Consider the following 139,886-nt stretch of genomic DNA (forward strand, 5'->3'; position numbering starts at 1 on the left):
TAGTGCAGAGAACGAACATACTGAAGTTAAACGGAGGTAGTAACTTGCAGACAGGGAAAAAATTTGGGGGTCAAGTCTGAGGTAATCTCTAGGGGAGACAGCATTTTTGAGGTAAACTGAGGCAATCACTAGGTGAGAGGTTGGAAAAGTTTTGGGGGGTAGAAATTAAAATGACCTGTTGGGCAGAGAATGGACCTACTGAAGTGAAAATCAGGTAATAAGTAGTGGACAAGCAGCAATAATTTTGGAGGTGAAATCTGGGGTGAAGTGTGGCAGGGAGAGCGTACATCATGAGGTAAAGTGAGACAGTACTGGAAAGATAGTGAAATATTTCAGGGTAAAACTTGATGAAATCTCCAGGGTAGAAAGAGAGTATTTATAGGTCAAAAAGAGTAAATAGTTAGTGGGCAGGTAGGGAAAATACTGGGGGTAAAATCTGAGGTTATCTGTAGGGGGAGAGAATGAACATACTGAGGTAAAAATCAGGCAATGACTAGTGAATGTTAGGGAAATTTTGGGGGGTAAAACTGGAGCTAGTCTCCAGAGTAGTGAATGAATACTTTCTTGTAAAAAAGAAGAAAGCAGAAGTGGACAGACAGGGACAGCTTGGAGGGAAAATCTGGAGCAATCCCCAGGGAAGAGAATGAACAGCATGAGGTAAACTGAGGTAGTCACTTGCAGAGACACAGTGAAAATTTTGGGGATAGACACTGAGACATTCTTGAGGATAGAGAAAATTACTTTTTGGGGTAAAAATGGGATGATGGGTAGGGCAAAGCTTGTGGGAAAAACTTGAAATAATCTGTAGGAAAGAGCATGAGCATTTTGATGGAAAAATGAGATATTTTTCTTTACTTCCCTTTGGGATAACTTAATCTGCACTGTTCCATGAGCAATTCCTTTGCTTCTCCTGGAGAAAACCCCACGGCAGAGGCAGTCTGCAAAGGAGCCAAAATCGAGAGCAAAGGTTGGTTTGGGTTTGAGTACTTGAAATAACTTTTGAAAGAGAAGCAATAACCTTTTGCTGCTTCTTTCTTTCTTGCACATGCTGGGATTGCCTCTGTGGACATGTGCTGAGCTCTCCCTGCAGGGAACTGTCAGCCCTGAATGCCTGTGCAATAACTCAGAGCCTCAGCCATGAAGGGCCAGGCTGTGTTTAAAACAGCCCAAGGTGCCAGAGAGCTGGAGTCATTTCCTAGCAGGTAACTTGACTTGGAAGCTGCATTCTAAAATTTGTCCACATTTAATTGATGTCCCACATGGAGACACTTAAAGAAGCAGAGGTGGGGTGTCCCAGATTTTCCCAAGGCATGCACCCCTCCAAAAGCGTACCTTGAATCAGTAGATGTATTTCCCTTCTTGTGTGCTAAATCTTCCAGTGTGCATAGTCCCCCCATCAACTAAAGCCTACCCTGACATTCTTTTTCCTTGGACACAGCTGGAAGAACCGTCTCCAGATATTATTTCCTTCTGCAAGGGCTCGTTCCTCGAGATGGAACTTTGGCGTTTTGCTTCTCCTTTCAGAGGAGCAGCAGAAGCGGTCGTTGCCAGGGGAACGGTGCAGGCGAGGGAGGGAGGGGGGGTAGAAGGTGGGGATCCTCTCGGAGGCCGATTCCTCCAGGACCGGGGGAGCAAAGGCGGAGGCTGCTGCCGGCACCGCCAAGGGCACCAGCTCTTGGGGCCGGTATTAGAGGCTGGCGTGGAGCCTCTGCACGGGTCCGCAGCAGCCACGGCGCCAGGAGGCCGAGCTGCCGGTGAGCCCAGCGCGGCCCGCGGGGCCGAAGCCGGGTTCAATGGAGCCGCGGCAGAGAACGCAGCGGGGGCAGGGGCTGCTGGAACGGCCGCGGACATCGGGAGCGGGGCTGGGGCCGGGGCGGGGCCGGGGTGGGCCCCAAAAGCGGCGGGCTGGGCTGGTGTGGAGCGGAGAGCCGGGCTAGGGACGGGCACAGGGGCACCGAAAGCGGCGGGCTGGGCTACCGCTGGAGCCGCAGGGGCTGGAGGGGGCGGCGGGAACAGCGGGGCTACCGGCGGAGCCGCCGCCGCTGGGACAAGCGGTGGAGCCGCGGGCGGTGCCTGAGAGCCGGCACAGGCGCGACCTCGGGCTCCGGGAGCGGCGCTGCAGCTGCGAGCGGCGCCACAGGAGCCTGGGCTTGGGGCGAGACAGGCGGGAGTGGAGGGGGCGATGCTTCCAGGGGCTCCCAGCCCTTCTCTTTCTTGCTTTCCCTTTGCTCCTTTCCTTGGGTCTCGGACAACTTTAAAATTCTTATCCCCTTAGACTCTGTTTCCCACCCAGCATGAAGCGTACTTGCTTTCTTCTGTGTTAACGAGTTCTTTTGAATTTACCAATACTTGTAAAGCCTGACAGATCCAGACTTCAAGAGCCATGTCTGGGCCAGAAGACATGGTCGGATCTTATTTCCTTCTCGGCCCAACCAAACATACAAAACTGGATCATTTTGACTTTGCTCGTTTCCTTTGTACTTGGGTTTGTATTCCAGTTAGCCAGCATAACTCCCCAAGGGCTTTCCTGGGGTATTTCCACTGGCACGCCTCTATTCCCTTTTTTTATTCCCTGACTCTTGCTTACTAGTTTTATGTCCCATTTTCTCAGAATCTTATCTATCTTTCCCAGGCCTTTGTTTCCCACCTTTTTAATAAAAACCAACAAAACAACTCTTCAAACTTCACCACCTCTTTCCCGTTTCTTCTCCTAGAATACAACAGTTCCCTCCTCTTAATAAAATATGCCTCCTTCCAGAAAAGTTATATTTCAAGCTTTAGCATTTCTATCACATACATTCTCATTGCTCCTTTTTATTGTTCCAACTTCTCTTTCTCAAGCGTTATCAGTCACAACCACACAAGGCTTAGGTCCCTTTTAATTTCAAATTGTTAGCCGATGCTCACCCCTGGGCCCAAAATTCCAGGTTTCTTGAAGTAATCCTCAATTTGACAGAATTAAGCCTGGATTTCTTGAATTTTTTTTTTTTTTTTTTTTTTTTAAACTTTCAACCCAGCAGCCTCAAGCCCCAAATGTCTCGGATTTGTCCTCAATTTGGCAGAATTAAGCCTGGATTTCTTGAAATCTTTTAAACTCTCAATCCAGCAGTCTCAAAACCCAAATGTCTCGGAACTAACCCTCCATTTAGCAGGATTTTTGAACCCTCAATCCAGCAGTCTTAAACCCTAAATTTCTTGGATCCAATACTAGGAAATTCTTGACTCCCCTCCTTCAAGGACTCCAATCCCTTCCCTGAAAACCCGTCCCAGTTAACCCGGGGCTTCTCTCACTCCTTTTATCTTTGGCTTCGCCTCTTTACTGACTGCTTCCCTGGTGGCAGAGCAGAGCCGCAGCCTCAGAGGCTCCACACTCGCTTCGCAGCTCTGGGGTAACCAGCCCGCGTCTCATGCACACACTTTCATCCCCCTTATCCCCCCAAAAAGAGGAAAGAAAAAATACTCACTTTTCTCGGAGTCTTGGTGCACAAGATTTTACGTGTTTAATTACCATGGTACCTCAGGGAGCCTTTTCTTTCCTTTCTTGTTGCTTTGTCTCCTCTCTTGCCCTCCGGGTGTTTGACTGCAAACCCCCCTGACCCTGCCGGGAAACACAAAGCGAGGCCGCCAAAAGTGGGCGGGGGCACCCCCCTGCTCTGGGTTCCCCGGGAGATCCCAGAGCTGAGCCTTTATCCCCGTATGGGCCACCAAATTGTGAAAAACGAGGTTCGCTATTTGTAAAATTTGAAGGAAAGTTGAAGAAAAGGGACAATTAGGAGACAACAGCAAAAAGGGCGGTACGGCCGGGTGCTTCGGCAGAGAACCAAAGGCGCACCTGTACAGCCAAAAGATCCTCTTTAAAAGTACATAGCTTATTTTTATTCATCACCATCGTGCATCATTCATTAATTCTTTGGAGCTGCTGAGTATCATCTTATCAGTCTTATCTTTTTCCTTGGCTCCATTCCGTCTGCTTTCGGGTCCTTTTCTTCTGATAAGATTTTCCAGGAATGTGAAGACACCCCCCCCCCCCCCCCCCCCCCCCCATCCTTCCCAAACTGGGCACCCAAACTACAGACATTCTACAGCGTTACATTACAGAACCCAGGCAAAGCTTTTCTCACATTAAGGACCATGAAAAAACCAACATCACAATCCATTCCTAACACTGATGGAACATGCAAAAAGCCAACATCACAATCCCGTTCAGAACAGAGGGATCAGCGGTGATGCGGCCCTGCCCGCGGAGGGATCAGCGGTTATGCGCATGCGCAGGCGGAGTGATCCGCCAGGAGGGACTATTTGTGATGCGGTCCTGCCCGCGGAGGCATCACCGGTGATGCGCCCCCACGCGGAGTGATACGCCAAAAGGGACTATTTGTGATGCGGTCCTGCCCGCGGAGGCATCACCGGTGATGCGTCCCCGCCCGCGCATGCGCACTGATCCGCGCGCCCCGGCCATCTGCGCACGCGGAAGGATCCGCGCACGCGCAGCTGCCAAAACGAGCTTCACTCTAGAATTTGAAGGAAAGTTGAAGAAAAGGGACCGTTTAAGAAAAGTTTAAGGAAATCAGGAGACAGCAGCACAAAGGGCGCTACGGCCGGGTGCTTCGCACAGAGACAAAGGCGCACCCAAACACCCAAAAGATCGCCTTTAACAGCGAGCTCCCGCAGCCAGCTCACAATCCCAGCCCGCCTTCCCGGGCAGGGTTTCTTTCGGACCTGGGCTGCATTTCCATCCCCCGCTCTGGGAGTCACCAGGTGCGTTAGGAGCGAGCCGATCCCGCTCCCTGAGACACAAGGGCTTGCTCGAGGAGACTGTTCCTGTTCCTCTCTTCCAGCCACTCTGCTCTCCCCAAAACACCCATTTCCTCGGAGCTCCTCTGAAACTGCATTTCCATGGACCCAGGGCTCCAGAAGCTGCAGAGTCGTGCAATGGGGTTTTTTTGGGAAGGGACCTTAAGCTCTTGCACTTCCACCTCTGTCATGAGAATTTCAGGGCTCTAAGACTCACAGAACCATTTGGGCTTGGAAGGACCTTCAAGCTCATCCAGTGCCAGCGCTGCCACGGGCAGGGACACCTCCCACTGTCCTGGGCTCTTCCCAGCCCCAATGTCCAGCCTGGCCTGGAACATTCCAGGGGATCCAGGAGCAGATCCCCCCTCTCTGGGCAGACAGAATGAGCTAAACCTGGCTATTCCTGAGGGAGTGATGGCAGCACAGCCGAGTCCTGCATCCCTGATTCCCACTGGGAATCTCCATGTCCTTCCTGCTGTGGGATCCAGGAGTTGCAGTAGGATTTTTGTGTTTTGTGCTGCATTCCCAGCACAGCAGAACCTGTCACCCTCGGAAACACGGCCAGCGTGACAAGTTTTTTGCTCCCTTTCTGCTTTGTTTTTGCTGTGTTTTGTTTCTCTCGACAGCTGGTTTAGAACTTCTGTGTTGCTGTTTAGACATCAAGCTTTGGGGCTGAGGTTTTTTATTCCCAGGTGCTTGCTGGCAGTAAAAATACACATCTGCAGTGTGTGCACGTGGCTTGGGCTGTGGATTCACAGTTCTGGGGCAAAAAGAAGTCCCTTCACATCTGTGCTGCTGGTGGTGTCCCCTGTGAGAAGTTTGGTGGCTTGTTTGTGGCTCTCTCAGTTGTTCCCTTTCACAGAGCCCGGCATTTCTCCCCTTTTCAGTTTCATCCTGCAGAGCTTCGTTCCTGCTGCCGCAGCGTGTTCTGAACCCTCCGCTCGCAGCCTGGGGGTGCCTTTTGTGCTGCTCCTCCGTGGGGCTGACTTGAGAGCGGAATCAAGGTTGGAAAAGACCTCGGAGATCACTGAGTGCAACCAGCACCACCACGGCCACCGCTGACCACGTCCGCCCATGCCACAGCCACAGGTGTTGGAGCACTCCCGGGGTGGGCACTCCAAACCTCCCTGGGCAGCTGTGCCAAGGCCGGAGCGCCCTTTCCATGGAGGAATTTCCCCAATATCCACCCTGAGCCTCCCCTGGCCCAGCCTGAGGCCGTTCCCTCTCCTCCTGTCCCTGTTCCCTGGGAGCAGAGCCCGACCCCCCCGGCTGCCCCCTCCTGTCAGGGACTTGTGCAGAGCCACAAGGTCCCCCCTGAGCCTCCTTTGCTCCAGCCTGAGCCCCTTTCCCAGCTCCCTCAGGAACTCTCCAGCCCCTTCCCAGCTCCGTTCCCTTCCCTGGACTGGCTCCAGCCCCTCCATGTCCCTCTTGTCCCAGAGCTGCCCCCAGCACTGGAGGTGCCCCAGCAGTGCCAGCACAGGGACGGGCACTGCCCCGGCCCTGCTGTCACCCCAAGGTGGCACAGCCCAGGTGCCCTTGGCTTTGCCCACCTGGGCACACCCAGCTCGTGTCCAGCTGCTGTCCCCAGCACCCCCAGGGCCTTTCCCAGTTTTCCAGCCCCTGTTCCCCCAGCCTGGAGTGTTCCACGGTGGCCCAGGTGCAGGAGGCGGCACCATCTCACTCCATGGTGGGATTTTTACATTCCTTTCATTTTGCCACTCCGAACGCTTATGCAGCTGCATCTGGGCTGGAAAAGTCACTTTTTTACTGGTGTAGCTACTCAGGAGATCTGTGATAACTCTGTTATCCAAGAACAGGGAAGGATGTGTGATGTCCAAGGCCCTGTGCCAGCAAATCCCAGTTTTTGTGGTGTCTGTTCTCCCCCAGCACAGTTTGATGAGATTTGTCCAAAACAGCTTTCCTGGGGAAGCTCTTCGTTGTGTGGTCATTAAGGGAGAAATGGAAACAATGCTGAGCATGCGCGGTGTTGTGGGAAGGGAAGCGCAGGAGCAGTGCTGTGCCTGGTTACGTCATGTGGTGTTGAAGGGCGGGGCGGAGCCGGGCAGCGCTGCGCATGCGCACTGGCTTTACCCGCCCGGTGCTGTTGCTCTGTGGGTACCGTCGGGCGCTGCCCGGGAGCGGCTTGGGAGCGCCGGGTTCGGTTCCCGGCTGCGGCAGCGGTGGGCGAGGGTTGTGGTGACAATGGAGGAGGGCGGCTGTTGCTGTGGCTGCAGCGGGGTGGAAAGTGAGCGGAGAACGGCGACGCAGCGTGTGCCGGGAAAAGACCCGAGGGGGGGCGGCCCCGGAGCAGAGCCGGGCGGGAGCGGGCGGCGGGGGCTGCGCGGGGTGAAGGCGGTCCCGGCGCGGGCGCGGAGCCGGGGAGGAGCTGCGGGGCTGGGGCTGGGGCCGGGGCCGGGGCTTGCGGGCGGCACGGCGGGACCTCCCTGCAGAGCCTTTCCTGGGAAACAAAACCTGGAGTTTGTCCCACCTCGGCCCCGTGGCAAGGGGCAGCGCAACCGAGGGGAGCAGCGCCTGAGCAGGGGCGGCAGTGTGCGGGCGCAGGGAAGACGCGGCTGGTGCTGGAGCGAGAACGTGCAGGTTTCTTACATTTAAATGAACGTGGAAAGCAGGGAGAGAGGTGGTATAAAAGCACCGGGTGCTCGGGCAGGTGAGACAGGACTCAGGGGAGGGAGTCGCTTTCCTGAGCTCCTGAAGTTCCACTTGACTCTCTCAGGAGCACTCGTGAGAAGTTTCCCATTTGGAGTTGGGCTCGAAAAAGAAGGAACTTGAAACTGCTTCTTCTGATAAATCCATAAGTATGGGAGGCCCTATGAAGCCCACGGGTGTAAGCAGCCAATAACTCCCACGAGTATTTTAACTACTAAAAATAGCAACTTTTATTTCTTCTGCACACAAACGACTTGGCTGTCCTGTGCAGGGTTCACTGAGGCTGTGAATTGCAATCCAGGGCATCTTCAGGCTCCTGGTGCTCAGGACTGTGGCGTTTGGTGTGCAGAAAAGATCCCAGGCTGTCCAGCTTGGGTGTGGATGTGCATTTCCACAGTTCCTCAGAGTGGGAAAAGGCCAAGAGGGTGATGGGAAGGCCTTTCTTCTAGGCCTGGGCATCCTCAAGACACCTCAAGGATGTTTTTTAAATGTTTGTTGTCTTTTGTTTCCCAGCCCAGGGCTGAGCTGGAGAACGGGTGGAGACAGTGGCAAGCGGGAGTCCCATGTTTACATCTGCCCTTGGATTCCAGTTTCTTCCAGTGGGTCTGTGCTGCCCGAAGTACAAAAGAAGGAGGTGTTGGAGTACCTGTTTGTTCACCTGTTGAGCTTGGAAGAGATGCTGAGTGTGAAATTCCAGGGGTGCCAGCTCCTTGCGAGCTGTTGGTTGCTCAGGAGATTGGGTCGGGGAAAGGGGGGGAGAGTCCGAGCACAGCACAGTGGTAGGAGCTGGATCTCAATCTAAGGCATCTCAAAGCCTGATAAGCTGGAAAGAAGACTTTGCTGTGTTAATGCACAATTACATTTTTGTGCAATTTTTTGAAATTAGGGCTGGGATCAGTCTGGGGAGGTTATCTGGCCCAATTCCCTGTGCCCTGCTTTGCCATGAGGAATGGATGCCTGACCTCTTTGCAGAGAGCTGCTGCTGCTAAAGATTTCTCAGTTTCTATAGTGAATTTATCCCAGTACTTTGCTGCTATAAAGAAATCTCCTCTTGCTGCCATTTCCCCTTATTACATTTAAGATCAGCTCCAGCTGAGTTAGAATTTAATCCCGACCTTTCCCCCCTTTTTTTTTTCCCAAGAGGCCTCAGCTATCTCGCTATTTCTTTCCTCTCTCACCCTCCAGGTCCTGTTTTTCAGACCTCGTTCTTTCCTTATAAAACCCTTGATAACCCATTCCCCACTTAAGGCTTTGTTGTATCCTTGTTTTGCTACCTTCTGGGTGCTATGGATGAAGGTCTGGCTTTGAGGAGCACACCCTGCTCCCTTTGCTCAAGGGATTGCAGTTATTCCAATCTCCTGCTGCTGAGGGCTTCCTTAGGCTCTTGCTGAAATGAAAAATATCCAGGAAGTTTTTCCTTTTTTGAGATTAGACTGGTTTCTGCAGGTCCTTGAGATGTGACCATGATGGTTAAAAACCCACAGTGCAAATGAAGGTTTCTCCTGTCTTCCCCCTTGCCCCCCACCTGCTCCATGCACAGTTCATTACTTTGTAATCACAACTGCTAAGGAAACCTTTCTAATCCTGTCAATTGGCAATGCAACTGCTTTTAAATTCTGGTTTAAAATAGGTTTTGAAGTCAGGCTCTGCCCTTGCTATTGATTTGAATTCTTGACTGAGTAAATTATTGGTGCTTAACAAGCCCTTTGTTGCTTTAAAGCCTTTCTCCAAGGGTCAGAGAATAACACTGACAGGGAGTGAAGGAGCGCTGCCCAGTAGTTGCTTAGAAACGGAGTGTGTTAAACCCGGTTTCTTTAAAAGCAGTTTTGAGTAAGTGAAATTCAGGCACTTGAATTACTTTGGGAAATGGTCCATTTAGGATAGATCCACACTGACAGAAGCTGTTTATCTGAGGTCAGTACATGCTTTGATCAGTGCAGGGCCTTTCCCTCAAGAAATGCATGAGCCAAGCCCAGCAAGGTAGAGGAAAAGACACAAGTTCAGCTTAGGGAGCTGCACAGGTGAAATCCCATGGATGTGCCTGGAGCATGGCCCTCCCCAGCAGCTTTTCTTACAGTTAAATTCTTTAAAAAGCTAAAAGCTGATGCTCAGTACTTTGGGATCTGGCTCAAAACTGTGGAGAGGATAAACTCCCTTACTGGAACTCAGGCAGTGGAGTGCTCACAAGCCAGCAACCACATTGCTTCTTGTTCAGCTTCAATTCAACGTTGGCTTTTTGTTGTTGTTTTGGTTGGTTGGCTGGTTTTAAAGTATTCCTAGAGATGCTACAAGTGGAAGAAGAGAACAGAAATAGAGTGGAGCACCACTGGCACAGTAACTGATATTTTACTGTTCCTCTTTTTCTTTTAAAAATTTATGTAGATAACATGAACTTTTAAACTCTGTGACTTGGGAGAAACACTCTTTTTTCTCCCTCTCTTTGGAAGAGATATGCAAGTCCTGAGCCGTTGGGCCAATGCTTGCTGCATTTTGTTTACGATTTTACAATCAAACAAGGGGCTGATAAGATTGACAAGGAAGATACAACTCAGGAGCTCACTAGGCAGCAGCCTCCAAACTCTTTGGGTGATGCAATAGAGTATGAAGACTGTTTTCCAGTGCGAGATTAATCCATAATAACATGCTCACTGACATAAAAGTCACTTCTTATAAGCCACTTCTTATTCCCTGAAGTGCAGGAGCTGAGGTGTTTGACAAAGCCTTGGCAGAATGATGAAGTATGTCCCTGTCAGATTTCTCCTGCTAGCAAGAGCAATCCATCTTCTTTAAGGGTTTTGTTCCTTTGGGATTGTGTGTAGTTTAGAGGGAGAACAGTACCCAGAAGCATTAATTATTTAATCTGCACTGCTTTTTTCCTCGACGTGTGAGGTCTGAGTATTGTGCTGGGAAGTGGGGCCAATAAAATTTCTGGGAGTCAGACTTGGAGCTTGAAAGTTTTAGAATTAACACTGGAGACTCAGCTCTCTCTATGGTCAGAAGAGGGGGAGACACCTTCCTTCAGGATGTCTCTCCAGGGAATGCTTTTGCAAAGTTTTCTCTCGTAACGGCTGAAGTCTTGCCTCTCCCTGAAATTGCGGTGTAGATCCCACTGGAGGCAGTAAATCTCTCAAATGTATGAGCTTGGGCCTACACACCTGCTAAGGTGTGACTAGAGGTGTGAGAGCTTTTGCAAATGAATTTGGAATAATGAGAATCATAGAACCACTGAGGTTGGAAAAGCCCTCTAAGGTCATCGAGTCCAACGTGTGCCCAATCCCTACCTTGTCACCCAGCCCAGAGCACTGAGTGCCATGTCCAGGTGTTCCTCGGACACCTCCAGGAACGGGGACTCCAAACCTCCCTGGGCAGCCCCTGCCAAGGCCTGACCACCCTTTCCAGGAAGAAAGTCCTCTTGATGTCCAACCCTGGTGCGGCTTGAGGCCGTTTCCTCTTGTCCTGTTCCTGGTTGCCTGGGAGAAGCAGCCAATCCTCACCTGGCTACACCCTCCTGTCAGGGAGTTGTAGAGAGCAAGGTCTTCTCTGGGCCTGTTCTTCTTAGGACTGGTATGGAATCACTATTTTGCATTAAAGGACAATAAGCAGATGTTTTGAAAAAATACTTTGAAATGTTTTTGCATTGCCCTGGAAATCTGCCAAGAAATGGAGTTGCTTACCAGGTTAGGTGTTCTTGCCTGCAGCTTCCCAGGGGCTGCTGGAGGTGGGATGAGGCTATTGCAGAGGAATTACAAGTACGTGGTTTCTCACTCAGGAGACTCTGGGTTTACTGTAGTTATGGGACTGGTTTTCCAGACTAGAGGAACCCCTTAAAGGACTGCAGAGGGAGGTGGAGATGGGATTTGGGGTTTGCATCCCCACCTCCTGAGCACACATGGGGTTAGATGCCCCTTGGCAGAGCTGTAAGGTGTAATGTGGGCAGCAGCTCCTCCTCTCTTTGGGGGCCTAAATTGAAACGCTCAGGAGCCAAATCACCTCTGAGCTGCTCTGTTGTGAGCAGGAGAGGAAGGGACACCTCCAAAGGCCACACAGCTCACTCATAGTCAGAAAAATCCTACTGCTGAACCTGGAACCCCCCCAAGGACGCCCGGGACCCCCCGGGCCCCTCTGTGATCCTCGACAATGCACCCCCCCATCATCAGACCATGCAGTGTCCCCCAGTGTTCTGCCAGTGGGAGCACTGGAAGAGATACTGGGAACACTGGGAGGGAACTGGGAGGAAACTTCCCACCACTCTCCAACGTGCAGCAGCCCCAAGTGCGACCAGTGAGGCGGAGGAAGTGCTCCTAGTGCCCCGCCCCCGCCCCCCCCCCCAAAAAAAAAGTTGGGGGGGGTGCGGGGGGGAGTACGAGAAGAAAAAGGATTTAAATGGAGGAGAAAACAGTTTCTGTAACTGTGTTTGAACTTAGGAGGATCCCACTTCATCTACGATTTGGAAGGTCTCAATTGAAGGAACACACATTTTCATGATTTTGTATCTCAATTGGCAGGGAATCACCGTTTTCCATTATTTTTGTATCTAAATGGAAGAAGAAAGCCTTTATGGTGCTGTTTGATGGATTTGAATTGAGGGAAACCGCCCCATTTTCATCATCTTAAGGTTAAAATTGAGGGCAAAACACCACCGTCCCTGGTTTTAAAGGGCTTCCCTTGAGAAGAACCTCTTTATGTGCCATTATAAGAGTTCCATCGAGGGGGGACCCTCATTTGAAGGGACCTTCAGAGAGGAAAAATGTGTCCAAAAGACCCCAAAATGGTGTTTCTTGAGGGAAATTGAAGAGGGAGCTGCATTTCCCCTCATTTTAGGAGGCAAAATTGAGCAAAACTCCTCCTTGATTCACTTTTTATTTGGGTTTAAATTTAGGGGAGACCCTCCTTATGCATCAATTACGGGTCTAAATTGAGAGGGAACCTCCGTTTTCCCCTTGATTCAAGGCTTTGAAATGGCGACTAAAGGGAGTTTTCCCTTAATTCATTAAGAAATTGAAAAAGAACAGTAAAGATGAGCTGGCGCTGCCGGTTTGGACTCAATTTATCTGTCGGGATTGCAAACTCCGACAGACACCGAGCGCCGACGGACGCCCAGCAGTGACTGTGTCACGCCCCGACAGATCAAACAGGGGCTGGAAGCTCCATGGAGCAGCTCAGCGCCTGCTCCACTCTTGCCCCCCAAAGCCCGGGATGGACCGGCGGGTCTGGACACATCCCCATTGAGGAGGGGCAGAGCCGCTGCTCGGGGGCCCCGGGGGATCCTTTATCCCCCTCGTGCAGCTGCGAGCTGCCGAGGAAAAAGTCCTCGTTCCTAGGCTTGAACCCCTGCAGCTTTACCTCTCATTCTCTTGCTCTGATTTGTTTGACAAGAAATTCAATTTATTCCCCCCAGTCGTGTTTCTTGCTCCAGTGACCGGTGAGTGATCTGTCTAGGCCCTTTTCCCGATCCTCAAGTCTTTCCTGATGTGTTCTGTTCCCTGCCCAGGGTGAGGAGGAGAGGGACAGAGCGGTTTCGCTGGCACCAGGCACCTGACCAGGCCCAGCCCACCCCAATAATCCCTGCGATAATTCACGCCACCATTACCCAGGCGCGCGGCGGGTCCGGCTCCGCGGGCAGGCGGCTACAGTAGTTCAAAGTGGGCAAACTGGGACGGAGTGAGAGGAAGCAGGTGGTGCCGGTGGGTGAAATGTCTCTGCTGCGACCTGCCTGGGAAAGGAGGAGGGAGAACCTGGTGCAAAGTAAAGGGGAGAGAAAGAGGGACAAGGCTGGAGCTGTGGAAGGAAGCGGAGATGGCCAAGGGGCAGCTGAGCATTTTGCTTTCCAACTCTGTGGGGGGGAAAGAAAGCGCTGTCAAATCCATCCAGGAAAACAGAGGAGAAATAGCATGTGGTGGGAATCGCCGGCAATTTGGATTCAATATGTCTGTCTGAACTGCAAACGCCGACAGACACCGAGCACCGCTGGACGCCTGCTGGCGTTGCCGTGTGTCCTGCTCCGGCGGCAGCCCGCCTGGCGAGCCCCCCAGCAGCAGCTGCCCGGGGGCTGCGGATCGCGCAGCAGCCAATCGGAAGCGTCGCAGCGTCCGGCAGCCAATAGGAGCCCTGGCCACTCCGGCAGCCAATGGAAAGCGCCGTTACCTGAGGGACCAGGCACAGCTCGAAGCCCCTCACAGCTGCTTCGTTTTTTGGGACATTTGTGGAAAGCTCGGAGTTCTATTTTTTTTCTTTACCTTACCTCTTCCAGGACAGGAGGGATTCCGGCGCGGGGGATATCATGCCTCGGGCGCTTCTGGGCGGTTTTGAGGCGGGGGGAGCCCACCGCGGCAGTGGCGGGAAAAGGGGGTGCGGAGTATAAAAGGGGGCGCCGGCGTCGCGGCCCCTCAGTCGGGGGGCGGCGGCGGCGGCGGCAGGAGCTCCGCGGGCTGGCCCGGATGCGGGGACGCCGCCCTGTGCGGCCGAAGGCGCCGGCCCTGAGGCGCGGAGAGAGCGGCGTGGCAGCCGCGCATCGGCTCCGTCATCGGCAGCGCCGCTTCGTGCCGGTAGGGAGCGGGAGAACGCGGCGGCGGGCGGCGGGTGGTGAGTGCCGTCGGCGAGACGGGGCTTGGGCCGCGTGCGGTGTGCGATCTCCCGAGAGCAGCGGGGAGGCCCCCGGGGAGCGGCGGCGGGCGGGGCGCTGTGGGAGCCGGCGAATGTCCCCGAATGAGGCGCCCGGCGCAACGCGCGAGGTGCCAATGAAATAAAATAGAAAACGGTAAAGTGCTATAGAGGAGCCGCACCTAGAGGGCTCTCGGCCCCTGCCCCGTGTCACTAAGGGAGCTGCACCGCGGGAGCGTCGGGGCAGCGCTGCTGGTTAAACAGAGCAGCACGGAAAGGCTGGGAAACGTGAGCGGAATAAAATATTGAGAATGGTCTAAGAAATACTCAAAAGGTACAGCAGCAGGAGTGGCCGCTGCGTGGGTTCACTAAAAGAGCTGCACCGCGGCACCTTTGGGGTGGTGTTGATGGTAAACGTGCGGCACGTAAAAGGACTGGAGGTGTGAGGGAAATAAAATATAGAGAAAGGTCTGAGAAATAATAACAACACCGCAGCAGGAGTAGCCACTTCCTCAGGATAAAATGAGCTGCACCGCGGCGCACCCGGAGCAGGGGCGCTGCTTCAAAGGTGTCACGGCAAAGGTCGAATCTGTGAAGGGTATAAAATAAAATGGTCGAAAATCCTTTAAAAGTACTGCAGCAGGAGTGGCTGCTGCCCCGTGTCACTAAAAGAGCTGCACCGCGGGAGCGTCGGGGCAGCGCTGCTGGTTAAACAGAGCAGCATGGGAAAGGCTGGGAAGTGTGAGCGCAATAAAATACTGACAATGGTCTAAGAAATATTGTAAAGGTACTGCAGCAGGAGTGGCCGCTGCCCCGCGTCACTAAAAGAGCTGCACCGCGGGACGGTCGGGGCAGCGCTGCTGGTTAAAAAGGGGTCCGGAAAGCGTGAGAGGTGTAAAGGGAATGAAATGCTGAGCATGGTAAAAGACGTACAATAAAGATACTGCTGCAGGAGTGGCCGCTGCCCCGCATCACTAAAAGAGCTGCACCGCGGGAGCGTCGGGGCAGCGCTGCTGGTTAAACAGAGCAGCACGGGAAAGGCTGGGAAGTGTGAGCGCAATAAAATACTGACAATGGTCTAAGAAATATTGTAAAGGTACTGCAGCAGGAGTGGCCGCTGCCCCGCGTCACTAAAAGAGCTGCACCGCGGGAGCGTCGGGGCAGCGCTGCTGGTTAAAAAGGGGCCCGGAAAGCGTGAGAGGTGTAAAGGGAATAAAATGCTGAGCATGGTAAACGAGGTACAATAAAGGTACAGCAGCAGTTGTGGCCGCTGCGTGGGTTCACTAAAACAGCTGCACCGCGGGACCTTTGGGGTGGTGCTGATGGTAAACGTGCGGCACGTAAAAGGACTGGAGGGGTGAGGGAAATAAAATATAGAGAAAGGTCTGAGAAATAATAACAACACCGCAGCAGGAGTAGCCACTTCCTCAGGATAAAATGAGCTGCACCGCGGCGCACGTGGGGCAGGGGCGCTGCTTCAAAGGTGTCACGGCAAAGGTCGCATCTGTGAAGGGTATAAAATAAAATGGTCGAAAATCCTTTAAAAGTACTGCAGCAGGAGTGGCTGCTGCCCCGTGTCACTAAAAGAGCTGCACCGCGGGAGCGTCGGGGCAGCGCTGCTGGTTAAAAAGGGCTCCGGAAAGCGTGAGAGGTGTAAAGGGAATGAAATGCTGAGCATGGTAAACGAGGTACAATAAAGGTACAGCAGCAGGTGTGGCCGCTGCCCCGCATCACTAAAAGAGCTGCACCTCGGGAACGTCGGGGCAGCGCTGCTGGTTAAAAAGAGCGGCACGGGAAAGGCTGAGAGGTGTAAAGGGAATGAAATGCTGAGCATGGTAAACGAGGTACAATAAAGGTACTGCAGGAGGGGTGGCCGCTGCTCCTTGTCACTAGAAGAGCTTCTCCGAGGCGCCGGTGGGGCTGCGCCGTTCCCGCCTCGGGCGCTTCTGGGCGATTTTGAGGCGGGGGGAGCCCACCGCGGCAGTGGCGGGAAAAGGGGGTGCGGAGTATAAAAGGGGGCGCCGGCGTCGCGGCCCCTCAGTCGGGGGGCGGCGGCGGCGGCGGCAGGAGCTCCGCGGGCTGGCCCGGATGCGGGGACGCCGCCCTGAGCGGCCGAAGGCGCCGGCCCTGAGGCGCGGAGAGAGCGGCGTGGCAGCCGCGCATCGGCTCCGTCATCGGCAGCGCCGCTTCGTGCCGGTAGGGAGCGGGAGAACGCGGCGGCGGGCGGCGGGTGGTGAGTGCCGTCGGCGAGACGGGGCTTGGGCCGCGTGCGGTGTGCGATCTCCCGAGAGCAGCGGGGAGGCCCCCGGGGAGCGGCGGCGGGCGGGGCGCTGTGGGAGCCGGCGCATGTCCCCGAATGAGGCGCCCGGCGCAACGCGCGAGGTGCCAATGAAATAAAATAGAAAACGGTAAAGTGCTATAGAGGAGCCGCACCTAGAGGGCTCTCGGCCCCTGCCCCGTGTCACTAAGGGAGCTGCACCGCGGGAGCGTCGGGGCAGCGCTGCTGGTTAAACAGAGCAGCACGGGAAAGGCTGAGAAACGTCAGCGCAATAAAGTATTGACAATGGTCTAAGAAATATTGTAAAGGTACAGCAGCAGGAGTGGCCGCTGCCCCGTGTGACTAAAAGAGCTGCACCGCGGGAGCGTCGGGGCAGCGCTGCTGGTTAAAAAGAGCGGCACGGGAAAGGCCGAGAGGTGTAAAGGGAATAAAATGCTGAGCATGGTAAACGAGGTACAATAAAGATACAGCAGCAGGTGTGGCCGCTGCTCCGCATCACTAAAAGAGCTGCACCGCGGGAGCGTCGGGGCAGCGCTGCTGGTTAAAAAGAGCGGCACGGGAAAGGCTGAGAGGTGTAAAGGGAATAAAATGCTGAGCATTGTAAACGAGGTACAATAAAGGTACTGCAGCAGGTGTGGCCGCTGCCCCGTGTCACTAAAAGAGCTGCACCGCGGGAGCGTCGGGGCAGCGCTGCTGGTTAAAAAGAGCGGCACGGGAAAGGCTGAGAGGTGTAAAGGGAATGAAATGCTGAGCATGGTAAACGAGGTACAATAAAGGTACAGCAGCAGGAGTGGCCGCTGCCCCGCGTCACTAAAAGAGCTGCACCTCGGGAGCGTCGGGGCAGCGCTGCTGGTTAAAAAGAGCGGCACGGAAAGGCTGGGAAGTGTGAGCGCAATAAAATATTGACAATGGTTTAAGAAATACTGTAAAGGTACAGCAGCAGGAGTGGCCGCTGCCCCGCATCACTAAAAGAGCTGCACCGCGGGAGCGTCGGGGCAGCGCTGCTGGTTAAAAAGGGGTCCGGAAAGCGTGAGAGGTGTAAAGGGAATAAAATGCTGAGCATGGTAAACGAGGTACAATAAAGGTACAGCAGCAGGAGTGGCCGCTGCTCCGCGTCACTAAAAGAGCTGCACCGCGGGAGCGTCGGGGCAGCGCTGCTGGTTAAAAAGAGCGGCACGGGAAAGGCTGAGAGGTGTAAAGGGAATGAAATGCTGAGCATGGTAAAAGAGGTACAATAAAGGTACTGCAGCAGGTGTGGCCGCTGCCCCGCATCACTAAAAGAGCTGCACCGCGGGACCGTCGGGGCAGTGCTGCTGGTTAAAAAGGGGTCCGGAAAGCGTGAGAGGTGTAAAGGGAATAAAATGCTGAGCATGGTAAACGAGGTACAATAAAGGTAGTGCAGCAGGTGTGGCCGCTGCCCCGCATCACTAAAAGAGCTGCACCGCGGGAGCGTCGGGGCAGCGCTGCTGGTTAAAAAGAGCAGCACGGAAAGGCTGGGAAGTGTGAGCGCAATAAAATATTGACAATGGTCTAAGAAATATTGAAAAGGTACAGCGGCAGGAGTTGCCGCTGCCCCGCATCACTAAAAGAGCTGCATCTCGGGACGGTCGGGGCAGCGCTGCTGGTTAAAAAGTGGTCCGGAAAGCGTGAGAGGTGTAAAGGGAATAAAATGCTGAGCATGGTAAACGAGGTACAATAAAGGTACAGCAGCAGGAGTGGCCGCTGCTCCGCATCACTAAAAGAGCTGCACCGCGGGAGCGTCGGGGCAGCGCTGCTGGTTAAAAAGAGCAGCACTGGAAAGGCTGAGAGGTGTAAAGGGAATAAAATGCTGAGCATGGTAAACGAGGTACAAGAAAGGTACTGCAGCAGGTGTGGCCGCTGCCCCGCGTCACTAAAAGAGCTGCACCGCGGGAGCGTCGGGGCAGCGCTGCTGGTTAAAAAGAGCGGCACGGGAAAGGCTGAGAGGTGTAAAGGGAATGAAATGCTGAGCATGGTAAACGAGGTACAATAAAGATACTGCTGCAGGAGTGGCCGCTGCCCCGCATCACTAAAAGAGCTGCACCGCGGGAGCGTCGGGGCAGCGCTGCTGGTTAAAAAGAGCAGCACGGAAAGGCTGGGAAGTGTGAGCGGAATAACATATTGACAATGGTCTAAGAAATATTGAAAAGGTACTGCAGCAGGAGTGGCCGCTGCCCCGCATCACTAAAAGAGCTGCACCGCGGGACGGTCGGGGAAGCGCTGCTGGTTAAAAAGGGGTCCGGAAAGCGTGAGAGGTGTAAAGGGAATGAAATGCTGAGCATGGTAAACGAGGTACAATAAAGGTACTGCAGCAGGTGTGGCCGCTGCCCCGCATCACTAAAAGAGCTGCACCGCGGGAGCGTCGGGGCAGCGCTGCTGGTTAAAAAGAGCGGCACGGGAAAGGCTGAGAGGTGTAAAGGGAATAAAATGCTGAGCATGGTAAACGAGGTACAATAAAGGTACTTCAGGAGGGGTGGCCGCTGCTCCTTGTCACTAGAAGAGCTTCTCCGAGGCGCCGGTGGGGCTGCGCCGTTCCCGCCTCGGGCGCTTCTGGGCGATTTTGAGGCGGGGGGAGCCCACCGCGGCAGTGGCGGGAAAAGGGGGTGCGGAGTATAAAAGGGGGCGCCGGCGTCGCGGCCCCTCAGTCGGGGGGCGGCGGCGGCGGCGGCAGGAGCTCCGCGGGCTGGCCCGGATGCGGGGACGCCGCCCTGTGCGGCCGAAGGCGCCGGCCCTGAGGCGCGGAGAGAGCGGCGTGGCAGCCGCGCATCGGCTCCGTCATCGGCAGCGCCGCTTCGTGCCGGTAGGGAGCGGGAGAACGCGGCGGCGGGCGGCGGGTGGTGAGTGCCGTCGGCGAGACGGGGCTTGGGCCGCGTGCGGTGTGCGATCTCCCGAGAGCAGCGGGGAGGCCCCCGGGGAGCGGCGGCGGGCGGGGCGCTGTGGGAGCCGGCGCATGTCCCCGAATGAGGCGCCCGGCGCAACGCGCGAGGTGCCAATGAAATAAAATAGAAAACGGTAAAGTGCTATAGAGGAGCCGCACCTAGAGGGCTCTCGGCCCCTGCCCCGTGTCACTAAGGGAGCTGCACCGCGGGAGCGTCGGGGCAGCGCTGCTGGTTAAACAGAGCAGCACGGGAAAGGCTGAGAGGTGTAAAGGGAATAAAATGCTGAGCATGGTAAACGAGGTACAATAAAGGTACTGCAGCAGGTGTGGCCGCTGCCCCGTGTCACTAAAAGAGCTGCACCGCGGGAGCGTCGGGGCAGCGCTGCTGGTTAAACAGAGCAGCACGGGAAAGGCTGGGAAACGTCAGCGCAATAAAGTATTGACAATGGTCTAAGAAATATTGTAAAGGTACTGCAGCAGGAGTGGCCGCTGCCCCGCATCACTAAAAGAGCTGCACCGCGGGACGGTCGGGGCAGCGCTGCTGGTTAAAAAGGGGTCCGGAAAGCGTGAGAGGTGTAAAGGGAATAAAATGCTGAGCATGGTAAACGAGGTACAATAAAGGTACTGCAGCAGGAGTGGCCGCTGCCCCGTGTGACTAAAAGAGCTGCACCGCGGGAGCGTCGGGGCAGCGCTGCTGGTTAAAAAGAGCGGCACGGGAAAGGCTGAGAGGTGTAAAGGGAATGAAATGCTGAGCATGGTAAACGAGGTACAATAAAGGTACAGCAGCAGGAGTGGCCGCTGCTCCGCATCACTAAAAGAGCTGCACCGCGGGAGCGTCGGGGCAGCGCTGCTGGTTAAAAAGGAGTCCGGAAAGCTTGAGAGGTGTAAAGGGAATAAAATGCTGAGCATGGTAAACGAGGTACAATAAAGGTACAGCAGCAGGTGTGGCCGCTGCCCCGTGTGACTAAAAGAGCTGCACCGCGGGACCGTCGGGGCAGCGCTGCTGGTTAAAAAGAGCGGCACGGGAAAGGCTGAGAGGTGTAAAGGGAATGAAATGCTGAGCATGGTAAACGAGGTACAATAAAGGTACAGCAGCAGGAGTGGCCGCTGCCCCGCGTCACTAAAAGAGCTGCACCGCGGGACGGTCGGGGCAGCGCTGCTGGTTAAAAAGGGGTCCGGAAAGCGTGAGAGGTGTAAAGGGAATAAAATGCTGAGCATGGTAAACGAGGTACAATAAAGGTACAGCAGCAGGAGTGGCCGCTGCTCCGCATCACTAAAAGAGCTGCACCGCGGGACCGTCGGGGCAGCGCTGCTGGTTAAAAAGAGCGGCACGGGAAAGGCTGAGAGGTGTAAAGGGAATGAAATGCTGAGCATGGTAAACGAGGTACAATAAAGATACTGCTGCAGGAGTGGCCGCTGCCCCGCATCACTAAAAGAGCTGCACCGCGGGAGCGTCGGGGCAGCGCTGCTGGTTAAAAAGAGCAGCACGGAAAGGCTGGGAAGTGTGAGCGGAATAAAATATTGACAATGGTCTAAGAAATACTGTAAAGGTACAGCAGCAGGAGTGGCCGCTGCCCCGCATCACTAAAAGAGCTGCACCGCGGGACGGTCGGGGCAGCGCTGCTGGTTAAAAAGGGGTCCGGAAAGCGTGAGAGGTGTAAAGGGAATAAAATGCTGAGCATGGTAAACGAGGTACAATAAAGGTACAGCAGCAGGAGTGGCCGCTGCTCCGCATCACTAAAAGAGCTGCACCGCGGGAGCGTCGGGGCAGCGCTGCTGGTTAAAAAGAGCAGCATGGGAAAGGCTGGGAAGTGTGATCGCAATAAAATATTGACAATGGTTTAAGAAATACTGTAAAGGTACAGCAGCAGGAGTGGTCGCTGCCCCGTGTGACTAAAAGAGCTGCACCTCGGGAGCGTCGGGGCAGCGCTGCTGGTTAAAAAGAGCGGCACGGGAAAGGCTGAGAGGTGTAAAGGGAATAAAATGCTGAGCATTGTAAACGAGGTACAATAAAGGTACTGCAGCAGGTGTGGCCGCTGCCCCGCGTCACTAAAAGAGCTGCACCGCGGGACGGTCGGGGCAGCGCTGCTGGCTAAAAAGGGGTCCGGAAAGCGTGAGAGGTGTAAAGGGAATGAAATGCTGAGCATGGTAAAAGAGGTACAATAAAGATACTGCTGCAGGTGTGGCCGCTGCCCCGTGTGACTAAAAGAGCTGCACCGCGGGAGCGTCGGGGCAGCGCTGCTGGTTAAAAAGGAGTCCGGAAAGCTTGAGAGGTGTAAAGGGAATAAAATGCTGAGCATGGTAAACGAGGTACAATAAAGGTACAGCAGCAGGTGTGGCCGCTGCCCCGTGTGACTAAAAGAGCTGCACCGCGGGACCGTCGGGGCAGCGCTGCTGGTTAAAAAGAGCGGCACGGGAAAGGCTGAGAGGTGTAAAGGGAATGAAATGCTGAGCATGGTAAACGAGGTACAATAAAGGTACAGCAGCAGGAGTGGCCGCTGCCCCGCGTCACTAAAAGAGCTGCACCGCGGGACCGTCGGGGCAGCGCTGCTGGTTAAAAAGGGGTCCGGAAAGCGTGAGAGGTGTAAAGGGAATAAAATGCTGAGCATGGTAAACGAGGTACAATAAAGGTACAGCAGCAGGAGTGGCCGCTGCTCCGCATCACTAAAAGAGCTGCACCGCGGGAGCGTCGGGGCAGCGCTGCTGGTTAAAAAGAGCGGCACTGGAAAGCGTGAGAGGTGTAAAGGGAATGAAATGCTGAGCGTGGTAAAAGAGGTACAATAAAGGTACAGCAGCAGGTGTGGCCGCTGCTCCGCATCACTAAAAGAGCTGCACCGCGGGAGCGTCGGGGCAGCGCTGCTGGTCAAAAAGAGCAGCACGGAAAGGCTGGGAAGTGTGAGCGCAATAAAATATTGAGAATGGTCTAAGAAATACTCAAAAGGTACAGCAGCAGGAGTGGCCGCTGCGTGGGTTCACTAAAACAGCTGCACCGCGGCACCTTTGGGGTGGTGCTGATGGTAAACGTGCGGCACGTAAAAGGACTGGAGGGGTGAGGGAAATAAAATATAGAGAAAGGTCTGAGAAATAATAACAACACCGCAGCAGGAGTAGCCACTTCCTCAGGATAAAATGAGCTGCACCGCGGCGCACGTGGGGCAGGGGCGCTGCTTCAAAGGTGTCACGGCAAAGGTCGCATCTGTGAAGGGTATAAAATAAAATGGTCGAAAATCCTTTAAAAGTACTGCAGCAGGAGTGGCTGCTGCCCCGTGTCACTAAAAGAGCTGCACCGCGGGAGCGTCGGGGCAGCGCTGCTGGTTAAAAAGAGCGGCACGGGAAAGGCTGAGAGGTGTAAAGGGAATGAAATGCTGAGCATGGTAAACGAGGTACAATAAAGGTACTGCAGGAGGGGTGGCCGCTGCTCCTTGTCACTAGAAGAGCTTCTCCGAGGCGCCGGTGGGGCTGCGCCGTTCCCGCCTCGGGCGCTTCTGGGCGATTTTGAGGCGGGGGGAGCCCACCGCGGCAGTGGCGGGAAAAGGGGGTGCGGAGTATAAAAGGGGGCGCCGGCGTCGCGGCCCCTCAGTCGGGGGGCGGCGGCGGCGGCGGCAGGAGCTCCGCGGGCTGGCCCGGATGCGGGGACGCCGCCCTGTGCGGCCGAAGGCGCCGGCCCTGAGGCGCGGAGAGAGCGGCGTGGCAGCCGCGCATCGGCTCCGTCATCGGCAGCGCCGCTTCGTGCCGGTAGGGAGCGGGAGAACGCGGCGGCGGGCGGCGGGTGGTGAGTGCCGTCGGCGAGACGGGGCTTGGGCCGCGTGCGGTGTGCGATCTCCCGAGAGCAGCGGGGAGGCCCCCGGGGAGCGGCGGCGGGCGGGGCGCTGTGGGAGCCGGCGCATGTCCCCGAATGAGGCGCCCGGCGCAACGCGCGAGGTGCCAATGAAATAAAATAGAAAACGGTAAAGTGCTATAGAGGAGCCGCACCTAGAGGGCTCTCGGCCCCTGCCCCGTGTCACTAAGGGAGCTGCACCGCGGGAGCGTCGGGGCAGCGCTGCTGGTTAAACAGAGCAGCACGGGAAAGGCTGAGAAACGTCAGCGCAATAAAGTATTGACAATGGTCTAAGAAATATTGTAAAGGTACAGCAGCAGGAGTGGCCGCTGCCCCGCATCACTAAAAGAGCTGCACCGCGGGAGCGTCGGGGCAGCGCTGCTGGTTAAAAAGGGGTCCGGAAAGCGTGAGAGGTGTAAAGGGAATGAAATGCTGAGCATGGTAAACGAGGTACAATAAAGGTACAGCAGCAGGTGTAGCTGCCCCGTGTCACTAAAAGAGCTGCACCGCGGGACGGTCGGGGCAGTGCTGCTGGTTAAAAAGGGGTCCGGAAAGCGTGAGAGGTGTAAAGGGAATGAAATGCTGAGCATGGTAAACGAGGTACAATAAAGGTACTGCAGCAGGTGTGGCCGCTGCCCCGCATCACTAAAAGAGCTGCACCGCGGGAGCATCGGGGCAGCGCTGCTGGTTAAACAGAGCAGCATGGGAAAGGCTGGGAAGTGTGAGCGCAATAAAATATTGAAAATGGTCTAAGAAATATTGAAAAGGTACTGCAGCAGGAGTGGCCGCTGCCCCGCATCACTAAAAGAGCTGCACCGCGGGACCGTCGGGGCAGCGCTGCTGGCTAAAAAGGGGTCCGGAAAGCGTGAGAGGTGTAAAGGGAATGAAATGCTGAGCATGGTAAAAGAGGTACAATAAAGATACTGCAGCAGGTGTGGCCGCTGCCCCGCATCACTAAAAGAGCTGCACCGCGGGAGCGTCGGGGCAGCGCTGCTGGTTAAAAAGGGGTCCGGAAAGCGTGAGAGGTGTAAAGGGAATGAAATGCTGAGCATGGTAAAAGAGGTACAATAAAGATACTGCAGCAGGTGTGGCCGCTGCCCCGTGTCACTAAAAGAGCTGCACCGCGGGAGCGTCGGGGCAGCGCTGCTGGTTAAAATGAGCGGCACGGGAAAGGCTGAGAGGTGTAAAGGGAATGAAATGCTGAGCATGGTAAACGAGGTACAATAAAGGTACAGCAGCAGGTGTGGCCGCTGCCCCGCGTCACTAAAAGAGCTGCACCGCGGGACGGTCGGGGCAGCGCTGCTGGTTAAAAAGGGGTCCGGAAAGCGTGAGAGGTGTAAAGGGAATAAAATGCTGAGCATGGTAAACGAGGTACAATAAAGGTACTGCAACAGGTGTGGCCGCTGCCCCGCATCACTAAAAGAGCTGCACCGCGGGAGCGTCGGGGCAGCGCTGCTGTTGAAAAAGAGCGGCACGGGAAAGGCTGAGAGGTGTAAAGGGAATGAAATGCTGAGCATGGTAAAAGAGGTACAATAAAGATACTGCAGCAGGAGTGGCCGCTGCCCCGCGTCACTAAAAGAGCTGCACCGCGGGACCGTCGGGGCAGCGCTGCTGGTTAAAAAGGGGTCCGGAAAGCGTGAGAGGTGTAAAGGGAATAAAATGCTGAGCATGGTAAACGAGGTACAATAAAGGTACTGCAGCAGGTGTGGCCGCTGCCCCGTGTCACTAAAAGAGCTGCACCGCGGGAGCGTCGGGGCAGCGCTGCTGGTTAAAAAGAGCGGCACGGGAAAGGCTGAGAGGTGTAAAGGGAATAAAATGCTGAGCATGGTAAACGAGGTACAATAAAGGTACAGCAGCAGGTGTAGCTGCCCCGTGTCACTAAAAGAGCTGCACCGCGGGAGCGTCGGGGCAGTGCTGCTGGTTAAAAAGGGGTCCGGAAAGCGTGAGAGGTGTAAAGGGAATGAAATGCTGAGCATGGTAAACGAGGTACAATAAAGGTACAGCAGCAGGTGTGGCCGCTGCCCCGCGTCACTAAAAGAGCTGCACCGCGGGAGCGTCGGGGCAGCGCTGCTGGTTAAAAAGAGCGGCACGGGAAAGGCTGAGAGGTGTAAAGGGAATGAAATGCTGAGCATGGTAAAAGAGGTACAATAAAGGTACTGCAGCAGGTGTGGCCGCTGCCCCGCATCACTAAAAGAGCTGCACCGCGGGACCGTCGGGGCAGTGCTGCTGGTTAAAAAGGGGTCCGGAAAGCGTGAGAGGTGTAAAGGGAATAAAATGCTGAGCATGGTAAACGAGGTACAATAAAGGTAGTGCAGCAGGTGTGGCCGCTGCCCCGCATCACTAAAAGAGCTGCACCGCGGGAGCGTCGGGGCAGCGCTGCTGGTTAAAAAGAGCAGCACGGAAAGGCTGGGAAGTGTGAGCGCAATAAAATATTGACAATGGTCTAAGAAATATTGAAAAGGTACAGCGGCAGGAGTTGCCGCTGCCCCGCATCACTAAAAGAGCTGCATCTCGGGACGGTCGGGGCAGCGCTGCTGGTTAAAAAGTGGTCCGGAAAGCGTGAGAGGTGTAAAGGGAATAAAATGCTGAGCATGGTAAACGAGGTACAATAAAGGTACAGCAGCAGGAGTGGCCGCTGCTCCGCATCACTAAAAGAGCTGCACCGCGGGAGCGTCGGGGCAGCGCTGCTGGTTAAAAAGAGCAGCACTGGAAAGGCTGAGAGGTGTAAAGGGAATAAAATGCTGAGCATGGTAAACGAGGTACAAGAAAGGTACTGCAGCAGGTGTGGCCGCTGCCCCGCGTCACTAAAAGAGCTGCACCGCGGGAGCGTCGGGGCAGCGCTGCTGGTTAAAAAGAGCGGCACGGGAAAGGCTGAGAGGTGTAAAGGGAATGAAATGCTGAGCATGGTAAACGAGGTACAATAAAGATACTGCTGCAGGAGTGGCCGCTGCCCCGCATCACTAAAAGAGCTGCACCGCGGGAGCGTCGGGGCAGCGCTGCTGGTTAAAAAGAGCAGCACGGAAAGGCTGGGAAGTGTGAGCGGAATAACATATTGACAATGGTCTAAGAAATATTGAAAAGGTACTGCAGCAGGAGTGGCCGCTGCCCCGCATCACTAAAAGAGCTGCACCGCGGGACGGTCGGGGAAGCGCTGCTGGTTAAAAAGAGCGGCACGGGAAAGGCTGAGAGGTGTAAAGGGAATAAAATGCTGAGCATGGTAAACGAGGTACAATAAAGGTACTGCAGCAGGTGTGGCCGCTGCCCCGCATCACTAAAAGAGCTGCACCGCGGGAGCGTCGGGGCAGCGCTGCTGGTTAAAAAGAGCGGCACGGGAAAGGCTGAGAGGTGTAAAGGGAATAAAATGCTGAGCATGGTAAACGAGGTACAATAAAGGTACTTCAGGAGGGGTGGCCGCTGCTCCTTGTCACTAGAAGAGCTTCTCCGAGGCGCCGGTGGGGCTGCGCCGTTCCCGCCTCGGGCGCTTCTGGGCGATTTTGAGGCGGGGGGAGCCCACCGCGGCAGTGGCGGGAAAAGGGGGTGCGGAGTATAAAAGGGGGCGCCGGCGTCGCGGCCCCTCAGTCGGGGGGCGGCGGCGGCGGCGGCAGGAGCTCCGCGGGCTGGCCCGGATGCGGGGACGCCGCCCTGTGCGGCCGAAGGCGCCGGCCCTGAGGCGCGGAGAGAGCGGCGTGGCAGCCGCGCATCGGCTCCGTCATCGGCAGCGCCGCTTCGTGCCGGTAGGGAGCGGGAGAACGCGGCGGCGGGCGGCGGGTGGTGAGTGCCGTCGGCGAGACGGGGCTTGGGCCGCGTGCGGTGTGCGATCTCCCGAGAGCAGCGGGGAGGCCCCCGGGGAGCGGCGGCGGGCGGGGCGCTGTGGGAGCCGGCGCATGTCCCCGAATGAGGCGCCCGGCGCAACGCGCGAGGTGCCAATGAAATAAAATAGAAAACGGTAAAGTGCTATAGAGGAGCCGCACCTAGAGGGCTCTCGGCCCCTGCCCCGTGTCACTAAGGGAGCTGCACCGCGGGAGCGTCGGGGCAGCGCTGCTGGTTAAACAGAGCAGCACGGGAAAGGCTGAGAAACGTCAGCGCAATAAAGTATTGACAATGGTCTAAGAAATATTGTAAAGGTACAGCAGCAGGAGTGGCCGCTGCCCCGCATCACTAAAAGAGCTGCACCGCGGGAGCGTCGGGGCAGCGCTGCTGGTTAAAAAGGGGTCCGGAAAGCGTGAGAGGTGTAAAGGGAATGAAATGCTGAGCATGGTAAACGAGGTACAATAAAGGTACAGCAGCAGGTGTAGCTGCCCCGTGTCACTAAAAGAGCTGCACCGCGGGACGGTCGGGGCAGTGCTGCTGGTTAAAAAGGGGTCCGGAAAGCGTGAGAGGTGTAAAGGGAATGAAATGCTGAGCATGGTAAACGAGGTACAATAAAGGTACTGCAGCAGGTGTGGCCGCTGCCCCGCATCACTAAAAGAGCTGCACCGCGGGAGCATCGGGGCAGCGCTGCTGGTTAAACAGAGCAGCATGGGAAAGGCTGGGAAGTGTGAGCGCAATAAAATATTGAAAATGGTCTAAGAAATATTGAAAAGGTACTGCAGCAGGAGTGGCCGCTGCCCCGCATCACTAAAAGAGCTGCACCGCGGGACCGTCGGGGCAGCGCTGCTGGCTAAAAAGGGGTCCGGAAAGCGTGAGAGGTGTAAAGGGAATGAAATGCTGAGCATGGTAAAAGAGGTACAATAAAGATACTGCAGCAGGTGTGGCCGCTGCCCCGCATCACTAAAAGAGCTGCACCGCGGGAGCGTCGGGGCAGCGCTGCTGGTTAAAAAGGGGTCCGGAAAGCGTGAGAGGTGTAAAGGGAATGAAATGCTGAGCATGGTAAAAGAGGTACAATAAAGATACTGCAGCAGGTGTGGCCGCTGCCCCGTGTCACTAAAAGAGCTGCACCGCGGGAGCGTCGGGGCAGCGCTGCTGGTTAAAATGAGCGGCACGGGAAAGGCTGAGAGGTGTAAAGGGAATGAAATGCTGAGCATGGTAAACGAGGTACAATAAAGGTACAGCAGCAGGTGTGGCCGCTGCCCCGCGTCACTAAAAGAGCTGCACCGCGGGACGGTCGGGGCAGCGCTGCTGGTTAAAAAGGGGTCCGGAAAGCGTGAGAGGTGTAAAGGGAATAAAATGCTGAGCATGGTAAACGAGGTACAATAAAGGTACTGCAACAGGTGTGGCCGCTGCCCCGCATCACTAAAAGAGCTGCACCGCGGGAGCGTCGGGGCAGCGCTGCTGTTGAAAAAGAGCGGCACGGGAAAGGCTGAGAGGTGTAAAGGGAATGAAATGCTGAGCATGGTAAAAGAGGTACAATAAAGATACTGCAGCAGGAGTGGCCGCTGCCCCGCGTCACTAAAAGAGCTGCACCGCGGGACCGTCGGGGCAGCGCTGCTGGTTAAAAAGGGGTCCGGAAAGCGTGAGAGGTGTAAAGGGAATAAAATGCTGAGCATGGTAAACGAGGTACAATAAAGGTACTGCAGCAGGTGTGGCCGCTGCCCCGTGTCACTAAAAGAGCTGCACCGCGGGAGCGTCGGGGCAGCGCTGCTGGTTAAAAAGAGCGGCACGGGAAAGGCTGAGAGGTGTAAAGGGAATAAAATGCTGAGCATGGTAAACGAGGTACAATAAAGGTACAGCAGCAGGTGTAGCTGCCCCGTGTCACTAAAAGAGCTGCACCGCGGGAGCGTCGGGGCAGTGCTGCTGGTTAAAAAGGGGTCCGGAAAGCGTGAGAGGTGTAAAGGGAATGAAATGCTGAGCATGGTAAACGAGGTACAATAAAGGTACAGCAGCAGGTGTGGCCGCTGCCCCGCGTCACTAAAAGAGCTGCACCGCGGGAGCGTCGGGGCAGCGCTGCTGGTTAAAAAAAGCGGCACGGGAAAGGCTGAGAGGTGTAAAGGGAATAAAATGCTGAGCATGGTAAACGAGGTACAATAAAGGTACTGCAGCAGGTGTGGCCGCTGCCCCGCGTCACTAAAAGAGCTGCACCGCGGGACGGTCGGGGCAGCGCTGCAGGTTAAAAAGGGGTCCGGAAAGCGTGAGAGGTGTAAAGGGAATAAAATGCTGAGCATGGTAAAAGAGGTTCAATAAAGATACTGCAGCAGGAGTGGCCGCTGCCCCGCATCACTAAAAGAGCTGCACCGCGGGAGCGTCGGGGCAGCGCTGCTGGTTAAACAGAGCAGCATGGGAAAGGCTGAGAGGTGTAAAGGGAATGAAATGCTGAGCATGGTAAACGAGGTACAATAAAGGTACAGCAGCAGGAGTGGCCGCTGCTCCGCATCACTAAAAGAGCTGCACCGCGGGAGCGTCGGGGCAGCGCTGCTGGTTAAAAAGAGCAGCACGGGAAAGGCTGAGAGGTGTAAAGGGAATGAAATGCTGAGCATGGTAAAAGAGGTACAATAAAGGTACAGCAGCAGGAGTGGCCGCTGCCCCGCATCACTAAAAGAGCTGCACCGCGGGAGCGTCGGCGTAGCGCTGCTGGTTAAAAAGAGCGGCACGGGAAAGGCTGAGAGGTGTAAAGGGAATGAAATGCTGAGCATGGTAAACGAGGTACAATAAAGGTACTGCAGCAGGTGTGGCCGCTGCCCCGTGTCACTAAAAGAGCTGCACCGCGGGAGCGTCGGGGCAGCGCTGCTGGTTAAAAAGAGCGGCACGGGAAAGGCTGAGAGGTGTAAAGGGAATAAAATGCTGAGCATGGTAAACGAGGTACAATAAAGGTACTGCAGCAGGAGTGGCCGCTGCCCCGCATCACTAAAAGAGCTGCACCGCGGGACCGTCGGGGCAGCGCTGCTGGTTAAAAAGAGCAGCACGGAAAGGCTGGGAAGTGTGAGCGGAATAAAATATTTACAATGGTCTAAGAAATATTGTAAAGGTACAGCAGCAGGAGTGGCCGCTGCCCCGCATCACTAAAAGAGCTGCACCGCGGGACGGTCGGGGCAGCGCTGCTGGTTAAAAAGTGGTCCGGAAAGCGTGAGAGGTGTAAAGGGAATAAAATGCTGAGCATGGTAAACGAGGTACAATAAAGGTACAGCAGCAGGAGTGGCCGCTGCTCCGCGTCACTAAAAGAGCTGCACCGCGGGAGCGTCGGGGCAGCGCTGCTGGTTAAACAGAGCAGCATGGGAAAGGCTGGGAAGTGTGAGCGCAATAAAATATTGAAAATGGTCTAAGAAATATTGAAAAGGTACTGCAGCAGGAGTGGCCGCTGCCCCGCATCACTAAAAGAGCTGCACCGCGGGACGGTCGGGGCAGCGCTGCTGGTTAAAAAGGGGTCCGGAAAGCGTGAGAGGTGTAAAGGGAATGAAATGCTGAGCATGGTAAACGAGGTACAATAAAGGTACAGCAGCAGGAGTGGCCGCTGCCCCGCATCACTAAAAGAGCTGCACCGCGGGACGGTCGGGGCAGCGCTGCTGGTTAAAAAGGGGTCCGGAAAGCGTGAGAGGTGTAAAGGGAATAAAATGCTGAGCATGGTAAACGAGGTACAATAAAGGTACAGCAGCAGGTGTAGCTGCCCCGTGTCACTAAAAGAGCTGCACCGCGGGAGCGTCGGGGCAGCGCTGCTGGTTAAAAAGGGGTCCGGAAAGCGTGAGAGGTGTAAAGGGAATGAAATGCTGAGCATGGTAAACGAGGTACAATAAAGGTACTGCAGCAGGTGTGGCCGCTGCCCCGCATCACTAAAAGAGCTGCACCGCGGGAGCATCGGGGCAGCGCTGCTGGTTAAACAGAGCAGCATGGGAAAGGCTGGGAAGTGTGAGCGCAATAAAATATTGAAAATGGTCTAAGAAATATTGAAAAGGTACTGCAGCAGGAGTGGCCGCTGCCCCGCATCACTAAAAGAGCTGCACCGCGGGACGGTCGGGGCAGCGCTGCTGGTTAAAAAGGGGTCCGGAAAGCGTGAGAGGTGTAAAGGGAATGAAATGCTGAGCATGGTAAACGAGGTACAATAAAGGTACTGCAGCAGGTGTGGCCGCTGCCCCGCATCACTAAAAGAGCTGCACCGCGGGACCGTCGGGGCAGCGCTGCTGGTTAAAAAGGGGTCCGGAAAGCGTGAGAGGTGTAAAGGGAATAAAATGCTGAGCATGGTAAACGAGGTACAATAAAGGTACTGCAGCAGGTGTAGCTGCCCCGTGTCACTAAAAGAGCTGCACCGCGGGAGCGTCGGGGCAGTGCTGCTGGTTAAAAAGGGGTCCGGAAAGCGTGAGAGGTGTAAAGGGAATGAAATGCTGAGCATGGTAAACGAGGTACAATAAAGGTACAGCAGCAGGTGTGGCCGCTGCCCCGCACCACTAAAAGAGCTGCACCGCGGGAGCGTCGGGGCAGCGCTGCTGGTTAAACAGAGCAGCATTGGAAAGGCCTGGAAGTGTGAGCGCAATAAAATATTGACAATGGTTTAAGAAATACTGTAAAGGTACTGCACCAGGTGTGGCCGCTGCCCCGCATCACTAAAAGAGCTGCACCGCGGGAGCGTCGGGGCAGCGCTGCTGGTTAAAAAGAGCGGCACGGGAAAGCGTGAGAGGTGTAAAGGGAATAAAATGCTGAGCATGGTAAAAGAGGTACAATAAAGATACTGCAGCAGGTGTGGCCGCTGCCCCGCATCACTAAAAGAGCTGCACCGCGGGACCGTCGGGGCAGCGCTGCTGGCTAAAAAGGGGTCCGGAAAGCGTGAGAGGTGTAAAGGGAATGAAATGCTGAGCATGGTAAAAGAGGTACAATAAAGATACTGCAGCAGGTGTGGCCGCTGCCCCGCATCACTAAAAGAGCTGCACCTCGGGAGCGTCGGGGCAGCGCTGCTGGTTAAAAAGGGGTCCGGAAAGCGTGAGAGGTGTAAAGGGAATGAAATGCTGAGCATGGTAAACGAGGTACAATAAAGGTACAGCAGCAGGTGTGGCCGCTGCCCCGCATCACTAAAAGAGCTGCACCGCGGGAGCGTCGGGGCAGCGCTGCTGGTTAAAAAGGGGTCCGGAAAGCGTGAGAGGTGTAAAGGGAATGAAATGCTGAGCATGGTAAACGAGGTACAATAAAGGTACAGCAGCAGGTGTGGCCGCTGCCCCGTGTGACTAAAAGAGCTGCACCGCGGGACCGTCGGGGCAGCGCTGCTGGTTAAAAAGAGCGGCACGGGAAAGGCTGAGAGGTGTAAAGGGAATGAAATGCTGAGCATGGTAAAAGAGGTACAATAAAGATACTGCAGCAGGAGTGGCCGCTGCCCCGCGTCACTAAAAGAGCTGCACCGCGGGACCGTCGGGGCAGCGCTGCTGGTTAAAAAGGGGTCCGGAAAGCGTGAGAGGTGTAAAGGGAATAAAATGCTGAGCATGGTAAACGAGGTACTATAAAGGTACAGCAGCAGGTGTAGCTGCCCCGTGTCACTAAAAGAGCTGCACCGCGGGAGCGTCGGGGCAGTGCTGCTGGTTAAAAAGGGGTCCGGAAAGCGTGAGAGGTGTAAAGGGAATGAAATGCTGAGCATGGTAAACGAGGTACAATAAAGGTACAGCAGCAGGTGTGGCCGCTGCCCCGCGTCACTAAAAGAGCTGCACCGCGGGAGCGTCGGGGCAGCGCTGCTGGTTAAAAAGAGCGGCACGGGAAAGGCTGAGAGGTGTAAAGGGAATAAAATGCTGAGCATGGTAAACGAGGTACAATAAAGGTACTGCAGCAGGTGTGGCCGCTGCCCCGCGTCACTAAAAGAGCTGCACCGCGGGACCGTCGGGGCAGTGCTGCTGGTTAAAAAGGGGTCCGGAAAGCGTGAGAGGTGTAAAGGGAATGAAATGCTGAGCATGGTAAACGAGGTACAATAAAGGTACAGCAGCAGGTGTGGCCGCTGCCCCGTGTGACTAAAAGAGCTGCACCGCGGGACCGTCGGCGCAGCGCTGCTGGTTAAAAAGAGCGGCACGGGAAAGGCTGAGAGGTGTAAAGGGAATGAAATGCTGAGCATGGTAAACGAGGTACAATAAAGGTACAGCAGCAGGTGTGGCCGCTGCCCCGTGTCACTAAAAGAGCTGCACCGCGGGAGCGTCGGGGCAGCGCTGCTGGTTAAACAGAGCAGCATGGGAAAGGCCTGGAAGTGTGAGCGCAATAAAATATTGACAATGGTCTAAGAAATACTGTAAAGGTACTGCACCAGGTGTGGCCGCTGCCCCGTGTCACTAAAAGAGCTGCACCGCGGGAGCGTCGGGGCAGCGCTGCTGGTTAAAAGGAGCGGCACGGGAAAGCGTGAGAGGTGTAAAGGGAATAAAATGCTGAGCATGGTAAACGAGGTACAATAAAGGTACTGCAGCAGGTGTGGCCGCTGCTCCGCATCACTAAAAGAGCTGCACCGCGGGACGGTCGGGGCAGCGCTGCTGGCTAAAAAGGGGTCCGGAAAGCGTGAGAGGTGTAAAGGGAATGAAATGCTGAGCATGGTAAAAGAGGTACAATAAAGGTACAGCAGCAGGAGTGGCCGCTGCCCCGCATCACTAAAAGAGCTGCACCTCGGGAGCGTCGGGGCAGCGCTGCTGGTTAAAAAGGGGTCCGGAAAGCGTGAGAGGTGTAAAGGGAATGAAATGCAGAGCATGGTAAACGAGGTACAATAAAGGTACTGCAGCAGGTGTGGCCGCTGCCCCGTGTGACTAAAAGAGCTGCACCGCGGGACCGTCGGGGCAGCGCTGCTGTTGAAAAAGAGCGGCACGGGAAAGGCTGAGAGGTGTAAAGGGAATGAAATGCTGAGCATGGTAAACGAGGTACAATAAAGGTACTGCAGCAGGTGTGGCCGCTGCCCCGTGTCACTAAAAGAGCTGCACCGCGGGACCGTCGGGGCAGCGCTGCTGGCTAAAAAGGGGTCCGGAAAGCGTGAGAGGTGTAAAGGGAATGAAATGCTGAGCATGGTAAACGAGGTACAATAAAGGTACTGCAGCAGGTGTGGCCGCTGCCCCGCATCACTAAAAGAGCTGCACCGCGGGACCGTCGGGGCAGCGCTGCTGGTTAAAAAGGGGTCCGGAAAGCGTGAGAGGTGTAAAGGGAATGAAATGCTGAGCATGGTAAACGAGGTACAATAAAGGTACTGCAGCAGGTGTGGCCGCTGCCCCGTGTGACTAAAAGAGCTGCACCGCGGGAGCGTCGGGGCAGCGCTGCTGGTTAAAAAGAGCGGCACGGGAAAGGCTGAGAGGTGTAAAGGGAATGAAATGCTGAGCATGGTAAACGAGGTACAATAAAGGTACAGCAGCAGGAGTGGCCGCTGCCCCGCATCACTAAAAGAGCTGCACCGCGGGACCGTCGGGGCAGCGCTGCTGGTTAAAAAGAGCAGCACGGAAAGGCTGGGAAGTGTGAGCGGAATAAAATATTGACAATGGTCTAAGAAATATTGTAAAGGTACAGCAGCAGGAGTGGCCGCTGCCCCGCATCACTAAAAGAGCTGCACCGCGGGACGGTCGGGGCAGCGCTGCTGGTTAAAAAGGGGTCCGGAAAGCGTGAGAGGTGTAAAGGGAATAAAATGCTGAGCATGGTAAACGAGGTACAATAAAGGTACAGCAGCAGGAGTGGCCGCTGCTCCGCGTCACTAAAAGAGCTGCACCGCGGGAGCATCGGGGCAGCGCTGCTGGTTAAACAGAGCAGCATGGGAAAGGCTGGGAAGTGTGAGCGCAATAAAATATTGAAAATGGTCTAAGAAATATTGAAAAGGTACTGCAGCAGGAGTGGCCGCTGCCCCGCATCACTAAAAGAGCTGCACCGCGGGACCGTCGGGGCAGCGCTGCTGGTTAAAAAGGGGTCCGGAAAGCGTGAGAGGTGTAAAGGGAATGAAATGCTGAGCATGGTAAACGAGGTACAATAAAGGTACAGCAGCAGGAGTGGCCGCTGCTCCGCATCACTAAAAGAGCTGCACCGCGGGACGGTCGGGGCAGCGCTGCTGGTTAAAAAGGGGTCCGGAAAGCGTGAGAGGTGTAAAGGGAATGAAATGCTGAGCATGGTAAACGAGGTACAATAAAGGTACAGCAGCAGGAGTGGCCGCTGCTCCGCATCACTAAAAGAGCTGCACCGCGGGACGGTCGGGGCAGCGCTGCTGGTTAAAAAGAGCGGCACGGGAAAGGCTGAGAGGTGTAAAGGGAATGAAATGCTGAGCATGGTAAACGAGGTACAATAAAGGTACTGCAGGAGGGGTGGCCGCTGCTCCTTGTCACTAGAAGAGCTTCTCCGAGGCGCCGGTGGGGCTGCGCCGTTCCCGCCTCGGGCGCTTCTGGGCGATTTTGAGGCGGGGGGAGCCCACCGCGGCGGTGGCGGGAAAAGGGGGTGCGGAGTATAAAAGGGGGCGCCGGCGTCGCGGCCCCTCAGTCGGGGGGCGGCGGCGGCGGCGGCAGGAGCTCCGCGGGCTGGCCCGGATGCGGGGACGCCGCCCTGTGCGGCCGAAGGCGCCGGCCCTGAGGCGCGGAGAGAGCGGCGTGGCAGCCGCGCATCGGCTCCGTCATCGGCAGCGCCGCTTCGTGCCGGTAGGGAGCGGGAGAACGCGGCGGCGGGCGGCGGGTGGTGAGTGCCGTCGGCGAGACGGGGCTTGGGCCGCGTGCGGTGTGCGATCTCCCGAGAGCAGCGGGGAGGCCCCCGGGGAGCGGCGGCGGGCGGGGCGCTGTGGGAGCCGGCGCATGTCCCCGAATGAGGCGCCCGGCGCAACGCGCGAGGTGCCAATGAAATAAAATAGAAAACGGTAAAGTGCTATAGAGGAGCCGCACCTAGAGGGCTCTCGGCCCCTGCCCCGTGTCACTAAGGGAGCTGCACCGCGGGAGCGTCGGGGCAGCGCTGCTGGTTAAACAGAGCAGCACGGGAAAGGCTGAGAAACGTCAGCGCAATAAAGTATTGACAATGGTCTAAGAAATATTGTAAAGGTACAGCAGCAGGAGTGGCCGCTGCCCCGCATCACTAAAAGAGCTGCACCGCGGGAGCGTCGGGGCAGCGCTGCTGGTTAAAAAGGGGTCCGGAAAGCGTGAGAGGTGTAAAGGGAATGAAATGCTGAGCATGGTAAACGAGGTACAATAAAGGTACAGCAGCAGGTGTAGCCGCTGCCCCGTGTCACTAAAAGAGCTGCACCGCGGGAGCGTCGGGGCAGCGCTGCTGGTTAAAAAGAGCAGCACGGGAAAGGCTGAGAGGTGTAAAGGGAATGAAATGCTGAGCATGGTAAACGAGGTACAATAAAGGTACTGCAGCAGGTGTGGCCGCTGCCCCGTGTCACTAAAAGAGCTGCACCGCGGGACCGTCGGGGCAGCGCTGCTGGTTAAAAAGGGGTCCGGAAAGCGTGAGAGGTGTAAAGGGAATAAAATGCTGAGCATGGTAAACGAGGTACAATAAAGGTACAGCAGCTGGAGTGGCCGCTGCTCCGCGTCACTAAAAGAGCTGCACCGCGGGAGCGTCGGGGCAGCGCTGCTGGTTAAAAAGAGCAGCATGGGAAAGGCTGGGAAGTGTGAGCGCAATAAAATATTGACAATGGTTTAAGAAATACTGTAAAGGTACAGCAGCAGGAGTGGCCGCTGCCCCGTGTGACTAAAAGAGCTGCACCTCGGGAGCGTCGGGGCAGCGCTGCTGGTTAAAAAGAGCGGCACGGGAAAGGCTGAGAGGTGTAAAGGGAATGAAATGCTGAGCATGGTAAACGAGGTACAATAAAGGTACTGCAGCAGGTGTGGCCGCTGCCCCGCGTCACTAAAAGAGCTGCACCGCGGGACGGTCGGGGCAGCGCTGCTGGTTAAAAAGGGGTCCGGAAAGCGTGAGAGGTGTAAAGGGAATGAAATGCTGAGCATGGTAAAAGAACTACAATAAAGATACTGCTGCAGGAGTGGCCGCTGCCCCGCATCACTAAAAGAGCTGCACCGCGGGAGCGTCGGGGCAGCGCTGCTGGCTAAAAAGGGGTCCGGAAAGCGTGAGAGGTGTAAAGGGAATAAAATGCTGAGCATGGTAAAAGAGGTACAATAAAGATACTGCAGCAGGTGTGGCCGCTGCCCCGCATCACTAAAAGAGCTGCACCGCGGGAGCGTCGGGGCAGCGCTGCTGGTTAAAAAGGGGTCCGGAAAGCGTGAGAGGTGTAAAGGGAATGAAATGCTGAGCATGGTAAACGAGGTACAATAAAGGTACTGCAGCAGGTGTGGCCGCTGCCCCGCATCACTAAAAGAGCTGCACCGCGGGAGCATCGGGGCAGCGCTGCTGGTTAAACAGAGCAGCATGGGAAAGGCTGGGAAGTGTGAGCGCAATAAAATATTGAAAATGGTCTAAGAAATATTGAAAAGGTACTGCAGCAGGAGTGGCCGCTGCCCCGCATCACTAAAAGAGCTGCACCGCGGGACGGTCGGGGCAGCGCTGCTGGTTAAAAAGGGGTCCGGAAAGCGTGAGAGGTGTAAAGGGAATGAAATGCTGAGCATGGTAAACGAGGTACAATAAAGGTACTGCAGCAGGTGTGGCCGCTGCCCCGTGTGACTAAAAGAGCTGCACCGCGGGAGCGTCGGGGCAGCGCTGCTGGTTAAAAAGAGCGGCACGGGAAAGGCTGAGAGGTGTAAAGGGAATGAAATGCTGAGCATGGTAAACGAGGTACAATAAAGGTACAGCAGCAGGTGTAGCTGCCCCGTGTCACTAAAAGAGCTGCACCGCGGGAGCGTCGGGGCAGTGCTGCTGGTTAAAAAGGGGTCCGGAAAGCGTGAGAGGTGTAAAGGGAATGAAATGCTGAGCATGGTAAACGAGGTACAATAAAGGTACTGCAGCAGGTGTAGCTGCCCCGTGTCACTAAAAGAGCTGCACCGCGGGAGCGTCGGGGCAGCGCTGCTGGTTAAAAAGAGCGGCACGGGAAAGGCTGAGAGGTGTAAAGGGAATAAAATGCTGAGCATGGTAAACGAGGTACAATAAAGGTACAGCAGCAGGTGTAGCTGCCCCGTGTCACTAAAAGAGCTGCACCGCGGGAGCGTCGGGGCAGTGCTGCTGGTTAAAAAGGGGTCCGGAAAGCGTGAGAGGTGTAAAGGGAATGAAATGCTGAGCATGGTAAACGAGGTACAATAAAGGTACAGCAGCAGGTGTGGCCGCTGCCCGCGTCACTAAAAGAGCTGCACCGCGGGAGCGTCGGGGCAGCGCTGCTGGTTAAAAAGAGCGGCACGGGAAAGGCTGAGAGGTGTAAAGGGAATAAAATGCTGAGCATGGTAAACGAGGTACAATAAAGGTACTGCAGCAGGTGTGGCCGCTGCCCCGCGTCACTAAAAGAGCTGCACCGCGGGACGGTCGGGGCAGCGCTGCTGGTTAAAAAGGGGTCCGGAAAGCGTGAGAGGTGTAAAGGGAATGAAATGCTGAGCATGGTAAAAGAGGTACAATAAAGATACTGCAGCAGGTGTGGCCGCTGCCCCGCATCACTAAAAGAGCTGCACCGCGGGAGCGTCGGGGCAGCTCTGCTGGTTAAAAAGGGGTCCGGAAAGCGTGAGAGGTGTAAAGGGAATGAAATGCTGAGCATGGTAAACGAGGTACAATAAAGGTAGTGCAGCAGGTGTGGCCGCTGCCCCGCATCACTAAAAGAGCTGCACCTCGGGAGCGTCGGGGCAGCGCTGCTGGTTAAACAGAGCAGCATGGGAAAGGCTGGGAAGTGTGAGCGCAATAAAATATTGAAAATGGTCTAAGAAATATTGAAAAGGTACAGCAGCAGGAGTGGCCGCTGCCCCGCATCACTAAAAGAGCTGCACGCGGGAGCGTCGGCGTAGCGCTGCTGGTTAAAAAGAGCGGCACGGGAAAGGCTGAGAGGTGTAAAGGGAATGAAATGCTGAGCATGGTAAACGAGGTACAATAAAGGTACTGCAGCAGGTGTGGCCGCTGCCCCGCGTCACTAAAAGAGCTGCACCGCGGGACGGTCGGGGCAGCGCTGCTGGTTAAAAAGGGGTCCGGAAAGCGTGAGAGGTGTAAAGGGAATGAAATGCTGAGCATGGTAAAAGAACTACAATAAAGATACTGCTGCAGGAGTGGCCGCTGCCCCGCATCACTAAAAGAGCTGCACCGCGGGAGCGTCGGGGCAGTGCTGCTGGTTAAAAAGGGGTCCGGAAAGCGTGAGAGGTGTAAAGGGAATGAAATGCTGAGCATGGTAAAAGAGGTACAATAAAGATACTGCAGCAGGTGTGGCCGCTGCCCCGCATCACTAAAAGAGCTGCACCGCGGGAGCGTCGGGGCAGCTCTGCTGGTTAAAAAGGGGTCCGGAATGCGTGAGAGGTGTAAAGGGAATGAAATGCTGAGCATGGTAAACGAGGTACAATAAAGGTACTGCAGCAGGTGTGGCCGCTGCCCCGCATCACTAAAAGAGCTGCACCGCGGGAGCATCGGGGCAGCGCTGCTGGTTAAACAGAGCAGCATGGGAAAGGCTGGGAAGTGTGAGCGCAATAAAATATTGAAAATGGTCTAAGAAATATTGAAAAGGTACTGCAGCAGGAGTGGCCGCTGCCCCGCATCACTACAAGAGCTGCACCGCGGGACGGTCGGGGCAGCGCTGCTGGTTAAAAAGGGGTCCGGAAAGCGTGAGAGGTGTAAAGGGAATGAAATGCTGAGCATGGTAAACGAGGTACAATAAAGGTACTGCAGCAGGTGTGGCCGCTGCCCCGTGTGACTAAAAGAGCTGCACCGCGGGAGCGTCGGGGCAGCGCTGCTGGTTAAAAAGAGCGGCACGGGAAAGGCTGAGAGGTGTAAAGGGAATGAAATGCTGAGCATGGTAAACGAGGTACAATAAAGGTACAGCAGCAGGTGTAGCTGCCCCGTGTCACTAAAAGAGCTGCACCGCGGGAGCGTCGGGGCAGTGCTGCTGGTTAAAAAGGGGTCCGGAAAGCGTGAGAGGTGTAAAGGGAATGAAATGCTGAGCATGGTAAACGAGGTACAATAAAGGTACTGCAGGAGGGGTGGCCGCTGCTCCTTGTCACTAGAAGAGCTTCTCCGAGGCGCCGGTGGGGCTGCGCCGTTCCCGCCTCGGGCGCTTCTGGGCGATTTTGAGGCGGGGGGAGCCCACCGCGGCGGTGGCGGGAAAAGGGGGTGCGGAGTATAAAAGGGGGCGCCGGCGTCGCGGCCCCTCAGTCGGGGGGCGGCGGCGGCGGCGGCAGGAGCTCCGCGGGCTGGCCCGGATGCGGGGACGCCGCCCTGTGCGGCCGAAGGCGCCGGCCCTGAGGCGCGGAGAGAGCGGCGTGGCAGCCGCGCATCGGCTCCGTCATCGGCAGCGCCGCTTCGTGCCGGTAGGGAGCGGGAGAACGCGGCGGCGGGCGGCGGGTGGTGAGTGCCGTCGGCGAGACGGGGCTTGGGCCGCGTGCGGTGTGCGATCTCCCGAGAGCAGCGGGGAGGCCCCCGGGGAGCGGCGGCGGGCGGGGCGCTGTGGGAGCCGGCGCATGTCCCCGAATGAGGCGCCCGGCGCAACGCGCGAGGTGCCAATGAAATAAAATAGAAAACGGTAAAGTGCTATAGAGGAGCCGCACCTAGAGGGCTCTCGGCCCCTGCCCCGTGTCACTAAGGGAGCTGCACCGCGGGAGCGTCGGGGCAGCGCTGCTGGTTAAACAGAGCAGCACGGGAAAGGCTGAGAAACGTCAGCGCAATAAAGTATTGACAATGGTCTAAGAAATATTGTAAAGGTACAGCAGCAGGAGTGGCCGCTGCCCCGCATCACTAAAAGAGCTGCACCGCGGGAGCGTCGGGGCAGCGCTGCTGGTTAAAAAGGGGTCCGGAAAGCGTGAGAGGTGTAAAGGGAATGAAATGCTGAGCATGGTAAACGAGGTACAATAAAGGTACAGCAGCAGGTGTAGCCGCTGCCCCGTGTCACTAAAAGAGCTGCACCGCGGGAGCGTCGGGGCAGCGCTGCTGGTTAAAAAGAGCAGCACGGGAAAGGCTGAGAGGTGTAAAGGGAATGAAATGCTGAGCATGGTAAACGAGGTACAATAAAGGTACAGCAGCAGGTGTAGCTGCCCCGTGTCACTAAAAGAGCTGCACCGCGGGAGCGTCGGGGCAGTGCTGCTGGTTAAAAAGGGGTCCGGAAAGCGTGAGAGGTGTAAAGGGAATGAAATGCTGAGCATGGTAAACGAGGTACAATAAAGGTACTGCAGCAGGTGTGGCCGCTGCCCCGCATCACTAAAAGAGCTGCACCTCGGGAGCATCGGGGCAGCGCTGCTGGTTAAACAGAGCAGCATGGGAAAGGCTGGGAAGTGTGAGCGCAATAAAATATTGAAAATGGTCTAAGAAATATTGAAAAGGTACTGCAGCAGGAGTGGCCGCTGCCCCGCATCACTAAAAGAGCTGCACCGCGGGACGGTCGGGGCAGCGCTGCTGGTTAAAAAGGGGTCCGGAAAGCGTGAGAGGTGTAAAGGGAATGAAATGCTGAGCATGGTAAACGAGGTACAATAAAGGTACAGCAGCAGGTGTGGCCGCTGCCCCGCACCACTAAAAGAGCTGCACCGCGGGAGCGTCGGGGCAGCGCTGCTGGTTAAACAGAGCAGCATTGGAAAGGCCTGGAAGTGTGAGCGCAATAAAATATTGACAATGGTTTAAGAAATACTGTAAAGGTACTGCACCAGGTGTGGCCGCTGCCCCGCATCACTAAAAGAGCTGCACCGCGGGAGCGTCGGGGCAGCGCTGCTGGTTAAAAAGAGCGGCACGGGAAAGCGTGAGAGGTGTAAAGGGAATGAAATGCTGAGCATGGTAAAAGAGGTACAATAAAGATACTGCAGCAGGTGTGGCCGCTGCCCCGCATCACTAAAAGAGCTGCACCTCGGGAGCGTCGGGGCAGCGCTGCTGGTTAAAAAGGGGTCCGGAAAGCGTGAGAGGTGTAAAGGGAATAAAATGCTGAGCATGGTAAGCGAGGTACAATAAAGGTACAGCAGCAGGTGAGGGCGCTGCCCCGTGTCACTAAAAGAGCTGCACCGCGGGAGCGTCGGGGCAGCGCTGCTGGTTAAAATGAGCGGCACGGGAAAGGCTGAGAGGTGTAAAGGGAATGAAATGCTGAGCATGGTAAACGAGGTACAATAAAGGTACAGCAGCAGGTGTGGCCGCTGCCCCGCGTCACTAAAAGAGCTGCACCGCGGGACGGTCGGGGCAGCGCTGCTGGTTAAAAAGGGGTCCGGAAAGCGTGAGAGGTGTAAAGGGAATAAAATGCTGAGCATGGTAAACGAGGTACAATAAAGGTACTGCAGCAGGTGTGGCCGCTGCCCCGCATCACTAAAAGAGCTGCACCGCGGGAGCGTCGGGGCAGCGCTGCTGTTGAAAAAGAGCGGCACGGGAAAGGCTGAGAGGTGTAAAGGGAATGAAATGCTGAGCATGGTAAAAGAGGTACAATAAAGATACTGCAGCAGGAGTGGCCGCTGCCCCGCGTCACTAAAAGAGCTGCACCGCGGGACGGTCGGGGCAGCGCTGCTGGTTAAAAAGGGGTCCGGAAAGCGTGAGAGGTGTAAAGGGAATAAAATGCTGAGCATGGTAAACGAGGTACAATAAAGGTACTGCAGCAGGTGTGGCCGCTGCCCCGTGTCACTAAAAGAGCTGCACCGCGGGAGCGTCGGGGCAGCGCTGCTGGTTAAAAAGAGCGGCACGGGAAAGGCTGAGAGGTGTAAAGGGAATAAAATGCTGAGCATGGTAAACGAGGTACAATAAAGGTACAGCAGCAGGTGTAGCTGCCCCGTGTCACTAAAAGAGCTGCACCGCGGGAGCGTCGGGGCAGTGCTGCTGGTTAAAAAGGGGTCCGGAAAGCGTGAGAGGTGTAAAGGGAATGAAATGCTGAGCATGGTAAACGAGGTACAATAAAGGTACAGCAGCAGGTGTGGCCGCTGCCCCGCGTCACTAAAAGAGCTGCACCGCGGGAGCGTCGGGGCAGCGCTGCTGGTTAAAAAGAGCGGCACGGGAAAGGCTGAGAGGTGTAAAGGGAATAAAATGCTGAGCATGGTAAACGAGGTACAATAAAGGTACTGCAGCAGGTGTGGCCGCTGCCCCGCGTCACTAAAAGAGCTGCACCGCGGGACGGTCGGGGCAGCGCTGCAGGTTAAAAAGGGGTCCGGAAAGCGTGAGAGGTGTAAAGGGAATAAAATGCTGAGCATGGTAAAAGAGGTTCAATAAAGATACTGCAGCAGGAGTGGCCGCTGCCCCGCATCACTAAAAGAGCTGCACCGCGGGAGCGTCGGGGCAGCGCTGCTGGTTAAACAGAGCAGCATGGGAAAGGCTGAGAGGTGTAAAGGGAATGAAATGCTGAGCATGGTAAACGAGGTACAATAAAGGTACAGCAGCAGGAGTGGCCGCTGCTCCGCATCACTAAAAGAGCTGCACCGCGGGAGCGTCGGGGCAGCGCTGCTGGTTAAAAAGAGCAGCACGGGAAAGGCTGAGAGGTGTAAAGGGAATGAAATGCTGAGCATGGTAAAAGAGGTACAATAAAGGTACAGCAGCAGGAGTGGCCGCTGCCCCGCATCACTAAAAGAGCTGCACCGCGGGAGCGTCGGCGTAGCGCTGCTGGTTAAAAAGAGCGGCACGGGAAAGGCTGAGAGGTGTAAAGGGAATGAAATGCTGAGCATGGTAAACGAGGTACAATAAAGGTACTGCAGCAGGTGTGGCCGCTGCCCCGTGTCACTAAAAGAGCTGCACCGCGGGAGCGTCGGGGCAGCGCTGCTGGTTAAAAAGAGCGGCACGGGAAAGGCTGAGAGGTGTAAAGGGAATAAAATGCTGAGCATGGTAAACGAGGTACAATAAAGGTACAGCAGCAGGTGTAGCTGCCCCGTGTCACTAAAAGAGCTGCACCGCGGGAGCGTCGGGGCAGCGCTGCTGGTTAAAAAGGGGTCCGGAAAGCGTGAGAGGTGTAAAGGGAATGAAATGCTGAGCATGGTAAACGAGGTACAATAAAGGTACTGCAGCAGGTGTGGCCGCTGCCCCGCATCACTAAAAGAGCTGCACCGCGGGAGCATCGGGGCAGCGCTGCTGGTTAAAAAGGGGTCCGGAAAGCGTGAGAGGTGTAAAGGGAATAAAATGCTGAGCATGGTAAACGAGGTACAATAAAGGTACAGCAGCAGGTGTGGCCGCTGCCCCGTGTCACTAAAAGAGCTGCACCGCGGGAGCGTCGGGGCAGCGCTGCTGGTTAAAAAGAGCGGCACGGGAAAGGCTGAGAGGTGTAAAGGGAATAAAATGCTGAGCATGGTAAACGAGGTACAATAAAGGTACAGCAGCAGGTGTAGCTGCCCCGTGTCACTAAAAGAGCTGCACCGCGGGAGCGTCGGGGCAGTGCTGCTGGTTAAAAAGGGGTCCGGAAAGCGTGAGAGGTGTAAAGGGAATGAAATGCTGAGCATGGTAAACGAGGTACAATAAAGGTACAGCAGCAGGTGTGGCCGCTGCCCCGCGTCACTAAAAGAGCTGCACCGCGGGAGCGTCGGGGCAGCGCTGCTGGTTAAAAAGAGCGGCACGGGAAAGGCTGAGAGGTGTAAAGGGAATAAAATGCTGAGCATGGTAAACGAGGTACAATAAAGGTACTGCAGCAGGTGTGGCCGCTGCCCCGCGTCACTAAAAGAGCTGCACCGCGGGACGGTCGGGGCAGCGCTGCAGGTTAAAAAGGGGTCCGGAAAGCGTGAGAGGTGTAAAGGGAATAAAATGCTGAGCATGGTAAAAGAGGTTCAATAAAGATACTGCAGCAGGAGTGGCCGCTGCCCCGCATCACTAAAAGAGCTGCACCGCGGGAGCGTCGGGGCAGCGCTGCTGGTTAAAAAGGGGTCCGGAAAGCGTGAGAGGTGTAAAGGGAATGAAATGCTGAGCATGGTAAACGAGGTACAATAAAGGTACAGCAGCAGGTGTAGCCGCTGCCCCGTGTCACTAAAAGAGCTGCACCGCGGGAGCGTCGGGGCAGCGCTGCTGGTTAAAAAGAGCAGCACGGGAAAGGCTGAGAGGTGTAAAGGGAATGAAATGCTGAGCATGGTAAACGAGGTACAATAAAGGTACAGCAGCAGGTGTAGCTGCCCCGTGTCACTAAAAGAGCTGCACCGCGGGAGCGTCGGGGCAGCGCTGCTGGTTAAAAAGGGGTCCGGAAAGCGTGAGAGGTGTAAAGGGAATGAAATGCTGAGCATGGTAAACGAGGTACAATAAAGGTACTGCAGCAGGTGTGGCCGCTGCCCCGCATCACTAAAAGAGCTGCACCGCGGGAGCATCGGGGCAGCGCTGCTGGTTAAACAGAGCAGCATGGGAAAGGCTGGGAAGTGTGAGCGCAATAAAATATTGAAAATGGTCTAAGAAATATTGAAAAGGTACTGCAGCAGGAGTGGCCGCTGCCCCGCATCACTAAAAGAGCTGCACCGCGGGACGGTCGGGGCAGCGCTGCTGGTTAAAAAGGGGTCCGGAAAGCGTGAGAGGTGTAAAGGGAATGAAATGCTGAGCATGGTAAACGAGGTACAATAAAGGTACTGCAGCAGGTGTGGCCGCTGCCCCGCATCACTAAAAGAGCTGCACCGCGGGACCGTCGGGGCAGCGCTGCTGGTTAAAAAGAGCAGCACGGGAAAGGCTGAGAGGTGTAAAGGGAATAAAATGCTGAGCATGGTAAACGAGGTACAATAAAGGTACTGCAGCAGGTGTAGCTGCCCCGTGTCACTAAAAGAGCTGCACCGCGGGAGCGTCGGGGCAGTGCTGCTGGTTAAAAAGGGGTCCGGAAAGCGTGAGAGGTGTAAAGGGAATGAAATGCTGAGCATGGTAAACGAGGTACAATAAAGGTACAGCAGCAGGTGTGGCCGCTGCCCCGCACCACTAAAAGAGCTGCACCGCGGGAGCGTCGGGGCAGCGCTGCTGGTTAAACAGAGCAGCATTGGAAAGGCCTGGAAGTGTGAGCGCAATAAAATATTGACAATGGTTTAAGAAATACTGTAAAGGTACTGCACCAGGTGTGGCCGCTGCCCCGCATCACTAAAAGAGCTGCACCGCGGGAGCGTCGGGGCAGCGCTGCTGGTTAAAAAGAGCGGCACGGGAAAGCGTGAGAGGTGTAAAGGGAATAAAATGCTGAGCATGGTAAAAGAGGTACAATAAAGATACTGCAGCAGGTGTGGCCGCTGCCCCGCATCACTAAAAGAGCTGCACCTCGGGAGCGTCGGGGCAGCGCTGCTGGTTAAAAAGGGGTCCGGAAAGCGTGAGAGGTGTAAAGGGAATGAAATGCTGAGCATGGTAAACGAGGTACAATAAAGGTACAGCAGCAGGTGTGGCCGCTGCCCCGCATCACTAAAAGAGCTGCACCGCGGGAGCGTCGGGGCAGCGCTGCTGGTTAAAAAGGGGTCCGGAAAGCGTGAGAGGTGTAAAGGGAATGAAATGCTGAGCATGGTAAACGAGGTACAATAAAGGTACAGCAGCAGGTGTGGCCGCTGCCCCGTGTGACTAAAAGAGCTGCACCGCGGGACCGTCGGGGCAGCGCTGCTGGTTAAAAAGAGCGGCACGGGAAAGGCTGAGAGGTGTAAAGGGAATGAAATGCTGAGCATGGTAAAAGAGGTACAATAAAGATACTGCAGCAGGAGTGGCCGCTGCCCCGCGTCACTAAAAGAGCTGCACCGCGGGACCGTCGGGGCAGCGCTGCTGGTTAAAAAGGGGTCCGGAAAGCGTGAGAGGTGTAAAGGGAATAAAATGCTGAGCATGGTAAACGAGGTACTATAAAGGTACAGCAGCAGGTGTAGCTGCCCCGTGTCACTAAAAGAGCTGCACCGCGGGAGCGTCGGGGCAGTGCTGCTGGTTAAAAAGGGGTCCGGAAAGCGTGAGAGGTGTAAAGGGAATGAAATGCTGAGCATGGTAAACGAGGTACAATAAAGGTACAGCAGCAGGTGTGGCCGCTGCCCCGCGTCACTAAAAGAGCTGCACCGCGGGAGCGTCGGGGCAGCGCTGCTGGTTAAAAAGAGCGGCACGGGAAAGGCTGAGAGGTGTAAAGGGAATAAAATGCTGAGCATGGTAAACGAGGTACAATAAAGGTACTGCAGCAGGTGTGGCCGCTGCCCCGCGTCACTAAAAGAGCTGCACCGCGGGACGGTCGGGGCAGCGCTGCAGGTTAAAAAGGGGTCCGGAATGCGTGAAAGGTGTAAAGGGAATAAAATGCTGAGCATGGTAAAAGAGGTACAATAAAGATACTGCTGCAGGAGTGGCCGCTGCCCCGCATCACTAAAAGAGCTGCACCGCGGGAGCGTCGGGGCAGCGCTGCTGGTTAAACAGAGCAGCATGGGAAAGGCTGAGAGGTGTAAAGGGAATGAAATGCTGAGCATGGTAAACGAGGTACAATAAAGGTACAGCAGCAGGAGTGGCCGCTGCTCCGCATCACTAAAAGAGCTGCACCGCGGGAGCGTCGGGGCAGCGCTGCTGGTTAAAAAGAGCGGCACGGGAAAGGCTGAGAGGTGTAAAGGGAATGAAATGCTGAGCATGGTAAAAGAGGTACAATAAAGGTACAGCAGCAGGAGTGGCCGCTGCCCCGCATCACTAAAAGAGCTGCACCGCGGGAGCGTCGGGGCAGTGCTGCTGGTTAAAAAGGGGTCCGGAAAGCGTGAGAGGTGTAAAGGGAATGAAATGCTGAGCATGGTAAACGAGGTACAATAAAGGTACAGCAGCAGGTGTGGCCGCTGCCCCGTGTGACTAAAAGAGCTGCACCGCGGGACCGTCGGCGCAGCGCTGCTGGTTAAAAAGAGCGGCACGGGAAAGGCTGAGAGGTGTAAAGGGAATGAAATGCTGAGCATGGTAAACGAGGTACAATAAAGGTACAGCAGCAGGTGTGGCCGCTGCCCCGTGTCACTAAAAGAGCTGCACCGCGGGAGCGTCGGGGCAGCGCTGCTGGTTAAACAGAGCAGCATGGGAAAGGCCTGGAAGTGTGAGCGCAATAAAATATTGACAATGGTCTAAGAAATACTGTAAAGGTACTGCACCAGGTGTGGCCGCTGCCCCGTGTCACTAAAAGAGCTGCACCGCGGGAGCGTCGGGGCAGCGCTGCTGGTTAAAAGGAGCGGCACGGGAAAGCGTGAGAGGTGTAAAGGGAATAAAATGCTGAGCATGGTAAACGAGGTACAATAAAGGTACTGCAGCAGGTGTGGCCGCTGCTCCGCATCACTAAAAGAGCTGCACCGCGGGACGGTCGGGGCAGCGCTGCTGGCTAAAAAGGGGTCCGGAAAGCGTGAGAGGTGTAAAGGGAATGAAATGCAGAGCATGGTAAACGAGGTACAATAAAGGTACTGCAGCAGGTGTGGCCGCTGCCCCGTGTGACTAAAAGAGCTGCACCGCGGGACCGTCGGGGCAGCGCTGCTGTTGAAAAAGAGCGGCACGGGAAAGGCTGAGAGGTGTAAAGGGAATGAAATGCTGAGCATGGTAAACGAGGTACAATAAAGGTACTGCAGCAGGTGTGGCCGCTGCCCCGTGTCACTAAAAGAGCTGCACCGCGGGACCGTCGGGGCAGCGCTGCTGGCTAAAAAGGGGTCCGGAAAGCGTGAGAGGTGTAAAGGGAATGAAATGCTGAGCATGGTAAACGAGGTACAATAAAGGTACTGCAGCAGGTGTGGCCGCTGCCCCGCATCACTAAAAGAGCTGCACCGCGGGACCGTCGGGGCAGCGCTGCTGGTTAAAAAGGGGTCCGGAAAGCGTGAGAGGTGTAAAGGGAATGAAATGCTGAGCATGGTAAACGAGGTACAATAAAGGTACTGCAGCAGGTGTGGCCGCTGCCCCGTGTGACTAAAAGAGCTGCACCGCGGGAGCGTCGGGGCAGCGCTGCTGGTTAAAAAGAGCGGCACGGGAAAGGCTGAGAGGTGTAAAGGGAATGAAATGCTGAGCATGGTAAACGAGGTACAATAAAGGTACAGCAGCAGGAGTGGCCGCTGCCCCGCATCACTAAAAGAGCTGCACCGCGGGACCGTCGGGGCAGCGCTGCTGGTTAAAAAGAGCAGCACGGAAAGGCTGGGAAGTGTGAGCGGAATAAAATATTGACAATGGTCTAAGAAATATTGTAAAGGTACAGCAGCAGGAGTGGCCGCTGCCCCGCATCACTAAAAGAGCTGCACCGCGGGACGGTCGGGGCAGCGCTGCTGGTTAAAAAGGGGTCCGGAAAGCGTGAGAGGTGTAAAGGGAATAAAATGCTGAGCATGGTAAACGAGGTACAATAAAGGTACAGCAGCAGGAGTGGCCGCTGCTCCGCGTCACTAAAAGAGCTGCACCGCGGGAGCGTCGGGGCAGCGCTGCTGGTTAAACAGAGCAGCATGGGAAAGGCTGGGAAGTGTGAGCGCAATAAAATATTGAAAATGGTCTAAGAAATATTGAAAAGGTACTGCAGCAGGAGTGGCCGCTGCCCCGCATCACTAAAAGAGCTGCACCGCGGGACCGTCGGGGCAGCGCTGCTGGTTAAAAAGGGGTCCGGAAAGCGTGAGAGGTGTAAAGGGAATGAAATGCTGAGCATGGTAAACGAGGTACAATAAAGGTACAGCAGCAGGAGTGGCCGCTGCTCCGCATCACTAAAAGAGCTGCACCGCGGGACGGTCGGGGCAGCGCTGCTGGTTAAAAAGGGGTCCGGAAAGCGTGAGAGGTGTAAAGGGAATGAAATGCTGAGCATGGTAAACGAGGTACAATAAAGGTACAGCAGCAGGAGTGGCCGCTGCTCCGCATCACTAAAAGAGCTGCACCGCGGGACGGTCGGGGCAGCGCTGCTGGTTAAAAAGAGCGGCACGGGAAAGGCTGAGAGGTGTAAAGGGAATGAAATGCTGAGCATGGTAAACGAGGTACAATAAAGGTACTGCAGGAGGGGTGGCCGCTGCTCCTTGTCACTAGAAGAGCTTCTCCGAGGCGCCGGTGGGGCTGCGCCGTTCCCGCCTCGGGCGCTTCTGGGCGATTTTGAGGCGGGGGGAGCCCACCGCGGCGGTGGCGGGAAAAGGGGGTGCGGAGTATAAAAGGGGGCGCCGGCGTCGCGGCCCCTCAGTCGGGGGGCGGCGGCGGCGGCGGCAGGAGCTCCGCGGGCTGGCCCGGATGCGGGGACGCCGCCCTGTGCGGCCGAAGGCGCCGGCCCTGAGGCGCGGAGAGAGCGGCGTGGCAGCCGCGCATCGGCTCCGTCATCGGCAGCGCCGCTTCGTGCCGGTAGGGAGCGGGAGAACGCGGCGGCGGGCGGCGGGTGGTGAGTGCCGTCGGCGAGACGGGGCTTGGGCCGCGTGCGGTGTGCGATCTCCCGAGAGCAGCGGGGAGGCCCCCGGGGAGCGGCGGCGGGCGGGGCGCTGTGGGAGCCGGCGCATGTCCCCGAATGAGGCGCCCGGCGCAACGCGCGAGGTGCCAATGAAATAAAATAGAAAACGGTAAAGTGCTATAGAGGAGCCGCACCTAGAGGGCTCTCGGCCCCTGCCCCGTGTCACTAAGGGAGCTGCACCGCGGGAGCGTCGGGGCAGCGCTGCTGGTTAAACAGAGCAGCACGGGAAAGGCTGAGAAACGTCAGCGCAATAAAGTATTGACAATGGTCTAAGAAATATTGTAAAGGTACAGCAGCAGGAGTGGCCGCTGCCCCGCATCACTAAAAGAGCTGCACCGCGGGAGCGTCGGGGCAGCGCTGCTGGTTAAAAAGAGCAGCACGGGAAAGGCTGAGAGGTGTAAAGGGAATGAAATGCTGAGCATGGTAAACGAGGTACAATAAAGGTACTGCAGCAGGTGTGGCCGCTGCCCCGTGTCACTAAAAGAGCTGCACCGCGGGACCGTCGGGGCAGCGCTGCTGGTTAAAAAGGGGTCCGGAAAGCGTGAGAGGTGTAAAGGGAATAAAATGCTGAGCATGGTAAACGAGGTACAATAAAGGTACAGCAGCTGGAGTGGCCGCTGCTCCGCGTCACTAAAAGAGCTGCACCGCGGGAGCGTCGGGGCAGCGCTGCTGGTTAAAAAGAGCAGCATGGGAAAGGCTGGGAAGTGTGAGCGCAATAAAATATTGACAATGGTTTAAGAAATACTGTAAAGGTACAGCAGCAGGAGTGGCCGCTGCCCCGTGTGACTAAAAGAGCTGCACCTCGGGAGCGTCGGGGCAGCGCTGCTGGTTAAAAAGAGCGGCACGGGAAAGGCTGAGAGGTGTAAAGGGAATGAAATGCTGAGCATGGTAAACGAGGTACAATAAAGGTACTGCAGCAGGTGTGGCCGCTGCCCCGCGTCACTAAAAGAGCTGCACCGCGGGACGGTCGGGGCAGCGCTGCTGGTTAAAAAGGGGTCCGGAAAGCGTGAGAGGTGTAAAGGGAATGAAATGCTGAGCATGGTAAAAGAACTACAATAAAGATACTGCTGCAGGAGTGGCCGCTGCCCCGCATCACTAAAAGAGCTGCACCGCGGGAGCGTCGGGGCAGCGCTGCTGGTTAAAAAGGGGTCCGGAAAGCGTGAGAGGTGTAAAGGGAATAAAATGCTGAGCATGGTAAAAGAGGTACAATAAAGATACTGCAGCAGGTGTGGCCGCTGCCCCGCATCACTAAAAGAGCTGCACCGCGGGAGCGTCGGGGCAGCTCTGCTGGTTAAAAAGGGGTCCGGAAAGCGTGAGAGGTGTAAAGGGAATGAAATGCTGAGCATGGTAAACGAGGTACAATAAAGGTACTGCAGCAGGTGTGGCCGCTGCCCCGCATCACTAAAAGAGCTGCACCGCGGGAGCATCGGGGCAGCGCTGCTGGTTAAACAGAGCAGCATGGGAAAGGCTGGGAAGTGTGAGCGCAATAAAATATTGAAAATGGTCTAAGAAATATTGAAAAGGTACTGCAGCAGGAGTGGCCGCTGCCCCGCATCACTAAAAGAGCTGCACCGCGGGACGGTCGGGGCAGCGCTGCAGGTTAAAAAGGGGTCCGGAAAGCGTGAGAGGTGTAAAGGGAATGAAATGCTGAGCATGGTAAACGAGGTACAATAAAGGTACTGCAGCAGGTGTGGCCGCTGCCCCGTGTGACTAAAAGAGCTGCACCGCGGGAGCGTCGGGGCAGCGCTGCTGGTTAAAAAGAGCGGCACGGGAAAGGCTGAGAGGTGTAAAGGGAATGAAATGCTGAGCATGGTAAACGAGGTACAATAAAGGTACAGCAGCAGGTGTAGCTGCCCCGTGTCACTAAAAGAGCTGCACCGCGGGAGCGTCGGGGCAGTGCTGCTGGTTAAAAAGGGGTCCGGAAAGCGTGAGAGGTGTAAAGGGAATGAAATGCTGAGCATGGTAAACGAGGTACAATAAAGGTACTGCAGCAGGTGTAGCTGCCCCGTGTCACTAAAAGAGCTGCACCGCGGGAGCGTCGGGGCAGCGCTGCTGGTTAAAAAGAGCGGCACGGGAAAGGCTGAGAGGTGTAAAGGGAATAAAATGCTGAGCATGGTAAACGAGGTACAATAAAGGTACAGCAGCAGGTGTAGCTGCCCCGTGTCACTAAAAGAGCTGCACCGCGGGAGCGTCGGGGCAGTGCTGCTGGTTAAAAAGGGGTCCGGAAAGCGTGAGAGGTGTAAAGGGAATGAAATGCTGAGCATGGTAAACGAGGTACAATAAAGGTACAGCAGCAGGTGTGGCCGCTGCCCGCGTCACTAAAAGAGCTGCACCGCGGGAGCGTCGGGGCAGCGCTGCTGGTTAAAAAGAGCGGCACGGGAAAGGCTGAGAGGTGTAAAGGGAATAAAATGCTGAGCATGGTAAACGAGGTACAATAAAGGTACTGCAGCAGGTGTGGCCGCTGCCCCGCGTCACTAAAAGAGCTGCACCGCGGGACGGTCGGGGCAGCGCTGCTGGTTAAAAAGGGGTCCGGAAAGCGTGAGAGGTGTAAAGGGAATGAAATGCTGAGCATGGTAAAAGAGGTACAATAAAGATACTGCAGCAGGTGTGGCCGCTGCCCCGCATCACTAAAAGAGCTGCACCGCGGGAGCGTCGGGGCAGCTCTGCTGGTTAAAAAGGGGTCCGGAAAGCGTGAGAGGTGTAAAGGGAATGAAATGCTGAGCATGGTAAACGAGGTACAATAAAGGTAGTGCAGCAGGTGTGGCCGCTGCCCCGCATCACTAAAAGAGCTGCACCTCGGGAGCGTCGGGGCAGCGCTGCTGGTTAAACAGAGCAGCATGGGAAAGGCTGGGAAGTGTGAGCGCAATAAAATATTGAAAATGGTCAAAGAAATATTGAAAAGGTACAGCAGCAGGAGTGGCCGCTGCCCCGCATCACTAAAAGAGCTGCACGCGGGAGCGTCGGCGTAGCGCTGCTGGTTAAAAAGAGCGGCACGGGAAAGGCTGAGAGGTGTAAAGGGAATGAAATGCTGAGCATGGTAAACGAGGTACAATAAAGGTACTGCAGCAGGTGTGGCCGCTGCCCCGTGTCACTAAAAGAGCTGCACCGCGGGAGCGTCGGGGCAGCGCTGCTGGTTAAAAAGAGCGGCACGGGAAAGGCTGAGAGGTGTAAAGGGAATGAAATGCTGAGCATGGTAAACGAGGTACAATAAAGGTACTGCAGCAGGTGTGGCCGCTGCCCCGCGTCACTAAAAGAGCTGCACCGCGGGACGGTCGGGGCAGCGCTGCTGGTTAAAAAGGGGTCCGGAAAGCGTGAGAGGTGTAAAGGGAATGAAATGCTGAGCATGGTAAAAGAACTACAATAAAGATACTGCTGCAGGAGTGGCCGCTGCCCCGCATCACTAAAAGAGCTGCACCGCGGGAGCGTCGGGGCAGTGCTGCTGGTTAAAAAGGGGTCCGGAAAGCGTGAGAGGTGTAAAGGGAATAAAATGCTGAGCATGGTAAACGAGGTACAATAAAGATACTGCAGCAGGTGTGGCCGCTGCCCCGCATCACTAAAAGAGCTGCACCGCGGGAGCGTCGGGGCAGCGCTGCTGGTTAAAAAGAGCAGCACGGAAAGGCTGGGAAGTGTGAGCGGAATAAAATATTTACAATGGTCTAAGAAATATTGTAAAGGTACAGCAGCAGGAGTGGCCGCTGCCCCGCATCACTAAAAGAGCTGCACCGCGGGACGGTCGGGGCAGCGCTGCTGGTTAAAAAGTGGTCCGGAAAGCGTGAGAGGTGTAAAGGGAATAAAATGCTGAGCATGGTAAACGAGGTACAATAAAGGTACTGCAGCAGGAGTGGCCGCTGCTCCGCGTCACTAAAAGAGCTGCACCGCGGGAGCGTCGGGGCAGCGCTGCTGGTTAAACAGAGCAGCATGGGAAAGGCTGGGAAGTGTGAGCGCAATAAAATATTGAAAATGGTCTAAGAAATATTGAAAAGGTACTGCAGCAGGAGTGGCCGCTGCCCCGCATCACTAAAAGAGCTGCACCGCGGGACCGTCGGGGCAGCGCTGCTGGTTAAAAAGGGGTCCGGAAAGCGTGAGAGGTGTAAAGGGAATGAAATGCTGAGCATGGTAAACGAGGTACAATAAAGGTACAGCAGCAGGAGTGGCCGCTGCCCCGCATCACTAAAAGAGCTGCACCGCGGGACGGTCGGGGCAGCGCTGCTGGTTAAAAAGGGGTCCGGAAAGCGTGAGAGGTGTAAAGGGAATAAAATGCTGAGCATGGTAAACGAGGTACAATAAAGGTACTGCAGCAGGTGTGGCCGCTGCCCCGTGTGACTAAAAGAGCTGCACCGCGGGAGCGTCGGGGCAGCGCTGCTGGTTAAAAAGAGCGGCACGGGAAAGGCTGAGAGGTGTAAAGGGAATGAAATGCTGAGCATGGTAAACGAGGTACAATAAAGGTACTGCAGGAGGGGTGGCCGCTGCTCCTTGTCACTAGAAGAGCTTCTCCGAGGCGCCGGTGGGGCTGCGCCGTTCCCGCCTCGGGCGCTTCTGGGCGATTTTGAGGCGGGGGGAGCCCACCGCGGCGGTGGCGGGAAAAGGGGGTGCGGAGTATAAAAGGGGGCGCCGGCGTCGCGGCCCCTCAGTCGGGGGGCGGCGGCGGCGGCGGCAGGAGCTCCGCGGGCTGGCCCGGATGCGGGGACGCCGCCCTGTGCGGCCGAAGGCGCCGGCCCTGAGGCGCGGAGAGAGCGGCGTGGCAGCCGCGCATCGGCTCCGTCATCGGCAGCGCCGCTTCGTGCCGGTAGGGAGCGGGAGAACGCGGCGGCGGGCGGCGGGTGGTGAGTGCCGTCGGCGAGACGGGGCTTGGGCCGCGTGCGGTGTGCGATCTCCCGAGAGCAGCGGGGAGGCCCCCGGGGAGCGGCGGCGGGCGGGGCGCTGTGGGAGCCGGCGCATGTCCCCGAATGAGGCGCCCGGCGCAACGCGCGAGGTGCCAATGAAATAAAATAGAAAACGGTAAAGTGCTATAGAGGAGCCGCACCTAGAGGGCTCTCGGCCCCTGCCCCGTGTCACTAAGGGAGCTGCACCGCGGGAGCGTCGGGGCAGCGCTGCTGGTTAAACAGAGCAGCACGGGAAAGGCTGAGAAACGTCAGCGCAATAAAGTATTGACAATGGTCTAAGAAATATTGTAAAGGTACAGCAGCAGGAGTGGCCGCTGCCCCGCATCACTAAAAGAGCTGCACCGCGGGAGCGTCGGGGCAGCGCTGCTGGTTAAAAAGGGGTCCGGAAAGCGTGAGAGGTGTAAAGGGAATGAAATGCTGAGCATGGTAAACGAGGTACAATAAAGGTACAGCAGCAGGTGTAGCCGCTGCCCCGTGTCACTAAAAGAGCTGCACCGCGGGAGCGTCGGGGCAGCGCTGCTGGTTAAAAAGAGCAGCACGGGAAAGGCTGAGAGGTGTAAAGGGAATGAAATGCTGAGCATGGTAAACGAGGTACAATAAAGGTACAGCAGCAGGTGTAGCTGCCCCGTGTCACTAAAAGAGCTGCACCGCGGGAGCGTCGGGGCAGTGCTGCTGGTTAAAAAGGGGTCCGGAAAGCGTGAGAGGTGTAAAGGGAATGAAATGCTGAGCATGGTAAACGAGGTACAATAAAGGTACTGCAGCAGGTGTGGCCGCTGCCCCGCATCACTAAAAGAGCTGCACCTCGGGAGCATCGGGGCAGCGCTGCTGGTTAAACAGAGCAGCATGGGAAAGGCTGGGAAGTGTGAGCGCAATAAAATATTGAAAATGGTCTAAGAAATATTGAAAAGGTACTGCAGCAGGAGTGGCCGCTGCCCCGCATCACTAAAAGAGCTGCACCGCGGGACGGTCGGGGCAGCGCTGCTGGTTAAAAAGGGGTCCGGAAAGCGTGAGAGGTGTAAAGGGAATGAAATGCTGAGCATGGTAAACGAGGTACAATAAAGGTACAGCAGCAGGTGTGGCCGCTGCCCCGCACCACTAAAAGAGCTGCACCGCGGGAGCGTCGGGGCAGCGCTGCTGGTTAAACAGAGCAGCATTGGAAAGGCCTGGAAGTGTGAGCGCAATAAAATATTGACAATGGTTTAAGAAATACTGTAAAGGTACTGCACCAGGTGTGGCCGCTGCCCCGCATCACTAAAAGAGCTGCACCGCGGGAGCGTCGGGGCAGCGCTGCTGGTTAAAAAGAGCGGCACGGGAAAGCGTGAGAGGTGTAAAGGGAATGAAATGCTGAGCATGGTAAAAGAGGTACAATAAAGATACTGCAGCAGGTGTGGCCGCTGCCCCGCATCACTAAAAGAGCTGCACCTCGGGAGCGTCGGGGCAGCGCTGCTGGTTAAAAAGGGGTCCGGAAAGCGTGAGAGGTGTAAAGGGAATAAAATGCTGAGCATGGTAAGCGAGGTACAATAAAGGTACAGCAGCAGGTGAGGGCGCTGCCCCGTGTCACTAAAAGAGCTGCACCGCGGGAGCGTCGGGGCAGCGCTGCTGGTTAAAATGAGCGGCACGGGAAAGGCTGAGAGGTGTAAAGGGAATGAAATGCTGAGCATGGTAAACGAGGTACAATAAAGGTACAGCAGCAGGTGTGGCCGCTGCCCCGCATCACTAAAAGAGCTGCACCGCGGGACGGTCGGGGCAGCGCTGCTGGTTAAAAAGGGGTCCGGAAAGCGTGAGAGGTGTAAAGGGAATAAAATGCTGAGCATGGTAAACGAGGTACAATAAAGGTACTGCAGCAGGTGTGGCCGCTGCCCCGCATCACTAAAAGAGCTGCACCGCGGGAGCGTCGGGGCAGCGCTGCTGTTGAAAAAGAGCGGCACGGGAAAGGCTGAGAGGTGTAAAGGGAATGAAATGCTGAGCATGGTAAAAGAGGTACAATAAAGATACTGCAGCAGGAGTGGCCGCTGCCCCGCGTCACTAAAAGAGCTGCACCGCGGGACCGTCGGGGCAGCGCTGCTGGTTAAAAAGGGGTCCGGAAAGCGTGAGAGGTGTAAAGGGAATAAAATGCTGAGCATGGTAAACGAGGTACAATAAAGGTACAGCAGCAGGTGTGGCCGCTGCCCCGTGTCACTAAAAGAGCTGCACCGCGGGAGCGTCGGGGCAGCGCTGCTGGTTAAAAAGAGCGGCACGGGAAAGGCTGAGAGGTGTAAAGGGAATGAAATGCTGAGCATGGTAAACGAGGTACAATAAAGGTACAGCAGCAGGTGTAGCTGCCCCGTGTCACTAAAAGAGCTGCACCGCGGGAGCGTCGGGGCAGTGCTGCTGGTTAAAAAGGGGTCCGGAATGCGTGAGAGGTGTAAAGGGAATGAAATGCTGAGCATGGTAAACGAGGTACAATAAAGGTACAGCAGCAGGTGTGGCCGCTGCCCCGCGTCACTAAAAGAGCTGCACCGCGGGAGCGTCGGGGCAGCGCTGCTGGTTAAAAAGAGCGGCACGGGAAAGGCTGAGAGGTGTAAAGGGAATAAAATGCTGAGCATGGTAAACGAGGTACAATAAAGGTACTGCAGCAGGTGTGGCCGCTGCCCCGCGTCACTAAAAGAGCTGCACCGCGGGACGGTCGGGGCAGCGCTGCAGGTTAAAAAGGGGTCCGGAATGCGTGAAAGGTGTAAAGGGAATAAAATGCTGAGCATGGTAAAAGAGGTTCAATAAAGATACTGCAGCAGGAGTGGCCGCTGCCCCGCATCACTAAAAGAGCTGCACCGCGGGAGCGTCGGGGCAGCGCTGCTGGTTAAACAGAGCAGCATGGGAAAGGCTGAGAGGTGTAAAGGGAATGAAATGCTGAGCATGGTAAACGAGGTACAATAAAGGTACAGCAGCAGGAGTGGCCGCTGCTCCGCATCACTAAAAGAGCTGCACCGCGGGAGCGTCGGGGCAGCGCTGCTGGTTAAAAAGAGCAGCACGGGAAAGGCTGAGAGGTGTAAAGGGAATGAAATGCTGAGCATGGTAAAAGAGGTACAATAAAGGTACAGCAGCAGGAGTGGCCGCTGCCCCGCATCACTAAAAGAGCTGCACCGCGGGACCGTCGGGGCAGTGCTGCTGGTTAAAAAGGGGTCCGGAAAGCGTGAGAGGTGTAAAGGGAATGAAATGCTGAGCATGGTAAACGAGGTACAATAAAGGTACAGCAGCAGGTGTGGCCGCTGCCCCGTGTGACTAAAAGAGCTGCACCGCGGGACCGTCGGCGCAGCGCTGCTGGTTAAAAAGAGCGGCACGGGAAAGGCTGAGAGGTGTAAAGGGAATGAAATGCTGAGCATGGTAAACGAGGTACAATAAAGGTACAGCAGCAGGTGTGGCCGCTGCCCCGTGTGACTAAAAGGGCTGCACCGCGGGAGCGTCGGGGCAGCGCTGCTGGTTAAACAGAGCAGCATGGGAAAGGCCTGGAAGTGTGAGCGCAATAAAATATTGACAATGGTCTAAGAAATACTGTAAAGGTACTGCACCAGGTGTGGCCGCTGCCCCGTGTCACTAAAAGAGCTGCACCGCGGGAGCGTCGGGGCAGCGCTGCTGGTTAAAAGGAGCGGCACGGGAAAGCGTGAGAGGTGTAAAGGGAATAAAATGCTGAGCATGGTAAACGAGGTACAATAAAGGTACTGCAGCAGGTGTGGCCGCTGCTCCGCATCACTAAAAGAGCTGCACCGCGGGACCGTCGGGGCAGCGCTGCTGGCTAAAAAGGGGTCCGGAAAGCGTGAGAGGTGTAAAGGGAATGAAATGCTGAGCATGGTAAAAGAGGTACAATAAAGGTACTGCAGCAGGTGTGGCCGCTGCCCCGCATCACTAAAAGAGCTGCACCGCGGGAGCGTCGGGGCAGTGCTGCTGGTTAAAAAGGGGTCCGGAAAGCGTGAGAGGTGTAAAGGGAATGAAATGCTGAGCATGGTAAACGAGGTACAATAAAGGTAGTGCAGCAGGTGTGGCCGCTGCCCCGTGTGACTAAAAGAGCTGCACCGCGGGAGCGTCGGGGCAGCGCTGCTGGTTAAAAAGAGCGGCACGGGAAAGGCTGAGAGGTGTAAAGGGAATGAAATGCTGAGCATGGTAAACGAGGTACAATAAAGGTACAGCAGCAGGTGTGGCCGCTGCCCCGCATCACTAAAAGAGCTGCACCGCGGGACCGTCGGGGCAGCGCTGCTGGTTAAAAAGGGGTCCGGAAAGCGTGAGAGGTGTAAAGGGAATGAAATGCTGAGCATGGTAAACGAGGTACAATAAAGGTACAGCAGCAGGTGTAGCCGCTGCCCCGTGTCACTAAAAGAGCTGCACCGCGGGAGCGTCGGGGCAGTGCTGCTGGTTAAAAAGGGGTCCGGAAAGCGTGAGAGGTGTAAAGGGAATGAAATGCTGAGCATGGTAAACGAGGTACAATAAAGGTACTGCAGCAGGTGTGGCCGCTGCCCCGCGTCACTAAAAGAGCTGCACCGCGGGACCGTCGGGGCAGCGCTGCTGGTTAAAAAGTGCGGCACGGGAAAGGCTGAGAGGTGTAAAGGGAATGAAATGCTGAGCATGGTAAACGAGGTACAATAAAGGTACAGCAGCAGGTGTGGCCGCTGCCCCGCGTCACTAAAAGAGCTGCACCGCGGGAGCGTCGGGGCAGCGCTGCTGGTTAAAAAGAGCAGCATGGGAAAGGCTGGGAAGTGTGAGCGCAATAAAATATTGACAATGGTTTAAGAAATACTGTAAAGGTACAGCAGCAGGAGTGGCCGCTGCCCCGTGTGACTAAAAGAGCTGCACCTCGGGAGCGTCGGGGCAGCGCTGCTGGTTAAAAAGAGCGGCACGGGAAAGGCTGAGAGGTGTAAAGGGAATGAAATGCTGAGCATGGTAAACGAGGTACAATAAAGGTACAGCAGCAGGTGTGGCCGCTGCCCCGCGTCACTAAAAGAGCTGCACCGCGGGAGCGTCGGGGCAGCGCTGCTGGTTAAAAAGAGCGGCACGGGAAAGGCTGAGAGGTGTAAAGGGAATGAAATGCTGAGCATGGTAAACGAGGTACAATAAAGATACTGCTGCAGGAGTGGCCGCTGCCCCGCATCACTAAAAGAGCTGCACCGCGGGAGCGTCGGGGCAGCGCTGCTGGTTAAAAAGAGCAGCACGGAAAGGCTGGGAAGTGTGAGCGCAATAAAATATTGAGAATGGTCTAAGAAATATTGTAAAGGTACTGCAGCAGGAGTGGCCGCTGCTCCGCGTCACTAAAAGAGCTGCACCTCGGGACGGTCGGGGCAGCGCTGCTGGTTAAAAAGAGCAGCATGGGAAAGGCTGGGAAGTGTGAGCGCAATAAAATATTGACAATGGTTTAAGAAATACTGTAAAGGTACTGCAGCAGGAGTGGCCGCTGCCCCGTGTGACTAAAAGAGCTGCACCTCGGGAGCGTCGGGGCAGCGCTGCTGGTTAAAAAGAGCGGCACGGGAAAGGCTGAGAGGTGTAAAGGGAATAAAATGCTGAGCATTGTAAACGAGGTACAATAAAGGTACAGCAGCAGGAGTGGCCGCTGCCCCGTGTCACTAAAAGAGCTGCACCGCGGGACGGTCGGGGCAGCGCTGCTGGCTAAAAAGGGGTCCGGAAAGCGTGAGAGGTGTAAAGGGAATGAAATGCTGAGCATGGTAAAAGAGGTACAATAAAGATACTGCTGCAGGAGTGGCCGCTGCCCCGCATCACTAAAAGCGCTGCACCGCGGGAGCGTCGGGGCAGCGCTGCTGGTTAAAAAGGGGTCCGGAAAGCGTGAGAGGTGTAAAGGGAATGAAATGCTGAGCATGGTAAACGAGGTACAATAAAGGTACTGCAGCAGGAGTGGCCGCTGCCCCGCATCACTAAAAGAGCTGCACCGCGGGAGCGTCGGGGCAGCGCTGCTGGTTAAAAAGGGGTCCGGAAAGCGTGAGAGGTGTAAAGGGAATGAAATGCTGAGCATGGTAAACGAGGTACAATAAAGGTAGTGCAGCAGGTGTGGCCGCTGCCCCGTGTCACTAAAAGAGCTGCACCGCGGGAGCGTCGGGGCAGCGCTGCTGGTTAAAAAGAGCAGCACGGAAAGGCTGGGAAGTGTGAGCGCAATAAAATATTGAGAATGGTCTAAGAAATACTCAAAATTTACAGCAGCAGGAGTGGCCGCTGCGTGGGTTCACTAAAACAGCTGCACCGCGGCACCTTTGGGGTGGTGCTGACGGTAAACGTGCGGCACGTAAAAGGACTGGAGGTGTGAGGGAAATAAAATATAGAGAAAGGTCTGAGAAATAATAACAACACCGCAGCAGGAGTAGCCACTTCCTCAGGATAAAATGAGCTGCACCGCGGCGCACCTGGGGCAGGGGCGCTGCTTCAAAGGTGTCACGGCAAAGGTCGCATCTGTGAAGGGTATAAAATAAAATGGTCGAAAATCCTTTAAAAGTACTGCAGCAGGAGTGGCCGCTGCCCCGCATCACTACAAGAGCTGCACCGCGGGACCGTCGGGGCAGCTCTGCTGGTTAAAAAGGGGTCCGGAAAGCGTGAGAGGTGTAAAGGGAATGAAATGCTGAGCATGGTAAACGAGGTACAATAAAGGTACAGCAGCAGGTGTGGCCGCTGCTCCGCATCACTAAAAGAGCTGCACCTCGGGAACGTCGGGGCAGCGCCGCTGGTTAAAAAGAGCGGCACGGGAAAGGCTGAGAGGTGTAAAGGGAATAAAATGCTGAGCATGGTAAACGAGGTACAATAAAGGTACTGCAGCAGGAGTGGCCGCTGCTCCTTGTCACTAGAAGAGCTTCTCCGAGGCGCCGGTGGGGCTGCGCCGTTCCCGCCTCGGGCGCTTCTGGGCGATTTTGAGGCGGGGGGAGCCCACCGCGGCAGTGGCGGGAAAAGGGGGTGCGGAGTATAAAAGGGGGCGCCGGCGTCGCGGCCCCTCAGTCGGGGGGCGGCGGCGGCGGCGGCAGGAGCTCCGCGGGCTGGCCCGGATGCGGGGACGCCGCCCTGTGCGGCCGAAGGCGCCGGCCCTGAGGCGCGGAGAGAGCGGCGTGGCAGCCGCGCATCGGCTCCGTCATCGGCAGCGCCGCTTCGTGCCGGTAGGGAGCGGGAGAACGCGGCGGCGGGCGGCGGGTGGTGAGTGCCGTCGGCGAGACGGGGCTTGGGCCGCGTGCGGTGTGCGATCTCCCGAGAGCAGCGGGGAGGCCCCCGGGGAGCGGCGGCGGGCGGGGCGCTGTGGGAGCCGGCGCATGTCCCCGAATGAGGCGCCCGGCGCAACGCGCGAGGTGCCAATGAAATAAAATAGAAAACGGTAAAGTGCTATAGAGGAGCCGCACCTAGAGGGCTCTCGGCCCCTGCCCCGTGTCACTAAGGGAGCTGCACCGCGGGAGCGTCGGGGCAGCGCTGCTGGTTAAAAAGAGCGGCACGGGAAAGGCTGGGAAACGTCAGCGCAATAAAGTATTGACAATGGTCTAAGAAATATTGTAAAGGTACTGCAGCAGGAGTGGCCGCTGCCCCGCATCACTAAAAGAGCTGCACCGCGGGACCATCGGGGCAGCTCTGCTGGTTAAAAAGGGGTCCGGAAAGCGTGAGAGGTGTAAAGGGAATAAAATGCTGAGCATGGTAAACGAGGTACAATAAAGGTACAGCAGCAGGTGTGGCCGCTGCCCCGTGTGACTAAAAGAGCTGCACCGTGGGAGCGTCGGGGCAGGGCTGCTGGTTAAACAGAGCGGCACGGGAAAGGCTGAGAGGTGTAAAGGGAATGAAATGCTGAGCATGGTAAACGAGGTACAATACAGGTACAGCAGCAGGAGTGGCCGCTGCCCCGCATCACTAAAAGAGCTGCACCGCGGGAGCGTCGGGGCAGCGCTGCTGGTTAAAAAGAGCGGCACGGGAAAGGCTGGGAAGTGTGAGCGGAATAAAATATTGACAATGGTCTAAGAAATATTGTAAAGGTACTGCAGCAGGAGTGGCCGCTGCCCCGCATCACTAAAAGAGCTGCACCGCGGGACGGTCGGGGCAGCGCTGCTGGCTAAAAAGGGGTCCGGAAAGCGTGAGAGGTGTAAAGGGAATGAAATGCTGAGCATGGTAAAAGAGGTACAATAAAGATACTGCAGCAGGAGTGGCCGCTGCCCCGCATCACTAAAAGAGCTGCACCGCGGGAGCGTCGGGGCAGCGCTGCTGGTTAAAAAGAGCGGCACGGGAAAGGTTGAGAGGTGTAAAGGGAATGAAATTCTGAGCATGGTAAACGAGGTACAATAAAGGTACAGCAGCAGGTGTGGCCGCTGCCCCGCATCACTAAAAGAGCTGCACCGCGGGACGGTCGGGGCAGCGCTGCTGGTTAAAAAGGGGTCCGGAAAGCGTGAGAGGTGTAAAGGGAATGAAATGCTGAGCATGGTAAACGAGGTACAATAAAGGTAGTGCAGCAGGTGTGGCTGCTGCCCCGTGTCACTAAAAGAGCTGCACCGCGGGAGCGTCGGGGCAGCGCTGCTGGTTAAAAAGAGCAGCACGGAAAGGCTGGGAAGTGTGAGCGCAATAAAATATTGAGAATGGTCTAAGAAATACTCAAAAGGTACAGCAGCAGTTGTGGCCGCTGCGTGGGTTCACTAAAACAGCTGCACCGCGGCACCTTTGGGGTGGTGTTGATGGTAAACGTGCGGCACGTAAAAGGACTGGAGGTGTGAGGGAAATAAAATATAGAGAAAGGTCTGAGAAATAATAACAACACCGCAGCAGGAGTAGCCACTTCCTCAGGATAAAATGAGCTGCACCGCGGCGCACCTGGGGCAGGGGCGCTGCTTCAAAGGTGTCACGGCAAAGGTCGCATCTGTGAAGGGTATAAAATAAAATGGTCGAAAATCCTTTAAAAGTACTGCAGCAGGAGTGGCCGCTGCCCCGCATCACTACAAGAGCTGCACCGCGGGACCGTCGGGGCAGCTCTGCTGGTTAAAAAGGGGTCCGGAAAGCGTGAGAGGTGTAAAGGGAATGAAATGCTGAGCATGGTAAACGAGGTACAATAAAGGTACAGCAGCAGGTGTGGCCGCTGCTCCGCATCACTAAAAGAGCTGCACCTCGGGAACGTCGGGGCAGCGCCGCTGGTTAAAAAGAGCGGCACGGGAAAGGCTGAGAGGTGTAAAGGGAATAAAATGCTGAGCATGGTAAACGAGGTACAATAAAGGTACTGCAGCAGGAGTGGCCGCTGCTCCTTGTCACTAGAAGAGCTTCTCCGAGGCGCCGGTGGGGCTGCGCCGTTCCCGCCTCGGGCGCTTCTGGGCGATTTTGAGGCGGGGGGAGCCCACCGCGGCAGTGGCGGGAAAAGGGGGTGCGGAGTATAAAAGGGGGCGCCGGCGTCGCGGCCCCTCAGTCGGGGGGCGGCGGCGGCGGCGGCAGGAGCTCCGCGGGCTGGCCCGGATGCGGGGACGCCGCCCTGTGCGGCCGAAGGCGCCGGCCCTGAGGCGCGGAGAGAGCGGCGTGGCAGCCGCGCATCGGCTCCGTCATCGGCAGCGCCGCTTCGTGCCGGTAGGGAGCGGGAGAACGCGGCGGCGGGCGGCGGGTGGTGAGTGCCGTCGGCGAGACGGGGCTTGGGCCGCGTGCGGTGTGCGATCTCCCGAGAGCAGCGGGGAGGCCCCCGGGGAGCGGCGGCGGGCGGGGCGCTGTGGGAGCCGGCGCATGTCCCCGAATGAGGCGCCCGGCGCAACGCGCGAGGTGCCAATGAAATAAAATAGAAAACGGTAAAGTGCTATAGAGGAGCCGCACCTAGAGGGCTCTCGGCCCCTGCCCCGTGTCACTAAGGGAGCTGCACCGCGGGAGCGTCGGGGCAGCGCTGCTGGTTAAAAAGAGCGGCACGGGAAAGGCTGGGAAACGTCAGCGCAATAAAGTATTGACAATGGTCTAAGAAATATTGTAAAGGTACTGCAGCAGGAGTGGCCGCTGCCCCGCATCACTAAAAGAGCTGCACCGCGGGACCATCGGGGCAGCTCTGCTGGTTAAAAAGGGGTCCGGAAAGCGTGAGAGGTGTAAAGGGAATAAAATGCTGAGCATGGTAAACGAGGTACAATAAAGGTACAGCAGCAGGTGTGGCCGCTGCCCCGTGTGACTAAAAGAGCTGCACCGTGGGAGCGTCGGGGCAGGGCTGCTGGTTAAACAGAGCGGCACGGGAAAGGCTGAGAGGTGTAAAGGGAATGAAATGCTGAGCATGGTAAACGAGGTACAATACAGGTACAGCAGCAGGAGTGGCCGCTGCCCCGCATCACTAAAAGAGCTGCACCGCGGGAGCGTCGGGGCAGCGCTGCTGGTTAAAAAGAGCGGCACGGGAAAGGCTGGGAAGTGTGAGCGGAATAAAATATTGACAATGGTCTAAGAAATATTGTAAAGGTACTGCAGCAGGAGTGGCCGCTGCCCCGCATCACTAAAAGAGCTGCACCGCGGGACGGTCGGGGCAGCGCTGCTGGCTAAAAAGGGGTCCGGAAAGCGTGAGAGGTGTAAAGGGAATGAAATGCTGAGCATGGTAAAAGAGGTACAATAAAGATACTGCAGCAGGAGTGGCCGCTGCCCCGCATCACTAAAAGAGCTGCACCGCGGGAGCGTCGGGGCAGCGCTGCTGGTTAAAAAGAGCGGCACGGGAAAGGTTGAGAGGTGTAAAGGGAATGAAATTCTGAGCATGGTAAACGAGGTACAATAAAGGTAGTGCAGCAGGTGTGGCTGCTGCCCCGTGTCACTAAAAGAGCTGCACCGCGGGAGCGTCGGGGCAGCGCTGCTGGTTAAAAAGAGCGGCACGGGAAAGGCTGAGAGGTGTAAAGGGAATGAAATGCTGAGCATGGTAAACGAGGTACAATAAAGGTACAGCAGCAGGTGTGGCCGCTGCCCCGCATCACTAAAAGAGCTGCACCGCGGGACGGTCGGGGCAGCGCTGCTGGTTAAAAAGGGGTCCGGAAAGCGTGAGAGGTGTAAAGGGAATGAAATGCTGAGCATGGTAAACGAGGTACAATAAAGGTAGTGCAGCAGGTGTGGCTGCTGCCCCGTGTCACTAAAAGAGCTGCACCGCGGGAGCGTCGGGGCAGCGCTGCTGGTTAAAAAGAGCAGCACGGAAAGGCTGGGAAGTGTGAGCGCAATAAAATATTGAGAATGGTCTAAGAAATACTCAAAAGGTACAGCAGCAGTTGTGGCCGCTGCGTGGGTTCACTAAAACAGCTGCACCGCGGCACCTTTGGGGTGGTGTTGATGGTAAACGTGCGGCACGTAAAAGGACTGGAGGTGTGAGGGAAATAAAATATAGAGAAAGGTCTGAGAAATAATAACAACACCGCAGCAGGAGTAGCCACTTCCTCAGGATAAAATGAGCTGCACCGCGGCGCACCTGGGGCAGGGGCGCTGCTTCAAAGGTGTCACGGCAAAGGTCGCATCTGTGAAGGGTATAAAATAAAATGGTCGAAAATCCTTTAAAAGTACTGCAGCAGGAGTGGCTGCTGCCCCGTGTCACTAAAAGAGCTGCACCTCGGGAGCGTCGGGGCAGCGCTGCTGGTTAAAAAGAGCGGCACGGGAAAGGCTGAGAGGTGTAAAGGGAATAAAATGCTGAGCATGGTAAAACAGGTACAATAAAGGTACTGCAGGAGGTGTGGCCGCTGCCCCGCGTCACTAAAAGAGCTGCACCGCGGGAAGTGATTCGTTTGTTCTTAGGTTTGGAATGAAAGGTGCTCTTCCAGAGGGGACTATTGAACTGTTAAAATTCTGTTGGATACAGGAAAAGAGGGAGGAAGCAAGCAGGTGGGGAATGAAGGGGTGGATTTTTTGGTGGATACAGGGAAAGACACGGGAAGGGGCTCTCAAGTAAAATACACCTCACGGGCAGCACCAGGAGAAGCCTCAAGTGCCCTTTTTTTCCAAGCTCTGACATTCCAGAGGAGTAAGCAGTGGTCAGCCCATCACTTTCTGTATTCCTTGGATGCCCAGTGCTTTGTTGGGAAGAGATAATATTTGGAAATGAACAAATCCGGGGATGTAATTTCCTGATAGTAAAGCCCCAGAGAGCCTGGTTTTGATATCCTTCCAGCACCCAAACGCAGCAGAGGGAATCCTGGCGGAGCTGGAAAACGCTGTCGCTCCGTCGGTGGAATTCCTGGGAACTGGAAAGCAGCAGAAGCAGCAAGAACAGAGTTGGAAGCAGGCTCCAGCCAGGTAAGGCAGACACCAAATCCTTTGGAACTGGGCAGGGGTGGGAAGAATGAATTCTTACATTTGTAGCCCAGGGATTCCTGAGCAGGATCCCGGCAGGGAAGACTGCAGGGATCAGGCTGGGGCCTGATCGCAGCTGGGGGCAGCGAGCCTTGGAATTGGCTGAAGGGAAGAAAGAGGGATCCTTTGAGCACAAGGATCAGGTGTCAAATGCGGAGATGGCATCAGACAATTCCTCGGGAGGGTTTAGTTCCTGGGCCAAATCGATCTCCTGCCTTGTGAAGGAGCTCAGAGAGCTGGGAAGAGCCCAAGCAACGCAGGGAATGCACCGGCAGATGAAAGTGCCGGGGAACGGTGGGGAAAAGCATCCGAACAGGGGGCCTTGTTTTGTACAGGGACGGTACAAAAAATTGTCCGAAAGAATAGGAATGGAATGGGATTTTATGTATTCCTCGGAGGCCACAATCCAGTGGGAAGGCTGAGAGAAAGAAACAAGGCCTAAAAAGGCAGATGAGCCAAATCTGCCCAAAGCCTCCAATGGCCACATTCCCTGGCATTGCTGAGGACTTCAGCCAAGCTCCAAGCAAAAGGTGAGCCCCTGATTTTGGTGCCAAGGGAAACTCCAAGTTAAGAATGATCCAAATATGAAGCGCTTCTCACAAAACTCAGCTTTGCAAACCTTTCTTTGGGCTAAAAAAGAAAAGATGGGAATGCCCTTGGCAGAAAAGCAGCTGTGAGGCACAGCAGGCTTCAAATGCCTGTCAGCAGGAGCTCCAGGAGAAACGGCTGCTGGCTCCGGGCATCCTGGGCTTTCCAGGCAGGTTTTGTAGCGGATTGCAAGGCAGTTTTCCTGCCTCTGGGGGGTGGCACCTGCATCCCACTGGAAAGGGAAAATGTGGAGAGAGGGGCAAGCGGGAAGACGGTTGCTGATGTGTGTCCTTGGATCGCAGTTCCTCCCGGTGAGTCTGTGCTGCTGGAAGTTTGAAGGAGATCAGTCCTGGAGTACGTGTGGGTTCACCTGTGGGGTTTGGGAGCGACGCCGGCCATGAAATTCCAGGGATGTTCCCTTTGCTGGAGTGAGAAGCAGTGGAAGCACTTTGCTGTCTGCTTCTTCATCGCCTTCGCCTCGGTCCCCTGGGGCTCCAGGTAATCCCCTCTCACCTTTGCTTTTCCAAGGGTCTCTAAATGAGGGCTTGAGCTTTGGTGTAGCTCCCTTTACAGGGAAGATCTGTTCCAGGAAAGGTCTCCTGGTCTGGCCCGATGGCGTTGCAGGAAGAGCAGGAAACCCCACAGCTCCTGTGGCTCCCTCATCTGATTTGCCTGCAGGCAGCCAGGATCATTCCCAAGTGTCATCCTCTGGCTCCGTGACTCGGTGAGGTTGTGTTCCGCCAAAGGCCAGGGGCCGCTTTGTTTTGCGGCTCACGAAAGTCCAGCTCGGTGGTGCTGGGTTTGGTTTTTGTGTGCAATGAAGGCACTAAAAAATTCCCCTCCTTCCCTGGCACAGCCCTGGAGTGGGAGCAGATTCCCCTTATCCCGTAGTTATCCTGCTCCTGCCGTGGATCCCTGCGGTGCCGTGGCAGGTGAGGAGACTGAAAGCTTTCATTAGGAATTGGGGATTATGAGCACTGACATTTACTGTGCTAGAAAGTCTTAAGGGACAAATTTGTGCCAATTAATGTCACGCCTTTAACTACGAGGATCAATTCGTGTTATGCTTGTACCAGAGTCTGGTGACAGAGGGGGTTTCCAAAGGAAGTCTTGGTCCATGGAGGCTTGTGCCCAAAGAAAATGCCAAGAGAACTGAGGTATGAAAAACAAAGGTCCTTTATTTATCTAAGAGCAGCAACAAAAACGAACTACAGAACATATTTACATTGTAAGAACCTTTGTAACAACAACGATCTATAGAACGTATTTACAAGAACATAGCTATCGATACTATATTAAACGTATTTACAGAAGACAATAAGAAACGCTAAAACGTATCTACAGCAGGGTGCCGTCTCTGGCCTGGATCTCCATCAGTCCTGGAAGAAAAAGCAAGTGACAGAGTCATTGCAGTCAGGCACAGAGGGCTGTTCCATGTGCCCCCAGCCTGGGACACACTGGCAGAGCGGGACTCTGCTGCCAGCGCTGAGCCTGGCTGGGGCTGGGGGTCAGGCCCCAGGCACTGGCATGGGGCTTGTGTGAGCCAAAGCAAGGGCAGGACAGGCTGGGGATGCTGCTTGTGCTGCCAGAATCCAGCCCACGGGGCACCGTGTCCCTCAGCGGGGCACCCAGCCCAGCCCCAGCCTGGCAGCAGGGCACCCACTCTGCCTGTGGGGAGCACATACCTGTCCTACTGCTGGAGTCCGTCCTCATCCCAGGACCATGTCCTCCTCCTCGTCTTTTCCGTCCACATCCATGTCCTCACTGTATTCTTCCATTTCCACCTCCATCTCTTCCTCCATCTCTTCCTTCATCTCCTCCTTTGCATCCACCTCCATCTCTTCCTCCATCTCTTCCTTCACGTCCACCTCCATCTCTTCCTCTCCGGTCTCTCCTCCCTCCACTTCCATCTCCTCCTCTGTATCAATCTTTAGATCCACCTCCATCTCTTTCTCTTCGTCTCTGGAAACCTGCAGATGTAGCAAAACCTCGGAGTGGGATCCCTGTCCCACAGCATCCCCACAGAGGCACTTAGGTGGTGTCCATTTCCATGGAATGGCACCTTACCTTCCTCAGGACAAATGTGAGCATCTGGCAGGGATGAACGGCAAAATCCAGGCACAAGAGACCTTTGGGAACACTCGGGAGTATCGGAGCAGGGGCCAAGCAGGGTGACGGGTGTGTAGGCACAAGGGCCAATGGTTGTGTTGTCCTCTTTGCTGGATGCTGGGAGCTCCAGTGTGAATGCAGACCGTGACGTCACAATTCACAGGAGTCCAGGGTCACCGTGCAGTGGACAACGGGCATCACAGAATGATGGAATCCCTGAGTGGTCTGGCTTGGAAGGGACGCTAAAGATCGTCTTGTTCCAACTTGAGCAATCTTCTACCAGAGCACCTTGCTCAGAGTCCTGTTCCCACCCGGCCTTGGGTGTTGGCAGGGATGGGGCATCCACATCCTGTGTGCACAGCCTGGGCCAGTGCCTCAGCACTCTCAGTGTGAAAAAGCAGCTTCCTTAGAGCCAACCTAAATCAACCTCCTGCAGTTAAAAGCCATCCCCGCTTCTCCTCTTGCCACTGGCCCTATTGAACACTGTCCCCATCTTTCCTATGGGACCCTTCGAGTCCTGCATGGCCACAGCAAAGCCTCTCCAGGGCCTTCTGTTCTCCAGGCTGAACATTCTCAACCCCACATGGACAGCAGGGACTTAGATCAGCAGAAATCAAAGCTGCAAGGTAGCAAACAGCACCAGGAGCTGAGAGAGGGAAGCTTTAGACCCAGGCTTGTCTCGAAATAGACAATATTAGGAAGAGTGGAGGGGCAGATGGTGGGACACTGGCTCTGTTCTAACTGATGAATATTTTCTTTTTTTCTTCTTCTTTTCTCTCATGCTGACCCAGGTTTTGCTGTTTGAAAGGAAGCTTGGCACAGCATCCATTGTCTTCTCCATTGGTGAAACACCGAGCAGAATCTGAGCAGGCTGATGGCGCAGAGCAAAACCTGCAAATATCTTGATAATCCTGAGCCTGGGGGATGCAGCTAAACCCAGTCCAAAGTAATTTCTGGAAAGTCGAACCTGGTTTACATTTTCTTGACTTTGGCTGTGCCAGCTTCACCAGACATTTATAAAAAAGCAAACAAAAAACTCCAACCAAAAAAGACAAAAACCCAAACAAACAAACCCACACAAACCAATCAAACAAACAGATAAAAAAACCCAAATAAAACCAAAAGGAATGAGGAGTTCGTCTTAGTTGTGAGGATATCACAGCAGGCGAATGGCTGCTTCCCACAGGATCACCATAAAAAGCCACATGGAACAGCTGCTCCAGAATATACACAAGAGGGGCAATAGAAAAAGTGCTACATGGCGGCTTTGGGGGTAGCTCCACATGAAGGTGAAGGATGAGCACTCGGTGCTACAGATCCAGCATTCCCCACCCTCCAGGCCGCTCTTTGCTCCTGATGAAAGAGCCTTGCAGGACTGCGGCCCTTCTCAATGCAATGTCAATCATTGCCACAGCTCTCAGCTGAGCCACTGGCATTTCCAGAGCGAGATTCAGGCACAATCCTACTGCCTCGGAGCATCTGTGGAAGATCCTGGACTTCTTCACCCCCAGAAACACAAAGCAGCTCAGGCTTTCCCTGAATTGGGTCTTCAGAGGAGGTTTCCAGTATCTCTGAGATTTGTTCACCCCTCAGCACGTGTGACTTTATGTACAGTGATGCATTTGGGTTCCTTCCTCACCCCTGTGTGCCAGTGAGAAACCACCCACGTGGATGAAGGATAATGTGCACAGGAAAATTTATTCCTGGATTGTCATTTTGCTTCACTGTCACTTAGTTTAACATGGTCCTTCTCTAAGAAGGACTTAGAAGAAATGTGTAGGAATTTTGGCTCTGAGAGGAGCAGAAAGCACATTTTCTAAAGCAAATTCCCAGCTGATGCAGCTTCCCTGGCAAAAGAGTGATTCCCATTCATCTTCCTGGGAAGAATGTGAAGACCCATTCAGAGATCACAGGTTCAGCTGGCCTTTGGCTTTGTGTACCTCATTTCACATGTCCAGTTTCATTAAAAGAGGCTCAAGTTTGCCTTGCAACACGGAAGTGCTGTAGCTATTCCCAGGAGAAAACCAAGAAATGACTGTCCCATGGTGTGGTCACTAGGTTGGTACCTGGGGTAGAAATCCCACCACAGTTGTGGCTCTGTGAGCAAAGAGAGCCAGCCAGTGCTTTTTGGGGCTGTAACAGCTGAGAGTGTGGCAGAGCAGTTTTCATGTTCTTTTTAGAGTCCTGAAAACATTGTTCCCAAAACAATCTTTCTCTCCTGTCTTCTGTCATAAATTGTGGAACAGAGAAAATGGAAAGGAGCAGAGGGTTTTGTTTAAATTGGCTTTTTTGTTTTGTTTTGTTTTTTAGTCTTAAAATCGCATCAGCGTGATGCATGGTACTTTAGAAATTGGATTAGTGCCACCTATTTCGTCCCACCAGAGAGGTGGGATTTAAGACTTCCAACAATAGAAACACCAGATGTGCAAGAGCTCAGTTTTCCACCCCTCACACCCCGGTATCTTGCTGTGCTATTTTAAGCAGCCTCAGCCAGGTATATTAAAATACTGCTCCAAACAACAACAGAATGAAAATGTTCCACCAAATGGGGAAAAATAAGAAAAGTGGGCAGCAGCTGATGTTCATTTTGCAAAGTCAGATGCAAACAATGTTTGCTGGATTCCTGTCCTAGAAAAATGTAGACATTTAATAGAAATCTACCTCTGAGGCTGGTAAGTTTGGTATGATTTTAGATCTGGGAGGAACAAAACAGGTTCTAGAGAAGCTGTGATTGTCGCCGCCTTGGAAGTGTTCAAGGCCAGCTTGGATGGGGCTTGGAGCAAAGTGGTCTAGTGGAATGTGTCCTGAGTGTGGTGAGAGTTGGAACAAGATGAGCTTTAAGGTCCCTTCCAACCCAACCCATCCTGTGAGTCCATGAAAAGAAACTTTTGGTTTTCCTGAGGTGTTGCCTTGGCAAGGGGAGGTCACAAATACCTCCGGTAGTTTGAAATGCCCTGAGCAGAGCCCAGCTGTGCTTTATCACAGGTGCTGAGGGATTTTCACTTGTATTTTATGGGGGGTTTTCACAGGGCAGTGCAAGAGCAGCTGAATGTGTTTGACAGGCAAAGAGGGCCAGTGTGGCAGCAGCTTCATTCAACAGAGCTTTTCCTTCTGTGATCCTGTATCACCCGAGGCACTCTGGGGCTCTTGAAGCCGGCAGCTGGGCAAGTTAATCATGATAAGAAGTGATAAATTAGCCTGCTCCACTCTCCTTAGCATGGGGGGTGATGAGCATTAGGTAGTTTGGGGAGCATTGCCAAGATGGGAGCTTGTTTTTTGCCAAGGAGAAGGGAGAAAATATTGCTTAGAGTAAATAAAGCAGCTCTGCTTCCCCGGCAAGAGGAAAAGAAGCGATTAAAGATGCGAGTGCTGCATGGAATCATTTGCATGAGGATATATCTTGTCTGCTGTGCAGGATAGTTCCCAATAAACCATGCTTCTCCTGACCTTTATTTTTGGATTTCTACCGCATAGTACAAGAGACAAGATTAAAAATCCCAAAGTGCTTTGTGGGCAGGGAATGAAAAGTGGGGAGGCACTTTTTTGTTTTCTTCAGCCTGCCTCTTTCTTTTGTTCCCTTCAGAGATCTCACTTCATTTCTGCTGTTTTTTGGAGCACATGTGCTTAGCTCTTCCCAGATCCCCTGGCCTTGTTTTAGCTCTGGGTGTCATGGACACTCTAAATTGTGAGGTTTTTTCCCTCCATCTACCTCTGCTTCTTCAAGTGGTTTACCTTCCTTTACCTGTTGGAGTGATGGATTTTTCTCACCTTTTATTACTTAGTGCTTTTTCTGTATTTCCTTCATTCTCTGAAACCAACTTTTCACTTGCCCTGTGGCTGTTAGATGCCAGATATGGGAGCATTAATTCTTTCTCTGCTGCTTGTCTGAGCTTTCACAAGGAGCTGAGAGCTCTCTGGGGTTCAACTTGACTCGCTTCATCACCTTCCTTGCTGCTGCCTATGTCCTTGGACACTTAAGGGAAATGCCTCATACTAATTTATGTCTAGATTAATTTTCAAATACAGCCTCTCTATCTACCCTAACATACACAGCAATATAAGAAGCTGGGAATAGAGATCCGCAGGTTTTGAGAATAACGAGCCGGCGTTTTTCTGTAGGAAGGAAAGCAGCAAGCGCCTGGCCGCAGGAGCCGAGACGCTCGGGCTGCAGGAGCTGCAGAGCGCCCGGAGCCGGCTTTTCCCTGTGCTCTGTGCCTGCCCCCGGGCTGAGCTGGGCGGCGCTGCTGCCGCCTGGTGGCGAGAGCGCGGCACTGCCGCCCCCGACACGGCGCCCCGGCGCTGCTGCCGCCCGGTGCCGGCTGAGCCGAGAGGGCGGCGGCCTCGGTGGCTGCCGAGCGTGGCAAGGAGCGGGAGCGAGCGGGGCCGGGTCTGTCAGCGGAGGGGAGGGGCGAAGGGCGGTTCGCAGCGCCAAGGGACACGGCCGTGCATGAGCGGGGCCACAGCTATGGAAAGGAGCGGGCGCCGTGCGGGGCGGTGACCGCGGGGAATGACAGCGCGGGGGGCGGCCCGGCGGGGCCGGTTTTGCCGGGCAGCAGAGGCGCGGTCGCAGCGCGACCCGGGCGGGAGGCACCGGGCGGGCACGGTCGGAATCGAGTCGCCCGCGTGTCGCTCTCAAGGAGGCGGCTCGGAAAGGAAGGCGCAGTTCCGCGCTCTCGGGACGGCGTTAAGTGACGTTTTTATTAGAATATGACAGTATTTATTTGATTTTATTATTTTATTATCTGCCAGGACCTTGCAGAAGGTGGTTTACACTTCCGCCACACTCAAGATGGCGGACGCAGTAGGCCCCCTGCGAGAGGTGTCCCTGCCGATGCCTGCCGCCGGTCGCGGAGCCGTCGCCCGCCTCCGGCGCGGCTGACCCCGCCAGCCGTGTCCTCGCACCGGGAAGCACGGCGGAAAATCGCGCGGAAAGCGCGGGGCCGGCGTCGGAGTCCGGGCCGGATTCAGGCAGCCGACTAGACAGAAGCCCTTGTGAGGGGCGGCGGGGGCCCTAAGTGTACCACACTAAAGATGGCGGCTCGACCGGAAGTGGCTTCTGCCAGCACCCAAGATGGCGGCGAAGGGCGGAAGTGTCGTCACTGCCACACTAAAGATGGCGGTCGTGTGCACTGTTTTCTGACCTTCTCAATATGGCGGCAGGGAAGCCCCCCCCCCCCCCCCCCCCCCCCCCCCCCCTCCCCGCGTCTATTCGGCTGCCTGAACGCGACGCCGACGCCAGCCCAGCGCTTGCACGCAATTTTCTGAGGCGTTTCCCGCTACGCGGACACCGACTGTGGGGTCAGCGGCGCCTGGGGCAGGCGGGAGCATTCAGGCAGCCGGATAGACGGAGCGGGGGGGAGGGGGGGTATTTCCGGCCGCCATCTTGAGAAGGTCGAATAGCCACATCGGTGCGGTACCGGTGACTTCCGCCCTTCTTCGCCAGGAGCGGCGATGGCGGGGAGCCCGGGGAGCAGCGCTGCCGGGCCGGGGGCACCGGGGCGGGTGCTCCGGGCTCGGAGGTGAGCGGGGAACGGGGACAGCCCCGAGCGGACGGTGGGGGCCGCGGGGGATCGGTATTCCGGCCCAGGGATGAGTGTTCCGGCACAGGGGTGGCTGTCCCGGCACAGGGATGCGTTCATGGACTGTCTAATAATATTATTTAACGATCGTGCAAGGAGATCTGTATAAAAAAATCCTCCGTGGTCATCCTTCTCCCAGCCCCGCTGTGTTTTCAGGATCTTGGGGGAAGAGTTTGGGTCTGGACAAGGCTCTCGGGCACAGGGTGGGATTCTTGGGGTGCAGGGCCAGGATTTGGACTCGATGCTCCCTGTGGGTCCCTTGCAGCCCAGGAAATGCTGCGATCCTGTGCCTCTGAGGGTGAAATAAAGGGGAGCGGTGGGGTTTGTGCCCGCTGTGTTCACGGCCCCGCCGGCTCAGGGCGGGTTACAGGCGCAGCTGCCCCGAGACAGCGGGACCGGCCGGGGCTGCTCGCTCCCGGTGCTGCCGCCTCGTGGGGAGAGCCCGGCACTGCAGCCCGCGCAGGCGCTGGACCACGGGATGGGCGTGGAACAGCAGCGCAGGGGATGCTGAGGCAGCCCAGGGAATGCTGCGGTCCCAGGGAAGGCTGAGGCGTCCCCTGCCCGGGGCACTCGGCAGCAAACCCCTGATGTTGAGCAGAAAAAGGAAAGTTCTGGGTTAGTGGGAGGAGGTTTCTGGAATGGAGCTGGAACAGGTGCTGATCCACTCATGGAATCACGGGCTGGTTTGGCTTGGAAGGGACCACCAGGATCATTTACACTCTGTTTGTTGTCTGATTGCACAGCGAAGAACATCCAGAACTGCCGCCTCACCCTCACGGACAGCAGGAATGTCTTCCATAGCTCTTGTTTTGGAATGGGAATGGCTGTTGGGAGCTCTGGCAGGACCAGGTAAGAAGAGAAATGGGATCATTGTGGCTGCTGCTGGAGGTGGTTTTCTGCTTTCCGGCTGTTCTTCTCATTGATCCTTTCACAGCAGTGTTCTAGGGCACATTTGAGGGTAATTCCAGGAATCTGAAACCAGATAAAAACTGGTGGGGAAAAAATGTGAACGTGATCCATTTCTGGTAGTTCCAAGCTTCTCCCACAACACCGTTCCAGGGGAAAGCTGATAAAAGGGTAAAGATGCAGAGGAACAAGTGCTGTAAAGCCCCCTGGCGCTCTGAGAGAGCAAACCTTCCAGTAGTCCCAGCAGATCTCTTGGAGAAAGTGTGGGATCGCAAGGTTTTCCAGGAAAGCAAAACAAGGGTGGAGATGAGGGAATAGGCTTCCAGTTCTTCCTTGAGCTGAAAGCCTGGGGGAATTGAGAGGGGCCACAAGAACTGTTTGTGTAGGCAAATGGGAGTTTGGGGGCTGAATCTGAGTTTCCCTCTGGGGCATTTTTGAGGGAAAAGCTGAGGTGCTGTTTAAGGGAGAGAATGCACATTTTTGGGGTGGAAAAGGTTGAATCAATATTGTAGAGGAAGTAAAACGCTGGGGGTAAAAGTGGATGCAATGTGGAGGGGACAGATTGAATATTTTGGAGGCAAAATGGGGAACTGAGTAGTGGAGAGATGGGGAACATTTTGGAGGCAACACTTGACAAACTCTCTGGGGTGGAGAACGACCACATTGAGGGAAAAATGAGGTGATGAGCAGTGGGCACGTAGGGAAGGTCGTGGGGGTAAATCTTGAGAAAAGCCCCGTGGTATTCAAGAAATCCTTGGAAGCAGGACTGAGGAATTCAGTGGTGGAAAAATAGGGGAATTTTGCGGGGGTAAAACTTTAAAAGATCTAAGAGTTGAGAGTGTGTGTTTTTAGGTAGAAAGGATGTCTTGTTGAAGTTGGGCGTCTGGATTGTGGCATTTATGGATCCAGAAAGTAGAAGATAAAGGAGACTCCCAAAGCCTCGGTAGCTATGTTAAGAAATCCGTCCCAGGGAAGAAAGGTACCTAAACCTCCTAGAAGTAGGGACTAATTAGCATGGGAAGGGGAAAACCCACCCCCAGTGGGAGAGAGCGCGCCGGGTAAGGGAAGAGAAGGATGCCCTTAAGAAGAAGTAGGGAAGGTGAATTTCTCGGCTTGCTGAAATGTATCAAAAAGTTTGGAATCTGGGTCTGTGTGGAGGCCGGGATTTTCTCGGCCATATGCAGAGCCCAGCACTAGGAATAGAGTAATTCCAGGCTTTACAACGCCAAAAATGCAGTACCAGAGAGTTCTGTTATCCCAAGGACTTGGGGGATATTTGGCAAAAATTTCCGGGGGCCCAGGCTGGACCGAGCTTTTAACGCTCCCCGGATTCACGGGATCGGGGATTCCAGCGTGCCCTGCACGGGTTTTTTCAGGGAAGTCCCAAATCCTTCGTGTGAGCACGAAGCAGAATCCCCTGGGAGCTGTGAAGGCAACAGGATATTTCTTGGGAATTTTGAAGGATTGGGTGAGTCCTCAGTGTTAGGTTGGAATGAACGCAAATTGTCTGGGAGTTGCTGGTTTGGGGATGGCCGGGTCTGGGTTTGGATTTGTGGGCACCGAGTGTTCCTTGTGTCAGCTTTAGGTCTTCTGGATTGGTGGGAGTAGTCAGAGAAAAGAGAAGGCAATTGAAATGCGGAGCTCCATTCCCGGAGAAATGGTCAGGATGGGAGCGGGAAGGCTGTGGAGCTGCTGGGAGCTCGTGGAGAACGAAAGGATCTGAGGCCTGGAGGCAAAAGCTGTGGAACAAAGCCTGAAAAGGGTGTGGGGTGGGGCGGGAGGGGGAGGAGGGCACCGTGGTGGGGGGAAAGAGGGAAAGGATCCCTGCTCCGGGAATCCAGCAGGGACCAGGAGAGGATCATTTTCCATCCACTGCTCTCAGTGGAATCCTAATAAGGACGGTGGAAGGGAAGTGATTCGTTTGTTCTTAGGTTTGGAATGAAAGGTGCTCTTGCAGAGGGGACTATTGACCTGTTAAAATTCTGTTGGATACAGGAAAAGAGGGAGGAAGCAAGCAGCTGGGGAATGAAGGGGTGGATTTTTTGGTGGATACAGGGAAAGACACGGGAAGGGGCTCTCAAGTAAAATACACCTCACGGGCAGCACCAGGAGAAGCCTCAAGTGCCCTTTTTTTCCAAGCTCTGACATTCCAGAGGAGTAAGCAGTGGTCAGCCCATCACTTTCTGTATTCCTTGGATGCCCAGTGCTTTGTTGGGAAGAGATAATATTTGGAAATGAACAAATCCGGGGATGTAATTTCCTGATAGTAAAGCCCCAGAGAGCCTGGTTTTGATATCCTTCCAGCACCCAAACGCAGCAGAGGGAATCCTGGCGGAGCTGGAAAACGCTGTCGCTCCGTCGGTGGAATTCCTGGGAACTGGAAAGCAGCAGAAGCAGCAAGAACAGAGTTGGAAGCAGGCTCCAGCCGGGTAAGGCAGACACCAAATCCTTTGGAACTGGGCAGGGGTGGGAAGAATGAATTCTTACATTTGTAGCCCAGGGATTCCTGAGCAGGATCCCGGCAGGGAAGACTGCAGGGATCAGGCTGGGGCCTGATCGCAGCTGGGGGCAGCGAGCCTTGGAATTGGCTGAAGGGAAGAAAGAGGGATCCTTTGAGCACAAGGATCAGGTGTCAAATGCGGAGATGGCATCAGACAATTCCTCGGGAGGGTTTAGTTCCTGGGCCAAATCGATCTCCTGCCTTGTGAAGGAGCTCAGAGAGCTGGGAAGAGCCCAAGCAACGCAGGGAATGCACCGGCAGATGAAAGTGCCGGGGAACGGTGGGGAAAAGCATCCGAACAGGGGGCCTCGTTTTGTACAGGGACGGTACAAAAAATTGTCCGAAAGAATAGGAATGGAATGGGATTTTACATATTCCTCGGAGGCCACAATCCAGTGGGAAGGCTGAGAGAAAGAAACAAGGCCTAAAAAGGCAGATGAGCCAAATCTGCCCAAAGCCTCCAATGGCCACATTCCCTGGCATTGCTGAGGACTTCAGCCAAGCTCCAAGCAAAAGGTGAGCCCCTGATTTTGGTGCCAAGGGAAACTCCAAGTTAAGAACGATCCAAATATGAAGCGCTTCTCACAAAACTCAGCTTTGCAAACCTTTCTTTGGGCTAAAAAAGAAAAGATGGGAATGCCCTTGGCAGAAAAGCAGCTGTGAGGCACAGCAGGCTTCAAATGCCTGTCAGCAGGAGCTCCAGGAGAAACGGCTGCTGGCTCCGGGCATCCTGGGCTTTCCAGGCAGGTTTTGTAGCGGATTGCAAGGCAGTTTTCCTGCCTCTGGGGGGTGGCACCTGCATCCCGCTGGAAAGGGAAAATGTGGAGAGAGGGGCAAGCGGGAAGACGGTTGCTGATGTGTGTCCTTGGATCGCAGTTCCTCCCGGTGAGTCTGTGCTGCTGGAAGTTTGAAGGAGATCAGTCCTGGAGTACGTGTGGGTTCACCTGTGGGGTTTGGGAGCGACGCTGGCCATGAAATTCCAGGGATGTTCCCTTTGCTGGAGTGAGAAGCAGTGGAAGCACTTTGCTGTCTGCTTCTTCATTGCCTTCGCCTCGGTCCCCTGGGGCTCCAGGTAATCCCCTCTCACCTTTCCTTTTCCAAGGGTCTCTAAATGAGGGCTTGAGCTTTGGTGTAGCTCCCTTTACAGGGAAGATCTGTTCCAGGAAAGGTCTCCTGGTCTGGACCGATGGCGTTGCAGGAAGAGCAGGAAACCCCGCAGCTCCTGTGGCTCCCTCATCCGATTTGCCTGCAGGCAGCAGCAAGGATCATTCCCAAGTGTCATCCCCTGGCTCCGTGACTCGGTGAGGTTGTGTTCCGCCAAAGGCCAGGGGCCGCTTTGTTTTGCGGCTCACGAAAGTCCAGCTCGGTGGTGCTGGGTTTGGTTTTTGTGTGTAATGAAGGCACTAAAAAATTCCCCTCCTTCACTGGCACAGCCCTGGAGTGGGAGCAGATTCCCCTTATCCCGGAGTTATCCCGCTCCTGCCCTGGATCCCTGCGGTGCCGTGTGTTCTCCAAGCTCACAGCACTGCTGGCTCTAAACAAGAAAAACAATCCCTGTTCCTTCTCTTCTCCGTCCTTGATGTTCCCAGGCCCTGCATCTCCCTGGCTATTCCCTGTGGGAGTCTTCATCTCCATCCCACCTTATCCCGATCAGGTAAGGGTCTGAGACGTGTTTAGCAGCAAATGCATTCCTGTGAAGAAAGCCAAGAGCAAAGAGCATCCAGATGCAGAGAAGTCTTTAGAAAAGCGTTCCAGACGTGCAAATGAGGGATGTGTCTTCCTGAATCTCCTGTTGTTTTTCTCTGTCACGTTTTGGAAGGGTTTCTCTCAGTGATTTCCTGCAGTCCAGGTGCGTCCCTTCTTTTGTCCAAATCCAGTGCCAGAGGATCGAACAACTGACGAGTGGGGCCTGGGATGAAAACGGTTCTCCTAAAATGAGGGAAACAATGCTAGAAGAGAAATGAGCATCCTTTTAATGCCTGGAATAAAAATGCTGGAAAAGGGCACTTTTTATTTGCTATGGTGTCATTCTCCATTTTTTTTCCATAGCTAAAACTCCACGGTGAGCAATCAGAGCAGAAATAGGAAATGCAGGAGTCTTGGATTCCACAGTGGGATTAACTTCCCTTTTCTGCTCTTTCAGGACAGGAAAAACCACTGAACTCGCCCCATCTTTGGGACCAAGAGCTGTGGTGTTGGAGTAGGCAAAGCCAGCTAGGGCCCCCCTTGTCCTGCCCATGGTGTGGGTCAGGGACAGGCTCCTCTTCTCCTCTGCGCTGGGATGAACTGCCTAGGGAATGCTATTTCTGACAGCCCGGTCCTAGCCCCGGCTACTGGAAATGGGCGGAGGTGAAGAGGCAAGTGCCAGAGTTGCTTGGGGATGATGGAATTGTGGTGTTTGGCTGTGCCCAGAGGGGCAGGTTGGGCATTTCTGTGTGTCTGAGGACCGGTTTGGGTGCTGGGGAGCCCGGGGAGCCGAGCTCTCAGTGCATTCCCAGCTCTCCCAGTGGTGGGAGCTGGTGCAGGGCTGGGTGACAGCCTCTGGTCGGGCTCGGGGCAGGCCCTGGCCCTGGCACAGACACGCTGGGGTGGTTTGGGGACGCTTGGGGAGCCGTGGGAGGAAAATGAGGGATGGTGCTGGGCGGAGCGATCGGCCTGCGCTCGTGTCAACGCAGCCGTGCAGGGCACTGGGATCTGGGTAAAACTCCAGCTCTCCTGGTGTTCAGGGATGCAAGGTCTGAGGCACTGGATTTACTTGGGGCTTTCCAGGACAGCAGGAACAAGAGGAGGTGTGGTGCCAGAGGTGCGTCCCATCAGGTTGCAGTTCCCTCTTTCCCATTTCCATTTCCTCCTCAGTGCAGGTGTCCCCTGCAGCCCATGAGCACGGGGCCGGTGACAACTCCCTGTCTGTAGAGGGATTCCTTATGGAACAAGGGCAGATGACACTTGTGTGAGGCTTACGACTGTTAGATTTAGACCAGGATGGGTTTAAGGAAAACTAGAATCGTGTGTTAATCTTACTGGTCAATGAACAAATGGAATCCACACTTCTATAAGAAAAAATATAGTGTATGGAGCATAAAGAAGAAGCTGTTTTTGCCTGCTGCTGCTGCTTGGCTGTATCATGTAACCCCATTCGAACTCTGCCTTCAAGACAGCTGTGAGACCGTGAAATAAAGAATTTAGCAGAACAGCAGCCTCCTCTGCTCTTTCACCCTGGTCCGAGAAGGAGGGGTACCCTGTCAAAGGCTCAACACTTGCCTTTCTGACTTTGTTTCTAAATTTCTACCTTTCTAATTTTGTTTGTTTCTAATTTTTTTTTTGTTTCTAACTTTGTTTGTTTTTAACTTTCTACCTTTAGAAACGTGTTCGTTTCTTGTATTTTACCTCTTTGTTTGTTTCTAAATTTCTGCCGTTGTAACTTTGTTTCTAACTTTCTACTTTTAAAGTTTCATTTGTTTTTAACTTTTTACCATTCCTCCCAGCGAGGGCTGTGTGCAGAATACTAAAACGTGTTAAGTTCTTCATTTTTACATCTATAGGCAAATGCTACTGATTTAGATGTAAATTCATTTTGAAATGAGCCAGCCCTCTCTCTCTACTCTGTCGCATACAGGAATATAAGAAGCTGGGAATAGAGATCAGCAGGTTTTGAGAATAACGAGCCGGCGTTTTTCTGTAGGAAGGAAAGCAGCAAGCGCCTGGCCCCAGGAGCCGAGACGCTCGGGCTGCAGGAGCTGCAGAGCGCCCGGAGCCGGCTTTTCCCTGTGCTCTGTGCCTGCCCCCGGGCTGAGCTGGGCGGCGCTGCTGCCGCCCGGTGGCGGCTGAGCCGAGAGGGCGGCGGCCTCGGTGGCTGCCGAGCGTGGCAAGGAGCGGGAGCGAGCGGGGCGGTGTCTGTCAGCGGAGGGGAGGGTCCCGGGAGCGGCCCCGGTGCGGCCCCGGTGCGCGGGGCGGGTCCGGCCCGGGAGAGAGGGGCGGGGCCCCGAGCGATGGAGCCGCCCCCGTGCCGGGCAGGGCGGGCCCCGGGGCCGGGCGGGGCCGGGGCTCTGGGGCGGGGCCCGGCGGGGCCGGGGGCGGCTTCAGGGGCGGGGCCGGGCCCGGCTCAGGTGCGCGGGGCGGGGTCCGCACAGGTGCGCGGGGTCCCAGGGCGGCTGCGCAGGGCGGGGCCGAGGTGATTTAAGCCCCCGAAATCGCCCCTGCCGCCATTTGCTCCCTCAGAGCTCGGGGAGGCTGCGGCCGGGCCGGGCTCCCCCGGCGTGGCCCGGGAGAGGCCCCCGCTCCCCCTCTTTCTTCCCCGTCTTTCTTCCCCCCGTTTCTCCTGCCCTTATCCTCCTCCTTCTTCCCCCGCTTATCACCTCTTTCCTACCCCCCCCAGTTTCTTTCTCTCTCCCCCACACCCTCCCTGTCTCTCCCAGCCCCCTGCCTGCCCTCTCCCCAGCGCCCCCCCACCCTCTCTCCCTGCTCCCCTGTGCATCCCCGACCCCCCCCGCCTCCTTTCTCCCCCACCCCTCCTTTCTCCCCTCTCCGTACCCCGCTCCCCAACCCGACTCCCCTCTCTTCCTCCTCCTCTGACCATCATCCTTCCCCCTCACCCGACCTTTCCCTTCCCCCCTCGTTCTCCCCAACCCACCCCGACTCCTCTCCCTACCCCATCTCATCCCTCCCCGTTCCCTCTTTCCCCCGCAGCCGTGGGGCTCGGGGCGCCGGAGAATAAAGCCCAGAGGGCCGGAGCCCGGCGCCCCTGCCCTCGCTGGAGCCTCGCACGGGGGACCCGCTCGGCGGGTCCCCCGTGCAGTACAAAAACAGCGCCGGGGCTCCGGCTTTCCACACATCACACTGGGGATCCCCTCCTCAGGAGGAGTTCCCGGGGGAGGTGGTGGGTTTTGGGGAGGGTGGTGGGTTGGGGTGGGCCCCCTCCTCAGGAGGGGTTCCCGGGGGGGTGGTGGGTTTCGGGGAGGGGGGTGGGTTGGGGTTGGGGTGGGCCCCCTCCTCAGGAGGGGGTCCCGGGGGGGTGGGTGGGTTTCAGGGAGGGTGGTGGGTTGGGGTGGGCCCCCTCCGGAGGAGGGGGTCCCGGGAGGGGGTTAGGGTGGGCCCCCTCCGGAGGAGGGGGTCGGGGGGAGGGGGGTGGGGCGGAGGGGGGACTTTCCCCCCCTCCAGTCCCCGCCCCCTCTCCCGGACCCCCTCCTCCGGACGGGGCTCACCCCAGCCCCCTCCCCGGGACCCCCTCCTCCGGACCGGGGCCCCGGAGGGAGGGAGGGTGGGGTGGGGGGGTCCGGGTGGGAGGGGCTGTTGGTTTGGCCTGTGGTCTCTATGTCTGTTCATGCCACAGAGTGACGTGACCCCCCTCTGCTTCCCCCCCCCCCCCCCCCCCCCCCCCGAGGCCCCGGTCCGGAGGAGGGGGTCCCGGGGAGGGGGCTGGGGTGAGCCCCGTCCGGAGGAGGGGGTCCGGGAGAGGGGGCGGGGACTGGACGGGGGGAAAGTCCCCCCTCCGCCCCACCCCCCTCCCCCCGACCCCCTCCTCCGGAGGGGGCCCACCCTAACCCCCTCCCGGGACCCCCTCCTCCGGAGGGGGCCCACCCCAACTCACCACCCTCCCTGAAACCCACCCACCCCCCCGGGACCCCCTCCTGAGGAGGGGGCCCACCCCAACCCACCACCCTCCCCAAAACCCACCACCCCCCCGGGAACCCCTCCTGAGGAGGGGATCCCCAGTGTGATGTGTGGAAAGCCGGAGCCCCGGCGCTGTTTTTGTACTGCACGGGGGACCCGCCGAGCGGGCCCGGCCCGTGTGGGGCGAGGGCAGGGGCGCCGGGCTCCGGCCCTCTGGGCTTTATTCTCCGGCGCCCCGTGCCCCGCGCCCCGCGGCTGCGGGGGAAAGACGGGACAGAGGATGGGAATAAGGGAGCAGAGGGGGTCAAAGAAGGAGCGCAGGTGGGGGGTTCGGGGTGTGCAGGGAGAGGTGGGATGGGGGGACAGGAAAGGAGGCGGGGGGAAGACGAGGACGGAGCACAAGTGGGGGGTCAAGGTGCAGAGGGGAAACGAGGGAAGAGGAACAGGGGGAGGTGGAGGGGGAAGGAAAGGTGGCAGACGGAGGGGGAGGATTGAGGGCAGGTGGGGGGAACTGGGAGGGGAAGGGGAGCAGGGTGAGGGGGCAGGGGGGACCCGGGATGGGGGCGAAGGAACGGTGGAGAAGGGGAGAGAGGGTGGAGGGGTAGGGCAGGGTTGGGGTGTGTAGGGGGACAGGGAGGGGGGATGGGGGGGACCGGGCCGGGGGGGGAGGGAGGGGAGGGCTAGGGGGGAGAGGGGGGGGGTAGGGGGGGGGTGTAGGGGGTGGGGGAGGGGAGGCAGAGGGGGGAGAACGGAGAAGGGTTAGAAGAAGACAAACTAACACAAATATAAAGGAAAAGAACTACAGAGACATAGAAATATGGAAATACAGAGATCTAGAGCCCGGTCCGGCCACAACCGTTCCCACGGAGCGCCGAGGGAGCAAATGGCGGCGGCGCCGATTCCCGAGGCTTAAATCCCCTCGGCCCCGCCCCGCGCAGCCGCTCTGGGGCCCCGCGCACCTGTGCGGACCCCGCCCTTCACACCTGTGCCAGGCCCGCCCCGCCCCGCCCGCGCCCGTAAATGCCGGTGGATCCGCACCCGCTCCGCTTTGTGCGGTGGATGCTCATCCTGCTCCTCCCGGGCTGTGGCGGGACCGTCGTTCGGAGCGCTGTGCGGAGCCCGGCACCGGGGGCTACTCCCGGCGCTGCGCCGAGCCCGAGGCGCTGAGGTGGGAACGGGACCCGGGCCCTGGGATTCGGGGCTGGGTCCTGTCGGTGTCTGTTGGGGGTCCCGGGCCGAGCCGCTTGTCTCTCGGCGGGCGGGGTGCGGCTGCCGGGCTCGGAGAACTGAGGTGGGATGGGGGATGGCATTAGGCATCGGGATCGCCGCGGCTGGCAAGTGCCGCTCCGGGATTGGCGCTGGCGCCGAGCCCGGCGCTGCCGCTCCGGCTGCGGCCAGCGCGGGGCTGGGCTCCCGCCGGAGCTCCGGCTACGCTCCCGCTGCGGCCGTGGGGAGCCGGGGCCGTGCCGGTGCCGGGCCCGCCGGGAGGGCGGCGCTTCCCCGCAGCAGGCGCTGGATCGCGCCTGGAAGCGGCCGGGCCGCGGGGACCGCCCGTGCCCGCCCCGGCCCCCCCCGAGGCCGCCGCTCCCTCAGCGCCGCCCGCCCTGTGGGGCGCCCCCTGGCGCAACCGGAGCGCCGGCGCTCCCGGCCCGGCCCCGCCCGCAGCCCCCGCGGGGACGCGGAGCTCCCCCAGCCCCGGCACTGCCGAGGCCGCCGCTCCCCCTGCCCCGGGCCGCTCCCCCGGGGGCCTCCCGCCCGCCGCGGCCCCGCCCAACCAGCGCGGCTGCAGCGGGACGAGCCGCTCCCCCGGCCCGGCCGCTGGCGCCGAGGCCGCTGCTGCCGCTCCTGCTCTGACTGCGCCCGCTGCGGGACCGGGGCCTCGCCGGGGCTCGCTGCTGCTTGAGCCGCTCATCCCACAACTGCCGCTTGAGACCTGATGCTCTCCTTCCTCCCCCCCGCTTTCTCTGCGGCTTGCACGCTCCACTGCAAAAACCTCTGGCTTTAAAAGGCCAGGGAAAAATGTTTCTTCTTTGTTTCCAGAGTACAGGAGATCCTGAGTGGCAATAGGTACACAAGGACCACCAAGTCGAACCCTTATGTGAATGGCTCCTCTGGCCACTGAACCCACACCTGGGCACTCTCAGCACCCTGCTCCAGCCAAGCCAATCTCAGCTCCTGGCAATGTCCTGCCTGGGATAGGAATGCCAAGTGCCAGCAAGATCATTCCTATGCAAATACAACTCCTTCTTTTATGCTAATGCTGCTTGCCACACCAGCCCCTGTAATTGCCATAGGGCAGAGCTCCATGGCCAGCACCTGATCATGCAACAACACAGGTGAGCAGTTGTGTGACAGCACTGAACTCTTCCCATAACCCTGATTTCCTGCCCTTTCCAGGATTTACCCAACAGCTGTAAAGGTGCTTGTTCCATGGCCCTTTCCAGGGAGAAATGAGCAAGGCAAGTCCTGAGGGTTCACTTGCTCCACAGCCAAAGCTCTTCTGGAGAGGGTCAGGGCTGCTCCTGCCTGCAGAGGGGCCTTTCCCACAGGTGAGTGTTCACAGCCCAAAATCCCAGGGGCTGCTGAGGCAGGGCCAGCTTTTGTGGCCCAGAGCTGCACAGAGCTCTCAGCGACTCCTGCTCACTGCCAGGAGTGTTCCTTGGTGCTCCTTCCGTGTGTCCCAGCTGGCAGGGAATGGGGGGAAGGAGAAGGCCAGGAGGCCCAGGAAGGGAAGCAGCAGCTCTTGTGCTTTGGATTTGCAGAGAGGAGCTGTGCCTGCAGTGTCCTGCCCGTGGCACGCAGTGTGCCAAACACACATCCCTGGAACGGGCACTGGGCTGCCCGGGCAGCGCTGGGATGGACATGGATAAAGGGCTGCCCGCAGCCCCTCGGCCAGGGGCTGCTCTGAACAGGCACCCAGAGATGCTTCAGTCCCGACAGACCCCACTGACACCCCAAAAATGCCCCAAGGAACAGCTGGCACTGCGGAATGTCAGAATGGGCTGTTTGCAGAGGGGCTCAGACAGCAATTCCCAGTGCTGACCTCCCACACACCTGCCAGCTATGTCCCAGCCACCCAAAATGCCTTCCCTTCAAGCCTGAGGTCATCATCCCTCAGCAGTGTTAAGGCCAAGGCAAGCTTCGCCCACAGCAATGAAATGCCAAGCAATGCCCTCAGAGATGCCTTCAAATGAAAGGTCAGAGTCAGAGAAATCTCTTTGGATTGAGTTGGGAGTTTTTGGGGAGCCAGCTGGAACTGCACAACTGATGGAAAGCTTTCCCAGGTGGCTCCCACTGCAGGTGCCCTGAAGGCAGGGATGTGCATCCCTTTCCTGAGGGAAAAGAACTTGCAGAGGCCACTCCTGAGGCTCTGGAATGAAATCAGCTCCTGCAGGGAGAGAAGTCCTCCCGTGGGCACAGGGGCTGCCTCAGCACGGGCTGGGAGCGTGTCCAGCCAGTGCCTGTTCCTGCTTTCAAATATCACCTGGAGCCCCAGCTCGGGGGGTGCAGGCAGCTGAATTCCAGGGAACTCTGTCAGGTGCCCCCAGGGACATTGGGGGGGGGCTGGGGGATGAGGGTTACAAACAGCAAATTCTATGGAACATGAAGCTGTCCCTGCCCTGACCCTGCTGAGCTTCCCTGGAAGCTCTGCTGGGTCTTGACACAGCTGGTGTTAAATAGGCAGCTCTGCATGGGAATATCCATGCTCCAGGAGGCGCTGGGAGGCTATGCCAGTGGCAATTCAGCAGGGAATTCAGGGCTTTGGGTAGAATTCATCTGAACTAGCAAAGCCAACCCCCAAATCTGCGCACCACCCAGGGAACAGTCTTTGTGCTGCCCTGGCAGCCAAAGCCCCTGGGCTGGGAAATGTCAGCAGGCAAATGGATGGAATGATCTAAATGCCAGCATCCCCCAAAGGGACAATGCCATCACCTCCCTTTGCTCCCAAAGTGTCCGCTGTGTTCCCCACAGGTACCCTGGGGATGCCAGGGAGGTGCCTTTGCCCACAGTGCCTTTCTCCTGCCCCTCTCCAGCCTGAGGCCTCTTCTCCCTTCCCTGCCAGCTGATGCCAAGGAAGGAAGACACAGTGAGTGCTGAGTTGACCTCCAAATAGTCCTTCCCTCACCTTGAGATGACCTGAGATTTTACCCCCAAAATGTCCCCATCTGCCTCCTTCTGAGTTCCTCATTTTTTACAAGGAAGCATTCTTTCTCTGCTCTGGAGATTACCACAAGATTTGCCCCCAAAACTTTCCCCACCTGTCCACTACCTCTTTCCTCATTTCCACCTCAATCTTTTCATTCTTTGCCCTACAGATGCTTTCAATTTTTACCCCTCTGAACTTCCCTACCTGTCCATAAGTGATTACCTCAGTTTACCCCATCAAGTGCATTCTCTCTGCTACAGATCACCTCAGATTTTACCTCCAACATTTTCCGTACATCTCCACCACTGACTGAGTACTTTATTTTTACCTCCAAATACTCATTTTCTACCATGGAGATTCCCTCAAGTTTTACCTGCCAGATTTACCCACCTGTCCACAGCAATTCCCTCCGTTTACCTCAGGATGCTCCTGCTCTCTCCTAGAGATGACCTCACATTTTACCCCCTCAGTTTTCCCTACCTGCCCAGTTCTGATCACCTCCTTTTTACCTCAAAACATGAGTTCTTTCTTCTACTGATGAACTCGGATTTTATTACCAAAATGTCTATTTTGTCCCCTGTGCACTGACTAGATTTTAAAACCCAAACCACACAGGTTATGTCTGTCTTACCCCCAAAATGTTCATTCTGTCCCCTACAAATTAGGTCAGATTTTTTCTCAAAACCACTTATGGTTCCTACATAATTACCTCAGGGTTTGCCCCCCACATTCTACCTCATCTTGACTACTGATCACCTCATCGCTTCCTCAATATGTTCATTCTTTGCCCTACAGATCTTCCCAAGTTTTACACCCCAAATTTCCTTGCCTAGCCCCAGTGATTGCCTCAGTTCATGTCAGTGGTCACACTCTCCCTAGAGATTACCTCAAGTTTAACCCCCAAAATTTTCCTTAACTGTCCACAACTTATTACCTCATTTTTACCAAAAAAGATTCATTCTCAACCTTTAGATCATTTCAAGTTTGACCCCCCAAAATTCCCCTACCTGTCCACTACTGATTCCCTCATTCTTCCTTCAATATTTATTTCCTTTCTACCATGTAGCTTCTATCAAGATTTACCCCCAAAGTTTTCCATCTGTCTACTACTGCTTACCTCATTTTTACCTCAAAATGTTCTTTCTACAGCTTATTTAATATTATTTTTACACAAGTTTCCCTATCTGCCCACAACTGATTCCCTCATGTTACCTCAGTGTGTTCATGCTCTCCCCTAGAGATTAGCTCAGATTTAGCCCCCAAATTTTCCCCACATGCTCAGTATTCATCACCTCCTTTTTCCCTCCAAGTGTTCATTCTCTGCTCTTGAGACTTTGTCAAGTTTGGCCTCCAAAATTTTCCTTCTTTGTCTACTACTGAGTACCTCATTTTTGCTCCAAAATATTCATTCTGTCCCCTACAGATTACATCAAGTTTTACCCCCCAGTTTTTCCTTCCTGTACAATATTAACTCTTTTCTGCCCCCAAAATGTGCATTCTTTCCCCTAAACATCACCTCAGCTTTTCCCTCAAAAATGCCACCTTGCTCTGCTTGACATCACCTCCCATTTTCCTACACAAACAATTCTTGTGTCCCCTCTCAGTCACCCCAGGTTTTCAGCTGAAAATGTCTCCTCTGTCCCCTCAAAGTCATCCCAGGTTTTCCCAGTGAGGAGCTGCAAGGAATTCAGGCAGGGCCAATGACACCAGGGAACAGCTGTAAATTCAGAGGCAGAGAGAGAAGATCTACCAGGAAAGGGGAAAGGTTCAGAAAACATTTCTGCAATTAATTAATAATTATTTCCAGTTCCCCACTGAGAAGAACACAACCTCACAGCTGTTAAGGCCTGACAGTTCCCTGCAGGGAGAGCTCAGCCCATGTGCCCAGAGGCAATCCCAGCATCTGCAAGAAAGAAAGAAGCAGCAAAAGGTGATTGCTTCTCTTTCAAAGTTATTTCAAGTGCTCACACCCAAACCCACCTTTGCTCTTGATTCTGGCCGGGTGCATGGTGAGCGCTGGGCACAGGTCATGTCATCCATGCTGGTGTGAGTGATGCTTTCTGGGGGAAAGCAGCTGATCTCCAAAGTTCCCTTCCTGCCCCGTGCCTGATCTGCAGAGGAGAAAACCTCTTCCAGGAAGGGATTGTGCTCCCTCTAATGCCATTTGCCCAGTCTGTTCCATGGGGATATTGCCAGCCTGGGGCAGCAGAGGCACACGCAGCTCTCAGCACTCCCTGCTCCAAGCACAGCTCTGGGCTCCTTTGCAGACTGCCTCTGCCATGGGGTTTTCTCCAGGAGAAGCCAAGGAATTGCTCCTGGAAGGGTGCAGATTAAGTTATCCCAAAGGGAAGCAAAGAGTAAGTACTCCAGGAAGAGCCCTTGGGATCTGCTGGGCTGAGGTGGGAAGGGGACATTCATTCCCTGCAGGGCCAATACACAACAACCTCCAAGCCAAAGCACAGACTGGCAGGTGGGGTCTGACAGCAGCACTCTGACAAACCTCCTTGTCATTCTTCCCTGCAGTGACTTTTGCAAGCAAACTCTGAAGCTGACAAGCCCAGAAGCTCCATCCAGCCACTCTGGAAGGAAAGGATACTCCCAGGGATGAGGCACATTCCCAGCAAACTCTCCCAACACAGCCTGGAGGCAGCGCTGGAGCTCGGGTGTGGGGCTGGGAAGGGCTGCCAGGAGCACGCAGCCCCCAGGTGGGGTGGCAGCGGCAGCAGCAAATTCCCACAGGCTGATGGCACAGCAGAGAGACAAAGGCCAGCAGTGCCCACGGGAGGTGCAGGGTTAATTCTGCTCCCTGCTCTGCCCCATCCCCGCAGGAAATCTCCAAGGGGGAGAGAAACTCTCAGGGTGCCCAAAATGCAGCATCTGTCACCCTGATCCAGCTTCAACTCAGTGTGGGGGGCCAAACTCCCCCCACAGGTAAACACTGAGCTGAGCTGGTCAGTCTCAAACACAGCCCCAGTTCTCACCTCCAGCCTGCTCCTGGGGCTGCTGCCACATTCCTGACAAGGAGCCCCTTTGGACAGGGCTCTCTGTGTGTCTCAGGTGCTGGGCACTGCAGGGACCAGGGCAGCCCCCTCTGGGGACAATTGGGGATTCATCCCACACCACAGGCAGGACCAGGGGCCCTCCAGTACAGGCTGGTGGGGCCAGAGCCCCTTGGGTTTGGCTGCTCAAACACCAAAGCTTTTGGCAAAGATGGGACAAGTTAAGTGGGGCTTCCTGTCCTGAGAGAGAGAAGAAATTGTTGAAATTAAGCATGGCAATTAAGTCCACTGTGGAAGTCAAAGGCTCCTGGCTTTCCCACTCCTGTTCTGATTGCTCACTAGAGGGTTTTATCCATAAAACAATGAGAGGTGGCACCAAATAAAAGAGCTCTTTTTCAACATTTTTCCCCTACTTACTTTCATACCTAAAAAGGATGTCCATTTTTTCTTAGTGCATTCTTTGCCTAATTTTAACAGAATCGTTTTCCTTCCAGGCCCCACTTGTGGGTTCTTCAGTCCTTTGCCATTGGACTTTGGACAAAGGAAGAGAAGGATCTGCTCCAAACAGGTGTCATCCTACAGGGAACACCCCCTGTACCAGCCCCAGCCTGGGCCAAGCACGCTGCCTCACTCTCCCCATTCTGGATGCTGGCTCCAATCCAGTCTGAGTTTTCCCCTGTTTTCCATGTCTAAGGACAGGAACTTGTCCTGGTCAGGGTGTAAGGCCTTAAACTGCACCTTGATCTGGGGGGCTGGGACTGGGATTCCAGCAGGGAATTCATTGTTTTACAACTAAAAATTATTCCAGGGAGCTGCTGCTTCACCACACAATGTCAGCAAAAGAGAGAAAACACCAAAGGTGTATCCAAAACCAAGGATGGAATGATTCCTCCTGCTTTTAGTGGGATCAGGGCTTATGCTGCCCTGGAATGACAAAGAACTTCCCCCTCAGCCCCCTAGAGAGCCCTCAAAAAGCCAAAGTGCAGCAGGGAAGGAAGGAAAGGCACCTGCTGGGGACAGCACAGCTCCAGCTGCTCATGGGGACTGGGACTGAGTCTGGAGCCAAAAGCCCCTTCCCAGGCTGGAGGGGCTTGCCTAAAGCACCACCTCTGGGAAGCAAAGGGCTATGGAAGAAATGGAGTGGGAATTTACAATAATAATCATAATGGATCGGGAAAGAGCAACAACAGAAGCAACAATCATTCCAAGGGAGCAGGAGGGATGCTGAGCTTTAAACAAGGTTTGAGTGAGGCAGCAGCTCCTGGGAGGTCTAACCCACAGCTCCAGCTCTGCGATTCCAGGAGCACTGCAAGCTCCTCCTGCCCAGTCCCTGGCTTTGCCTCCTGCCAGTACTCGGCACCTCGGGCACGGGTGGCTGCGAGTGCTCCAGTGCTGCTGCCCCGAGGGAGTGGGAAAATGGCCACTAAACCCCTTCCCACTGGGCTGGCTCCGAGCTCTGGCTGGGGAAAACATTTGGCACCCCTGGCATTTCAATGCAATCAGTTTCCATCACTTTGAAGATGCACTGAATAAACCCAGGGCACATAAGTAAACCTCTCCCCATAAGGAGAGCCCCAGGGAATACGCAATTATTCCTATGCCTGGCCAAAGAAACCAGCAGCCAGGTTTTGGGGAGAGACTCCAGACTCTTATCTCCTTCCCTGGCTGTAAACCACTTGCAGAGGCTTTGGAGTTCATACAAGCTTGTCAGGATTTGGCTACCTCATTTAAATTCCATTCAGATACTGGAATGGAAGTGTCCTAAAGGCACCTCCACTCAGACTTTAAGCCCTCTACCACCAAAGAATTTAGATGCTCTTTTCTTAGGAACACCCCACCTCTGCTTCTTTAGGTGTCTCCATGTGGGACATCAATTAAATGTGGACAAATTTTAGAATGCAGCTTCCAAGTCAAGTTACCTGCTAGGAAATGACTCCAGCTCTCTGGCACCTTGGGCTGTTTTAAACACAGCCTGGCCCTTCATGGCTGAGGCTCTGAGCTACACAACTTGTGAGCTGGCAAGTAACAGCAGCTGAGGTCTCATCCCAGCTGTACACAAAAACAGGGAGTGGGGGCTGCACTTGGATACATGCAGGCAGGGTTGGGCCCCTTCTGAAAGCTTCAATCCCTGTTTTTCAGAGACTCAATCAGGGATAATGACATTTTCACAAAGCTCTCTTAAGGCACGTGAAAACCCGAGTAAGAGAATGGAATCAAAGCCTTTGTTCCACTGGCCTCACGCCCCAAATTCCAACGGGACAGACAAGTCCCTCTCCTCGCAAGGCAACGTCTCCTACCTGGATCTGTGCCTTCCCCAGCCTTTGGTGGCCGCTGTCTCCATCCTCACACACTTCCTCATCTTCCTCCTCAGCAGGCCTGGCTTCCTCATCCTGCAGAGCAAGCACAGGGACACTCACCAGCCTGCTCATCCCAAACCTGGGCAGCAGGGATGGACTGCTGGGACCCCCTGGACACTCACCCCTCTGCTGGCCACCATCCCTGCTCTGCAGTCCATTCCCGTTCCTGGCCTGGCATCTCCTTTGAACGGGATGTTAAACCACAACCACTTGCTCTGCTGGGTTTTGGGACATCAGAGACTCCCCCAAGGCAGTGGACAAAGCTCCTGTTCCCACACCCTCTGCCTCCCAAAGCCCTGCTAGGGCCAGGCAGAGCAAGGGAAACCCCTCAGTTCCTGCTGGAAATTTCCTCTTGTGCCCGTAAACCCAGGGAAATCGTGGCTGCCCCATCCCTGGAAGTGTTCAAGGCCAGGCTGGCCGCAGCTTGGAGCACCCTGGGGATGGAATGAGGTGATCCTTAAGGTCCCTTCCCACCCAAACTATTCTGCCATTCCAGGATGATTCTGTGATCTCTCCCTGCATTTATTTTGCATCGTTTCCTCTCTAATCTGAATTCCCAAATCGAAATGATTTTTTAAAGAAATCATTTAAAATTATCCCAGGAATAAAAAGGGGTGCATCAAACATACAGGAATCATTCCTACCTCCATCAAATCATTGTTAATTGGAAGCCTATTTCCTCATCTCTGTCCTTAGTTTTCCTTTCCTAGGAAACCTTATGATCTCACAGTTTCTCCAAGAGATTTACTGGGATTGCAGAAAGGTTTGCTTTGTCAGGGAAGCAGGGGGGTTTACAACACTTGTTCCTCTGCATCTTTATCCTTTCACCAGCTTTCCCCTGGAACGGTGCTGCAAGAGAAGTTCAGAATTACTAGAAATGGATCAGGTTCACCTTTTTTCCTCATTCTTTTCCAACGACTTCCAAATTCTTGGAATTATCCTCAAATGAGGCCTAGCAAGCTACTGTGAAAACATCAATCAGAGGAACATCTTGACAAGAGAAAACCACATCCAGCAGCAGCCAAAACAATGCCACTGCTATTCTTACCTGGTCTCCAGGTGCTCCAGCCAGAGCTCCCAACACCCACTGCCATTCCATGGGGGTGAGGAGGCAGTTTTGGACGTGTTCTTTGCCACGGGATGGGATAACAGAGCCCAGAGGGTCTTTGTGTCCCTTCCAAGCCACCCCATGATTCCATGATACCATCAGCACCTATACCAATTCCATTCTGGAAAGCCCAATTCCATTCCTCCCATCAACTCAGAATTTCTCCCTTCCTCTCTCTGCTCCACATCAGGCATGTGTTGCCACAGGCATGGGATGCCTCAGCATTGCCTGGGAATGCCACTCAAGGCTGCCCTGGTGGCCTCAGTGCTCCAAAATGCCCAGCTGGCTCCCGTTCCAGTCAGGAATGTCCCAAACAGCAGCGTGGGGTGTGCCCTCTGCCATCCCACCATTGGGGCAGCTCCCATAGAATGTGACCAACTTACTGGGTTTGGAATTCCTGGCTTAAAAGTCAGGTGGTGGAATATCCTCTCCTGGGAATACCCAGAAGACCAGAAGGCTCCCTGGAAGCCACAGGTCAGGGACAGAGTCAGATGAACGATCCTGAACTGGTTTTCAGGGGATGCATCCCCAGCCTGTGGCTGCAAAAACTCCAGAGCTGTTCCTTCCCCTTGGGACAGCCAGGGAAAACATCCCCAGCATGGATTTCTGACAGGAAAAACCTCACTGCTCCAGGCTACTTGGCTCCTCCCAAATCCAGGCCAGCACTCCAACAGGCTCTAAGGACAAAACAACAGCAAAGACCATCTCAGGGCACACGCCACGAGCTGGGCGTCACATTCCTCACTGGAACTGGGCTGTTCCCACATCCCTGGGACAGTCGGGAGCATCCCCCGTTCCTCACTCTTCCATTCAGGACAAAGAGACAACAGAGCTGTCAAACAGCCAGTGTCTTACCCCAACAATCCAGGGAAAACCACCTTGCTCTGGGGAGAAACATCATGCCCAGTTATGGAAAAAGCCAAAGAGCAGTACTGGAAATACTCCCGGGCATGAAGGCTCCCAGCTCCGGAAATGCAGCTCACAGGCTTCTTCCCATGGGAACCCCAATCTTGCCCGGGACTGGGCTCAGGGAGAAAGTCCTGCCCATTCCACCACTCTGGCACAGACACCCCAGGAAGGTGTCCCTGACCATGGCAAGGGGCTGAACAGGATGGTCTGTAAGGTTCTTGCCAGCACAGACCATTCCAGGAGTTTAAGGTGGATTTGAGCAGCTCCTGGGGACATGAACACCACCCACACCTCCCACCTGGCTCAGCCCAGAGTCCATCCAGCACTCACAGAAAGCTGCTGGGAGCTGAAATTCTCCCTGCTCCCCCTGCCTCCAGCTCCTGGGAAAGAGGAGCTGCATCCTGCTGGGTGCCCCTGGCTCTGGGCAGCTGTTGCCTTCAGGCGGGGGGATGGCTCGGGCAGCTCCGGTGACTGTTCCACCTCGATGATTTTGTGTTTTCCTGCATTTCCCTGGGCTGGAGGGGAGCAGGGGGTGCGGTGGGAGTGCGGGAAGGCAGCGGCGGGGAGGGCAAGGAGTGGGGCCGGGCACCGCACGGCGCAGGGGGGCTTCTGCTGGCACTGGAGGGGCGCGACCGTACGGAGGCGTCCCCGCCGCTGCCGGCCACTGCCCACGGGGCTCCTGCCCGCCCCCGGCGCCACTGACCCCACACCCCGTGTCCCCACACTGGGAACCACCATGGAAAATCATGCTGGAACCTCTAATCCTGAGCCCAAGCCTTGACCTTTTACCCCCTGACCTTTGACCCCTTGACCCATTCCTTGACAACCCGACCTTTGATCCCTTACCTTTGACCATCCAGCAAGTGGCCAAGATGCCCGCGGGTGGCTATGCCAGCGAGTAGGTGAAATGGAGACCGTGGCGATCGTGCCAGACCCGAAGGCGAGCTCCTCGGGCAAAAAGATCCACGATGATGTCGAGACTCAAAGGCCGATGACAGAGATGGGTGGGAACTGCCCTGCCCAGCAAAGGCTCGGGTGATGCTGAGGAGAAACCCTCTCCCTTTACTTCCAAGGGGCCCTCCCACAACAGCCCTCTCCTCTAAGCTAACTTCCAATTACCTCCTGGAACTCCAAAGGCCTTTCCCTTCTCCCAGCCACCACTTCCAACACTTAGCTTTCTGAAGACAAACGGACAAAATCCATCCTTGGCAGAAAAAATGCATCAGCACCTCAGATGTCAACACGTTCCCCACGGTCCGCTTTGGCAGCTGCGAAAGACGGAGAACAAGGAGAAAATTCAGCCTCTGACAACACACGCCAAAAGAGACCCCTTCCGCAAGGCCCCCTCCCTCGAAACTGCCGAGGCTCAGCGCTTACCTGCTCCCTCCAAACTTCAGCTCCACACCTGCTCACGGTACCTAAGACAACAAAACAGAAAACGTCACTGTTGCCCTCCAGAAGAGCATCCCCGGGCTACTCCACACCACTGCCCCGGCTCACCTCAAATCCTGATCTGACTCTGGAGGTGGCCAGGACAAACCTGCACAATGAAAAGGGACACGCTCAGCACGCTGCCATAGACCGCTGGCCTATCAGCCACCCCACCTAAATGCCAACTCACCTGCTCGCCTCTGGCCCTTGGCACGCCCAGGGCAGCAGCAGCACCTGCAGAGAAGCAAAGCAAAAACACACGAAATGTGCTGAGAGACTGTGAAACCACAGCCTCCCTGCTCTGACTGAAGTACACCACACCTATACCTTAGGCTTGCACCCTCCAGCATCCAGGGCCAGGACATCCTGCAAGTGGACCACCTAAAACACACAAACAACAACGGATGCTTAGAGCTGCTCCAAACATTGAGACCGAGGCCGTAACAACTCATTCTGTCCACTGGTCACTGCTCACCTCGCTCCATCGCCCCTGACTGCCAATATCCGGCATTACTTCCAAAAAAAAAAAAAAAGACATGGAACAATGCTGTAACATAGTAGCATGACATAGCCCAGCAGGACTGCAGAGAGGGGCAGAGAGGGAAAGCCGGCCAGGATCTCGTTCCCAGCCCTGAGCAGGGGCTTTACTGGCCTGACTGTCCTGTACTACCCGAGCTCTGGGGACAGTGAACCAGGCTCAGTCCCTGCCTCACCACTGCCACCGTGAAATTCTGGCACTGCAAGAGTCAGGGGAGGCTTCAGCAGTGATTTCAGCAAGGTCAGAGCTGCTCCCAGCAAAAGCTGTTCTTAGACTACTCCTGGCAGAAGAACCCAGAGTACCTGCCACTGCAGGATGCTTGTGACTTCCAGGTGGAGGAGAAGGGTGGAAACAATCCAAGATGAAGACAGAATGATGAACACAGCAAAGAGGATTTCTTTATGCTCTGCACTGTTTTGTCATGTTCAGCCCTTCCTGGGCTGTTCTCTGCTTGTTGTTCTCAAGATCAACATCTCCGACTAAGGGCGTGTGATGTGAATTCCAAGGAAGTACAATTCAATTCTCCCCTAGATCTTTCCCTAAAGTACAAGATACTGATTCACCTCCCTTCCCACCAGAGTCAATCAAAGACTATCCAAAAACGTAAATGATGATAATGCGGAATTTCGTCTCCATTAGAAAAATTAATGTAGTACTTTTTATCAGAGCTTTGGTTAAATGTAACAACGCAGGAAGTTCCTGTGCTCAGGTTATTGGAGAGTGCGAGGTTTTCTCATCGCATCAGCCCTGTCAGCTGACAAATGTGGCTGTGCACTAAGGCACAAAGCACTGACGTTTGCACACTACAGCTGGAATCTGCTATCTCTGTGTGCAGACACAACCACTGCTCATCACAGATAAACCCACAAGGGCTGCTCCAGCACTGACTTACCTGGGGAAAAACCAGCACTAAGAGGAGCAAAATAAAAAGCATGGGAGTAGTAGTTTCACCCTGAGCAGCTCCGTGAGATGGGCAGGAATCAGAGGATCCCCTGAGTAACTCTGAACTTGCTTTTCCTGATCACCTTTCACAGAATCCATAGCAGCAACCCATGGACATCCTGTGTGTAGGTTTATTCCAAAACCCACTCACAGAAACATCAGGATATTGCACCTAAAGCTGCCTCTGCCAGAGGGAAGCAAGAGCTGGGGCTGGGAGAGGAAACAGGCAGGAACTTGCTCTCAGGAGAGGCAGCACGTGGGCTGCTGGCACTGCCAGCAGGAGGACGCAGGTGGGAGCAGGTAAAATTCCAATACAAAATGCAACTGGGGAATGTGACAGTGCAGAGGCTGTAGGTTGGCAGTCTAAGACTTTGGGGTTTATCACAGCTCCATGAAAGCACCGAATTTCACCAGCAGGTACCATTCATCCTCCTCAGGACAAGCTTCCAAGAGTTCATCTCTCAATTTGTGCCCCAGTGTGGGCCAAGTGCTGGTGGAGCCTGGGCTGGCACCCCGAGCTCTCACCCCAGCTGGCACCCCCAGGCCTTTCCAATGTGCCACTGCCACCCAAGCCACAATGGTGGGGCCTGAGGAAAGGAAGGAATGAGGAGGGACTTAGGACACAATCCTGCCCTTCAGACAGGCAGATTTACCTGTGCTCCAGTCTCAAGGGGGCTCTCAGTGGATAACTCAAGCATCCCGCGTGGGACACTGGGGCCAAGGAGCAGCTGGAGGCAGCTCTGTCACCTGGGCTACCTGTGTGTAGCCATATTTAGCAATAACTGAATTGATTGAAATAAAGGGTAAAAGCTTGACTCAGCCTGTAACTTTCACCTTTCTTTCAAGTGCAAAAAGAAGCAGAAAAATCCATTCATATTGATGCTTTCCAGCTACGTCTCTTTCAGATTCCCAGGTATTCATCCCCTCACAGAGTTTTAGTGGTGACACAGAAGAAAGTTCTTTGCGTGCTGCCAGAAAAACGAGATTTCTCCCATTTTTTATTTTCACACCTAAAGTATGAAAACATTATCATCACACAGAAGAGTTCTGCACACTCTCCTCTGGGCAAGGGGAGGATTCCCTGATAGGCAGATTCCAACCCCTCCTGTCCATATTTACATCCCTAAGGCCTCAGACCCTCTGGAGGTAACCACAGGGCTCCCAGGTGAGAGGAGTCACTGTGAGAACAGAATTAAACCCCAAAGCACCTCTGAGGAGACAGCACCTGACTCTGGGAGTGCCTCCCTCTCGCGTGGAAGGTGTGGCTTACTCAGGAGTTACTCCAGGAGTTCCTACTCTGCCCAGGCCAGGCCTGCTCCGGACACTCCCCGTGCCCTCAGAGCCACAAACCCAGCTCAGGGCTGGGCTCAGAGCTCCAACACCACCAGGAATGAGCACTCCCTGAGCCCCCTGCCCTCCCAGCCCTGCTCTAGGCTGGGCAGGCACTGAGGGGCTCACTGACACCTCCAGTGTGGCTCTTTAAAGGTGGTGGCACAGGTGCTCCACAGCAGACCTGTGCCAGACCCAACTTCTCCACGGGCAAGGAAGAACCTCCCAAAGCAGGTGACACAAAAAGCTCTGGTGTGGCCCAGGGACTGCTCAAGGTCACAACCAAAATTAGTTCTGAGCTCAGGGTGGTGTCACTTCAGTTCCCTGCTACTGCTGCCACTTCCTGCCACCTTCAGCTTTTGTTCCAGGCACCAAAATATGAATTTTTCAAGGCCAGCCCATCTAAACTATCTGAAATTGCAGCCTGGCTGATCTCGGGAGCTCCCAGACTCACTCATGAGGATGAAGTGACAGACCAGCAGTGAGCACTTCTCCCTCTTCCAGCCAAGCTGTGAATTGCTCCTCCCTCGGCTTCAGCAACCACTTTTCGTGCCAGTTCCTGAAGAGAATCTTGTGCTGAACATCCATCACTTTCTCAATGCAGAGCATTTGGCTTCATCCTCAAGCCCTAGAAACACTCAGCTAAACCAGCACTAAAACCTGATTAAACTCGCATCCTGCACAGCACAATGAACTTGGACTTGGGCAGGAATCAGAATATCTGGGAATGAAGAGAACCCAAGAGCTCGGAGAGGTTTGCTTTGCCCTTGTCCTGCCTTGGGCTCCTGGCTCTGCCACAGCAGTTACAAGAAGCAGAGCAGTGACCTCCCCTCCCCTCCTCATCAACACAAACCCCCAAAAGCAGAGTTTGTCTCTCTCAGACCCACCTTGAGCTGTGTCCGCAGCAACAACGAGGAAAAGCAGCAACCCCACAGCTCGGCGTCTGCAGGGCTGCACCCTCTCCATCCTACAGCCTCTCCATCTCCCCACAGCTTGGAGTGATCTGTTCTCCCAGTTTAGAGAAGGTGACATCAACCTCACTTTGGTTTGGGTACAAACTCTGAGGCAGACACTGAAGGCAAAGGAAGACGAGGCCTTGGTGGGAAGGGACCTTAAAGCCCATCCAGTGCCACCCCTGCCAAGGGCAGGGACACCTTCCACTGTCCCAGGCTGCTCCAAGCCCCAGTGTCCAGCCTGGCCTTGGACACTGCCAGGGATCCAGGGGCAGCCACAGCTGCTCTGGGCACCCTGTGCCAGGGCCTGCCCACCCTCACACGGAAGGATTTCTGCCGTGTATCTACTCTGAACTGAAGTTTAAGTATCTAAGCTCAAGTTTAGTTATTGCTGAGCCTCTGCTGAAGATAACTGAGACACCATAGTAGGAGAGAAAGGAAACAGGCCTGTAGAACAAACCACAGGCGAGTAACAAACTGAAATGATGTGGCCAAAAACAGAAAAGAAACCTCAGTCACCAAAAACTCCAGTCTATTCCTACATCCTCACCCAGGGGGACTCCAAACACGACACTGCAACTCATGCTCCTCCCAGCTCCACACACACATTGCTGGGACCTCTTGCAAGCTGCTCGAGCTCTCTCCACGTGCCAAATCTGCCCATGGCAGAGGTGCTGCTTTCCTGGCTCAGCTCCCAAGACTCAACTCTCAGTATTTCCGTCCTCAATACTGTAAATTTCTGGTGATCTGGAGCAAAGATTTCTGGCTTGCTGTGTGGCTTCTCACACAGAACCTGACCCCAGGGGCTCAGTCTCACTCTCTCCATGTTTGACACAAGTCATAAAGCAAGAACTGCAAAGACATTTCGAGGCAGTATCAGGGGCCTGAGACAGCTTTTGAGATCAAAGTTGAAATCTACTGTTTTCTTTCATTGCTGTTAAACTGTACTGGAGTCCTGGGGGCACTTTTGGGCGCCACAATATAAAAAAGATAAAAAGCTGACAGCATCCAAAGAAGGGACATGGGGATGGGGAAGGGTGTGGAAGGACCATGAAAGAGCTGCTGAGGGCACTGGGTTTGTTCTGGTAGAGAAGTGTGAGGTCAGAACACATCGGGGGCTACAGCTCTGATCTCCGCTCCCTGGGACACAGACAGGACCCAGGGAGCAGCTGGAGCTGGGCCAGGGCAGGCTCACGCTGAGATCAGGGAAAGGCTCTTCCCCCAGAGGCTGCTGGGCACTGCCCAGGCTCCCCAGGGAATGGGCACGGCCCCGAGGCTGCCAGAGCTCCAGGAGCGTTTGGACAGCGATGCCAGGGATGCCCAGGCTGGGGTTGTTGGGGGGTCTGGGCAGGGACGGGGGTGGGACTGGGTGATCCCTGTGGGTCCCTTCCAGCTCAGGATATTCCAGGATTGTCTCAATCCCAAACAGGGGAGAGCCTGCTCTCACACAGAGCTGCAAACACACTGTGCAGAAGGCAGCAAATGACAACAATTGACATTGATACATTAATAAAGCCAAGATATTAAGCAAGCCAAAAGATAAATTTTCCCTTTTGCTCCTGACCAACAAGACCTGTCCCAGTCTCAGCACAGCCACTAAGCAACTCCAGTGTGACACCGGGACTGTCTCACACCTCGAGGCTGACACACAACAGCAGCACAGCGCCGGGAGTTTAATCACGTTTCCCTCATTAGAGGAGACAATTAAATGACCATTCAGGTGCACAACCACTCCTGCAGAGCACTTCACTAGACCCCGTTTTGCAGTAACTCCCCCAGGCTGCAAAGCCCCATTTGCCAGGGACCTGAGAGAAGAATTCGGTAGTTTTAAAGGAATGTCAGGAACTAGGAATACACCTGAGAGGAGTTCAGTAGCTGGGAGGGAGCCCAGGTGACAAATGAACACACAGGCCCCAGCAGAAGCAGTTCATTCCAAAGAGTGGCACTGATGAAGGGCCTGGGCAGTCCCACAGGGGCAGGTGGGCACCTGGCTGCCAGCACTGGGAACACAGGAATGCTTCAAAGCACCGGCACTCCTGAGAAAATGACCAAACAAGGCCGTAATAAGGCGAGTGATGAGCTGGGGGAGGGCAGTGGGTCCCACACCTGCCCCTTTTCCCTTTCCACTGTACAGCATCTGCCCAGGCTGTGAGCGAGCTTTGGCACAAGCACTCAGTTCTCCCCCAAAATCCACTGAACCACTTGCTCATCTCCCGAAGAGAATCACAGGCACAGCACTGAATGCACCGGATACCTGGCTTACACCTCTCAACACTTTCTCGCTTTGTTTTGCTCATTGAAAAATGGCAAAAAAGGAAAAAAGTCAGCCCAGAGCCCAGGAACGTTAAACGACTTTTACAAAGTCCAACACAACCCCCCCAAGGATGAGGCTTTAGGAACAGCCGCCCGCTCACTCCGGGACGGGATTGTGTCCGGACCCGCGACTCTTCCCTCCTTCACCTTCGGCAGCAGCCGCCCGAAGTCAATTCCCCGAGCACGGCAGCCCCGCGAAGCCGCCCAGAGCCGCTGGCCGCCCCCAGAGCCCCGCAGCCCGTGCCGGTGCCGGCCCGCTCCATCCCGGAGCGGCTCCGGCGCCAAACCGGGAGAGCAAAGGGGAAGGAACAAAGCCCTGACAAAGCCAATGACCGGAACAGGATTCAACCCATCAGCGGGGAGGGCAGCACAGCGGCCCCGCCGGCCCCGAGTCCCCGTTCCAGGGAATGCCCCGGGTTGCGCTGCCCGGGGAGGGACCCCCGCCCTCCCGGGGTGTCCCCCACCGCGGGGCGCGAGCGCGGGGAAAGCTGCGGGTCCCGGCGGGAGCTGCGCCCGCAGCGGCCGATGCCGCCCTCGGGCCCGCCGCTGCCGCCCAGGGGGCGGCCGGGATGTCCCGGGAGTGCCCGGGGCGGGGACGGCGTGGCCCCGGCGCCGGCGGGAGGCCAGGCCCGGCCGTGCTCACCTGCGCTGGCCGCTCCGCTAGGCCCGGACTATCTCTTGGCTGCCGCCACCGGCGAACGATGGAGGAGCCGAGGAGCCGCCGGCGAGTCACGAAGCGCCGGGGGGCGCGGGGCGGGCCCGGCCCGGGGGAGGGAGGGGAGGGCAGCTGCCAAGCGGGCGGCCGATCCGGAGGCGTCCCGGCGGTCCATGGCGGGCCGGCGCCGGGCTGGCGGCTCGCAGGGCTCGGGCAGGGCTGCGGCTTGGCCGGGGCTGCGCTGGGCCCGGTCCCAACCCCGATCCCGATCCCGATCCCGATCCCGATCCCGATCCCGATCCCGATCCCGATCCCGGCCCGGTCCCGCCTGGCGCTTCCCGGCGGCCCCCGCCCCGATTACGTGACGCGCGGGGAACCACGTGACCCCGGCGGAGCGCGCGCGTAGGGGGCGTGGCGCGGGTCAGGCCCCGCCTCCCCGCGGGATAGACCGGGACAGACCGGGAAACACCGGGACCCAGCGGAACATGTTGATTATTATGCGGGTAATGACCACGGGTGCAGCAAAGAGGAGCAGGGTAACGGAGAACATGGAGATGAGAGCCACCCGGCAGTGCTCCTGCTCGTGTGACGGGCACAGGGAAGCCACTGTGGGAATGAGAATGATGGGAACGAAGAAGGTCAAGCATTGAGCACCCCACAGCACCCACATCATGGGATTGGGAAGGTCACAGCGGCAGCAGAGCTTGCAGAGCTTTTCCGTGTCCTTTTTGGCACTGATGGCTGTCATCCAGAAGAGCACCCAGTAAGTAGCAGGAGAACGCTGACACCAGGTAAAGGAATCTCACGTACATCAGGGGCATGACAGGAGAGCAGGACACATCTTCCAGCAGGAAGAGCAGGGCAGAGGGGACCGCAGTGAGGAGGAAGATGAAGTCAGTGACAGCCAGGCTAAAGATGCCGGCAGTACGCCCTTTCCATCTGAGGAGGCAGAAGAGCCCCGTTCCCGGCCAGCGCACAGAGACAGATGAGCAGTGTCACACTGTGTATGGCCATGTCGGTGACATCTATTTCACATGGATCATCTCCTTTGGTGGGTGAGGCAGAAGGTGGGGACACGGAGCTCACCACCATGGATGGATGCTGGGCAGGCGGTGGGATGTGGCCCCGGCTGTGGTCAGAGTGGATGGGCAGTCAGTGCTTGGAGAATCCAGGGATGGACCAAGCGGCTCCTCAGCAGCTCCCTGCAGCGGGAAGGGTTTGGTGGAGAGAAGTGAGATGTGCAGGGGAGCAGGGTGGTGGGAATGGTGGGGTGGGAGAGGGAGGAGGGAGGGTTGGGCTGTTCAGCAGGGGATTGAGAAATAACATAGAGAATAAACATTTTCAGCTCCCCGATGTTGCTGAAAGACCAAGTAGTGAAAAAGATTAAAGGATTTAAATGTGTGCACACAGGGCAAGAAATTGAGGCTGGAGCCGGTGCTGGAACAGATCAGGAGGCCTGCAGTGGTTCTGGGGCAGTTCTGTCACAAGAAGCAACAGTGCACGCCCAGAAAAATAGCTCAAGGCAAGGTCACCTTTAATACTGAAGCATTCAGTGAATATGACCAGCAGGGACCCCTCTTAATGAATCTGCAGGACCATCAAAAGACTTCCAGGAGGAGGTGAATGCATGGAAATTCCTTCTAGGAAAGTGATTTTTGTGTATTAGATAGGAAACAGATTTTAATGACAATGTGTGTTTTCAGTGGATAAAACCCCGCCCACCCCGCCGCCCGCAGGTGCTGTTGCCGTGGCGGCCGCTGGAATGCGGCCCGGGCGCATCCCCAAGGGAAAAGGAGGCACAAAATGAGGAACTGGGAAGTAAAAGGGGAAGGCTGCACAGCGCCCGCGGCGCCCCGAGAGCGAGGAGCAGCCCCCGCTCCTCTGAGGGCCCATCTCTGCCCCCTGTCCATGTGCCGTGCCCGGGGAAGAGCAGAGTCTGGGATCAAAGAACCACCCAGTCTCCCACAGCAAGGAAAGCCCGGCACCCCGGTGTTTCAGGGGCACACCAAGGGCTGTGCAGGGCAGGGAAGGACCAGCAGGACCTTTCTCCTCCTCAGCCCCTGCTCCAAGGCGCAGCAGCCCCAGGTGTGAGCGGCCAGGATGAGGAGGGGGCGGCTCCTGCCAGAGGCCGTTCTCCGAGGGTTCCCCGGGCACAGCTGTGCAGGGAGCTGCTGGTCCAGAGGGGCAATGGGGGCATCCCGAGTGTCCCTCCAGGGACAATGGTCGGAGCATCCGGCAGGAGCTGGGGAGCAGCCGGAGGCACCTGGGCACAGAGCACTGCTCCCAGAAAATGCCCAGGGAAAACCCCTCGTGCCAAGGGGCAGCACCTGAGCAGGCAGGGCAGCATGTGGGGTCCCAGGGAAACATTCCACTTTCCCCTTTCATCTTGGCAGCTCTTCCCCAGTGCCCCCAGAAAAAAAGGGGGGTTATGAGGAGAAAAGGGATTTAAACAGAGGGAAAAAACGTCCTTTTCCATAATTGTCTGTGTTTAAATTGAGGGGGAATCCCCTTCCTCTGCAATTTTAAGGGTATCAGTTGAAGGAAACCCTGCCTTTTCCATTCTCTTAGGGGTATCACTTGACAGGGAATCCCCATTTTCCATTATTCTCCAGTTTAAATAGAAGGGGAAAACCTTGACAATGCTGTTTTATTGGTTTGAATTAAGCATAACTCCCCCATTTTCATCATCCCAAGGTTTAAATTGAGGGAAAAACCCGGTTGTCCCTCCTTTATAAGGGTTTGAATTGAGGGAGAAATCCCCCTTTTTCCATCACCGGAGAGACCTGAAGTAAGGAAAACCCCTCTTTTTCCAGTATTTTCGGGGATTCAGAGGAGAGAACCCATTTATTGCTATGGCATCTATTTAAGTAGAGACAAACACTCCCTAGTCTCTCATTTGAAGGGGCTCAATTGAAAGAAGCTCCCCCTTTTTCAGCATTTTAAGAATTTAAATCTGTACCTCAGGGCACTTCTAGCTGGGTAGTGGTACCCAATCTCTCACAAGGGAGCGAGCCCAGCACTCACAAAACCCTCCTGCTGCCAGAGAGCCCATTATTTTTTCAGTTTTATTTATAATGAATACAGCCCTAATTAGAGACCCCAACAGGAGTTACACCATGTATATTACTACTATTCTTCTCCACCCTCCATATTCCTGTGACTCAATAGTCACTAATGAACAATTACAGAACTTAACAAGGAAGAATGCAACTCATCTGTCTACGCTGCCAAAACAAGGAGTGTTTTTACCCTTTCAGTGGATGCAGCTGTAGTAAAACAGAAGGCATCTACAGAGCCCTTCACTCACCTGGAATTTAAGGCAGAGCAGCCAAACAGCTGCAGCTCCTCCCAGTGCTTTTATCCCTTATGGTAAAATTGCCTCCTCCCTTTTCCCCGGGCATGGTGGGAAAGAGAGGCGGGCCCGGCCAGGGGTATATTAACCCCAGCCCTGGGTAAAAGAGGCCCATTCCTGTTGTGGGGTTAGTGGGGGTGAGGGTGTCTTCTTATTTCCATGAAGGGGGGGGGGGGGGGGGTCTTTCAGGTTTTTTCAGCTTTCTTTCAGCAGGTATTTTTGGCATCTAAAGCAATAGAGGCTTTGAAGACACTGTGAAGAAGATAGCATTGAGTCCGTAGTTCATGATTTTTGGATTGAGTGTTCAGGGTTGATAAGGTGCTTGGTACTTTTTGTAATTTTTTTTTCCCCTTGTTTTTCTTAGAAGCATTGTAACTTGCTGAAATTCCAGATTGTGTCAAGTATGACACTTCAAATTTGTTCAGCAGATTCATTGTGCTGCAAGAGGGAGCTACCCTGGGTCAGAGATGACATTGGAGATGGAGGCTTCTGATAGGTAAGTTAAAGACTGCAAGTATGAGTGGGAGCGGGAGCAGGGTCCCAGTTAGCAGCTGACTTGTTGGGATTTGGCTTGTATGCCACTACACTGGTGCATTGATTTTGGTTTTCTTTGTCACAGCTGACTAAGAGGCCAACCTGGTGATCCCAGTGCCTTTGGAGATGGCTGAGGTGGACTCCTTTGCATCCAGTGTGGATTCACATCACCGGTCATCTGAAAGCTAAGTTGGGGGCTGGGGCCCGGAGAAGGGATGATAGCAGGATAGTGGGTTGGAAATTGCTGGGAGAGATTTAAAAAGTAGTGTAGGGGAAAGGGATGCTCTCCAAGGGCCTTCTTAGGTAAGCTAAAGGGAGTAGCCCTACTTTTGACTGCAACTGTAGGGTGTGCAGCGCAGAGCAGTTCCAGTGTGTGTTGTCTTGTCCGGTGTGTGTTCTGTGTCTTTGGCTTCCCTTGGATCAGATCTCTCTGCCTTTTATCCTTAAGGGGCTTGTCATAAGCATTGGCCATCATCTCTAGCTTCTTGAACTTTCGTACTTCTTGGTAGGATGCCAATATCACTTGTTCTTTTACCAGTGGGCTTGGCCACATCTTGGAATCACATCTTGAAAGCACTGAGTCGGATCTCTTTGGAGGCCTTGTTCCCGGCTGTACTGCCATCCATCCTTTCCAGCCGTGAGCTGTAATGTCCTGGGGCTTGTAAGATTGTCAGGATATGGGAGCATTCTAAATGTGGCCTTGTCTCTCACAGCCATCTTGATCATTGTGACTGACAGTTCTTAGAACAGGTCACTGTTCCAGTCTTTTCTTCTGCTCCTTAGAGCCCCCTTCATCCACCAATGCCATACTATTGGTTGTTTCTTTTGGCGTCATCTCTGTCCTTGCCATCGTTCTTCTTGCCGAGAGGTTTTTTTATCATCTTCATATCACGCTGCTTGTAGTATAATGTGTTGTTTGAGTTTGTGTCTAGCCTGGAATTGCTCTGCCCTGTAGAGTAGTCCTGGTGGGGGGATAGGTGGAGAAGAAAGGAGACTTTACAGGGAGCCTTTTGCTTTGCTCAGCCACCTGAGCCACGCCTCGGATGGAGTGACTGTGGCCAGTCTGTGTGGTGTTCAGTGGAGACGTGGGAGTGGTGCAGTGGTGTCTTGCAGTTTCATAGTAGTTTGTCCTAAGGCCCACTGCTGTGGGATCCTAGGCAGTTTGCTTTGAGGAATGAGAACTTGGGAAAGGCTAAGCTGGGTAACTTTGACAAATAATTCTTTTGCAGAGGGAGAGCATGTAAACCTGATGTGAACAGAGGAGCACAGCAACGAGGTGGGTCAGTGCCTGAAGTCCAAGCTACGGCCTGACTTTGGGCTCTATGTTTACCTCACTGTTTGGATTTTCATTTTGAAGATGCGAGGCACTTGGCACAGCAGGGTATTGGCACCGGGGGGACCATGAGCTGGATGAGTATTGATTCAAGCACAGAACTGGCTGCTACTGGAGTTGTTGTATTAGTGATGAAACTATAAGCCTTTGATTTTTTTTTTTTTGTGTTTTACAGGTGGTCTGCAGCATTCAAATCGCTACTCCAACATGACAGACACCCTTGCAGAAAGAGGTCACAGTCGAGCACTTTCAGGTGGAACCTACCTTGGCAATGCAACACTTTTGGACGCTACATGGGCATGTGCCTTTCCATTTTGTTTTGCCCCTTCTCCCCTGGGAAGGTTGGTCATCATTCAGCTTTTCAGGGGTGGTGTTTCATTTTGGTTATGTTGCAGGGCTGTTCTTTCTCTTTATTTTTAGGAAGTAAACCTGGATATCAGCAATCAAGGTCAAGTGAGTGAGGTAAGCAGTGACCAGTACCAGTGACCAGGTATTGCTTGGGTGCCAAATTCTGGGGCAGCTCAAAGCATGCATTGTCTAAGCATCCATTTGTGTGTTTTAGGTGGCCCACTTGTATTATGCCTGCAGGGGCTGAACCCCCTCATGGACCAGCTGATGGAGCCAGTTTATCACCCTTGAGCTGCCCCTGTGAGCCTTCCAGAAGTATTACAGGGCTCTGCAATGAAGCCTGTACCTTTTCTGTTTGAAGGTGCCATCTGGGCAGCTTTTGGCAATGGCTGAGGAGTTGTGGCGAGTCGGGGAGAGAGGGAGGAGCGAGGGTCCACTCAAGTTTCAGCAATGCCACATCACCTTGTCCCCCCTTAACCCAGGGATACCCTGCGACGGCGGCGTCGGAGTGCGGCCCCAGCGTGTGAGCCAAGGACCGGGGCGTTCTCAGGAGCCGGTGAGTAGTGGAATTGTTGGGTTTTGGCTGATGTGCTGCTGAGTTCAGGCACTGATGTTTGGTTTTCTTTATTGCAGTAGACTAAGAGAGAAGAGCCCTCTGAGGGCAGGAACTTCCCAGATGATGAGGCGGCCTTCTTTTGCACCTGATGAGGATTTGCATCCCTGGATATCTGAGAGCTAAGTCGAGGGCTACACCTCAGGGAGGGGGATGAGAGTGGGGTGCTGGGTCAGGACTTGGTGGGAGGGATTTTTGAATTAGCTTTGGAGATGGGGATGTCCACGAGAGGGGCCCTTAGGCCACGTAAAGGGCAAGTCTCGCTTTTGATCACAATGCTGAGGTGTGCAGGGCAGAGCAGTCCCGGTGCGTGTTGTGTCACTTGTCTATTGTGTGTTCTGTGTCTCTATTGTGGGCATCTTGTGTCACATGTCTTTTGCCTTACCCCTTTGAGGGGCTTATCGGAAATGCTGGGCATCATCCTTAGCAGCTCCTTTGCGTTCCTTGGCCCGACGCTGGTACCCTTGAACCTTTGACTTGCAAGCTCGGACATGCATCGGAATCGCATCTCTCTTTAGCACAATTGAGTCAGACACCTTTTACAGTCTTGTTCTGAGCTGTATTGACAGCTGTGCACTGCAACAATCCCTTATAACAGATTAGGACTTGGGAGAATGCGAGGATAGGTAGAGGATTCCAACCGTACGATTCTCGGGCGTCCATCTTTGCGGTTCTTGGCATAAGTCCTTCTGTTAGGGTCTTTTTCTGCCAGAGCTCTTTGAGCCTCATCGGCCTCATCTAGGTCATGTCATTGGTAATTCTTCTTGCTGAGAGTTTCCTCTCCTTGTTGCATCCCCTTGTTTGTCATCTCCTGTGTCACAGGTGTCTGTGTGTTTGGCCCGGGGCTGCTTTGCCCTGCTACATAGTCTGGGTGTAGGTGTAATAGGATAAGTCCTAGGGACTTGACACTTGTAATGTAGGGATTAGTTGGACTCAAGATGGTATTTCTAGATTGACACAAGATGTCTGGAGCTGCTAAGTTCTGATGCAGCACTTTGACTTTTGTCATAACTTTCTTTCAGATGCAGATGGATTGAATCTGTGGCAGAGTGCCCCATACCAGGTGAGGTGGTTCCCACAGGAAGGTCAGTCACCGTTTGTCTTTGCAGGGCAAGTGTAAATGGTGCCTGTGTTACAGCTTTGTTCTTCATCTTTATTTGTAGGAAGTAATGCTGAAGATCAGTGGTCAAGGTCGATGGAGCGAGGTGAGCGGTGACTGGTGGCCAGAATGAGTTGTTACTGCTTGGGTATCAGTTTCTGGTGCAGCTCTAAGCGTCTGTTTTTGTTTATGCATTTTAGGTGGTCCCGGCCCTGGGATGCTGGAGGCCAGGTGGGTGCAAGCTTAAGCTATAGGTGTGGTGTACTTCAGTTGGAGCAGGGAGGCTGTGGTTTCAGTCTCTCAGCATGTTTTTTTGCTTTGCTTCTCTGCAGGTGCTGCTGCTGCCCTGGGCATGCCAAGGGACAGAGGCGAGCAGGTGAGTTGGCATTTAGGTGGGGCGACTGATAGGTGAGAGGTACGTGGCAGCATGCGAAGCGTGTCCCTTTTCGCTTTGCAGGTATCGTCTGGGCCACCTCCGGAGTCAGATGGAGATTTGAGGTGAGCCTGGGCCAGTGGTGCAGAGGGAGCCCGTGCATTTATTCTTCTGGAGGGCAACAGTCGCAGTTTCTGTTTTGTTGTCTTAGGTACTACAAGTAGGTGCAGAGCCTAAGTTTGGAAATGGCCGGTGAGCGATGAGCCTCGGCAGTTATGAGGGAGAGGGGCATTGTGCAAGGGGTCACTTCTGGGATGTGTCATCACAGTCTGAATTTTGTCATTATTCTCTATCTTTTGTAGCTGCCCAAGTGGGCTGTGGGCCATGTATTGACATCCACGGTGCTGAAGCATTCTTTTCTGTCGAGGATGGATTTTGTCTGCTGGTCTTTGGAGAGCTAAGTGTGGGGACTGTTGGTTGGGAGAAGGCAAAAACCTTTGGAATCACAGGAGGCCATTTGAAGTTAGCTTAGAGGAGAGGGCTGTAGTAGGCCGGGCCCCTTGGAGTTAAGGGAGAGAGGGTTTCTCTTCAGCATCACTCGAGCCTTTGCCGGGCCGGGCAGTTCCAACCCATCTCCATGTTCTTGTGAGCTTCGCATCATTGGATTTTGAGTCTCGATGTCATTGTCCATCTTTTCACCTGAGGAGCCTGCCTTCAGGTCTGGCATGATTGCCACGGTCTAAAGTTTGCCTACTCTTCAGTGTAGCCACGCTTTGGAGCACTTTTGAACATAGCACGCAGGCACCTTGCATCTTGGCCATTTGTTGGTCGGTCATGTTTTGTGACGTCACTTCAGCCTTTGGCGGCAGAATCATTCTCTAGGGATCCCTTTGTATCAGCTGGCAGTCGTTGCCTCCTTCTCTAGGCCTACTGCGCTTCTTGAGCATCCTCTTACCAGCTTTGGCACTAACTTCTCATAAGGAGTTTACATTTCACTGTCCCGTACTACTGCCATAGAGCCTTCTTTCCTTCGGCGTCATTGGCCTCTGACTCATCTTGCGCTAGGAATCTTGGTCCATCAAGTAAAATTGCTGGGCAGTTTCAGTTGATGTCTATGTTATGTGGTCTGTGTCCGTTGTCTTCAGTGTCATAGGGCTTTGTGATGTCTCAATGCTTTACAGGCATCGTTATGGGCCATATTGGCAGCAGGAGCACTTGCATACTTTCCTGGATCGGGCTTATTCTGGCATCTTTATGGTTTTGCTTTTTGAGACCAGAAGAAGTACACAAGGTGTTCCTATCCATCTTCCTTCTCAGTTTTGGTAGTATCTTTTTTTCATGTGCCATTCCCTTGGACTTCTATATGAAGTGTACTAGACCTTCCTCACTGCAGTAGTTTCGTAGCTTCCGTTGCCTCAAAGCATCCTGGTCTCAAGAATTTATCTTCTGAAGCGTTATCTCAAGTCTTCGTGTCATCTCTGCTTATATTTGATGCACTGTGTGTCCATGTGCTGCTTATGCTTGGAGCTGCCCTGCCCTGGCACATTCAGTCATGGCTAGTTTGAACAGTTTTAAACTCTCATCTCTTGTCTATGGGCTTTTGGGTAGAAAGCTTATGGGCCTGGTGTGGGGATAACTCCTAGCTGTCAGCTACTTGCAGACTGCCTCATGCTGTCTTGCAGGTCCCCGAGGCAGATTTTGATCCCTATGGTCACTGATGCTACCAATTTTCCCAGGATCTACTGTTCCACATCAAGGAGCAGCAGATGGAAGAAGATGTTAAAGCATCTTCTTTAGGGGGGACTGTTTCTAGTAAGGGCCGCAGTCAGCGTGTAAGCTGAGGAAGGGGTGTCTGAGGGTGTGTCTGTCTGTGTGTGTGTTGACTGGCTCTAACCTTATGCATGTGTTGTTTCTTGCCTTTCAGGTTCTTCAGTTCATTTTAAAATTTAGAATACAAAAAACCCAGCTGGTCCTGCCCATGCTGTGGGGTCAGTCAGAGGGACACAGGGTTCCTCTTCTCCTCTGTGCTTGGATGAACTGCCTAGGGAATGCCATTTCTGACACCCCAGTCCTACCTGTGTCCTTTGGAAAAGGGCAGAGGTGAAGAGGCAACTGCCAGAGTTGCTTGGGGATGATGGAGTTGTGGTGTTTGGCTGTGCCCAGAGGGGCAGGTTGGGCATTTCTGTGTGTCTGAGGACTGGGGAGCCGAGCTCTCAGTGCATTCCCAGCTCTCCCAGGGGCAGCAGCTGGTGCAGGGCTGGGTGACAGCCTCTGGTCGGGCTTGGGGCAGGCCCTGGCCCCGGCACAGACACGGGGTGGTTTGGGGACACTTGGGGAGCAATGGGAGGAAAATGAGGGATGGTGCTGGGCGGAGCGATCGGCCTGTGCTCGTGTCAGCGCAGCCGTGCAGGGCACTGGGATCTGGGTAAAACTCCAGCTCTCCTGGTGTTCAGGGATGCAAGGTCTGAGGGACTGGATTTACTTGGGCTTTCCAGGAACAAGGGGAAATGCGGTGCCAGAGCTGTGCCCCGTCAGGTTCTGTTTCCCTTTGGGGACAGGGAGTCTCTGGGCTGAGGTGAGATTGCTGTGTGAGTGGCAGGGAACAGGGAGCTCAGAATTGCAGGCACTGATGGAATAATTGTCTTAGGTCTGTTTGGTTTGTGTTTGTGAAAACTGGGATTTGGGCTGGAGAGGTGCTCTTGGGAACAAGGGATAGAGTACATTTGCTCCATGGTTGTGTAAGGAAGGACAGGGAAGGGGAGTATTTATAAACTGTTCTCAGTATTTCATGCAAATTTGGGGTGGAGCAGCGATGCAGGTGGGTGGGTTTGGCCTGGGCCTGTCAGGACTAACCACAAAGAATCCAACCAAGCCCCTGACCCCTCAAGGCATCTGTGAAACACTTCCACAGCAACCCAAGTCAGAAATCCAGTGATTATGGAGGTAAAATTATAGGTAATTGCCTATGATCCGTGGGGCATTTCCTTTGGAATTATCAATCAAGGCAGAGCATATCTTTCAGCTCTTTTCCTGATGTGCAGTTTCCTCTCTGGTTTAAATGAGTTTGTGTGCTCCTGTTAACAAGCAGTGTGTTTTCACCCTGAAATTTGGGGTGATAGTCTTTCTTTAGTGTTTTTCCCACAACTGAATAATCCCTTCCATGAATAGTTCATGTATTTCTACACAGCTGCTTTGGCCGTGGCTCAGAGAGAGAGAAGGGAAATGACTTTTTACAGGGGTGAAATTTCTCCAGGCAGGAGTGGGATGTTGTCTTGCTCCTCCCCAGAGCCCTGCAGGCGCATGGGAGTAGCTCAGTGCCAGCGCAGCTCTCTGAGAAATAACAACGCTTGCGAGGTTTGAGTGTTGATAACAACTCTCCTGTCTCCTGGTAGCAGTCCTAGGCAGAGGAGGGAAAAATGGAACTTGTGTTATTCATGGAAAACTTTCTGCTGTTTCTTGTGCAGAGTTTTAGATCTTTGTATGATTTGCTATCTGGTGTCTGTAGGAAGAGAATGACTTATTTTAGGTAAAAATTGAGATAATCAGTAATGGACAGGTAGGGAAAACTTTTGAACTAAACTCAAGGTGACCTGTAGTGGAGAGCATGAAGATTTTGAAGTAAACTATAGCAATCAGTTGTGCACAGGTAGGGAAACCTTTGGGGGTTAAATACAAGGTCATCTCTAGGTGAGGGAATGAACACTTTTTGAGGTAAAACTGAGTGAATCAGTTGTGGAAGTATTAGTAAATTCTGGGGGTGAAACTTGATGTAACCTCCATGGTAGAAAATAAATCAATCTTTTGAGGTAAAAAGGAAGTAATCAGTGTTGGAGAGGCAGGGAGATTGAGAGTAAACTTGAGTCTGTAGTGCAGAGAACGAACATACTGAAGTTAAACGGAGGTAGTAACTTGCAGACAGGGAAAAAATGTGGGGGTCAAGTCTGAGGTAATCTCTAGGGGAGACAGCATTTTTGAGGTAAACTGAGGCAATCACTAGGTGAGAGGTTGGAAAAGTTTTGGGAGGTAGAAATTAAAATGACCTGTTGGGCAGAGAATGGACCTACTGAAGTGAAAATCAGGTAATAAGTAGTGGACAAGCAGCAATAATTTTGGAGGTGAAATCTGGGGTGAAGTGTGGCAGGGAGAGCGTACATCATGAGGTAAAGTGAGACAGTACTGGAAAGATAGTGAAATATTTCAGGGTAAAACTTGATGAAATCTCCAGGGTAGAAAGAGAGTATTTATAGGTCAAAAAGAGTAAATAGTTAGTGGGCAGGTAGGGAAAATACTGGGGGTAAAATCTGAGGTTATCTGTAGGGGGAGAGAATGAACATACTGAGGTAAAAATCAGGCAATGACTAGTGAATGTTAGGGAAATTTTGGGGGGTAAAACTGGAGCTAATATCCAGAGTAGTGAATGAATACTTTCTTGTAAAAAAGAAGAAAGCAGAAGTGGACAGACAGGGACAGCTTGGAGGGAAAATCTGGAGCAATCCCCAGGGAAGAGAATGAACAGCATGAGGTAAACTGAGGTAGTCACTTGCAGAGGCACAGTGAAAATTTTGGGGATAGACACTGAGACATTCTTGAGGATAGAGAAAATTACTTTTTGGGTTAAAAATGGGATGATGGGTAGGGCAAAGCTTGTGGGAAAAACTTGAAATAATCTGTAGGAAAGAGCATGAGCATTTTGATGGAAAAATGAGATATTTTTCTTTACTTCCCTTTGGGATAACTTAATCTGCACTGTTCCATGAGCAATTCCTTTGCTTCTCCTGGAGAAAACCCCACGGCAGAGGCAGTCTGCAAAGGAGCCAAAATCGAGAGCAAAGGTTGGTTTGGGTTTGAGTACTTGAAATAACTTTTGAAAGAGAAGCAATAACCTTTTGCTGCTTCTTTCTTTCTTGCAGATGCTGGGATTGCCTCTGTGGACATGTGCTGAGCTCTCCCTGCAGGGAACTGTCAGCCCTGAATGCCTGTGCAATAACTCAGAGCCTCAGCCATGAAGGGCCAGGCTGTGTTTAAAACAGCCCAAGGTGCCAGAGAGCTGGAGTCATTTCCTAGCAGGTAACTTGACTTGGAAGCTGCATTCTAAAATTTGTCCACATTTAATTGATGTCCCACATGGAGACACTTAAAGAAGCAGAGGTGGGGTGTCCCAGATTTTCCCAAGGCATGCACCCCTCCAAAAGCGTACCTTGAATCAGTAGATGTATTTCCCTTCTTGTGTGCTAAATCTTCCAGTGTGCATAGTCCCCCCATCAACTAAAGCCTACCCTGACATTCTTTTTCCTTGGACACATCTGGAAGAACCGTCTCCAGATATTATTTCCTTCTGCAAGGGCTCGTTCCTCGAGATGGAACTTTGGCGTTTTGCTTCTCCTTTCAGAGGAGCAGCAGAAGCGGTCGTTGCCAGGGGAACGGTGCAGGCGAGGGAGGGAGGGGGGGTAGAAGGTGGGGATCCTCTCGGAGGCCGATTCCTGCAGGAGCGGGGGAGCAAAGGCGGAGGCTGCTGCCGGCACCGCCAAGGGCACCAGCTCTTGGGGCCGGTACCAGAGGCTGGCGTGGAGCCTCTGCACGGGTCCGCAGCAGCCACGGCGCCAGGAGGCCGAGCTGCCGGTGAGCCCAGCGCGGCCCGCGGGGCCGAAGCCGGGTTCAATGGAGCCGCGGCAGAGAACGCAGCGGGGGCAGGGGCTGCTGGAACGGCCGCGGACATCGGGAGCGGGGCTGGGGCCGGGGCGGGGCCGGGGTGGGCCCCAAAAGCGGCGGGCTGGGCTGGTGTGGAGCGGAGAGCCGGGCTAGGGACGGGTACAGGGGCACCGAAAGCGGCGGGCTGGGCTACCGCTGGAGCCGCAGGGGCTGGAGGGGGCGGCGGGAACAGCGGGGCTACCGGCGGAGCCGCCGCCGCTGGGACAAGCGGTGGAGCCGCGGGCGGTGCCTGAGAGCCGGCACAGGCGCGACCTCGGGCTCCGGGAGCGGCGCTGCAGCTGCGAGCGGCGCCACAGGAGCCTGGGCTTGGGGCGAGACAGGCGGGAGTGGAGGGGGCGATGCTTCCAGGGGCTCCCAGCCCTTCTCTTTCTTGCTTTCCCTTTGCTCCTTTCCTTGGGTCTCGGACAACTTTAAAATTCTTATCCCCTTAGACTCTGTTTCCCACCCAGCATGAAGCGTACTTGCTTTCTTCTGTGTTAACGAGTTCTTTTGAATTTACCAATACTTGTAAAGCCTGACAGATCCAGACTTCAAGAGCCATGTCTGGGCCAGAAGACATGGTCGGATCTTATTTCCTTCTCGGCCCAACCAAACATACAAAACTGGATCATTTTGACTTTGCTCGTTTCCTTTGTACTTGGGTTTGTATTCCAGTTAGCCAGCATAACTCCCCAAGGGCTTTCCTGGGGTATTTCCACTGGCACGCCTCTATTCCCTTTTTTTATTCCCTGACTCTTGCTTACTAGTTTTATGTCCCATTTTCTCAGAATCTTATCTATCTTTCCCAGGCCTTTGTTTCCCACCTTTTTAATAAAAACCAACAAAACAACTCTTCAAACTTCACCACCTCTTTCCCGTTTCTTCTCCTAGAATACAACAGTTCCCTCCTCTTAATAAAATATGCCTCCTTCCAGAAAAGTTATATTTCAAGCTTTAGCATTTCTATCACATACATTCTCATTCATTCTCATCGCTCCTTTTTATTGTTCCAACTTCTCTTTCTCAAGCGTTATCAGTCACAACCACACAATTTCAAATTGTTAGCCGATGCTCACCCCTGGGCCCAAAATTCCAGGTTTCTTGAAGTAATCCTCAATTTGACAGAATTAAGCCTGGATTTCTTGAATTTTTTTTTTTTTTTTTTTTTTTAAACTTTCAATCCAGCAGCCTCAAGCCCCAAATGTCTCGGATTTGTCCTCAATTTGGCAGAATTAAGCCTGGATTTCTTGAAATCTTTTAAACTCTCAATCCAGCAGTCTCAAAACCCAAATGTCTCGGAACTAACCCTCCATTTAGCAGGATTTTTGAACCCTCAATCCAGCAGTCTTAAACCCTAAATTTCTTGGATCCAATACTAGGAAATTCTTGGCTCCCCTCCTTCAAGGACTCCAATCCCTTCCCTGAAAGCCCGTCCCAGTTAACCCGGGGCTTCTCTCACTCCTTTTATCTTTGGCTTCACCTCTTTACTGACTGCTTCCCTGGCGGCAGAGCAGAGCCGCAGCCTCAGAGGCTCCACACTCGCTTCGCAGCTCTGGGGTAACCAGCCCGCGTCTCATGCACACACTTTCATCCCCCTTATCCCCCCAAAAAGAGGAAAGAAAAAATACTCACTTTTCTCGGAGTCTTGGTGCACAAGATTTTATGTGTTTAATTACCGTGGTACCTCAGGGAGCCTTTTCTTTCCTTTCTTGTTGCTTTGTCTCCTCTCTTGCCCTCCGGGTGTTTGACTGCAAACCCCCCTGACCCCGCCGAGAAACACAAAGCGAGGCCGCCAAAAGTGGGCGGGGGCACCCCCCTGCTCTGGGTTCCCCGGGAGATCCCAGAGCTGAGCCTTTATCCCCGTATGGGCCACCAAATTGTGAAACACTGATGGAACATGCAAAAAGCCAACATCACAATCCCGTTCAGAACAGAGGGATCAGCGGTGATGCGGCCCTGCCCGCGGAGGGATCAGCGGTTATGCGCATGCGCAGGCGGAGTGATCCGCCAGGAGGGACTATTTGTGATGCGGTCCTGCCCGCGGAGGGATCAGCGGTGATGCGCCCCCACGCGGAGTGATACGCCAAAAGGGACTATTTGTGATGCGGTCCTGCCCGCGGAGGCATCACCGGTGATGCGTCCCCGCCCGCGCATGCGCACTGATCCGCGCGCCCCGGCCATCTGCGCACGCGGAAGGATCCGCGCACGCGCAGCTGCCAAAACGAGCTTCACTCTAGAATTTGAAGGAAAGTTGAAGAAAAGGGACCGTTTAAGAAAAGTTTAAGGAAATCAGGAGACAGCAGCACAAAGGGCGCTACGGCCGGGTGCTTCGCACAGAGACAAAGGCGCACCCAAACACCCAAAAGATCGCCTTTAACAGCGAGCTCCCGCAGCCAGCTCACAATCCCAGCCCGCCTTCCCGGGCAGGGTTTCTTTCGGACCTGGGCTGCATTTCCATCCCCCGCTCTGGGAGTCACCAGGTGCGTTAGGAGCGAGCCGATCCCGCTCCCTGAGACACAAGGGCTTGCTCGAGGAGACTGTTCCTGTTCCTCTCTTCCAGCCACTCTGCTCTCCCCAAAACACCCATTTCCTCGGAGCTCCTCTGAAACTGCATTTCCATGGACCCAGGGCTCCAGAAGCTGCAGAGTCGTGCAATGGGGTTTTTTTGGGAAGGGACCTTAAGCTCTTGCACTTCCACCTCTGTCATGAGAATTTCAGGGCTCTAAGACTCACAGAACCATTTGGGCTTGGAAGGACCTTCAAGCTCATCCAGTGCCAGCGCTGCCACGGGCAGGGACACCTCCCACTGTCCTGGGCTCTTCCCAGCCCCAATGTCCAGCCTGGCCTGGAACATTCCAGGGGATCCAGGAGCAGATCCCCCCTCTCTGGGCAGACAGAATGAGCTAAACCTGGCTATTCCTGAGGGAGTGATGGCAGCACAGCCGAGTCCTGCATCCCTGATTCCCACTGGGAATCTCCATGTCCTTCCTGCTGTGGGATCCAGGAGTTGCAGTAGGATTTTTGTGTTTTGTGCTGCATTCCCAGCACAGCAGAACCTGTCACCCTCGGAAACACGGCCAGCGTGACAAGTTTTTTGCTCCCTTTCTGCTTTGTTTTTGCTGTGTTTTGTTTCTCTCGACAGCTGGTTTAGAACTTCTGTGTTGCTGTTTAGACATCAAGCTTTGGGGCTGAGGTTTTTTATTCCCAGGTGCTTGCTGGCAGTAAAAATACACATCTGCAGTGTGTGCACGTGGCTTGGGCTGTGGATTCACAGTTCTGGGGCAAAAAGAAGTCCCTTCACATCTGTGCTGCTGGTGGTGTCCCCTGTGAGAAGTTTGGTGGCTTGTTTGTGGCTCTCTCAGTTGTTCCCTTTCACAGAGCCCGGCATTTCTCCCCTTTTCAGTTTCATCCTGCAGAGCTTCGTTCCTGCTGCCGCAGCGTGTTCTGAACCCTCCGCTCGCAGCCTGGGGGTGCCTTTTGTGCTGCTCCTCCGTGGGGCTGACTTGAGAGCGGAATCAAGGTTGGAAAAGACCTCGGAGATCACTGAGTGCAACCAGCACCACCACGGCCACCGCTGACCACGTCCGCCCATGCCACAGCCACAGGTGTTGGAGCACTCCCGGGGGTGGGCACTCCAAACCTCCCTGGGCAGCTGTGCCAAGGCCGGAGCGCCCTTTCCATGGAGGAATTTCCCCAATATCCACCCTGAGCCTCCCCTGGCCCAGCCTGAGGCCGTTCCCTCTCCTCCTGTCCCTGTTCCCTGGGAGCAGAGCCCGACCCCCCCGGCTGCCCCCTCCTGTCAGGGACTTGTGCAGAGCCACAAGGTCCCCCCTGAGCCTCCTTTGCTCCAGCCTGAGCCCCTTTCCCAGCTCCCTCAGGAACTCTCCAGCCCCTTCCCAGCTCCGTTCCCTTCCCTGGACTGGCTCCAGCCCCTCCATGTCCCTCTTGTCCCAGAGCTGCCCCCAGCACTGGAGGTGCCCCAGCAGTGCCAGCACAGGGACGGGCACTGCCCCGGCCCTGCTGTCACCCCAAGGTGGCACAGCCCAGGTGCCCTTGGCTTTGCCCACCTGGGCACACCCAGCTCGTGTCCAGCTGCTGTCCCCAGCACCCCCAGGGCCTTTCCCAGTTTTCCAGCCCCTGTTCCCCCAGCCTGGAGTGTTCCACGGTGGCCCAGGTGCAGGAGGCGGCACCATCTCACTCCATGGTGGGATTTTTACATTCCTTTCATTTTGCCACTCCGAACGCTTATGCAGCTGCATCTGGGCTGGAAAAGTCACTTTTTTACTGGTGTAGCTACTCAGGAGATCTGTGATAACTCTGTTATCCAAGAACAGGGAAGGATGTGTGATGTCCAAGGCCCTGTGCCAGCAAATCCCAGTTTTTGTGGTGTCTGTTCTCCCCCAGCACAGTTTGATGAGATTTGTCCAAAACAGCTTTCCTGGGGAAGCTCTTCGTTGTGTGGTCATTAAGGGAGAAATGGAAACAATGCTGAGCATGCGCGGTGTTGTGGGAAGGGAAGCGCAGGAGCAGTGCTGTGCCTGGTTACGTCATGTGGTGTTGAAGGGCGGGGCGGAGCCGGGCAGCGCTGCGCATGCGCACTGGCTTTACCCGCCCGGTGCTGTTGCTCTGTGGGTACCGTCGGGCGCTGCCCGGGAGCGGCTTGGGAGCGCCGGGTTCGGTTCCCGGCTGCGGCAGCGGTGGGCGAGGGTTGTGGTGACAATGGAGGAGGGCGGCTGTTGCTGTGGCTGCAGCGGGGTGGAAAGTGAGCGGAGAACGGCGACGCAGCGTGTGCCGGGAAAAGACCCGAGGGGGGGCGGCCCCGGAGCAGAGCCGGGCGGGAGCGGGCGGCGGGGGCTGCGCGGGGTGAAGGCGGTCCCGGCGCGGGCGCGGAGCCGGGGAGGAGCTGCGGGGCTGGGGCTGGGGCCGGGGCCGGGGCTTGCGGGCGGCACGGCGGGACCTCCCTGCAGAGCCTTTCCTGGGAAACAAAACCTGGAGTTTGTCCCACCTCGGCCCCGTGGCAAGGGGCAGCGCAACCGAGGGGAGCAGCGCCTGAGCAGGGGCGGCAGTGTGCGGGCGCAGGGAAGACGCGGCTGGTGCTGGAGCGAGAACGTGCAGGTTTCTTACATTTAAATGAACGTGGAAAGCAGGGAGAGAGGTGGTATAAAAGCACCGGGTGCTCGGGCAGGTGAGACAGGACTCAGGGGAGGGAGTCGCTTTCCTGAGCTCCTGAAGTTCCACTTGACTCTCTCAGGAGCACTCGTGAGAAGTTTCCCATTTGGAGTTGGGCTCGAAAAAGAAGGAACTTGAAACTGCTTCTTCTGATAAATCCATAAGTATGGGAGGCCCTATGAAGCCCACGGGTGTAAGCAGCCAATAACTCCCACGAGTATTTTAACTACTAAAAATAGCAACTTTTATTTCTTCTGCACACAAACGACTTGGCTGTCCTGTGCAGGGTTCACTGAGGCTGTGAATTGCAATCCAGGGCATCTTCAGGCTCCTGGTGCTCGGGACTGTGGCGTTTGGTGTGCAGAAAAGATCCCAGGCTGTCCAGCTTGGGTGTGGATGTGCATTTCCACAGTTCCTCAGAGTGGGAAAAGGCCAAGAGGGTGATGGGAAGGCCTTTCTTCTAGGCCTGGGCATCCTCAAGACACCTCAAGGATGTTTTTTAAATGTTTGTTGTCTTTTGTTTCCCAGCCCAGGGCTGAGCTGGAGAACGGGTGGAGACAGTGGCAAGCGGGAGTCCCATGTTTACATCTGCCCTTGGATTCCAGTTTCTTCCAGTGGGTCTGTGCTGCCCGAAGTACAAAAGAAGGAGGTGTTGGAGTACCTGTTTGTTCACCTGTTGAGCTTGGAAGAGATGCTGAGTGTGAAATTCCAGGGGTGCCAGCTCCTTGCGAGCTGTTGGTTGCTCAGGAGATTGGGTCGGGGAAAGGGGGGGAGAGTCCGAGCACAGCACAGTGGTAGGAGCTGGATCTCAATCTAAGGCATCTCAAAGCCTGATAAGCTGGAAAGAAGACTTTGCTGTGTTAATGCACAATTACATTTTTGTGCAATTTTTTGAAATTAGGGCTGGGATCAGTCTGGGGAGGTTATCTGGCCCAATTCCCTGTGCCCTGCTTTGCCATGAGGAATGGATGCCTGACCTCTTTGCAGAGAGCTGCTGCTGCTAAAGATTTCTCAGTTTCTATAGTGAATTTATCCCAGTACTTTGCTGCTATAAAGAAATCTCCTCTTGCTGCCATTTCCCCTTATTACATTTAAGATCAGCTCCAGCTGAGTTAGAATTTAATCCCGACCTTTCCCCCCTTTTTTTTTTTCCCAAGAGGCCTCAGCTATCTCGCTATTTCTTTCCTCTCTCACCCTCCAGGTCCTGTTTTTCAGACCTCGTTCTTTCCTTATAAAACCCTTGATAACCCATTCCCCACTTAAGGCTTTGTTGTATCCTTGTTTTGCTACCTTCTGGGTGCTATGGATGAAGGTCTGGCTTTGAGGAGCACACCCTGCTCCCTTTGCTCAAGGGATTGCAGTTATTCCAATCTCCTGCTGCTGAGGGCTTCCTTAGGCTCTTGCTGAAATGAAAAATATCCAGGAAGTTTTTCCTTTTTTGAGATTAGACTGGTTTCTGCAGGTCCTTGAGATGTGACCATGATGGTTAAAAACCCACAGTGCAAATGAAGGTTTCTCCTGTCTTCCCCCCTGCCCCCCACCTGCTCCATGCACAGTTCATTACTTTGTAATCACAACTGCTAAGGAAACCTTTCTAATCCTGTCAATTGGCAATGCAACTGCTTTTAAATTCTGGTTTAAAATAGGTTTTGAAGTCAGGCTCTGCCCTTGCTATTGATTTGAATTCTTGACTGAGTAAATTATTGGTGCTTAACAAGCCCTTTGTTGCTTTAAAGCCTTTCTCCAAGGGTCAAAGAATAACACTGACAGGGAGTGAAGGAGCGCTGCCCAGTAGTTGCTTAGAAACGGAGTGTGTTAAACCCGGTTTCTTTAAAAGCAGTTTTGAGTAAGTGAAATTCAGGCACTTGAATTACTTTGGGAAATGGTCCATTTAGGATAGATCCACACTGACAGAAGCTGTTTATCTGAGGTCAGTACATGCTTTGATCAGTGCAGGGCCTTCCCCTCAAGAAATGCATGAGCCAAGCCCAGCAAGGTAGAGGAAAAGACACAAGTTCAGCTTAGGGAGCTGCACAGGTGAAATCCCATGGATGTGCCTGGAGCATGGCCCTCCCCAGCAGCTTTTCTTACCGTTAAATTCTTTAAAAAGCTAAAAGCTGATGCTCAGTACTTTGGGATCTGGCTCAAAACTGTGGAGAGGATAAACTCCCTTACTGGAACTCAGGCAGTGGAGTGCTCACAAGCCAGCAGCCACATTGCTTCTTGTTCAGCTTCAATTCAACGTTGGCTTTTTGTTGTTGTTTTGGTTGGTTGGCTGGTTTTAAAGTATTCTTAGAGATGCTACAAGTGGAAGAAGAGAACAGAAATAGAGTGGAGCACCACTGGCACAGTAACTGATATTTTACTGTTCCTCTTTTTCTTTTAAAAATTTATGTAGATAACATGAACTTTTAAACTCTGTGACTTGGGAGAAACACTCTTTTTTCTCCCTCTCTTTGGAAGAGATATGCAAGTCCTGAGCCGTTGGGCCAACGCTTGCTGCATTTTGTTTACGATTTTACAATCAAACAAGGGGCTGATAAGATTGACAAGGAAGATACAACTCAGGAGCTCACTAGGCAGCAGCCTCCAAACTCTTTGGGTGATGCAATAGAGTATGAAGACTGTTTTCCAGTGCGAGATTAATCCATAATAACATGCTCACTGACATAAAAGTCACTTCTTATAAGCCACTTCTTATTCCCTGAAGTGCAGGAGCTGAGGTGTTTGACAAAGCCTTGGCAGAATGATGAAGTATGTCCCTGTCAGATTTCTCCTGCTAGCAAGAGCAATCCGTCTTCTTTAAGGGTTTTGTTCCTTTGGGATTGTGTGTAGTTTAGAGGGAGAACAGTACCCAGAAGCATTAATTATTTAATCTGCACTGCTTTTTTCCTCGACGTGTGAGGTCTGAGTATTGTGCTGGGAAGTGGGGCCAATAAAATTTCTGGGAGTCAGACTTGGAGCTTGAAAGTTTTAGAATTAACACTGGAGACTCAGCTCTCTCTATGGTCAGAAGAGGGGGAGACACCTTCCTTCAGGATGTCTCTCCAGGGAATGCTTTTGCAAAGTTTTCTCTCGTAACGGCTGAAGTCTTGCCTCTCCCTGAAATTGCGGTGTAGATCCCACTGGAGGCAGTAAATCTCTCAAATGTATGAGCTTGGGCCTACACACCTGCTAAGGTGTGACTAGAGGTGTGAGAGCTTTTGCAAATGAATTTGGAATAATGAGAATCATAGAACCACTGAGGTTGGAAAAGCCCTCTAAGGTCATCGAGTCCAACGTGTGCCCAATCCCTACCTTGTCACCCAGCCCAGAGCACTGAGTGCCATGTCCAGGTGTTCCTCGGACACCTCCAGGAACGGGGACTCCAAACCTCCCTGGGCAGCCCCTGCCAAGGCCTGACCACCCTTTCCAGGAAGAAAGTCCTCTTGATGTCCAACCCTGGTGCGGCTTGAGGCCGTTTCCTCTTGTCCTGTTCCTGGTTGCCTGGGAGAAGCAGCCAATCCTCACCTGGCTACACCCTCCTGTCAGGGAGTTGTAGAGAGCAAGGTCTTCTCTGGGCCTGTTCTTCTTAGGACTGGTATGGAATCACTATTTTGCATTAAAGGACAATAAGCAGATGTTTTGAAAAAATACTTTGAAATGTTTTTGCATTGCCCTGGAAATCTGCCAAGAAATGGAGTTGCTTACCAGGTTAGGTGTTCTTGCCTGCAGCTTCCCAGGGGCTGCTGGAGGTGGGATGAGGCTATTGCAGAGGAATTACAAGTACGTGGTTTCTCACTCAGGAGACTCTGGGTTTACTGTAGTTATGGGACTGGTTTTCCAGACTAGAGGAACCCCTTAAAGGACTGCAGAGGGAGGTGGAGATGGGATTTGGGGTTTGCATCCCCACCTCCTGAGCACACATGGGGTTAGATGCCCCTTGGCAGAGCTGTAAGGTGTAATGTGGGCAGCAGCTCCTCCTCTCTTTGGGGGCCTAAATTGAAACGCTCAGGAGCCAAATCACCTCTGAGCTGCTCTGTTGTGAGCAGGAGAGGAAGGGACACCTCCAAAGGCCACACAGCTCACTCATAGTCAGAAAAATCCTACTGCTGAACCTGGAACCCCCCCAAGGACGCCCGGGACCCCCCGGGCCCCTCTGTGATCCTCGACAATGCGCCCCCCCATCATCAGACCATGCAGTGTCCCCCAGTGTTCTGCCAGTGGGAGCACTGGAAGAGATACTGGGAACACTGGGAGGGAACTGGGAGGAAACTTCCCACCACTCTCCAACGTGCAGCAGCCCCAAGTGCGACCAGTGAGGCGGAGGAAGTGCTCCTAGTGCCCCGCCCCCCCCCCCCCCCCAAAAAAAAAAAGTTGGGGGGGGTGCGGGGGGGAGTACGAGAAGAAAAAGGATTTAAATGGAGGAGAAAACAGTTTCTGTAACTGTGTTTGAACTTAGGAGGATCCCACTTCATCTACGATTTGGAAGGTCTCAATTGAAGGAACACACATTTTCATGATTTTGTATCTCAATTGGCAGGGAATCACCGTTTTCCATTATTTTTGTATCTAAATGGAAGAAGAAAGCCTTTATGGTGCTGTTTGATGGATTTGAATTGAGGGAAACCGCCCCATTTTCATCATCTTAAGGTTAAAATTGAGGGCAAAACACCACCGTCCCTGGTTTTAAAGGGCTTCCCTTGAGAAGAACCTCTTTATGTGCCATTATAAGAGTTCCATCGAGGGGGGACCCTCATTTGAAGGGACCTTCATAGAGGAAAAATGTGTCCAAAAGACCCCAAAATGGTGTTTCTTGAGGGAAATTGAAGAGGGAGCTGCATTTCCCCTCATTTTAGGAGGCAAAATTGAGCAAAACTCCTCCTTGATTCACTTTTTATTTGGGTTTAAATTTAGGGGAGACCCTCCTTATGCATCAATTACGGGTCTAAATTGAGAGGGAACCTCCGTTTTCCCCTTGATTCAAGGCTTTGAAATGGCGACTAAAGGGAGTTTTCCCATAATTCATTAAGAAATTGAAAAAGAACAGTAAAGATGAGCTGGCGCTGCCGGTTTGGACTCAATTTATCTGTCGGGATTGCAAACTCCGACAGACACCGAGCGCCGACGGACGCCCAGCAGTGACTGTGTCACGCCCCGACAGATCAAACAGGGGCTGGAAGCTCCATGGAGCAGCTCAGCGCCTGCTCCACTCTTGCCCCCCAAAGCCCGGGATGGACCGGCGGGTCTGGACACATCCCCATTGAGGAGGGGCAGAGCCGCTGCTCGGGGGCCCCGGGGGATCCTTTATCCCCCTCGTGCAGCTGCGAGCTGCCGAGGAAAAAGTCCTCGTTCCTAGGCTTGAACCCCTGCAGCTTTACCTCTCATTCTCTTGCTCTGATTTGTTTGACAAGAAATTCAATTTATTCCCCCCAGTCGTGTCTCTTGCTCCAGTGACCCGTGAGTGATCTGTCTAGGCCCTTTTCCCGATCCTCAAGTCTTTCCTGATGTGTTCTGTTCCCTGCCCAGGGTGAGGAGGAGAGGGACAGAGCGGTTTTGCTGCCACCAGGCACCTGACCAGGCCCAGCCCACCCCAATAATCCCTGCGATAATTCACGCCACCATTACCCAGGCGCGCGGCGGGTCCGGCTCCGCGGGCAGGCGGCTACAGTAGTTCAAAGTGGGCAAACTGGGACGGAGTGAGAGGAAGCAGGTGGTGCCGGTGGGTGAAATGTCTCTGCTGCGACCTGCCTGGGAAAGGAGGAGGGAGAACCTGGTGCAAAGTAAAGGGGAGAGAAAGAGGGACAAGGCTGGAGCTGTGGAAGGAAGCGGAGATGGCCAAGGGGCAGCTGAGAATTTTGCTTTCCAACTCTGTGGGGGGGAAAGAAAGCGCTGTCAAATCCATCCAGGAAAACAGAGGAGAAATAGCATGTGGTGGGAATCGCCGGCAATTTGGATTCAATATGTCTGTCTGAACTGCAAACGCCGACAGACACCGAGCACCGCTGGACGCCTGCTGGCGTTGCCGTGTGTCCTGCTCCGGCGGCAGCCCGCCTGTCGAGGCCCCCAGCAGCAGCTGCCCGGGGGCTGCGGATCGTGCGGCAGCCAATCGGAAGCGTCGCAGCGTCCGGCAGCCAATAGGAGCCCTGGCCACTCCGGCAGCCAATGGAAAGCGCCGTTACCTGAGGGACCAGGCACAGCTCGAAGCCCCTCACAGCTGCTTCATTTTTTGGGACATTTGTGGAAAGCTCGGAGTTCTTTTTTTTTTTCTTTACCTTACCTTTTCCAGGACAGGAGGGATTCCGGCGCGGGGGATATCATGCCTCGGGCGCTTCTGGGCGATTTTGAGGCGGGGGGAGCCCACCGCGGCAGTGGCGGGAAAAGGGGGTGCGGAGTATAAAAGGGGGCGCCGGCGTCGCGGCCCCTCAGTCGGGGGGCGGCGGCGGCGGCGGCAGGAGCTCCGCGGGCTGGCCCGGATGCGGGGACGCCGCCCTGTGCGGCCGAAGGCGCCGGCCCTGAGGCGCGGAGAGAGCGGCGTGGCAGCCGCGCATCGGCTCCGTCATCGGCAGCGCCGCTTCGTGCCGGTAGGGAGCGGGAGAACGCGGCGGCGGGCGGCGGGTGGTGAGTGCCGTCGGCGAGACGGGGCTTGGGCCGCGTGCGGTGTGCGATCTCCCGAGAGCAGCGGGGAGGCCCCCGGGGAGCGGCGGCGGGCGGGGCGCTGTGGGAGCCGGCGCATGTCCCCGAATGAGGCGCCCGGCGCAACGCGCGAGGTGCCAATGAAATAAAATAGAAAACGGTAAAGTGCTATAGAGGAGCCGCACCTAGAGGGCTCTCGGCCCCTGCCCCGTGTCACTAAGGGAGCTGCACCGCGGGAGCGTCGGGGCAGCGCTGCTGGTTCAACAGAGCAGCACGGGAAAGGCTGGGAAACGTCAGCGCAATAAAGTATTGACAATGGTCTAAGAAATATTGTAAAGGTACAGCAGCAGGAGTGGCCGCTGCCCCGCATCACTAAAAGAGCTGCACCGCGGGAGCGTCGGGGCAGCGCTGCTGGTTAAAAAGGGGTCCGGAAAGCGTGAGAGGTGTAAAGGGAATAAAATGCTGAGCATGGTAAACGAGGTACAATAAAGGTACAGCAGCAGGTGTGGCCGCTGCCCCGTGTGACTAAAAGAGCTGCACCGCGGGAGCGTCGGGGCAGCGCTGCTGGTTAAAAAGAGCAGCACGGAAAGGCTGGGAAGTGTGAGCGCAATAAAATATTGACAATGGTCTAAGAAATATTGTAAAGGTACTGCAGCAGGAGTGGCCGCTGCGTGGGTTCACTAAAACAGCTGCACCGCGGCACCTTTGGGGTGGTGTTGATGGTAAACGTGCGGCACGTAAAAGGACTGGAGGTGTGAGCGAAATAAAATATAGAGAAAGGTCTGAGAAATAATAACAACACCGCAACAGGAGTAGCCACTTCCTCAGGATAAAATGAGCTGCACCGCGGCGCACCCGGGGCAGGGGCGCTGCTTCAAAGGTGTCACGGCAAAGGTCGCATCTGTGAAGGGTATAAAATAAAATGGTCGAAAATCCTTTAAAAGTACTGCAGCAGGAGTGGCTGCTGCCCCGTGTCACTAAAAGAGCTGCACCGCGGAACCGTCGGGGCAGCGCTGCCGGTAAAAAAGGGGCCCGGAAAGCGTGAGAGGTGTAAAGGGAATGAAATGCTGAGCATGGTAAAAGAGGTACAATAAAGATACTGCAGCAGGTGTGGCCGCTGCCCCGCATCACTAAAAGAGCTGCACCGCGGGAGCGTCGGGGCAGCGCTGCTGGTTAAAAAGGGGTCCAGAAAGCGTGAGAGGTGTAAAGGGAATAAAATGCTGAGCATGTTAAACGAGGTACAATAAAGGTACTGCAGCAGGTGTGGCCGCTGCCCCGTGTCACTAAAAGAGCTGCACCTCGGGAGCGTCGGGGCAGCGCTGCTGGTTAAAAAGAGCGGCACTGGAAAGCGTGAGAGGTGTAAAGGGAATAAAATGCTGAGCATGGTAAACGAGGTACAATAAAGGTAGTGCAGCAGGTGTGGCCGCTGCCCCGTGTCACTAAAAGAGCTGCACCGCGGGAGCGTCGGGGCAGCGCTGCTGGTTAAAAACAGCGGCACGGGAAAGCGTGAGAGGTGTAAAGGGAATAAAATGCTGAGCATGGTAAACGAGGTACAATAAAGGTACAGCAGCAGGAGTGGCCGCTGCCCCGTGTGACTAAAAGAGCTGCACCGCGGGAGCGTCGGGGCAGCGCTGCTGGTTAAAAAGAGCAGCAGGGAAAGGCTGGGAAGTGTGAGCGGAATAAAATATTGACAATGGTCTAAGAAATATTGTAAAGGTACTGCAGCAGGAGTGGCCGCTGCCCCGCATCACTAAAAGAGCTGCACCGCGGGACCGTCGGGGCAGCGCTGCTGGTTAAAAAGAGCGGCACGGGAAAGGCTGACAGGTGTAAAGGGAATGAAATGCTGAGCATGGTAAACGAGGTACAATAAAGGTACTGCAGCAGGTGTGGCCGCTGCCCCGCATCACTAAAAGAGCTGCACCGCGGGAGCGTCGGGGCAGCGCTGCTGGTTAAAAAGGGGTCCGGAAAGCGTGAGAGGTGTAAAGGGAATAAAATGCTGAGCATGGTAAACGAGGTACAAAAAAGGTACAGCAGCAGGTGTGGCCGCTGCCCCGTGTGACTAAAAGAGCTGCACCGCGGGAGCGTCGGGGCAGCGCTGCTGGTTAAAAAGGGGTCCGGAAAGCGTGAGAGGTGTAAAGGGAATAAAATGCTGAGCATGGTAAACGAGGTACAATAAAGGTACAGCAGCAGGTGTGGCCGCTGCCCCGTGTCACTAAAAGAGCTGCACCGCGGGAGCGTCGGGGCAGCGCTGCTGGTTAAAAAGGGGTCCGGAAAGCGTGAGAGGTGTAAAGGGAATAAAATGCAGAGCATGGTAAACGAGGTACAATAAAGGTACAGCAGCAGGAGTGGCCGCTGCCCCGTGTCACTTAAAGAGCTGCACCGCGGGAGCGTCGGGGCAGCGCTGCTGGTTAAAAAGGGGTCCGGAAAGCGTGAGAGGTGTAAAGGGAATAAAATGCTGAGCATGGTAAACGAGGTACAATAAAGGTACAGCAGCAGGAGTGGCCGCTGCCCCGTGTCACTAAAAGAGCTGCACCGCGGGAGCGTCGGGGCAGCGCTGCTGGTCAAAAAGAGCAGCACGGGAAAGGCTGAGAGGTGTAAAGGGAATGAAATGCTGAGCATGGTAAACGAGGTACAATAAAGGTACAGCAGCAGGTGTGGCCGCTGTCCCGTGTGACTAAAAGAGCTGCACCGCGGGAGCGTCGGGGCAGCGCTGCTGGTTAAAAAGAGCGGCACGGGAAAGGCTGAGAGGTGTAAAGGGAATGAAATGCTGAGCATGGTAAACGAGGTACAATAAAGGTACTGCAGGAGGGGTGGCCGCTGCTCCTTGTCACTAGAAGATCTTCTCCGAGGCGCCGGTGGGGCTGCGCCGTTCCCGCCTCGGGCGCTTCTGGGCGATTTTGAGGCGGGGGGAGCCCACCGCGGCAGTGGCGGGAAAAGGGGGTGCGGAGTATAAAAGGGGGCGCCGGCGTCGCGGCCCCTCAGTCGGGGGGCGGCGGCGGCGGCGGCAGGAGCTCCGCGGGCTGGCCCGGATGCGGGGACGCCGCCCTGTGCGGCCGAAGGCGCCGGCCCTGAGGCGCGGAGAGAGCGGAGTGGCAGCCGCGCATCGGCTCCGTCATCGGCAGCGCCGCTTCGTGCCGGTAGGGAGCGGGAGAACGCGGCGGCGGGCGGCGGGTGGTGAGTGCCGTCGGCGAGACGGGGCTTGGGCCGCGTGCGGTGTGCGATCTCCCGAGAGCAGCGGGGAGGCCCCCGGGGAGCGGCGGCGGGCGGGGCGCTGTGGGAGCCGGCGCATGTCCCCGAATGAGGCGCCGGGCGCAACGCGCGAGGTGCCAATGAAATAAAATAGAAAACGGTAAAGTGCTATAGAGGAGCCGCACCTAGAGGGCTCTCGGCCCCTGCCCCGTGTCACTAAGGGAGCTGCACCGCGGGAGCGTCGGGGCAGCGCTGCTGGTTCAACAGAGCAGCACGGGAAAGGCTGGGAAACGTCAGCGCAATAAAGTATTGACAATGGTCTAAGAAATATTGTAAAGGTACAGCAGCAGTTGTGGCCGCTGCGTGGGTTCACTAAAACAGCTGCACCGCGGCACCTTTGGGGTGGTGTTGATGGTAAACGTGCGGCACGTAAAAGGACTGGAGGTGTGAGGGAAATAAAATATAGAGAAAGGTCTGAGAAATAACAACAACACCGCAGCAGGAGTAGCCACTTCCTCAGGATAAAATGAGCTGCACCGCGGCGCACGTGGGGCAGGGGCGCTGCTTCAAAGGTGTCACGGCAAAGGTCGCATCTGTGAAGGGTATAAAATAAAATGGTCGAAAATCCTTTAAAAGTACTGCAGCAGGAGTGGCTGCTGCCCCGCGTCACTAAAAGAGCTGCACCGCGGGAGCGTCGGGGCAGCGCTGCTGGTTAAAAAGAGCGGCACGGGAAAGGCTGAGAGGTGTAAAGGGAATGAAATGCTGAGCATGGTAAACGAGGTACAATAAAGGTACTGCAGGAGGGGTGGCCGCTGCTCCTTGTCACTAGAAGATCTTCTCCGAGGCGCCGGTGGGGCTGCGCCGTTCCCGCCTCGGGCGCTTCTGGGCGATTTTGAGGCGGGGGGAGCCCACCGCGGCAGTGGCGGGAAAAGGGGGTGCGGAGTATAAAAGGGGGCGCCGGCGTCGCGGCCCCTCAGTCGGGGGGCGGCGGCGGCGGCGGCAGGAGCTCCGCGGGCTGGCCCGGATGCGGGGACGCCGCCGTGTGCGGCCGAAGGCGCCGGCCCTGAGGCGCGGAGAGAGCGGCGTGGCAGCCGCGCATCGGCTCCGTCATCGGCAGCGCCGCTTCGTGCCGGTAGGGAGCGGGAGAACGCGGCGGCGGGCGGCGGGTGGTGAGTGCCGTCGGCGAGACGGGGCTTGGGCCGCGTGCGGTGTGCGATCTCCCGAGAGCAGCGGGGAGGCCCCCGGGGAGCGGCGGCGGGCGGGGCGCTGTGGGAGCCGGCGCATGTCCCCGAATGAGGCGCCCGGCGCAACGCGCGAGGTGCCAATGAAATAAAATAGAAAACGGTAAAGTGCTATAGAGGAGCCGCACCTAGAGGGCTCTCGGCCCCTGCCCCGTGTCACTAAGGGAGCTGCACCGCGGGAGCGTCGGGGCAGCGCTGCTGGTTAAACAGAGCAGCACGGGAAAGGCTGGGAAACGTCAGCGCAATAAAGTATTGACAATGGTCTAAGAAATATTGTAAAGGTACTGCAGCAGGAGTGGCCGCTGCGTGGGTTCACTAAAACAGATGCACCGCGGCACCTTTGGGGTGGTGTTGATGGTAAACGTGCGGCACGTAAAAGGACTGGAGGTGTGAGGGAAATAAAATATAGAGAAAGGTCTGAGAAATAACAACAACACCGCAGCAGGAGTAGCCACTTCCTCAGGATAAAATGAGCTGCACCGCGGCGCACGTGGGGCAGGCGCGCTGCTTCAAAGGTGTCACGGCAAAGGTCGCATCTGTGAAGGGTATAAAATAAAATGGTCGAAAATCCTTTAAAAGTACTGCAGCAGGAGTGGCTGCTGCCCCGTGTCACTAAAAGAGCTGCACCGCGGGAGCGTCGGGGCAGCGCTGCTGGTTAAAAAGGAGTCCGGAAAGGGTGAGAGGTGTAAAGGGAATGAAATGCTGAGCATGGTAAACGAGGTACAATAAAGGTACAGCAGCAGGTGTGGCCGCTGCCCCGTGTGACTAAAAGAGCTGCACCGCGGGAGCGTCGGGGCAGCGCTGCTGGTTAAAAAGGGGCCCGGAAAGCGTGAGAGGTGTAAAGGGAATGAAATGCTGAGCATGGTAAAAGAGGTACAATAAAGATACTTCTGCAGGTGTGGCCGCTGCCCCGCATCACTAAAAGAGCTGCACCTCGGGACCGTCGGGGCAGCGCTGCTGGCTAAAAAGGGGTCCGGAAAGCGTGAGAGGTGTAAAGGGAATGAAATGCTGAGCATGGTAAACGAGGTACAATAAAGGTACAGCAGCAGGTGTGGCCGCTGCCCCGCATCACTAAAAGAGCTGCACCGCGGGAGCGTCGGGGCAGAGCTGCTGGTTAAAAAGAGCGGCACGGAAAGGCTGGGAAGTGTGAGCGCAATAAAATATTGAGAATGGTCTAAGAAATACTCAAAAGGTACAGCAGCAGTTGTGGCCGCTGCGTGGGTTCACTAAAACAGCTGCACCGCGGCACCTTTGGGGTGGTGTTGATGGTAAACGTGCGGCACGTAAAAGGACTGGAGGTGTGAGGGAAATAAAATATAGAGAAAGGTCTGAGAAATAACAACAACACCGCAGCAGGAGTAGCCACTTCCTCAGGATAAAATGAGCTGCACGGCGGCGCACGTGGGGCAGGGGCGCTGCTTCAAAGGTGTCACGGCAAAGGTCGCATCTGTGAAGGGTATAAAATAAAATGGTCGAAAATCCTTTAAAAGTACTGCAGCAGGAGTGGCTGCTGCCCCGTGTCACTAAAAGAGCTGCACCGCGGGAGCGTCGGGGCAGCGCTGCTGGTTAAAAAGAGCGGCACGGGAAAGGCTGAGAGGTGTAAAGGGAATGAAATGCTGAGCATGGTAAACGAGGTACAATAAAGGTACTGCAGCAGGTGTGGCCGCTGCCCCGTGTGACTAAAAGAGCTGCACCGCGGGAGCGTCGGGGCAGCGCTGCTGGTTAAAAAGAGCGGCACGGGAAAGGCTGAGAGGTGTAAAGGGAATGAAATGCTGAGCATGGTAAACGAGGTACAATAAAGGTACAGCAGCAGGTGTGGCCGCTGCCCCGTGTCACTAAAAGTGCTGCACCGCGGGAGCGTCGGGGCAGCGCTGCTGGTTAAAAAGAGCAGCACGGAAAGGCTGGGAAGTGTGAGCGCAATAAAATATTGACAATGGTCTAAGAAATATTGTAAAGGTACTGCAGCAGGAGTGGCCGCTGCCCCGCATCACTAAAAGAGCTGCACCGCGGGACCGTCGGGGCAGCGCTGCTGGCTAAAAAGGGGTCCGGAAAGCGTGAGAGGTGTAAAGGGAATGAAATGCTGAGCATGGTAAAAGAGGTACAATAAAGATACTGTTGCAGGTGTGGCCGCTGCCCCGCATCACTAAAAGAGCTGCACCTCGGGAGCGTCGGGGCAGCGCTGCTGGTTAAAAAGAGCGGCACGGAAAGGCTGGGAAGTGTGAGCGCAATAAAATATTGAGAATGGTCTAAGAAATACTCAAAAGGTACAGCAGCAGGTGTGGCCGCTGCGTGGGTTCACTAAAACAGCTGCACCGCGGCACCTTTGGGGTGGTGCTGATGGTAAACGTGCGGCACGTAAAAGGACTGGAGGTGTGAGGGAAATAAAATATAGAGAAAGGTCTGAGAAATAATAACAACACCGCAGCAGGAGTAGCCACTTCCTCAGGATAAAATGAGCTGCACCGCGGCGCACGTGGGGCAGGCGCGCTGCTTCAAAGGTGTCACGGCAAAGGTCGCATCTGTGAAGGGTATAAAATAAAATGGTCGAAAATCCTTTAAAAGTACTGCAGCAGGAGTGGCTGCTGCCCCGCGTCACTAAAAGAGCTGCACCGCGGGAGCGTCGGGGCAGCGCTGCTGGTTAAAAAGAGCGGCACGGGAAAGGCTGAGAGGTGTAAAGGGAATGAAATGCTGAGCATGGTAAACGAGGTACAATAAAGGTACTGCAGGAGGGGTGGCCGCTGCTCCTTGTCACTAGAAGATCTTCTCCGAGGCGCCGGTGGGGCTGCGCCGTTCCCGCCTCGGGCGCTTCTGGGCGATTTTGAGGCGGGGGGAGCCCACCGCGGCAGTGGCGGGAAAAGGGGGTGCGGAGTATAAAAGGGGGCGCCGGCGTCGCGGCCCCTCAGTCGGGGGGCGGCGGCGGCGGCGGCAGGAGCTCCGCGGGCTGGCCCGGATGCGGGGACGCCGCCGTGTGCGGCCGAAGGCGCCGGCCCTGAGGCGCGGAGAGAGCGGCGTGGCAGCCGCGCATCGGCTCCGTCATCGGCAGCGCCGCTTCGTGCCGGTAGGGAGCGGGAGAACGCGGCGGCGGGCGGCGGGTGGTGAGTGCCGTCGGCGAGACGGGGCTTGGGCCGCGTGCGGTGTGCGATCTCCCGAGAGCAGCGGGGAGGCCCCCGGGGAGCGGCGGCGGGCGGGGCGCTGTGGGAGCCGGCGCATGTCCCCGAATGAGGCGCCGGGCGCAACGCGCGAGGTGCCAATGAAATAAAATAGAAAACGGTAAAGTGCTATAGAGGAGCCGCACCTAGAGGGCTCTCGGCCCCTGCCCCGTGTCACTAAGGGAGCTGCACCGCGGGAGCGTCGGGGCAGCGCTGCTGGTTAAAAAGAGCGGCACGGGAAAGGCTGAGAGGTGTAAAGGGAATAAAATGCTGAGCATGGTAAACGAGGTACAATAAAGGTACAGCAGCAGGTGTGGCCGCTGCCCCGTGTCACTAAAAGTGCTGGACCGCGGGAGCGTCGGGGCAGCGCTGCTGGTTAAAAAGAGCAGCACGGAAAGGCTGGGAAGTGTGAGCGCAATAAAATATTGAGAATGGTCTAAGAAATACTCAAAAGGTACTGCAGCAGGAGTGGCCGCTGCCCCGCATCACTAAAAGAGCTGCACCGCGGGAGCGTCGGGGCAGCTCTGCTGGTTAAAAAGGGGTCCGGAAAGCGTGAGAGGTGTAAAGGGAATGAAATGCTGAGCATGGTAAAAGAGGTACAATAAAGATACTGCAGCAGGAGTGGCCGCTGCCCCGTGTCACTAAAAGAGCTGCACCGCGGGAGCGTCGGGGCAGCGCTGCTGGTTAAAAAGGGGTCCGGAAAGGGTGAGAGGTGTAAAGGGAATAAAATGCTGAGCATGGTAAACGAGGTACAATAAAGGTACAGCAGCAGGTGTGGCCGCTGTCCCGTGTCACTAAAAGAGCTGCACCGCGGGAGCGTCGGGGCAGCGCTGCTGGTTAAAAAGGGGCCCGGAAAGCGTGAGAGGTGTAAAGGGAATGAAATGCTGAGCATGGTAAAAGAGATACAATAAAGGTACAGCAGCAGGTGTGGCCGCTGCCCCGCATCACTAAAAGAGCTGCACCGCGGGAGCGTCGGGGCAGCGCTGCTGGTTAAAAAGGGGTCCGGAAAGCGTGAGAGGTGTAAAGGGAATGAAATGCTGAGCATGGTAAAAGAGGTACAATAAAGATACTGCAGCAGGAGTGGCCGCTGCCCTGCATCACTAAAAGAGCTGCACCGCGGGAGCGTCGGGGCAGCGCTGCTGGCTAAAAAGGGGTCCGGAAAGCGTGAGAGGTGTAAAGGGAATGAAATGCTGAGCATGGTAAACGAGGTACAATAAAGGTACAGCAGCAGGTGTGGCCGCTGCCCCGCATCACTAAAAGAGCTGCACCGCGGGAGCGTCGGGGCAGCGCTGCTGGTTAAAAAGAGCAGCACGGAAAGGCTGGGAAGTGTGAGCGCAATAAAATATTGACAATGGTCTAAGAAATATTGTAAAGGTACTGCAGCAGGAGTGGCCGCTGCCCCGCATCACTAAAAGAGCTGCACCGCGGGACCGTCGGGGCAGCGCTGCTGGCTAAAAAGGGGTCCGGAAAGCGTGAGAGGTGTAAAGGGAATGAAATGCTGAGCATGGTAAAAGAGGTACAATAAAGATACTGTTGCAGGTGTGGCCGCTGCCCCGCGTCACTAAAAGAGCTGCATCGCGGGAGCGTCGGGGCAGCGCTGCTGGTTAAAAAGAGCAGCACGGAAAGGCTGGGAAGTGTGAGCGCAATAAAATATTGAGAATGGTCTAAGAAATACTCAAAAGGTACAGCAGCAGGTGTGGCCGCTGCGTGGGTTCACTAAAACAGCTGCACCGCGGCACCTTTGGGGTGGTGCTGATGGTAAACGTGCGGCACGTAAAAGGACTGGAGGTGTGAGGGAAATAAAATATAGAGAAAGGTCTGAGAAATAACAACAACACCGCAGCAGGAGTAGCCACTTCCTCAGGATAAAATGAGCTGCACGGCGGCGCACGTGGGGCAGGGGCGCTGCTTCAAAGGTGTCACGGCAAAGGTCGCATCTGTGAAGGGTATAAAATAAAATGGTCGAAAATCCTTTAAAAGTACTGCAGCAGGAGTGGCTGCTGCCCCGCGTCACTAAAAGAGCTGCACCGCGGGAGCGTCGGGGCAGCGCTGCTGGTTAAAAAGAGCGGCACGGGAAAGGCTGAGAGGTGTAAAGGGAATGAAATGCTGAGCATGGTAAACGAGGTACAATAAAGGTACTGCAGGAGGGGTGGCCGCTGCTCCTTGTCACTAGAAGATCTTCTCCGAGGCGCCGGTGGGGCTGCGCCGTTCCCGCCTCGGGCGCTTCTGGGCGATTTTGAGGCGGGGGGAGCCCACCGCGGCAGTGGCGGGAAAAGGGGGTGCGGAGTATAAAAGGGGGCGCCGGCGTCGCGGCCCCTCAGTCGGGGGGCGGCGGCGGCGGCGGCGGCAGGAGCTCCGCGGGCTGGCCCGGATGCGGGGACGCCGCCGTGTGCGGCCGAAGGCGCCGGCCCTGAGGCGCGGAGAGAGCGGCGTGGCAGCCGCGCATCGGCTCCGTCATCGGCAGCGCCGCTTCGTGCCGGTAGGGAGCGGGAGAACGCGGCGGCGGGCGGCGGGTGGTGAGTGCCGTCGGCGAGACGGGGCTTGGGCCGCGTGCGGTGTGCGATCTCCCGAGAGCAGCGGGGAGGCCCCCGGGGAGCGGCGGCGGGCGGGGCGCTGTGGGAGCCGGCGCATGTCCCCGAATGAGGCGCCGGGCGCAACGCGCGAGGTGCCAATGAAATAAAATAGAAAACGGTAAAGTGCTATAGAGGAGCCGCACCTAGAGGGCTCTCGGCCCCTGCCCCGTGTCACTAAGGGAGCTGCACCGCGGGAGCGTCGGGGCAGCGCTGCTGGTTAAAAAGAGCGGCACGGGAAAGGCTGAGAGGTGTAAAGGGAATAAAATGCTGAGCATGGTAAACGAGGTACAATAAAGGTACAGCAGCAGGTGTGGCCGCTGCCC

Source organism: Coloeus monedula (assembly GCF_965178545.1).
Source record: "Coloeus monedula genome assembly, contig: HAP1_SCAFFOLD_71, whole genome shotgun sequence".
In the NCBI taxonomy this organism is placed as follows: domain Eukaryota; kingdom Metazoa; phylum Chordata; class Aves; order Passeriformes; family Corvidae; genus Coloeus; species Coloeus monedula.